This window comes from Pygocentrus nattereri, chromosome 13 (genome assembly GCF_015220715.1).
Source record: "Pygocentrus nattereri isolate fPygNat1 chromosome 13, fPygNat1.pri, whole genome shotgun sequence".
In the NCBI taxonomy this organism is placed as follows: Eukaryota; Metazoa; Chordata; class Actinopteri; order Characiformes; family Serrasalmidae; genus Pygocentrus; species Pygocentrus nattereri.
In genome coordinates this window covers 12,048,407-12,192,585 of record NC_051223.1, presented here as the reverse complement: position 1 = coordinate 12,192,585, position 144,179 = coordinate 12,048,407, and the positions used below count along the sequence as shown (strand labels likewise).

The 144,179-nt window shown below is 41.9% G+C and overlaps 1 long non-coding RNA gene across 1 annotated transcript; it reads left to right on the top strand.

Moving 5' to 3' along the window:
- Positions 1-69,402: 69,402 nt before the first annotated feature.
- LOC119264970 lies at positions 69,403-115,079 on the top strand. Its single transcript, XR_005131305.1, has 6 exons — positions 69,403-69,541; positions 84,584-84,837; positions 86,500-86,651; positions 113,217-113,291; positions 113,640-113,710; positions 114,772-115,079. It is a non-coding gene; the product is annotated as an uncharacterized LOC119264970 (long non-coding RNA).
- The last annotated feature ends 29,100 nt before the right edge of the window (positions 115,080-144,179 follow it).

Sequence of the window (144,179 nt, the reverse complement as noted above, 5' to 3'; positions counted from 1 at the left end):
CAGTTTTGCGCCACCCATTCAGCCTATAGCAGTTTAGCTCCACCCATTCAGCCTACAGCAGTTTAGCTTCACCCATTCAGCCTACATCAGTTTAGCTCCACCCATTCAGCAACAGTAGCTTAGCTCCACCCATTCAGTCTACAGCAGTTTGGTTCCACCCATTCAGCCTATAGCAGTTTAGCTCCACCCATTCAGCCTATAGCAGTTTATCTCCACACATTCAGCCTACAGCAGTTTAATTCCACCCATTCAGCCTTCAGCATTTTAGCTCCACCCATTCAGCCTACAGCAGTTTAGCTCCACCCATTCAGCAACAGTAGCTTAGCTCCACCCATTCTCATTGAAACAGTCCAGCCTGATGTTAGAATGAGGCAATTAGAGCAGTGCTCCTTTACATATCAGTCTGTGAGGCACAGTAATAGAAACGGCCTGTTTAATTCTAAGGGAAAAGCAGAGCTAGAAAGATGTGCTTTAGATTGATTTTTGGTACATTTGGTGAGCACACTTTAATATTGGACCTTAGAAGAAATAACATGAGAAATAAAAACAGATTATGGCCCTTTAAATTTCACCTGACTGTTTACCTGCATCCTCAGCACGTACAGCCATGTGATCGACGAACAAGATGTGTTTCTTTAATTTAGTTTTATTAAAGAAACACCTTGTCTGAAAAGTGGGTCTGAGGGAAAGAGAGACCGACCCCCACCCCCACCCCGAGAAAGCGACACCTCCTAATTGGGATCGATCTGCGTCATTATGTAATCCGGGACTGAAAGGGCGGTGAGGGACGGGTGGAGCTGTGAGGGCAAGAAACACAAACAATGAAAATAACCACATAGAAGTTTTCTTTCCAGTTCTGGAGCTCAGAGTTCATAAAAAACATGGCACTGCTCAGTTTAGCATTCCTCCAGGGAAAGAGACGGAGAGCTTGGCATCGTGGAGCGAGCCTGGTGTTTTCAGGGCTAATTGTCATGGTGATGGAGAGCGAGAGCAGATCGGAGAAAGAGCGCAAGAGAGACACACGAGTACCCATGGCGATTGCCCCTCCCCGGGGATCGGTGCCCCCCCTTTTCCCAAACACCCTCTTCAGCAAAACACCCGCTAATTGGAGCACTTCTAATGCTTTTCCTCCGCTTGATGCTGGAGACAGAAATATCAGCGTGATTGTTCAGTCTGCAGCACAGAGAGTAATTTATGCTAGTTTAGTTCTTCAGCTTTTCAGATTTAATTGAACAATGACTTGGGGAAAGTGAAGCATTTCGGCTTCAGTTTGAGGGAAAAACATCGAACATCGGCTGCATTTAAATTTCAAGTAGCTAATTTTTCAAAACCCCCCATAACTCAGTGTGTGAGGTGTAAACAGACAGATTTAGAGCTGTGTGGTGTGAAATGGTTCAGATGTCTTTACAGTGGTGGTGATAAGAACCAGGGTTCGCCATGACTACAACACAGATACAGACATTTTATTTATTATCCAGAACCACCAGAGAACCTACACGAGTCTTCTGAGTTTATATGGTGTATTGATTTTCGGAAAAATTAAATAATACGTTTCCATGTGGTTTAACAATATGACGAAATTTAATCATTATCACAATAATTACGCTCTACTGAGCAAATCCTGCATAAAAATCTAGGCACTAATAGTTTTTGATAGTGTTGTTTAAATGTGGTACAAATGTTTTGCTGATATATATGTGATATGTAGATATATGATACATATATATCAGCAAAACATTTGTACCAGATTTAAACATCAGTATCAAAGAAATTTATTCTTTTTTTAACATTGAATCTTTGCTTTGATTAAAATGTGCACTGATCCATGACGTGAGCTCATCATGCCTGTAAAGTCTGCTCAAAAATGACATTTTTACAAAACCAAAGCTTTAACTTTAGCTAGAATGTGGTTGCTAAGTTAGCCTAATTAGCTAAAGTAGTCTTATCCAAGGGCTTTGCAACACCTCTGGAGCTGCATGTGGCTCCACAACAGAATTAGATTAGTAGGTAACAATAACATAATCCTCCATTACAGTAAAATAAAGCTCTGCTGATCATTCAACACAGTTTAACAGTAAACAGATCGTTCAACACAGTTTAACAGTTTAACTCCAGGTCTTAAACGCTGGAGTTAATGTAGAACTGCTGATTCACCCTTTAACCCTGAAGATCTGTGCAGACTACTGGTCACCATAGCAACACAGACATCAATCTCACCCAGCTAGTAGCTACGAAATGGCAAAGAGAGATTTAAGATGAACATTGATCATTTGGAGACGAATGGACTGATTAGTGTTTATAGTCACTCCAGCTGGTTTCCTGATACGTTTAGTCTGCAACGAGAAGCTGAAACACTAAAAAGTTGTGAAGCTGAAGTCTCTTCTCAATCGCCAGCTTCTTGTTCGAATTGTCCTGTTCCACCTTAAATGATGCTTGAGGCAACAGAATGTATCTGTTTACTGCACCATTTAAGGTGGAACAGGAATTTTTTTATGAAAAGCTGGCAAATGAGCATTGAGAGAAACTTTTCTAATTTTCTGAAATGTTTCCTGCTGGAGATGCGAGAAAAGCAGTTATAGCTCACCTAAAGCTTAAAACAGAGCAAAGTATTCATTTATATTATATATTTTTAGTCTATACTAGTACATCAGCCCACACTGGGACACATTTACAGACAATGGACAGTAAATGTTGTGCCTCTCAAGCTGTTTGCTTTTTGTTAAAAGGACAAAACGGCTCTTCTTAACATTTGTGTTGTGACTCCTAATTTAGCCAAGTAATAAAAGCAGGCCACGTTGCAGAGGTTTTATCGGTAACACTTTACTGTAGGGTGCTACATAAGGCAACATGACAACTATATAAGCTTGTCATGGCAGCTGACATAACCCTACATAACTGTTTATAAATGCTTGTTCCAATAAGCGTGATTATTTTACGAAGGTTACATTTGGCAATTTTTATCCAAGTCAGCTAAAGTAGCCTTTATGGCAGATGACGCCTAAGCATTTATAAACAGTTATGTAGGGTTATGTCAGTTGTAATGACAAGCTTATGTAGGTGTCATGTAGCCTTATGAGCAGCACCCTACAGTAGTGCTACCGTTTTATCTTTAGTCTCTCAGCTGTTGGAGACGCTGTGCAGCTCCAGCTCAGTTCTCCTGGAGTGCCTGTGAGGAGTTAAATGTGCGGTTGTCTTGCTCTCTCGTGGAAAAGCACACGCTGCATGTGTATCACATGAAGAACAATACAAATTATCTGTTTGGCTTCAGCCAGTGCTTAATACCACCCCTCGACCCCCCCCCGCCCATCCTCCCCCTTTGCCCACTTTACTAGATTCTTGTCCAAGCGTGTACAAGGAATTTGGATGCTTTGCTGTGCCTGTGCTCAATATGATCCTCTATAATAAAGGTTTACAGCAGCAGCCAGGCAGTCCGAGCCATAAACACTCTGGCCTTAGTTCAGTTTACTGTCTTCCACTGTCTCTTCATATATCATCTCTGTGCAGACATCTGAGGCATCTGAGAAAATGATCTGCAAAGTCATTTATCTGGACAGTAAACATTTATTTGTACAAAAACAAATAAATCAGTAAATACAAATAAACAAAATTGCACAAAAAATGCCCCAGATTTCACCGTCTTTAATGACGTATGAACTGCTCTGCGAAAGGAGTGGAGCTACAGTGCGTGAAATCAAGCATCAGCCTTCCAGCACCTCATTTGCACATCATTTACATGGAGCACACCCTAATTCAAGTAGATGTTTGGTAGGAAATAAAAAAACAATGTTCAGTGACTCATGAGCCAATAGCTGTGCTTGTAAGGGGAGTTTGAGGTGGAGCGGTGGGTGCACTTCGCCCCCTACTGACCAAACTTTATAGTGTTAAAATTATAATCACTGGAAAGAGAAAAATATTAAATAAACAAACTATCTTAGTTTCGAAGGCAGTAGAATGATGTGATTGTGATGAAACTGCTGTATTATTGCAGTGGATGACACCAGCTGTGTTTTGTTTTGTTTATCTTGTGGGCGGAGTCAGTAGTATAAATCAAAAGCACAGTGTAATGTGTCTTTAAATGGAATAGCTGCAGTGTTTTTTGATATGTAAAATAAGTGCGTCCACCTTTGCACTGCACAAACTGTCTGTTCTTACTATTGGTATTTTAGGTTATATTAATGATAGTTTTTTGTTATCAAGTCAAACATTTTTTTCAGGTAATTATTATTATGCTCAAACTTACATGCATTTCTACCAGATGTGAGTTTGATTGTGATTTTATGGTCAGATTTAAAGGTGTAGTATGTAAGATTTCTGAGGGTCTATTAGCAGAAATGGAATATAGTAAACAAAACCATGTTCTCATTAGTGTATAATCACCTGTGACTATGAATCGTGTTTTCGTTAGCTTAGAAAGAGCCTATGTTCCTACTGTAGCCGAGAACGGACAAACCAAACTCTGGCTCTAGAGGGTGCCTTTCGCCCTTTTACGCTGAATTGGCAGCTTGAATTTGACAGCGCTGTAGCTCCGGTTGGAAGATGCAGAAAGAAGAGGAATGCATGGAGCTGCTGGTGCTGCTGAACATTTTGTGCTGGGAGAAGTTTGGGAGCCCAAATTTTGGCAAATGGAGGATCAGGCTTTATTATTCAGCATGAGAAAAAGCGAGAGAGGGTGAATCCTCACCGTCAGAGCCCCCGTAAATTCTACTACATGCTTAAGAAGGGAGGGGGATTCATCATCACTAGATGCAACTAAATCTTACAAACTGCACCTTTAACTGGTATGCAGCTTTGATGAATGAGGGACATTTGTTCATTATTAGTCTGATTAATGTTTAACCCACTAGCCTAAAATCATATAATCTAAGCTACATTTACCACTTTACCACATTGTGATTAGCACAAGTTAATCAACACATCTGTCCTGGTTTGAGCAAGTTTGAAGTTCATATGCATTGTTTTATCAACATAAAGTTGGTGTCACAGCCACCAAGTTGTGATCGATGTAGCTCCCATCACCAACATGTGATCAGTGTAGATCCCGTCACCAACATGTGATCAGTGTAGGATACACCACCAAGTTGTGATCAGTGTAGATCCCACCACCAAGTTGTGATCGATGTAGCTCCCATCACCAACATGTGATCTGTGTAGATCCCGTCACCAACATGTGATTGATGTAGATCCCGTCACCAACATGTGACCGATGTCGACGTTTGACGCCAACTAGTCATCATTCATGTTCTTGCACAAATTCATAGGTGAGATCAAAAGTGGCTGTGGAGTCGTTCCTGGGTGGACAGTATGTGCTGTTTGTCTATGAAAGAGAATTTGAGGTAACAAATGTCATGGTTCTCCCTCAAGGAGGCATCAGATAGCAGGGGTTCTGCTGCCACTGCTCAGAGAATCTTTACACCTTAAATATGCTGAAGCAGCACATTTGCTTCAGACAGCGCTCGGTCAGCCTATTGGTTAACGTCAGAGAATGCGTCATAGGAGACATCAGACTCGGCAGGAAAATACTAAAAATTCTGATGTGCTAGACCTTTTATGTTGTCAGTCTCAGGCACCACATTGGTGTTCTTTGATTATATCACGCTACGAGACCCAATCATTGTTCCTGATGCTCATATTCGGGACCAATGCTGGGAATGTGTCCGCTGTGACCAAATCATGTCAAATTGGTCTGAATTTGTGGAATCCGATGCTGGCATGACCTCATGAACATCAATAACCGTGTATGAATGATATCTCTGTCTCTGGTTTAGTTTCTGGTACCTCTGACCATAAGCTCATTGAATGTAGTTTTCATTTTTCTACTCCTCCCCCCTGTGAAAAAATCTCTGTTGTCTATCGTGATATTAGGTCTGTCAATCTCAATCTGTTTGCTTCTTCTCTTCAGTCTTCAGCCCTGTCTGACCTACATAACCTATCATCCCCTGAGAGCATGGTTTCTCTCTATAATGACACTGTCTCTGGACCGCTTAATGATTTTGCCCCTTTTAAGAATAGACTCCTCCCTGCCGTCCGCTCCTGTCCTTGGTTCACCCCTGAACTAAGGGTACTGAAGGCCATTGGTCGGCGCCTTGAGCGTCTTTATAAAAAAACCTAGCCTTACTGTCCACTCTCTACTTTACAGTCAACACACCCACAAATATAGGGATGCCCTTAATACTGCCCACTCCAACTACTACTCCTCCATCATAAATAATGCTAAGTCTGGGCCAAAAGCTCTCTTTCGAACCATTAACAAACTCCTCCATCCTCCTGTATCAGCGTGTCCCCATTCACCTGAGCAATGTCAGGCTTTTCTACATTTTTTTGACAAGAAAATTAATCAAATCTATAGCCTCTTTTCTTCTGCTTCCCAGCCATTCTCCTTTACAGATTCTCCTTCTTTGAACACAAAGCTAACTTGTTTCACACCTGTTGACTCCTTTTCTGTCTCTGAGCTCAGAGTCTAATGCTTCCTCCTGTCAGCTAGACCCTGCCCCCACCCCTCTACTCAATGCCTGTTCATCTGTAATCAACACTCCAGTTGCTACAGTGATAAATTCATGTCTTCCTTCTGGTTCTGTTCCTACTGCCCTTAAAACTGCTGCTGTTACTCCGATACTTAAGAACCCTGAATTGGACCTGACTTCTCTTTCTAATTACAGACCCATCTCACACCTTCCATTTTTAGCTAAAGTAATGGAAAGAGTGGTTGTTTCCCAACTCCAGAAATTTCTGAGTGATAATGCCCTCTATGAGCCATTCCAGTCTGGTTTCCGTACTTGCCACAGCACTGAGACAGCTCTTCTGCGAGTTGTTAATGATCTTCTCCGGTCTGCTGATAGTGGTTCTCTCAATATTCTCCTGCTCCTCGACTCGTTAATCATGATGTTCTCATTTCTCGTCTTTTTTCTATTGGCATCACGGACACAGCCCTACAGTGGTTCAGGTCACATCTTACAGACAGACACCAGTTTATTACATTAGGCCCACATAAATCCTCCTCCTCTCCTGTTAGATGTGGTGTCCTGCAAGGCTCAGTTCTTGGACCCCTATTTTTCTTAATTTACATTTCACCCCTTGGGCAGATTATTCGTAGCCATGGCCTAAACTTCCATTGTTATGCTGATGATATTCGGTTATATCTCAGTACATACACACCTTCAGATACCTCTCCAAGTACACTAATTGATTGTATTTCTGATTTAAAGCTCTGGATGCATAATAACTTTGTCATGCTAAACACTGCTAAAACTGAAGTCTTACTGGTTGGCCCTAAACTATCAAAGTCATCCAATTTTTCAGTTAGTATTGATGGCCTGCTCGTTAAGCCTGCACCTGTCGTTAGAAATCTTGGTGTCTTACTCAACTCATCACTCAATTTTGATCTGCACATCAAATTCCTCACCGAGACTGCATTCTTTCATTTACGTAACATTGCTCGTCTCTGACCGTTCCTGTCTGATAAAGATGCCAAAACTCTGGTTCATGCCTTCATTATGTCCTGCATTGACTATTGTAACTCCCTCTTTGTTGGTCTCTCTGTAAAGTCTACCCAAAAGTTACAGTACATTCAGAACTCTGCAGCTAGAGTTCTCACCCACACTAAGCGTTCAGCTCATATCACCCCCATTCTCTCCCATCTACACTGGCTACCGGTCCTGTCCCGTATAAAGTTTAAAATCTTACTTCTCACTTTCAAAGCTTTACATAACCTTGCTCCTCCCTATCTTCAGAGAACTGCTGACCTCTTACACTCCCACTCACTCTCTCAGATCTTCTAGCAATAACTTACTTGCTGTTCCACGCACCAGACTTTCCACCTTGGGAGGGAGGTCCTTTAGTGCCATGGCCCCCAAACTCTGGAATTCTCTTCCTCAATCCCTCAGGGACTGCTCTTCTCTTTCTTCTTTTAAATCGGACTTAAAGACTTCTCTGTTTAATGCACATTTTTCTTCCTACTTCTCTATATAGTGTTTTTTTTTGCTATGTGAAGCGATTTTGGGTTTGTGAAAGGCAATAATATATAATAAATGTAATTTATTATTATTATTATTATTATTATTATTATTATTATGCTGTTACAAACTGTTAAAACCCAGCGTTTACTCGTCACTCTCCTGCAGTTTGTGACTCAGGTCTGGAACATTAAAATAATTTACTTTACTAAACAGATTTTTAAAGTTCTGGTGAACCATGTTACTGCAGTGTGCCTGGTTTACGTACCTCTCTTATGTGAGACGGACCCTGCTGGACTGGATTAGGGTCAGCCAGCCTTTTGAGCATGTTAAAAAGACAAGTACAGATTAAACCAATTAGTATAGAAAATCCACAAACCCCTCGCAGCAGTGGCACTAATTCATCTGCAGGGCTGGCTGATTTGTCATGCTTTCAGTCTTAAGGATTTCATTCTACAGTCAGCGATTCGACCAGCCAAACACTTCAGCGTCGCCCAGAATGCTTCAAGGAACACCTTGCATAAGATATTACATCACACAACATATTACATATTAAGACATTTTCATTGCTTTGCGAAAACTTTGCAGGCCAAAAATTAGCAGCAACACCACATATAATGCTTAATTATTGGGACATTATCAGCCGTTCGTCCAAGCAGAGTTTATAGTGGGTGGATGTTGCTCACACTGGTGTGCCGGAATGAGGTCTGGTGGCTGTGCTGTGGTCTGGGACTGGAGTTGCTATGGCAGTGTGCTCTGGTTGGCTCCAGATCAGATGATATTAAAGAGGCGTGCTGATTGAGCTGAAATTGCTCAGCACGCCCAGCACTAATGAAGCCTCTGGAATGGCCTCTGCAGGCCAAGACCAGAGAACCTCCAAAACTCCCGACTCCAGCTCTGCATATGGGTTTGTGTACCTGTGCTATGCCACATTATAGATACCAGATTTTACACTGATATTTGGTTTAAAGCATTGCAGTTACTGAATTATGTTGATGAAGAATTTACTAATACTTACATTTTAAATTCTCCTGCTGCTGTCTTGCAGTAAAAACAGAGCCACACACATTTATATATGTTTTGACTGTAGTGTTTGCTTATTCCTAAAGAAGTCTTTCTAAAGGGAATTTTCCTCCGATTTTTCTGAACTTTATTCGTTCAGAGTGGTTGGGTTGTAGAGATGTCTTTGCAGTGGTGGTGATAGGAACCAGGCTGACTACAACACAGATATAGACATTTTATTTACCATCCAGAACCACCAGAGTACCTACACGAGTCTTCTGGATTGGTGATGATGGTAAAATAGTGGAAAATCTGAAAAATGATAATGAGACTATTTTGTAGAGCATCTATCCCTCCATGGATTTAGGCCAAAATCTTCTCAAAACTATTGAAAAAATTATAACTTTCTGTGAGGGAGCTTTTAGAGGGTGATGTCTGGTTCCTATCACCACCACTGCGTTTCACAAAAACTGCTCTGTTTACTTATTAAACAGTTAATTATACAGAAATCTTGGAAAATCAGTAGATTTCTTCTTTAATGTACAAAGGGGGGGGCGTACATTGCAGTAGAACTAACACACAAATACAAATAAACAAAAGCCAAAAAACACATTTTTCTCATGAAACCCCCCTGCTGTTCGGCTCTTTCCACACTTAAACAGACAAGCAGACGTGACGTGGATGAGAGATCTGAGAGGGTAGAAAATCTCCCACTGTTCATGTTCATGTTAACCCACTCAGTTTCATCCTCATCATGTTCTACCAGCTCGTCCTGATTGCTGTCTTTAAGTACGGTGCATTAAGTCACCTGTCCACACACATCTATCTTCTTCTCCAGCTGGAATTCCCCTCAATTCAGCACACCTTATCCTCACCCACGCTCTGACATCACCAACCTCCATCGACCTTCACCCTGTCCACTGGAAGTGCAGCAGAAACTGCCACATGATCATGATCCACATCTAGCATTATCTTTTCATGCCTCTTTTTTGGGCCTTGTCACGTGATTTGAGGGCTGTGTGTCAGGGCTGAGGGAAAGTGGGGGAATTTCGGGGATAAAGGAATGTTCTCATCCCTTCTAGTGGATGAGATAAATTGCTGTTTATGTTTCAGGTTAGTCTGACAGAAATAATGTAGCGGTGTTTATGTTTTGGATGGAGCTGCCTGGCAGCAGGAATGGGCGCATGTCAGGGCAGGGGAGGCTGCGGGTAGAGGCGCATTGATTCCTAATGTGCAGGACGTTGCCGGAGGTCACATCAGGACAGCAGATACCTCCTCAGGTTCTCTTTGGCAGGGAACAGTTCCTCTGTGAGGTTATAGAGTGTTTGATTACACAGTTACTCAGGGTTTAATGACATCATTACTTAACGATTATTTCTAATGTTAATCTGTTTATACTAATCTACTGATTTTAATATAGTAGTGCAGCTAGCCTAATGGTTTTATTCAGGTTCATTTGTCTTATAAAGTAGCATAGCAGCTCTACAGAGCTAAATGAATGAATAAACTTGGAGCGGGCGAAAAGTAGAAAAGTAGAGTGGGCAATACGGCATTAATGTAATTAGACCACAGGATAATTCACTCTTATCTCAAGATAGCTTTTTTTTTTTTACCCTGAGATCACAGGATAATTAGCTCCATATCTCAGGATAACTTTTGCTATATCGACATAACAAGATAACTTTCAATATAACGAGTTAACTATCCTGTGATCTCAAGATAATGTTATGTAACAAGAGACCTCAATATAATCTCAATATAAAACATTTGTTACTTTGAGATCACAAGATAATTATCTTCTTACTCTGCAAACTCTGCAGTGAAAGCAGCTGTATTTCGTAAAGCACAGTCTGTGAGTTCAGGCCATGGCTTCAACATGGTGGCAGTAGTATGAGGAAAGAATGAGTAAGGAGAATGGGGGGATCTATGAGAATTTGGGCTGGAGTTCTGGGCAGCCTAGCTAGAAGCCCAGGCCCCCTCATAGCTGTACTAGGACTTATGCCGGACTGAGGAGCAGGGAGGAGATGGGGTGGCGGTGGGGTTTGCGAACCCTTCTTCACAGGAATGGTAGGTGAGGATGTGAATTTATAGGGCATTAGATTGGAAGAAGGAGGGGTTTCGGGCATGTTCCTCCCCCAAACTTAAGGTATAGCATAACTAAGTAGCCAGAACTGAATGAGAAGAAACTAATCCATGAGGTGGAGGAGAGTGAGCTGCATGACCTCTCATCTAATCTCTACAATGATACTGAACACAATGAAAGTTTCAATTAGTAGTCCTATGTTTTGTCTCTAGTTGAAGTCTCTCGCTGTCGCCGATACTTCTAAAGTTCGTTTACATTTTATCTTGTTGAGAAGATCTGACGTTTCAAGCATAAACATCCTGAAGTGGCAAGTTGCAACACTTTGTTTAAGAGAGTTTATGTGTGGCAGCGCCAGATCTGAGCTGTTTTTCTGTGTGGAATGTAAAGAAAAATTTTTGTTAATCAGTTTTTGTGTCAAAATTGTCTTAAAATCGAATTAATACGAATGATGAAACTGTGGTGTCATCGCAATAATGCACTAGAAGAGATGAGATATCGGCTCTGGTGTGCTGTGGTCATAGACACGAGGGTGAAGGTCAAGTAGATTGGCACATTGATTTTAACTGAATTATTGTCTAATTATAGAACATTTTTAAACTGAAAAAGCAGATAAATTAAAAATTAAATTAAAACCACTGTCTACTGATCATTACAGCCTAGTAATCAGAGCACCTGGTAAAACTCCGGAGAAGGAGCTTTGGCCTACTGCACACAGTCGTGGCTCAGTGTTCTGCTCCTGAGTGCAGAAGTTCTCCAGCTAATTCTGCTCTTGTAGCCAAAATTTGCTAATAAATATTGAAATAGACCCAAATTGAGTATAGAGTGAATCCAGCTCCTCTGCCTGCTGTTTCTTCCTGATGGGAGCCTGGATCAATGGCTGGAAAGGAAACGATCCACAGTGGGACAGTAGCCGTGGACGCCCACTTCCCATGAAAGAGCCTTCCTCTGCCCCCACTGTCTCCCACCACGGTCGCCTCATCTTACCCCTCAAGCCCCACTCTCCTCATGCTCCACAGGAACAGCACCAGACCAAAATAAATCCGCATCCTCTCCACTATCTCCTCCGCTGTCCCGCCTTTGGCAACCTCATACGTTTCTTCAGTCCCCAAAATGCCAAAGCTCCAGCTCCAGCTCTGGCTCCCTGCTTCCAGGCGCTTCGGTGACCTCGCGGAGAGTTGGAATCCAAGGACAACGTGGTTCTCATTTGCTTTGAAGTGCGTCCTTCCTCCCTCTCCCGCTCTGTTTGTTAATTAGAACCATGGAGCACAATCAGTGCTGGTGAATGAAAAATGTGATAAACAGTTGAAGTGGGGAGGGGGTGGGGGGCAGGGGAACATCATGCACCCTCTCTGGCTGGGACCATGAGAAGTATTAGAGGTAAAGCAAGGACAGTTATGTTGTTGAAAGCTTGGGATGCATGCTGCCTCCCAGCACTGGTCAGAGTCCAAATTTAAAAGCTTATCCCTGTGGTCACTTCAGTTGCCTGAGCTGGAAAGAAGTCTAAGCCTTCTTTCTACTAGTCAGTGGGAATCCTGAGCTTGCAATTTGTTCCTTGATTGCAGAGTCAGGGGGCTTTCAAATGACCATGGTTTAAAAAGAAGCAGGACAGGCTTCTGCGGGAAGGGGTTAGTGCGATTGATTGACAAGCGAGTAAAACAGAGAATGATCTGAAATGATGTGAAAGACCAAGACTGTCACACAGAGAACTGTACAAATGTGAGAGATCATCATTTATGTATTTAATTTCTAGTCAAAACAGCCATTAAGTACAAGTTTTTCATTTTTGGTGTCTTTTATTTTCAGCTCCTCAAAGAATCTGCAGACATGCCTCCAACGCTCAGTCTTAGAAGCTGGTTGATGATTTTCTGAACTAATCAAACCCCTTCAGTGGTGTTGAGGTCTGGTCTCTGGGGTGGTCAATCCATCGTTCAGCTTCTTTGTTTGATGTGTCCATCTCCTTTTCTCACTGAGGTTCTTCTTGGTCAGCTACACATCCTTTCAGACCCACGGTGCTGAGTGGTCTTCTCACAGTGGAAGGATGGACAGAAACACCTGTGGATGTTTTCAGATCTGAAGCAGCTTGATTTTCTCCTCTCTCTCAAAGATCAAAGCTTTCAGTGCTGTTTATCTGATGGGGACAGTTTTGGGGTCAACCAGCTCTTCCAGGTGGTTGTTAGGAGACACATTTTCTCTGGAGGCTGTTTTGACTGGTAATAATAATAAAAAATATATAATGCTTAATCTCCTTCTGAATGTGGTAGAATAGAGTGCTATACAGCTCTGCGATAATGAAAATGTTCTTCCAGGTTTCTATTATCAGTCTTTATCCTTCCATAAACATGACTTAGAAGGCAAACGATGAAATCCATCATGTTTTTCACATCATTCATATTCACACAAAATAATTTAACTTGTGCAGAAAACAACCACTGCATCTCATCTAATGTTGACCTATTAGCTCTAGCTCATGGAGTGATTAACCAGCAGTAGCTAAAAGATTTAACTTCGCTTTTGAATGACTGAGTTTATTTTTGAGTAAAACAGTCATGTTTATAAATGTACACTCTTTGAAAAGATGGTTGTTCAAATGTTCTTTAGTGAAGAAATGAAGATATGAAATAGAACCAGGAAGACTCAGAGAATCCTTTGCATGATTAAAGGGACATTTGCATCATTAAAGGTATAGATGGAAAATGTGCATGAATGTGCTATAGACAATTATATATACAGTATCTCACAAAAGTGAGTACACCCCTCACATTCCTGCAAATATTTTATTCTATATTTTCATGGGATAACACTATAGAAATTAAACTCTAATCTAACTTAAAGTAGTCAGTGTGCAGCTTGTATAGCAGTACAGATTTACTGTCCTCTGAAAAGAACTCAACACATAGCCTTTAATGTCTAAATAGCTGGCAGCACAAGTGAGTCCATCTCACAGTGAGCACGTCCAAATTGTGCCCAGTTGTGTCATCGTCCCTCCCTCATCCCCATGTGACTCGTTAGAGTTAAAGGCTCCAGGTGTGAATGGGGAGCAGGGCTGTTAAATTTGGTGTTTTGGGTACAATTCACTCATACTGGTCACTGGATATTCAACATCGCTCTCCACAAAGATGGCCTAGGCTATAAGAATATTAACACCCTGAAACTGAGCTATAGCACGGTAGACAAGGTCATACAGTGGTTTTTCTAAACCTTTTTGGCTTAAAAAAATAGACGCCTGAGTGCTGCCAGCATTGCTGCAGAGGTTGAAGAAGTGGGAGGTCAGCCTGTCAGTGCTCAGACCATGCACAATGCATCAACTCGGTATGCATGGTCTTCATCCCAGAAGGAAGACTCTTCTGAAACTGTTACACAAGTCTGCTGAAGACAAGCAGTCCAAGAACATGGATTGCTGGATCCATGTCCTGTGGTCTGAGGAGACCAAGATAAACTTGTTTGGCACGGATGGTGTCCAACATGTGTGGTGGCGCCCTGGTAAGGAGTACTAAGATAACTGTCAAGCATGGTGGTGGTAGCATCATGGTCTGGAGCTGCATGAGTGCTGCCAACACTGGTGAGCTATGGTGAACACATTCAGGCTCACTTTTTTGGCCGTAGCACCTCTACGGCAAGCCTCAAGTTTTGTGTGCGAGATTAGTTGTGCAGACATGTTGATTTTTGACTTTTTTTTCGACATTGGCCAAAATTACGACAGCGTTCATTATGTTTTAATGTTCAGTTCCTTATGCAAAATTATAGTCCCTTAACGAGCAGCTTGTTGCTACGTCAGAGTAACGAGCTCCACCCACTCGCGGCTCAGCTGGCAGTCTGATTCGGTCAGACTCTGAAGGTCAGACACATATAGCGAATGGTATTGGGTTCATTTCTGGCTGATTCCAGGTTGTTTAGCTGTCCTTCTGTCACAGCTGCTGACTGAAAAGCTGCTCAGTGGTGATGACAGTTTGGGAATTTAGTGTTGTCTCATCTTCAGAGTCTGACCAAATCGGCTGTCGATCAAATGTGATCCTAAAAGTGTCCTTTTTTTTCATTTGTGGCAAAGTAAGAAGTAAAAACGTTCAAATGGCTTGAGCGTCTCCTACAGCTGTAAAAGACATTGCTTAGCAACAGAGTCTCAGCAGAGTGATACAGTGTTTGTGGAAAACCTGTGATATTATGGGGTAACAACACTGTTAGAACGCCTCTCAACCAATCAGCTCGCGTGGCCAGAACTAACTGTAGTATAAAGCCAAAGCGTGCATCATTTACTGAGTGTGTTTCTATCTGAGTCACTAATGACTGTTTCCTGCCTGTATTTTACTCTGTTGGTCTGCAGGACGCAGTATTTAGACTTCTATTTCGAGAGCTGGGAGCCGTTTGAGATTCCACCGCAGTATGAGAAGAGGGGTGCCATTAGCTTGGTGCTAAATAAGACTCATGGTGGTAATTTGGTGAGCAAAGTGAATGTTTTTGCATTAAACAGTGTTGTGTTATCAGGTGTTCATTGATAAACAACAAAAGGTTTGAAAATTCCTGAAATGACCACAGTATACGGTGATGCACAACCGAATGGTCTCCTTAGTCAGCGGGTTGCTTGGCATTAATATTGTACTCTAAAGAAACTACATTTCTTGGCAGAATGCTCGTTTATGTCAATTAGTGTTAGGATCAGCTTGAATTATTTTCAGAAATTGTGTATTTTATCATATTTTTTGTTCACAGCGTTTTATAAAAGCAATATGTCACAACAGACTGTGTGTCACTGCGATTTTTTCATGGAAGGGATTTCAAGGGAGTTTTATGAACTCTTCTCATAATAAAATCGCAGTAGCGCGCAGCCTCTCATGACTTATTGCTTTAATAGGCATCCTAAATTGGCCAGCTGATCAGTCAGCTTTGAGTCATGTGTGTCGCTCTTTCTTGGGGACATTCAGCAGAAAGGTTTATGAAATGGTCTAAAAAGTTAACTAAGCGGCCTTTCAGTCATGTTGCACATTTCTCTGTAGACAATAGTGAAGAGAACTGCTTTAGAGCAGGCGGCCTCTGAGCGCCCCCTAGAGTTTTATTTGCGGCCTTTGGCGATTCCTTCCAGGTTGCATTTGGCTTTGGGTAAGGAGGAATTATTAAAAGGGGTTGGGGGGCAGAGTAGCTTTGAGGAGCACTCAAGGGAAGTGTTAAATTTTACAAGGAGGTGACACTAGTTCAGCATTCAGCAATGGAGGGGAAGCCGGGGGTCCGCAGGGCGGACGTGCCTCCAGCGCTTCGTCCTCAGAGAAACCAGTGACCTGAACGAGAGCCATATTTACTTTGGAGCGCTCGCAAAGGACTGCTGAGAGATAACGGATCTGCCTCTATTCCTGTAAATGAAGCGATGACGGAGGAAGAGGAGACTGTCCTTTATCCCATTGCCGTCCCACAACCAGAAAAGAAACAAAGGAAAAAAAAGACTGTTTCCTCTTTTCTATTCTGTTTTCAAGTGTCTCCAAGATTACAGTACCAAAATTCCTACCTTGGCAAGTGGAAATGTCTTAAATATAGTCAATATGACTAATATTTCCCATTATGAGAAAAAAAAGTTATTCTAGATGCTTCTTACTGGTTTGAAAGGTTGTAACTTTCAAATTTCTGCATAATTTAATAGTTAAGGTGTCAACAAAGTAATTGAAAGGGGTTTGATGTGAAATGCTCCATTCTGTGGAAAGTTACCGTGGTAGTGAGATGAACCAGAGCTTTGAAGAGTTTGAGTGCCTCATATTACACATCCTTAACCTCTGCCAAATTCTGATGTGCATAATTAATGGATAAGAAAAGTCCAGCTGACTCAGCCATGGCTCTTATCATGGACTGTAATTATATTAATGACTAAATTTAGACACTGATCCACTCTAGATAAGCACTGACGGCTCTATTTTGTAATCTCTGTTTTGAGTCACTCTACTTTGTAAATAGATTTGTACGATATCCGCTTGGGTTATACAGCTCAACGTAAGAGACTTTTACATCACTTCACAGTATGAAAATGAGAATACGCCATTATGGTTCGGTGACCTCAAACTGGTCTTGGATCCAAACTGGATCAGTAGAGTAGGAGTATCCCTAAACCTCAACATTTGTTAATAATACATTGAATATTCATGATTGTGCACATTGTACATGCCCCATTTCACAGAGCAGTGCTAAGAATCATCCACCACCCAAATAGTACCTGCTCTGCGAGGGTCCATGGGGGTCCTGACCACTGAAGAACAGGGTAACAAAGTATCAGAGAAACAGATGGACTACAGTGTGTAACTGTAGAACTACAAAGTGAACCTACAGAGTAAGTGGAGCGGATAAAATGGACAATGAGCAAAGAAACGAGGTGGTCAGAATATTACGCCTGACCGGTGTATGTTTACATGCAGTCTGATAATCCATTAATAATCTAACAAACTAATAGTTCAGTTGGAATAGAATATGTCAATGTTTACACCTCAGAATAGGCTAGTCTGATTGAAGCCATTGGAAGTTTCTATCCGATTGCGCGTGGTGTGTAATCATGTAAATTATCCGTTAAATAGAAGAATAATAGCCATGTAAACACCTGCTTCTGATGACATTCAAAGAAGCAGGATAGTTAGGAACAACAAGCTGTTCAGACAAGCGTATGAGCAAATGAACAACATGAACTATAGAGCAAATTAAAAACAGACGGATGTTTCTGAAATTGTAGTATTGATGGTTTTCACAGTAATGTCTACACTAAGGCCTGAAACATACTTCATGCAAGAATGCGACCGCAGATGCTTCGACCTTTGTAGACGGGGTTTCCTGCGTAGTTATGTTCAAAAATGTGTCACAATGCCTTTCACAGCACAACACAAGCGTGAGCTGAGTGTTACAGCAGGGGGCGCTATAACGATGGCCAAGCCTGTCCAAGTGGTCTCGTACAGCCAGAATGTTTCTGCTATAATATTTATAAGTATAATAAGCAATGCAAAGGAATAAACCATTTAAACACACAATTTTTCTTGATAACACATGACAAGTAGGGCTGGGCGATTAACCGAACTTCTAACCGATATAATCTTGCTGATGTTAGTTATTTCGATTTTTTAAAAATTCTGTTAATCCTTTCTCCACTCTGTGTGTTCATGTACTGTTCCCCTTAAAAACTTTCTAACACACGTGTATCACATCCACTTTGCGGCGTGGAAGCAAAGGCTACGTTCACTCAGCAGGTAAAAGTGGCCCAAATCTGATTTTCTCACCAAATCTGATTTGTTTTGTTTGGCTGTTCAGATTATCTTTTAAATGGGATCTGTATGGGACAGTCTGAATTGATCAGCTCCTAAACCAACGCGCATGAGTGTACCGCTGCTTCACGCGGCTCATCCAGAGGTAAACAATCACGACCGCCAACGAACGCCAGTCGCTCCCAGAGGATCAGCTTCATCTTCACCAGCAAAATAATGGTTCATTAATCATTATCGAGGAATGTTCAATTAATCATGATATTGATTTGAGGCCATAATGGCCAGCACTAATATCAAGCTCAGTGTCCAAAGAACGATGCCTCTTGTGCCTCTGCAAGCCATATTTTATTAAAAATGGCTCATCATATAAATGTCTTATTTCTGTATATGTGTGCGGATCTTGTGGTCATGAGGGGTCATATGTGGTTCATGGTGCTTTGGCCCGGAACCCTCTCCCAACAGAATCCACAAGACCAGGATAATGGCACTTGCTTCTGTCCTTTGGAGGTAAGTGATGAGCTAAAAGCCAAGTTTGTACTTGTTATTTGACCACAGTGTTCTGTTCCAACACACCTGAATCAGTTCAGGTAATGACTCAGCTCTCTTTATGAGTCGAGTCAGGTGAGGCAGAGCAGGAAGAAGTGAAAACGGGAAGCCACTGGAAACGTTACAGTAGGTCTGTGATGCGAGGACTTTAACAACACCATAGAGGATGTTTTGAAGGTGTGAGTTGTATTTTTATTCCAAACAATGAGATGAATAGGTAGTAGTTATTGTCACCGACCAAAGCATTATAATATAAAACATACAGTACAATATGAGCTGAATGATATAGCCAAACACAATGAACCGTCAGAAGAGGGGTTCGGTAAAAGGAGTTGCAGCGCTGCGGAAGGTAAAGCAGCGGAGTCAGTGCTAGAAATTCACTCCCTTGTAAAAATGTTATTGTAAAAAGTTCAGGTTACAGCTTTCCAGAAGATGCTGTTTTAAAACAACAAGAAAATGCTGAACAGCAGCCGAGGATACATTGAGTTATTGGCAAACCACAACGTTTTACTGGAAATGAGTGTGTGTGAGAGAGTTTAGCCCAGATCTGTGGTGCAGCATGTCTGATGGTTGGTTGTTGCAGGTGAGGCTATGAGTAAGGAATAAACCTCATGTTAATCACACTCAGGAAAGTAACTTTCAGAGCATAACAACATAAAACTCTCAGTGCTGTTTCATTTTATAAGCCACTGCGTACAACATTGATCAGTTTCATTTATAGGTTCTGTTCATGCTGCAGGTGAACGTGGTCCAAATCTCATATTACTGTTTACTTGTACATAGGTGGAATGACAGTTAAAGTCTCTTGACCTTGATAAGCTGTGAAATGTAACATTAGGATACATAACGTTGAAGATCTTCTAAAGAGAATTTTTTTTAAAATTGCATTTAAGGACATTCTGATGAACTTATTGTTTGTCTTAAGAACCTTTGAATTTTGTTTTCCTTAAGAAAGCTTTTGATAATCTGGCCTGGATCCACCTGAGACCTGAGATCTGACTGAAAACCAGTCTGACCTTTTAGTACAAACACCTTAACCTGGTCAGTGTCACAAATTTGATAGTGACCTAGAAATGGTGCAACATCTATTCTTCTATTTATTCTGCATAACTTTTCCATGTCTTAAATTTGCTGAAATAAGTTTATTTTCAGATTTAAATGAAAAAAAAAATCCCAGATTGTCAATGTGGTCTCAGTCTTTTGGACCCTGTTGTATAAAAAGACACATTTTGAATATTTTGAGTGGTGTACTTTATGGATCTGGTATAATTATGCTCATGTTTGTGTTTTCACTGTTTATGGCTGGTGAGTTACACCAAAATCTCAAAAAGTATCTTTTTGCTAGTTGTAAAAATGGCTTGTCAGAAAATGACTTCATATAGTAACAAACAATTGATCTTGTTTTACTCAACAAAAAATGACTTTGAAAGAATCGTTCGTTATAATTCTTTATTTAGTTTGAATAAAACTAGTAAATTGACTTCTTACCACATGTCGTATTTTTCAGGTTGATCTGACAAATCCATTTTTACCGTGTATGATATAAAACAAGCAGGAATTTTGATTCAGATAAATGTGCAGGGCCTCAGTATCGGCCCATATTACCGGCTAACTGATACACGGATCAGGCCTCATAGTAACCCTACCTGCCCCCCGCCAACCCACCCCCCCCCCCTCTCCTTCCAATGCTGCCTGTAATTGTTTGCCTATGTCGGCTCGGACTCTCTCCCTGACCTTCCTTAATCACCTCTTTTGAGTTCCCAGAAAGCATCAGTAGTGCGTTCTTAAGCCTGACAGTAGGGTGCTCTTCAGTGCCATAGGAATTAATCTGGAGAGATATCTAAAAGATTTTCTTCTTTTTTTCATCCTCCCTCTCTTTTTCCCCAACACAACTGTTTGTTGTTCATCGCTAAGTTTTCGTTTGATCTCCGTGAGAGACTGCAAAGCCTATGGGCTTTTACCCAGCATTCATACAAGAGCTGAGCTTCTTTTTCATCTTTTCTCAAAGAGAAATTAGGAAGAAGAGCACGTATCGTGTTAGACCAGTACACACTGGGGGATTTCACCTCTGAAACACGATTTCTCCACCTTACTCGCCCACCTGGATGTTCCTATAGCACCAAAGCAGGACGACTGACCCAAACCTGCTCCTTCTTCTTCTTTCTGTTTCATAGCGAAGACAAATGAGCGGAGAGGGGGAGAGAAAAGAAAGAATCCCACCAGGTTGTTTATTGAAGCTCAGCGCTGTAGGTCAGGCTGCCATGTTATTGTAGATACACTGTCGCCAAATACCTCCTGTTAGAGTGGTTTTATGAAATATTTGCTAAATTTACTTAGGGATCAATAAAGTATCTATCTGTCTGTCTGCCTGTCTGTCTGTAACCGTCTATCTGTCTGCCTGTCTGTCTAACTGTCTGTCTGTCTACCCGTCTATCTGTCTGTCTAACCGTCTATCTGTCTGTCTCTCTATTTATCTGTCTGTCTAACTGTCTGTCTGTCAAACCATCTGTCTGTCTATCTGACTGTCTGTTTGTCTAACCATCTATCTGTCTGTCTGTCTATCTCTCTATCTGTCTGTCTGTCTAACTGTCTATCTGTCTGTCTAACCATCTGTCTGTCTGTTTGTCTAACCATCTATCTGTCTATCTGTCTGTCTGTCTGTCTGTCTAACCATCTATCTGCTTGTCTGTCTAACCATCTATCTTTCTATCTGTCTGTCTATCTGTCTGTCTAACCATCTATCTGTCTGTCTGTCTGTCTAACCATCTATCTGTCTATCTATCTGTCTGTCTGTGTAACCGTCTATCTACCTGTCTGTCTGTCTGTCTATCTATCTGTCTGTCTATCTATATATCTGTTTGTCTATCTATCTGTCTATCTGTCTGTCTAACCGTCTATCTCTCTATATGTCTATCTGTCTGTCTATCTATATATCTGTTTGTCTATCTATCTGTCTGTCTGTCTGTCTAACCGTCTATCTCTCTATATGTCTATCTGTCTGTCTAACCATCTATCTGCCTGCCTGTCTGTCTATCTATCTGTCTGTGTGTTTCTGTCTGTCTGTCTGTTTCGTTGTTTAAGAGTAAAACGTCAGATCTTGTGATTATAACACTTCATTTATGTACGTGGTTAAAAAAAGTTTTGTTAATAAAGAGAGTACCCCATTAGAACCTGATGACTGATGAAGAATGTGTTGTATGTGAGTCTATATTGAAAATTCTTTGAAAATAGTTCTAAATAGCACCAAAATGGGTTCTGGTATTTTTATAATTGCAGGTGTGCCCTCCCACAGACTCCCACTGGATGTGCTGGACCGGTAAGACCATATCTTGACTATCAGGACTAATTTTCAATGCTGTTTGCGGGAGTGGGTGGGTAATCAGCCCCCTGCCAGCAGAAGCGGGACAGGAAGAGATTAATGAGGAGTCTGAATGCAGTCGAAGGATCACTAAACCATGTATAAACAATATAAAATGATAACAGTAAAATAGTTAAAGCAAATAAAGTTGTTCTAAAGAGTTGATCACGAACAACTCACAAATTCTTGTAGCTCTTCGAGACAAAGCCTTCAGTCCACCGGCCGCAGCTGCCCAGCAGACCACCAAACTAACCGCTTGGTGGTTTAATTCCTATTTAAATGGTGAATAAACGGCGTTTGGTGAAGTGACTCACAGTGAGCCTAATGACCACAGCTGACCTGTGATTTCAGCAGAGAGCACTATGTTTGTGAGAGGGGGGAGCAGGATAAAGCATTTCTGATGCGGGCGGGAGCGGGACAAATTATCACGATTTTCTGTTGGAGTGGGAATGTTAAAACAGTCTGACACAGACCTCTAATTATGATATCAGTAAGATGTAATGGTTCTATATGGAACCTTTATCTTTGCTAAAATACCCTTAAAGAACCATGTATAGTAAAGCTTTACTGTAGGGCTGCATAATTCATACTGGATGCTATTAGATTGCTGTTGCAGTATATTAGAACTCCACTGGAGAACCCTTAATATGATGTGGTTAAAGATCGGTCTGCATTATTTTTCTCAAAAATGGATCATGTTAATACCTCGATAGTTGAGGATGCTCATCGCATAATAAAAACTTCAGATTTTATAGTTTGCATATTGCTGCCTTCTGCAGTGTCAGTATTGCAAAGGTCAATCTTGCCATAACAATTAACAAATGATATATATTGTGCACTCTTACTATTTTTTTACTCCCCAATTTAGTTGTGCAGTTTTCCCCATTAGTTAGTTCTCCAAAAATTCAGTCAAAGTAAATTCAGCATATTCAGATTTTGGTTCCAGAGATGTTGCCTTTTTTTGCTTCTATTTTGCCAGCCTCAGTGTATTCCTGGTTGGAATCTGCCAAGGCGGAATGTTTAGTAATTTGTCCATTACTGTAGCAGATACACTCAACCTACGTCACATGGTATCGGCTGGTATTGGATATTGGTATCGCAGTATTTTTATCAGTATGGATCAAAGATAGTGGTGTTGGGCTATATCAGTGCATCACTTCTATTAGCTCACATTTATTTAGTGTTCATAATTTAGGGAAGAAACAGTCATGAACCCACACCAGCAGGATCTAACCAACACGCCAGTTTACAGTAACTTTTAAAACCCATTTATTACCAAAATATTTTGAGTTCCTCAATGTTATTCATGTGGTTTCCATTAAAGCTTCCTTAAATTAGTTAACGTTAGAAGCATGTAAGTTAGCGTATAGAGTGCATCTGCAGGACTGCATTTGAGTTTGATTAGACCGTTTGATCGCATCACTGCTGATGTTTATCATTTTCATCACCATTAAAATCGCTTAACTGATGTGCTTTTGAATTTTTTTTTCTACACTACTTGCACTAAAGGCTCTGCACTGAAAGCTCTACAGAAGTATTCAATTTGTTGCAGATGAGCTCTTATTTGTTTCTTGATGATTAGAATGGGCTGAGCAGCGTTATGCCTGTCTTGTCTTCATGCTCTCTCTGCTTAAAACCAGCTTTGAAAAGCTAAAATAAAATACAGGCCCATTTCTGAACAAAGCCTGATCTGTTTATCGGTCAGATTTATCTTGTGTGATGAATCTGTATTATGAAGGAAAGTTGAAAGCTTGAATGGCAGCTCCTGAAAACAAACATGGTGCAGTGATATGAAGCAGTGATACGGCACATTATATGCTATACTGTGTTTATCTGAGCGTTCACAGAAGGAAGGCCTGACGTTTGTTTCATCATAATTCTGGCCAGGGCTCTGTGTTAGTGGATTCAACCTGCCAATCCTGGAAGAAGTTTGGAAGGCTAACGTGCAATTACATAGTCGTTAAGCATGAAAACGCAATGATTAATGGCAGCTTTCGCGGAAAAAGAGTTACGAGTGTTCCCGTCACTAAGAGACGGATAAACGGTCAGGGTCTCTGTGTGGTGAGGGGAGGAGATAAGGCTGAGGAGAATCCCTCAGCACCGATGTACCACACAGAATAACACCTCAGCTTTCTCACAGACCCAGCCTGCCCTGCTATGCTGTTTTTTTGTGTTGCCATGGAAGACGCCGTTAAGCGAGGGGTGAAAAACGTCTCCCTGCTCGCTGCTTTTTTGGAATAAAGTGTGTATTTGTGCAGCTCTTGAGAACACAAATGGATCTGCTGGAGGTCGTTGTGGTCAGGAATGCCTGGAATGCATTTCGGCACCCAAGAAGTGCTGTTTTCCTTAAGACCGAGAACATCTCCTACTGAGTTACTGAAACAGAGACTGCACTTATCACTCGACAAAAGTCAACAGAATTCGATTTCCAGGATTAACACGCGAGCATCGTGAGGCAAACTTGAACAATGCCACTTGGCCGGATCTTGTGTCCACATTCTGGCTTCCCAGTAAAACATACAGCTTCAGATCCCTTCAGCAACTCCGACGTGGTTAAAAAAATCCTCTGATGTGTGACCCCTAAGAATAGACACAGTCAGCCTCAACCTTTATTATTACAGATTTTCTCCTCTTCTTGTAATACACATTCGATACTGAGTAGGACTTGGACCACTTATCTAGAATGGATAATAATAGACCGAGTTCCATTTTGTATGTATGAGTGTTCTGCACTCCAATCCATGATTAGGAAACCCCAGTCCTGGTTTTACTTCATTTACCACACTGAAACTTTCACTCTGATTCACTTTTTAGTAAACAATGAAGACAAATGGACAGTCTTCTGAGTCCAGATGTGATCTGGTAATGAGCAAACACATCTGAGGACAACTTATTAAACTTTTGCTGCTGGATTGCAGCAAAATCCACCACTAAAAAGGGCTCGCCCCTCCAAAACCACTGGGGTTGACACTAACAACTGCCTAATTGCCCGGGGCAGGTTAAATGCTAACTCAGGACAGCAGGAATGAAAGCACTGGTCCAGTCAGATAAGGTGATGTTTTCTTGGTCAACAAATTTATTAAACGACATACTTGATATTATTTTCATTCACTTTCATATCCAAACACACCTTCCCAGGTGAAAGCTGTGTAATCTGGATGCATGCAGAGTTAAATTTAGCCAATCATTTTGTTTGCTGGTTATCATTTTAACCTATTTGTTTCCCAAAATGCCAATAAAGTGGGAGAGTGTGGTGAAATGATCCAGCAAGTCTGAGAAAACACGTGTTGAACCATGAACCAGCCCCTAAATTCCTCTAGACCATGTACTTTTAATGCCTGGTGAAATCAATAACACAAGCCAAACAAGCCAGCTAGAGAAACGCTGTCGTCTTCCTGTGTAGAAGTTTGTTTATTTTACTGCATGGAATCTGTTTTCCTCACAAGTGCCTCACATCCACATGCTTAACTGGAGATTTATGGGAAATTTTCAGCCATGCTAACAGCAGACCAGCCATCAATAGGCCAATGTTGACAAGTGCACCAGCACCACCTTCTGTCAGCTACGCATTTACTAGGCTTGGATCAGTTCCGAAATTTCACTATGTGTTTTCACCCAAAATTTCTCATCATTGTCCCGGACGTCCTTGTTACGAGATCACGTCAACCTTTGTGAAGAAGGCCTGATGAAAAAGAAAGAAGAAATTCTTTTAACAAGTAGTTTCTCTTTTAGCCAGTACAACTGAAAGATGCTGACATATTGGATAACAGTCCTTTCTGCTAAATGAGTTCATCACAAACTCCAGGAGCAAACATAAACTCTGATGTGAAAGATGCCATTAGTGTTAATGTGTAGTAATGCTTGTGTTTGGTTTTAAAAGGTTTTGGGCTTCGTTGGTCCCTCTTGCATCCAAGATATTGTCCCTGCCCAAAAACACAGGTGTCCTAAATTTTTTCTTACATCAATTGAACATAACAGCTATCCTTAACATTATCTGAAGATTCCATGATGAATGGAGCAATAGACATGCTCCAACATCCCTTATGTAACGCAGGTCACAAAAGCCTATAAAAAAATATCTGAATAAAACTGGTTAATTATTAAGAATTACGCTACAGAGCACTAAAACCACAAATAATTCATTCTTAATTCTAAGAGAAGAGAACTAACTAATATTTAACTGTAAAAGTTATATAAGTACTTCTGAGCCTGAACCGAGCTCAATCTATATGTAATGAGCTGAGAAAATAAAATGAAATAGACACAAATATTAGAAACAAAAATAGGCTTTATTTAGTCCGTAAATATCCATTTCACTGATTTGTGGAGGTATTTCACGTCACTGATCCAGCCAGCCAATAATGTGACCAATTACATTAACGTGAGGGTAAAATACTGCTGGACTTGGTGCCAAACTTCATTTCTTGGGTTCAGCCAGCAGCCAAAGTGGTGGGTTTCCCTGCAAGAGAGATAAGCTAAAAGTTAGATTTACTCAGTAAATAAAGCACTTGGATTGAGAGAATCTTTTGTTTATTTAAACTGCTCAGCGCTTGGAACTAAAAAAAGCACTTCACCGGCAAACAAGTTTTATTTGCTGAAATAAACGGATTTTTGCATTGGTAAGTGCATTGCCAATGCTGTAGTCGATTATACTTGAGTTTGTATTTACTTATATGCAACAAGCTAAATATCAACGGTATAAATGTGTTTGAATGTGTTCTTATAACTTAGCAGTGGAACGGTGAACCACAAGTAAACTATATTTGAGATAGCTGTCGAATTCCAGTGTTTATGTGAGTTTTTTGGCACGTGTAGTCACGGCCTGTGCTGTGCGTGGCCGAGAGAGGCGACGTTATGCCGCACGTGGCAGAAGTTAACCCTTTCCGTGCCGAGTGATGCAGTTTTCTTCATGTTTACTGTGTAGAAACAATGTGTAGACAATTTTGTATATAAATGCAGTTATTTGTGAATTACGTCGGTTAAAGTTTATGTTTGTGTTTATAAACACTTTGAAAAATGAATTTAACAGTGATTTATGACCTTATTATAGGTCAGGTTTTTTTGCTAGAGTCAAAGTTGGATCTGTTGTCATGCGATGGCAAGCCACCTTGGAATATTGACCCTAAAAAAAGTGATGGATGGATGGATGGATGGATGGCCTTTCTCCAGAGCGGTAGGAGGAATACTTAATTTTTTCTATTCCATGGACTGGAACGGTCACAGCCACATGTGCATTTGCAACCTGTGGAACACCAAGGAACATTGATTATACACACAAACACACACACACACACACACACACACACATATAGAAAAAAGGGGATACTGAAATTGTAATTGAGTCATATTATTTTAATAAATGAAACTGAATTGTATTATATTGTTGAACCGTGATTGAAGACTGCTTACTATTGTAAATTTAGAATTGTATGTTTTATTTCCTACCTGGGTAGAAGTAGTAGCTTTACTAGCTAATACAGACACAAATTTAAATGGTTTATTGTATGTTTGTTTTATTTACATACCTGTTTCTTTATTAAATGTAAGTTTCCCTAAACTTCCAATCATAGCACAGTGGTGCAGCGTCGTCTCTTGGGTAATAGTTTGCCCCAGCTCCGTAGGCGATCCTGAACGCCCACAGTATCTTGGCGTTTTCCTTTTTTGCTCATTCAATTAGACCCAAGGTTAATGATAGAAATTGCCTACTGTCTTATCGCTTTTCATTTACAATGCTCTAACCAAGCTAATGCTCGACTGTTAGCTAGAATCCGTGTTACAAGAAAAACTGCCTACCAGCCAGGAGCCTAGTATATGTCAAACGCGCACTAGAGAACTACACTGCAAAACTGTCTTAGCAAGGGTGAATCATTGCACACACTAAAATGGAGTTCATTGAGCGTAATGGTGTAAAAGTTCCTAACTCTGTGGTAGTTAGTGGATTAACTGGGTCAGACCTCAATGCAGAAATACTTATATTTTTAAAAGAACATGGTTCAATAAACAGAACACTAAAAGTAGATGATGCTAGCTCAGAGCTACATTCACAAGTAATTGTAGAATATACATCTAGTTCTGCTTTGCAGACTTTAGAACCCCTTCTACCCTACTGTTGTGCACTTGCTAATGATCCAAATACTGCCTGCTGTGTACAAGCATTAGCAGATGTTTACTGTCAGGGAGTGGGTAGTAAGATCACTCACACTTATGTAGGTGAGCTACAGAGTGTAGCTAAGCTAAGTGGGAGGGATTTAGAAGCAGTCCTGAAAGAAGCCCTGGAACAGATAGGTGAGATTACTGATACTTCTGAGGCCGCTGAACTGAACAATGACCCTCAACCTGTGTTGAGCCCCGTCCAAGTTTCAGAGCCAAAACAGTCTGAAACGGTGTCCCAGACCTTATTTGGTTCTCACCTGAAGCTTATCTCTGATAACCAGGAGAGTCATCATACTGTAGATTCCTTGCCATCTAAGCATGGAAAAATTCTGCTGCTTGAGTCTTCCACACTTAATCCACCTGAGGTGCAGAAGCTCGTAGTAGAGCACATTGTGAGAAGTGAAGATAAATCCTTATATTCTTGTTCATCTATGAGATTGAGAATCTTTTCTGGGAGAGTTCCCAAGCCATACAGCGAGGTTGATTATGACACCTGGCGTTCCCGGGTCAGGCTGATGCTCAATGATTCATCGGTTCCTGATCGTGAGAAAATGCATAGGATTCTTGAAAGTCTTCTCTCCCCTGCTTCTGATATAGTCAAGCACATCAGTCCTGAATCTACAGCCACAACATAATTGCAGCTGTTGGATTCAGCTTATGGCACTGTAGAGGATGGAGAAGAGTTGTTTACACGGTTCATGAGTACTCTACAAGATGTAGGGGAAAAACCATCAGCATATCTCCAACCTCTTCAGTCTGCATTGAGTCTTGCAGAAAGAGCAGGTGTGATTTTAGCTCGTGACATGAATCAACAGCTTCTCAGCTTCAGTTTTGCAGAGGCTGCTGGAATGATAGCCTGTTGACAGATCTGCAGTTAGAACATAAGATTCTGAATCCCCTGCCATTTACTGAACTCTTACTGTTGCTGTGTACAGCAGAAAACAAGCAAGAAGCTAAGGTTGTGTGGAAGAAACAGTACCTTAGCATGGCAAAACAGAAGGTAGCAGTGCAGTCACACAGTACATGTAATAGTACTGTAGTGCCCGTTGAGCCAGTTTCCAGTGAAATGAGCGAACTGAGAAAAGAACTAGCCCAGATAAAGAGCCAAGTGACCTCAAATCTGACACAGAGAAGTGAACGAAAAGCCTGTTCAAAGTCTCAACCTTTTGAAAAATGATTCTTTGAAGCAGTATGGACCTACAAAACCTGACCATGCACAAAAGAGAGGAATTAAACAAAAGGTAAGAAAAAATACTAGTATGAGACCAAAGCCCTGGTATTGTTTCCGTTGTGGAGAGGACGGGCACATTGTGGCTAATTGTGAGGCCGACGCCAATCCTGCTCTTGTCGCTGCATAGAGGAGAGAGTTAAGAGAGAGACAAAGGGCTTGGGAGGATGAACAGAGACCTTTAAAACTGAAGCAAGTTTCTGTCAAGGCCGGCCAGAAACTGCAGCTACTCCTCCCAGTCCCATTGCGCAGAAATCTGCGAAGACAAATGTGAAACGTACCTTGCTAAAACGTGCACGTACAAGACAATCTCATGTTATACCCAAAGGACTAATAGGAACCAAATGCACAGCTCAGGTAAAAATTGGAGAAATCAAGACAAACTGTCTTCTAGATACTGGTTCACAGGTGACTATAATTTCCCAATCTTTCTCCAGCCAACATCTGCCTTGTTGGAGTGGAGGTAGAAGTTCCTACCTTAGCTTTGGTTGTTCCAAACTTGAACACTGAAACTCTGTCACAGATCCTTGTTGGCATGAACACTTTAAATGTTTTGTACAGGACTATCAGTGAAGGAGTTGGGGAAAGGTGTGATTCCAGCTCTTACGGTTGTAAAGCCATATTGAAAATACTTAAAGCAAGATATGAACAACAAGGCCTTAAATATGGATTGGTTAAACTCCACAGCAGAACTCCTCAAGTCATCCCTGCTGGTGAAAATGTGGTCTTAGAAGGCTGTATTTTACGGACTTCAGAAACAGTTGCTGTTTTAGAGCATCACATGAGTTCCACATTGCCTGGAGGACTATTTGTGAAGCCCTGTTTGATGAGCCTCCCTACTAGGCCACCCTGCAAAGTGCCTGTGCTGCTGAAGAATGAGTCTCAGCACAATATAGTCATTCCCCAGCAATGCATTATTGCTGAACTTAACTCTATTCAGGCTGTACTACCTAAACCATCCCGTTCAGTGCCAGTCAAGCCCGAATTGAGTTTTAACTTTGAGGGTTCTCCTATTTCCACTGAATGGAAAGAACGAGTCGTAAAGAAATTGAACAGCCTGCCTGAAGTTTTTGCACAAAATGACCTAGATTATGGGAGAACCGATAGAGTTAAACATAACATTAAACTTGTTGACTACCTTCAAGCACAGAGCTCGACCCATTCACCCTCAAGACCTAGAGGCGGTATAGTAGAGGTACGGAAGTGGGAATGGGGAAATTCGGCTTTGCATTAGGAGGAACCCAGGGCCAACCGCACCAGCATATGGTCTCACAGGGGGTCTGAGGATCTCATCTCGGTACCTAATGACAGTCAGGCTACCTCTGGCGAGCACATGGAGGGCTGTGCGGCCCTCCAAAGAAATGCCACCCCACACCATTACTGACCTACTGCCAAACTGGTCGTGCTGAAGGATGTTGCAGGCAGCAGATCGCTCTCCACGGCGTCTCCAGACTCTGTCACGTCTGTCACATGTGCTCAGTGTGAACCTGCTTTCATCTGTGAAGAGCACAGGGCGCCAGTGGCGAATTTGCCAATCCTGTTGTTCTGTGGCAAGTGCCAAGCGTCCTGCACGTTGTTGGGCTGTGAGCACAACCTCCATCTGTGGACATCGGGCCCTCATACCATCCTCATGGAGTCGGTTTCTAACCGTTTGTGCAGACACATGCACATTTGTGGCCTGCTGGAGGTCATTTTGCAGGGCTCTGGCAGAGCTTCTCCTGTTCCTCCTTGCACAAAGGCGGAGGTAGCGGTCCTGCTGCTGGGTTGTTGCCCTCCTATGGCCTCCTCCACGTCTCCTGGTGTACTGGCCTGTCTCCTGGTAATGCCTCTAGCCTCTGGACACTACGCTGAGAGACAAAGCAAACCTTCTTGCCACAGCTCGCATTTATGTGCCATCCTGGATGAGCTGCACTACCTGAGCCACTTGTGTGGGTTGTAGAGTCCATCTCATGCTACCACGAGTGTGAAAGCACCACCAACACTCAAAAGTGACCAAAACGTCAGCCAGAAAGCATAAGTACTGAGAAGTGGTCTGTGGTCCCCACCTGCAGAACCACCCCTTTATTGAGTGTGTCTTGCTAATTGCCAATAATTTCCACCTGTTGTCTATTCCATTTGCACAACAGCATGTGAAATTGATTGTCAATCAGTGTTGCTTCCTAAGTGGACGGTTTGATTTCACAGAAGTTTGATTTACTTGGAGTTAAATTGTGTTGTTTAAATGTTCCCTTTATTTTTTTGAGCAGTGTACAACAATATGACTGACTGCATGATCTAAACAGGTCAAGTATTGGTGCAACTGCAGCAGCAGCAACAACTGTGGATGGATTTCAAATTAAAACTTTGAAAAAAAGAGCAAAAATAAAGGTAAATACTTTCACAGTTTAAAAGTGCTTTCAGTCAGTTAATGTCTGTAACAGGCAACAAAGAGGAAAAGCACCAGTTGTAATGTTTTCTTTCAAGTTAAATATTTAAGGTGCAAAGCTAAAATGAACATCTTTATTATCAAAAATGTTTGTAATATGTTAACCAAAAAAATTTTTTCTGCATCATCTAAACAGTTCAAGTATTAAGAAAATTGTATCAGCAGCAGCATCAACTTCAACAAGATTTCAAATAGTTGAAATAACGTGCAAAACTAAATAGAAATGAATACCTCCAGTCAGAAAAAAAAATTTATTTGGCTGCTTCCTAAATCTGAAGAAAACAAGTAGGGAAGTGCATTTGTGCAGCAGCAACTGCTGTAAAGCACCAAAATAGCATCACCACTGAGGCTCAAAAGAATTTGCTCAACTTGAATACAGGCCTGCATTTAACTGAGTAATATGGAACGTTATCACCATACTTAAAGAACCTTGGGAAAATAAGCATTTCTGCTTTCTCTGCTGTTAGTCGATTCCTCTTCTCATCCATAATGTTAGATGCTGTGTGGTTGGTCGTCGAGTATGATAAAGTTGAGCAACTTCTCTGTGATACCTTTAGCCTTTGGGCTCTTTGCTGGGAGTTTAGCACGTTTCTGAAGTGCCTCAGCTGCGTTGTGGCGTCCTTCTGTCTGCTTGCTAGCACAAACTCCTCGTATTCTGCGATGTGAAACCTCTGCAGGTGTTTGAGTAAATTTGTTGTGTTATAAGATGCTGGAGTAGTTCCACCCCTTGGGACATCCACCTTACAAATACTACATGTAGCCTTTTTGCTGTTCAGCGTTTCCAAAGAGAAAAATCTCCACACAACGAACATTTTTCAGCCAGCTGCAGACTGAAGCTGCTGGGGGTTCAAGGTAAACTGTGGAACTGGAATCCGGATCACTGGTGCATTTCGTGTTAACGTTATGGCTCGTTTATTGTCCAGCTCAAGCTGCAGACTGGAAAATGGATCGGTAAGTGGATCGGCTGCATTCGCCCAATATCCAATACGTTAAATTACGTCAATATTGGCCCCGATACCGATATTGTATCAGATCGGTCCCATCTCTAACGGGAAGTTGACCCTTCAAACTGTTAAAGATGCCTATGCTCTTCCAAACTTGGAGGAGACTTTTTCCATACTCACAGGCTCAAAATGGTTCTCAGTGCTAGACCTAAAGTCTGGTTATTACCATATCGAAGTTGAAGAAACTGACAAGCCCAAAACCTCCTTTGTGTGTCCACTGGGGTTTTGTGAATTTAAACGTATGCCACAAGGCATCACGAATGCTCCAAGCATGTTCCAATGCTTGATGGAAAAATATATGAGTGGCATGAATCTAAAGGAAGTCCTTGTATTTCTTGATGATTTGATTATTTTCTCCAAAATGCTAGAGGAGCACAAAGCGAGGCTGCTAAAGGTTCTGAATCGTCTCAAAGAGTATGGTTTGAAACTTGAAACTCCAATTAAATGCAAGTTTTTTCAAACTTCTTTCCAGTACTTGGGCCACATAGTATCCCAGAATGGTGTTGAGACTGACCCTAGCAAAGTGGAAGCCTTAAAAACATGGCCAAGACCCCAAGGATTAAAAGAACTGAGGTCTTTCCTTGGCTTTTCTGGGTACTACAGGTGGTTCATTAAAAACTATTCCAGTACTGTCAAGCCACTCACAGATCTAACTTGAAGTCTGTTAACTGTTGTGATCGATAACCGATAACCCACTAACATACATCCTCACTACTGCCAAAATGGATGCCGCAAGCTACAGGTGGCTAGCAGTACTATCAACTTTCAACTTTAAGCTCAAGTACAGGGCTGGGAAGTAAAATTCAGATGCTGATGGTGTCTCAAGAAGGCCTCATGGTGAGCTGACAAATTATGCTATTTCTAGAAAAGAACAAGAATGGATCGATCAGTTTGCTTGTACTCACCTGAACAATTAAGATGTTTGTGTGAGCCCAGATGTTGTGAAAGCTCTTAGTGAGAAACATTTCATCAGACATGTGCTGGATGAATCTGGATGAAGACAGTGACACTGTGGCACAAACACATTCTCTTGTGGTTTCCCCAGATTCCATTCCAGATAGCTTCATGGATGAGGAACAAAGTGGTTTGCCTATCATTCCACAATTGTCTGAGGATGAGATCCAGAACCAACAAAGGGCTGATCCTTGTACAAGGGAAATCATTAACCAAATGGAGACAGGGGAGACTATTTCACTGATTGTCAGGGAGGATCTACCCCAAGTCACAATTTTGTTGAGGCAATTGAGTAAGCTGAGATTTTACAACAGGATCTTATATTGTAAGCATTTAGAAGGAGACTATTCTACTTACCAACTAGTCTTACCTGAATCACTAAGAGCTGTTGTCCTGAAAAGCTTACATGATGACACAGGTCACATGGGAGTGGAGAGAACACTCAACTTAGTAAGGTCTAGATTCTATTGGCCAAAAATGGCTGATGACATAGAAAGAAAAATCAAGACTTGTGACAGGTGTTTCCGATGGAAGATGGCATTTACAAAAGTGCAGATTTTCTTTAATTCTCCAGGTGAATAAGTCAAGATCAGGTCAGGTTTAGTCTCACACAATCTGCCGTTTTCTGCTGATGCTGGGACTCATATCAGTGGCAGCTCTATCTCTGTGCATGCGTGTGTTAGAGGCAGCGTGGTTGGAACTGAATCATCTGGTAAAATCAATCAGGGGGAACATGAGGAGGAGAACACGTCTGAGTTACCACAAGAAAAGCCTGGCGCTGGCTGGGTTTGCCCATGATGGCCACAAAGCTATCAGAAAGCCATAGCAACGCACACAAACACGGTGGCCAAGCGGAGCAGACAGAAGGAAAATATACACGCATGTCAAGTTTGGCTGCTCGGCTGGCGGCGGGGGGATTATGGATGAGGAGCGTGTTTGAATAACCAGTGGTCTGACTCGGGGTGAATCGGAGTCAGATACACTGCTGTAGATATGAACACTGTCATACTATGGATTTTCCCAAATGTCTGTTGACTCCAGTGTTTCTTCTGAAATGAAGGTGTTAGTAGTGAGTCTGTGCTGCAGTAACAGCCTCTACTCTTCTGGGAAAGCTCTAGAGGTTGAACATTGATATGAGGTTCTTATTGAGCATTAGGTACTGATGTCAGATGGTCAGTTTTGGTGTTGGACAGAGCTCCATCACTCCAGAGAACACAGCTCCACAGCCCAATGCTGGGGAGCTTTATACCCCTCAGGCCCACACTGGGCACTGGACATGGAGATCTTAGATAAGGATAGAACTAATAAGTTAGGCTGTGCCCCAATTCAGGGGCTGTATCCTTTGAAGGACGTGGTCTACAAAGGTAAGTCCTTCGAAGGCTCCACGGTGGATTTCCTGTTCACGTCACAGCACCGCTGTTCCTGCCGTTACAGGACGATCCACCCGTTGGATCTTTCGTTGCCATGGAAAAGGACACATTTCTCGGCCGTACATAAAGGAGCCTTCGAAATGGGACGGCCTAGTCGCGCTGCTGTGATGCAGTTGGCCTTCAGATGCAGCATCTGAGCTTTATTGTCTGGAGAGAAATTCATGAAAATAGAGTAAGAACTTTACAGAGAGAGAGAAGAAGGTGCAGAAAGATTAAAGAGAAAGCAGAAGGGAGAAGAAGAGAGCAGAATGAAATGAGAGTGGAAGGAAGAGTTGAAAAGATTTTGGCAGCTTCTTCAGCCCCCAGTCTCTGCTCTTATAAACCACTTCTTAAGTATCTCAATATGTCCACCATGTCAGTGGCCAGCGGTATTAATGTGGTCCCTGCTGGCCTCAAATTACTCTCTCCCTCTCTCTCTCTCTCTCTGTCTCTCTCTCTCTCTCTCTCTCTCTCTCATTGGACAGAATCAGTTTCATCTGTTTGAGCTCTCTGCATGTGCTTCAGTTTATCCCACCAATCAGATAGCAGCATTCTGGTCATTACAGAGGCTCCAAACTTATTCACACAGACAGATGGATACCAGGGAGGCCGTTGAAATCAAATCTGATATATGAATTTCTAAGCTGTTATTTGGAAAATATTTTAAAGTATCTCTCCCCTCTAAACCAGACCAACATAAGGCTCTTACTGTGACTGTGCTGCATTAACTCCAAACCTCTAATACATCGTAGATCACATTTACTCTGAGAGACGAGTCAGTCTAAAGTCTTTAATATAAACAGACAAATGCTGATTGCCATAGATAATGCTGTTAGCCTAGCCACTTTGTATTTTTATCTGGGAACAGTGAGGTAATGCCATGTGTTTAGATGGCTGCAATAGTCTTTAGACAATGTGTGGTACCCTTTAGATGGCTGCAGTTGTCTTTAGATGATGTGTGGTAGCCTTTAGATGGCTGCAGTATTCTTTACACAATGTGTGGTAGCCTTTAGATGGCTGCAGTAGTTTTTAGATGTGTTTTAGTGAGGTAATGCCAAGTTGGATTTAGTTATAAATCGTAACCCTAATGTATTCAATAAATGATGTTGAAAATTTTATTCTGTTAAATGTACATGAGAGTAAAATAGTATTGTATTTGATGTTTTTCCAGTAGCCTATAGACGGCTCTGGTAGTCTTTAGATGGTGTGTGGTAGCCTTTAGATGGCTGCAGTAGTCTTTAGATGGCTGCAATAATCTTTAGACAGTGTGTGGCACTCTTTAGATGGCTGCAGTATTCTTTACACATGTGTTTTAGTGAGGTAATGCCAAGTTGGATTTAGTTATGGATCGTGTGGTAGCCTTTAGATGGCTGCAGTAGTCTTTAGACAGTGTGCGGTAGCCTTTAGATGGCTGCAGTAGTCTTTAGACGGTGTGTGGCAGCCTTTAGACAGCTGCAGTAGTGTTTAGATGGCTCCAATAGTCTTTAGACAATGTGTGGTACCCTTTAGATGGCTGCAGTATTCTTTACACATGTGTTTTAGTGAGGTAATGCCAAGTTGGATTTAGTTATAAATCGTAACCCTGATGTATTCAATAAATGATGTTGAAAATTTTATTCTGTTAAATCTACATGAGAGTAAAATAGTGCTGAATTTGATGTTTTTCCAGTAGCCTATAGATGGCTCCTGTAGTCTTTAGATGGTGTGTGGTAGCCTTTAGATGGCTGCAGTAATCTTTAGATGGTGTGTGGTAACCTTTAGACGGCTGTAGTAGCCTTTAGATGGCTGCAGTAGTCTTTAGACAATGTGTGGTAGCATTTAGGTGGCTGCAGTAGTCTTTAGACAGTGTGGTAGCCTTTAGATGGCTGCAGTAGTCTTTAGACTATGTGTGGTAGCCTTTAGACGGCTGCAGTAGTCTTTAGACGATGTGTGGTAGACTTTAGATGGCTGCAGTAGTTTTTAGACAATGTGTGGTAGCCTTTAGATGGCTGCAGTAGTCTTTAGATGGTGTGTGGTACCCTTTAGATGGCTGCAGTAGTCTTTAGATTGTGTTTGGTAACCTTTAGACGGCTGCAGTAGCGTTTAGATGGCTGCAGTAGTCTTTAAACTGTGTGGTAGCCTTTAAACGGCTGCAGGAGTCTTTAGATGATGTATGGTAGCCTTTAAACAGCTGCAATAGTCTTTAGATGATGTGTGGTAGCCTTTAGACGGCTGCAGTAGTCTTTAGATGATGTGTGGTAGCCTTTAGACAGATGCAGTAGTGTTTAGACGATGTGTTGTAGCCTTTAGATGGCTGCAGTAGTCTTTAGACGGTGTGTGGTAGCCTTTAGACGGCTGCAGTAGTCTTTAGATGATGTGTGGTAGCCTTTAGATAGCTGCAGTAGTCTTTACATGATGTGTAGTAGCCTTTAGATGGCTGCAGTAGTCTTTAGACGGTGTGTGTTAGTCTTTAGACGGCTGCAGTAGCCTTTAGATGGCTGCAGTAGTCTTTAGATGGTGTGTGGTAGCCTTTAGATGGCTACAGTAGTCTTTATACTGTGTGTGGTAGCCTTTAGATGGCTGCAGTAGTCTTTAGATGGTGTGTGGTAGCCTTTAGATGGCTACAGTAGTCTTTATACTGTGTGTGGTAGCCTTTAGATGGCTGCAGTAGTCTTTAGATGGTGTGTGGCAGCCTTTATACTCCTATTTTGTTTTTCACAGCTCATGTTTCTTAAATATAGTAATGTGCAGTATAACATTAGATCTTACATACTTCCCCTTAAGTATTTTGGAAATTTAGAAAGGCTCGTTATTGTTTAGTTAAATTTTCTACACACATTTTGTAAACCACTTATCCAGGGGAGCTGGAGCATGTCCCAGCAGAAGGCAGGATAGGTGGCCAGTCCATCGCAGATTTTGACATTTTAAGACTGATTGTTAACAGATGTTAAAATCAATACTGTATTATATAATTAACAGTGGCAGGCCTGATTATTACGTGTAACAGTGCAGAAACCCCGATGCTCAGTGTTGTGCATGTGGACAGATGGGAAGAGGACTTCATCTCCACATATGATACAGGCTCAAAGACATGTTGTTCAAGGCTTATCCATTAATTAGTGTCCACACATGGCTGGAAGGGTATTGAAGTGGGCTGTTTGGGGGGAGTGGAGGGGCTCTGCCAGGGGCATGTGGTGATATTTTCAGCTGGCCAAGCTGCACTGCCAGTCCACATCTGCAGTGCCTCATGCTTTGGTCAAAATGTGCTTTTTTTCTCCTCCAGGAAAAAGGCAGAGGGAATGTCTGTGTGGAGGAAGGCATTCCGCCGTCCAGGTGGAGCATTCCGACTGTTTAAGGGTGTTTACGACACTGAAGTCATTTTGCTGTCAGGACTCTTCACTTTCACTGAGGAAACATTTCTTTCTTGTTCTTTGGTCACGATGAAATTGGACGTTTCAGCAGGAATGTACTGGAGGGGTGAAAAAATGATGATGAAAGCCAGTCTTTCTCTGAAGGCTTTGCTCATATCATACTTTGAGCCTCCTGAAGGAGCAGCTGTAGAAAACAGATAGAGAATAGTTCAGGACAGTGACAAGTTATGATGCAGTTGATGAGCCAAGATGTGTTTGGTGTTTGGAAGTTTGTTTTCTTTATTTTTAATTTGCTTTAAACTGTTTAAAACTTTTTTAAAACTCTTTAAATTTTTTTTGCATAATTAAATGATGTAAACAGATTTGGTTTGGTGTGAAACGCTCCATTCTAGATAAACTTACCGAGTCAGAATCATTCACAGTGGTGGTGATAGGAACCAGACATTTGAAGAGTTGGTAACATGATATAATAACAGGCCCCATTTGTTACCTTTTGAATTATAAGCTGTTTACTTTAGCGACATACACATAATAAAAGTAAACATTTTTCATAAATGTGTTGTGTTGAAGTGCAGTAAGTATATATCTTTGTAAATACATTTTTGCATCTTTATAATCAGAATCAAATGAATGATTATTAATGGCTAAAAAGTTTACAGTACCCACTTATTAATGATTAACTAAGCACAAAGAAAAAGTTTCTACATCACAATGTAGCAAGACAGTAAATAACTACTGTATCATTTAAAAAAGTAGTAAATTCTGTATAGGTATGAGTATCAAACAATAGTCACTATTACCAAACTACAGAGAGATTCACTCGAAAGAGGCCCAGAATATCCTGTAATAAATCTCTCGAGGACGAATCAATCAGAACCAAACAACGTGCACTGAGCTCCTCAGTATACAGAGCTATGAACAAGCTGGGATGCCCCCCCATCAGAGTAAAGAGGCAAAAGACAGCCTCTGTGTAACATCTATTTGCAACTTACTGGTGCAGACCCCCATACCCCTTCAGTATCTGACAGAAAATGCAGATCAGTTCCAGCACCGACTGCATTGCAATCAATTACACACAAGTCAAGATATGTGGCGTTTTTTTTTTTTTTTTTTCATATAGCTTCATCATAAGGGGAGCTACAGCAGAACATTCAGGGTCTCTTTCCAGTGACTCTCCCTGTATAATTAATGATTAGCTGTATACAATTCAGAATAATTACTGATAATTCAAGTGAATTGTTAATATGATGTAATAATACATATATGACTATTAACAGTCATTAACAAACTGTTGAATAATTTGTGTTTTTTTAGTGATGTTATAGAGTTGAATGTCTCCCTCACAGAGAGATGAAATGGTTATCAGTCCTCAAAGAAAACTTATTATTCCAGATTTTCCACTATTTTCCATCATCAACATTCCATATAAACTCACAAGATGCATGTAGGTTCTCTGGTCGTTCTGGACAGTAAATAAAATGTCTGTCTGTGTTGTAGTCATGGCGACGCCTGGTTCCTATCACCACCACTGTAAAGACAGTCGAACCACTCTGAGTGATTTTGTATCTCAACCACTGAGAATTTTTGAAAAATCAGTTGAGCTTCTCCCTAATGGACAGCAGTGAGGCTTAGAGCGACCACACTCTCTTGCACATGTCCTGAAAGCTTCTGGAAGGCTGAAACGAGAGAACAGCGGCTCTTCAGTGTGTGGAATTCATTTTAGTCTTTGTGCTGGTGCTTAAAGCTTGGCACGGGCACTGGCCTCCACTTCAGTGCCCTGCAGAAGTGCTTGCTGTTGCGTAAAAGCTTCAGGGGAAGGAGAGCAAGACAGAGAGAAAGAGAACATGAGTGACCTTCTCTTGGATGGAAGTGGAGCATGCACTGTAAGGGGATGAGGCGGGGCAAGCCTGAGACTACACTCTTAGAAAAGGATGGTTCTTCAAGAGTTCTTTAGCAAAGGGAATGGTTCTGTTTAGAACCATAATTTCTCTATGGAACCATTTCATCCTTAAAGGGTTCTTCAGATTGATGTAGAGTGTGCTGTTTATGGTTCTATATGACACCAAAATGTTGTGCTTGTTACAGTATAGGAACCTTTTTTAGCACATATATAGAACCATTTTTAGATTTTCAGACATTTCCTGTACAACACATTCTCCATCAATCTGAAGAACCATTTCACCAGGCAAAGAACCATTCTGCATGAAATGGTTCTAAACAGAACTTTTTCCTTTATTAAACAACCGTTGAATAATCATTTTTAGGATTGTAGAAACTAAACGATACTGGCGAAAATGTTACCTTGCGATATTTTAGTTTTCAAAAACAAGAAAAGAAGTCAAAAATCTACCCAGATAAACAGTTTCTAAATTGATGCAAAGAGAACCACAGCAGAGCTCAGACACCTCAATGTTGCTGCTGGACTGTGAACCAAAAATATCTAGCCAACAGCGTCCTGTGGGCAGCGTCCTATGACCATTGATGAAGGACTAGAGGATGACCAACACAAACTATGCAGCAGCAGATGAGCTATCATTCTGACTGATTTGCTGCTGCAGACGTTCTCATGGCAGCTTTTTGGTTATTGATTGAGTGATGTGTCAGTCATAAATTTGGAAGCGGTCAATTATACTGTTTCATGCTGTGATTGCAGTAGAACTTTCAATGTTCTGAAAAATACGTTAGAGGACCCGGTAGTGATTTAACCACCTGTACTCTTGGGTATATTTCGGTTTGTCCATCTGAATTTACATAGCCAAATCATAAGAAGAGTTATTCAGTAACTGCATGAAATGACTGTAATTTATTTATTATAAAAGCTCCTCAAATTAGCAGAACGTGTGTTTTATGATCTACACATATCACTATATGCTTACAATTTACTGCTGAAAGCCAAAAATCTCTGACAATCCATCCAATCTCTGACAATGTTTACAGAGCAGATCACTGAAGAGACACTGTCTGTTTATAGTTTATAGCCCAGATTTGGGGAAAATGGGTCGACTTTCAGTAGAAAAACAAACTGTGTTCAGCTTCTTTTATTATAAGGGTTTAAAATGACATCACCATCTATTTGACTGGAAAGAAGGGTTACAGCCTCACATGACACCCAGCTTCTGAATGCAGCTTATAAAATATGAAAGTTATGAAGAATATGATGAAGTGCATTTTGGAACCACCAGTGGTCTCGAGGAGTTAAAGAGGATATTTGAGTTGACATTGTTTGTCCAAGATTAAGGACTCACACTGAGTATGGTTTGTACATTGAAAAAGCTGTTTTTAAAACCAGCATATTAATATTAATTTTTACCATCACATCTGAAACCAAAGGACTGCAGCACAAGGTTAAAACTGTAATTGGATCTCAGGTTGAATTTCTGTGCCAGTTAACTGTACCAATTAGAGCCTGTTGCCATGGTTGCAGTCCAATAAGATGTGAAGCATGATGGTGGCAGAACAGCATGACAAGCAACACGCTCACTAAAAAACACAGAGATTGAAGAAAATATGCAGAGGATCAGAGCCGGAGTACCTCAGTACAGCATAGTGACAGTTTATAGTCACTTATTTATTTATTTGCTCATTTATCTGGGTGTTTCTCAGCCTTTATATACCCGCAAAGAACCGCAAACTGTTAAAAAACACTTTGGACTTGATATGAAGGTTCACTAAAAATGGATTTGTGCTTAATGTATATGGGCCTTTATTCCTTTCTTGGATCAGATGAAAGCTTTTCCACACTCGTACACCAAAAGAACATCTGCAGCTGCTCATAGAATAGTCAGATTGATTGGTGGGCTCATTTGAATACTGTAATATCAGTAATAGATGACAATAACGATTAACGAGTGATACATTGTGTAGCCCTGATAGATGTTATAGTTGGAAAAACATCAAACTGTGAGATCGTTAGAGAAACTCTCTCAGCCGGAGTCCCAGCAGGCAACTGCAGATTCTTCCATGAAATGTCAGAGAATCCAGCTGAAGATGAAAACCAGACACAAAGCAGAAACACCTCGAAGACCTCATGTGTAGCATATTACCTCCCAGCAGAACAGCATTAGTAGAGATACCTCTCCATCGCAACGTGAGAAAAATAAGCTTCTGATGGACCTTCCACTGCGGAATTACTGCCGTTAGCTCAGAATCGGAGTTCAAGGACCGTAAACCTCTTGACACCCTTTGCATTACACCATGTGACAAGTCTCTGGTAGGGTGGGATTGTGTAATTGTACCTTGGATGAAGACCTTGAGAGGAGATAAGTGCAGGCCTGCCTGCTGTCCCCAAAGTTCCGGGTTAGGGGGACATGAGTTGGCCGTTCAAGCCACCTCAGCATCCCGGAGGAAATCCCAGAAGGGCCGGGCTCAGGCTGAGATCCTGACTTCAGCTCATTCTTTCATGTATGAAGGAATTTTTTCGCCCAGTAACTGGTCACTTTCTGTGACGACACCTCACCTGAACTTAAGTTGACCTTTTCCACCACTAAATTAGATTTGTTAGCGTCATTCATTGCTAATCTTTTGGCATATTTATCCTCAGCCTTCAGCTTCAGGTTCATCAGTGTCTTCCTTCCTTCATACTAATGACACTTTTCTTTTCCAATCGACTGTTAAAAGGTAAGCTAAAGATGTAAACACAGAGATTCAGAGCAGTTTGGTGTGAAATGTTTCAGACGTCTTTACAGTGGTGGTGATAGGAACAAGGCGTTGCCATGACTACAACACAAATATAGACATTTTATTTACCATCCAGAACCACCAGAGAACCTCCATGAGTCTTCTGAGTTTATGGAATGTTAATGATGGAAAATATTGGAAAATCTTTTTAAAAATAAAGAACCCATTTGGGAACCTTTATTTAGGACCAGTTTTCATTATTTCTATGTAATTCATTGGTCGAGTTGTAAATAAAACAAATCTGCACATGTCTTCTGAGGTTTTATGTGTAATACTGATGATGGTAAAATTAGTGCGTTGTCTTTGGGGACTATTTTACCTCACAACACAAAATGTAGCCCTCCATCATGAGGGAATAGATATAAAAATGATTTAAAAAAAATGTTTAAGACCAAAAATTTCAAAAACTATCATAAAACTGCATTTTAGTCATCAGGCAGTGAATTCATAACCATTTCATGTAGGAGCTTTCTGTGAGGAGCTCTTAGAGGTGGACGTCTGGTTCCTATCACCACCACTGTGAACAGTTCTGACTCAGTACTTTTATCTAGAACAGAGCGTTTCACACCAAACCGGTCTGGTTACATCTAAACCAGTTAATTATGCAGACGTTTTGGCACTCATTTGGTCTAAAGGTGGTTTTTAAATGCTGACATCGCAACGAGGAGACAAAGTGGGTGTGGCCTGTGGCTTTGGTATTTGTCATTAGGCTTTAAAACATATTGAAAAGCTACGTTTTGATGGTCAGTGAACATCTTTCCTGTTTCCTGAGCTTTGCATACATATTTAATCATCATTGTGTTACTTCACTCAGACACACCCTCCTTACTCATCCCTCAGCTCTTTCCTCACCTGCCTGCTTATCTGTTGTTAATCACAGTTTATCACAGTAGTGGAGCCGTGTCTGTGATTAAATGTCCTCCAGGCAGTTTCCTGCACTCGGTCTTTAATTCCGCCACTCTTAGTGGGTTTATTAGTGTAGAAGTGGTTTATTCAACAGCAATTATTTTCCACAACACGGCTCCACTTTACGAAAACAAGTCGTTATTCTGATTCCCGCGCACTGACATGCGCGCCTGACCAAACAAGCCATTCGTCTTGATGTAAGCGTTACTTTGACTGGAAACACTGGCGCATTAGTTAAGCTAATTCACTTTAGCCACATCAAACGTGCGTCGTCCTATCAGGCACCAGTAGATTGAAACAATATAACCAGCACTACGCGAAGTTTCCTCTGTCGCAGTTCGAGAAAAGAGAAACAGCTAAACCACATGGCAGTTCGGCTCCGTAAACGAAGAGCCATTAATCCGGTTGCTCATTGATCATGATGCTGGAAAGGGAACGGACGCTAAGTCACAGCTCGTAAAAAACGTGGTCCGAGCCATTTTGTTTTGCTCTTAATTATCAGCAGGGTGTCCCCGATGCTGGAGCACTGGCTGCAGCTGGAGCGTGAGAGGGAGGCTTTAAAAAGAAGAAAGCAGAAACTCGCTGCTTATTAGAAAATGAGATCCATAATGTTCCATTAAGATTTCAGTGGTTTTGTTCTCGTTTAAAGTGCTGAAAGTGACGCTTTACATGGTGGAAGGAAGTTGTGGATTTTCCTTCAGCTGAGACAAATGAACACACACACGAAGCTGCTGTCTGACGATAGCGTTCGCTGTGCAACGAGATTCTCAAGTGGTTAAATTCTCACATGAGAAAAGCTGGTGCTGATAAAGGACAGATGTCTCTATCCTTGTTACTATGTTTAATATCAATAACAGGTTTCTTAGCAAGTTAATTTAATGAACTCAGATTTGCTTGTTTGTCTAATTTAGGCTGATGATAAAATATTAGATTTGTAAAAGACTAAATAAAGCCTGAATTATGTTTATGGTATTTGGCTCTTACTCAGATCATCTTATAGAGAACATTAGGAGTCTTGACCAGGGACACCTGGACCATTTGTTCTGAGGCCTCCCCATGACTGTAATTGGTTGTTTGGGAACCCCCCCCTGACTGTAATTGGTTGTTTGGGACCTCCCCCTGACTGTGATTGGTTGTTTGAGACCTCCCACTGACTGTGATTGGTCCTCATCACTGCCCCGTTTATTCTGAGACCTCCCACTGACTGTGATTGGTCCAAAGTTAGGATGTGATTGGTCCTCAGCGCTGCCTTGTTTGTACTGAACCCCCCCACAACTGTGATTAATCATAATCACCACCTTGTTTGTTCTGAGACCCCACCCCGCCACCCCCTGCACTGTGATTGGTCCAGTCAAATGAGGAGGCTATTAGGACCAATCACAGTCAAGGGGAGGTCTCAGAAAAAACGCATGATTAGGACCAGTCACACTCAGAGGGAACACTATGGATCTCTCCCTGACTGTGATTGGTCCTCATAGCCCCCTCATTTGTTCTGAGACCTCTCCCTGACTGTGATTTGTCCTTATCACTGCCTAATTTCTTCTAAAAGTACATTTTCAAGACTCGTTGTACCAAAACACAATTCACATTGCGTCTTCTGACATTCAGCTTGAAAATGGGAAATGTTTGGAATTGAGAAAAATCACTTATAAAATCAGACGTCATTTGGTGTGCAACTAGCATTTTTGTCGATATGTTGGTTGAAATACGTGAAAATATCTTCTGTCTTCTGTGACCTGCTTTATAGACATTTAGATTCCTGTGCTGTCAGTAGCTGAATTGTCTCAGATTTGGGTGGAGTGTAAAGGGGGAGGTCTTATCATCACATCAATTGTGGGACCAATTTCCTGAACCCTGGCTGCTGTTCCCCTTTGCTCTGTTTTGCCTTTTATTATTTAGTTTACTCATTTATTTACTTTTAATCTTCTGTGGTCTTTTGGAGCTTGTTATTGTTTTATCTTTCCCAGATATGGGCAGCATTCTTGCACCATGTTGTAATACATCATCAGCAGTGGGGAGCGAAAGAGAGGGAGAGGGGCTCTAGAGAAAAAAAGGGATAATGGTGGGATGAGATGTTTCTGAGATGCCAGAAGTTGCCGTTAACTGACTAATGAAACATTGTTCTCAAGCAGCGCAGTGCCGCTTATAATCAGAGTTTAAATAAAGGTTCAGGAGATTCACTGGTGCCAAATATGTGGGAGAAAAAGGAGTCAGTATACAGACAGTATAAAAACCTAAATGCATGAGTTTGAGAAACATAATGACATATTGCCATGACAGGTAGTGCATGATCTTGAAACACTGAGAATGATACTGACGAGTGACACATTAATAGAACCAAGATAGTGTCTTAGTAGAATGTTGGGCCACCAGAACAGCTTCAGCATTCCAAGTCATAGATTCTACAAGTCTCTGGAACTGTTCTAGAGGGATGGACCACCATTCTTCTCTCTGTTGGTGTTGTGTTGATGGTGGTGGAGAATGCGGGCAAGCACATCACCTTTCAATGACCCCCCATGCCCTGTTGATGTGGGCACTGACTGCTCTCATCAGAATCCAACATCATAGGAACAAGGTGATGTCAGTATAATTTATTATTAATTAGCAGTGACCCTTACTTGCAAGGGACAAAGGCCAGCAAGTCCTCAGACCCTCTAACTCTATGGGTACATCATTCAGGCCTGTATCATTCTCTTGGTGTATGCTGCACATGCACTCTCCCACCTTTGGAGAACATGGTGAAGGATGATTCATCTAACTGTATCACTGTTTTTCTTATCTCTCTAGACCAGTGCTGATGGTATTTACACCACTGATGTCTAAAATGGTCATTGATCTTTGTAATGAGGGGTTTATGCATTGCATCTCAAGTATGATATTCCTCGGGGGTCCTGAGTGTTGGCCTTATCATCAAACTCTGGACAGTTGTCCATGGCCAGGAGTCCAAGAGAGCACACTTGTCTTCACCGTCCACCGTCTCTCCCCATCATTCAACATGATGCTCATCAGCACATGCATCTGTTTAAATGATGTAACAGATCTGGTGGTCAGCAATTTCCCATGACGCTGTGTCAGTGGCAGTTTGAAAAAATGTGGTGGTGCTAGCCTCTGCTTGCCTTTGCCCTCCTAGAACTGGTGGTATTGTGTGATTGGGGTGATCCTAATCAGTGGGTTGAATTGGAAATTACTAAATTGGTGGGGAAATCCAAAAAAAAGTATAATACTCTCTGTGTAGTTGTGAATGAAATGATCCTGCTGACATTCTACGTCCAGCCTTGATGTTCTCAGGCACCTGAGGAAGAGCTGCTCTTCTGTTTTATCTTTCATTGTCTGCATTTTGTAAACATTATACATTTTCCAGTCCTAGGTAGGGGTCAGTGATGGGGTAGGTTTCATTAGCCTGTATTAACATGTCAAGGTCAAGGTTATAGATCTGAAAAAAATTGAGAACTTACGTTTTTATACAACAGTTTTTAATAATATATTTTCTGTCTGTTTTTTCTTCCTTGAAAGCCTGCTCACTCTCTGTGGTGGTCAGTGTGGTATTTCTCCTCAGAGAGATGTCAGATGGGTTTCTTCTCTCCTTCCTGTGGTGGTCAGTAGTCGTGTATTAAACAGTTATATGCAGCTTATGGTAAATCTTTATTGACTTCCACATGGTAGAAAAGTGAATTAGAAACAGGTCCGTAATTTAATCTTCTATAAACGCTTTCCTATTCTTTTTTCCACTCGCTTATGAAGGACAAGGGAAAACTGCGTCCAGTCGGGCTGTGCCGCTGGCATTATGGTAGTGATTTAAACCAATCACCTTTCAGTGTAATTCTTATTGACGTCAACTACTAATGGTGTTGTTATTATGATTAACTGTTTGGCAAAAAAAAAAAAAAGAAAATGTGGTGCAAAGAAAACAGCTGGGAACTCAGCAGCCACTCGCTGAAGGGAAAAACTGGGCAGTTTTTGAAAGCCTTCCAAGAAAAGGAGCAGCGATGCCAGGCTCATGCTTCGTGCTCCTTCTTCTGGATTTTTCTACCTGCGCGCCCTTTTTCCAAGTGCTCCAGCGCACTGAGGAAAAGTGTGGAAAGCTACAGTGTCCACCAGGATCCGGCATGTGAATGATAAGTGAATTTGACAAAATGTAAGAGAACAAGCCAAAGTAGAAACTCAGGGCTGAGCCTCGGGGGGAGCAGGGTCTCTGACCGAGCACAAGTGCAATGAATTTTAATTCCTTAAATTCCCACCAGGACCTGAATATTGTTTTGGTGTGCTTATTTTTTGCTCTTTATGAAGAACGATGCTGACATTTATTTCCTCCAGCTAAAACAGTTTTGCAGTCTGCTGAGAAATGAATGACTATTTGTTTTGTATTGCAAGTCAGAAGCGCAGGGGTCAAGTATTAGTATGCAAATCCAAGTCATAGCACTCAAACTGGGGAAGGCAGGTGTACTATGGACAAACATTGCAAATCAGTCAAAAACAACCAGTAAGTACAAGTTATTCATTTTTCAGGAGACATTTCTGAGAAGATTAAATATAAGACACAGGAGTTTCCAAAAACTGATTAAAAGCTCTAGAGAAAATGTGTCACCTAACAACCACCTGGGAGAACTGGTAGATGAAGAGAGGAAAATAAGAGGAAAAAAAGGAAATGGAAGCTTCCAAAACTGGAGTTTAAACAAGAAACAAAAGCTCCAGAGGAAGTGAGACTCCTAACAACCACCTGGAAGAGCTGGTCGACCCCAAAACTGCCCCCATCAGACAAACAGCACTGAAAGCTTTGATCTCTGAGAGAGAGGAGAAAATCAAGCTGCTTCAGATCTGAAAACATCCACAGGTGATTCTATCCATCCTTCCACTGTGAGAAGACCACTCAGCGCTGTGGGTCTGAAAGGATGTGTAGCTGATCAAGAAGAACCTCACTGAGAAAAGGAGATGGACACATCAAACAAAGAAGCTGAACGATAGACTGACCACCCCAGAGCCCAGACCTCAACACCACTGAATGGGTTTGATTACTTCAGAAAATCATCAACCAGCTTCTAAGACTGAGCTTTGGAGGCGTGTCTGCAGATTCTTTGAGGAGCTGAAAGTGAGGATCCTGAGAAGAATGGAAGCTGGAATGAAGGAGAACACTGACCCACATAAGATTTAATATTAGATTTATCTGCTGAGGCTTCTGTGTAATTTTTCTGTTAAATGTGTTTTTTTTTTCCTGATACTGAGAAAAGAATAAACTGTACTTAATGGCTGTTTTGACTGGACTAAAATTGGCCTCCTGACCTCACTCACATGTTGCCCTCATTTCCCAGCCACAAAATGCTCCCAACTCTCTTTCTTCATCATTTGCTGTGTTTTTTCAGGTCACCATTTTGGCTTAGACTCCCTGTTTTAGGCCCATCGCCAGATAATCTTTATCACATAATCTAACCTTTAGCACATGTGAGCATAACTGATGTCCACAGTCTGCTACAGAATGATTTGGCCAAGAGTTCAGTTGCAGCATCTTGTGCAATGTAACATGCAATAAACGTATAAGACCACTAAACTGGGGCTGAGATGGATGTGGCAACTGGCGATGGTAATTGTAGGGTAGTGTAGAGTGGGCAAAGGGGTCTTATGTAAGAACCCAACCACTGATCTTTATCACAAGTAGACAAGAAAGATGGAAACCACTGGCATAAACACTCCCAGCAGCTCATAACCGTTCCCGTAGAACCGCAGAAATGATCTAGAACTCGATGGAAGAGCTGCTGTGCTCACACCAGACAGATTCACAAGCCACAGCCTGCTCACTGGCGGAGCCTCACTGTAAATATCAGTAAGTCAGTCACTAAGCCGCTGCTATATATGCCCAAATCTCACAATAAACAGCAATTTGGTTACGCAGCCGTGCATGATCCCGATTAAAGTGATTGATGGCGTTCCATGGAGTATTTCACTATTTTGTGTTGTGTAAGATGCACAGTCATTAAAGCAGTTAAAGTAGAAGATTTGCTGAGATTCTCCACTGAGGCGGTTCGCATTTAATGACACGACAGCACCACTGCTGTCGGAACAAAAACTTCTTCTTTTTTTTTTTTGACACGATTTAAAAATATCAGCTGTGTGATGACGGGACCAATAAAAATGAGCAGGTTAGATTACATTGAAAAATTTATAGCATTTCCCCCTTTAAGAGGACCATTTTGAAGATACAAGATTTGGGTCAGTATCGTTCTTACAGAACTCTGAAGAACCATTTTACCATGCAGAGAACCATGTAAGCATGCAAAGGCTTCTTTAAGTGTTCATGGTTCTATGTTTGTGTTAATCTCTTGTATAAGTGATTGTGTTTATGCTCATTAATTAGATGATAACATGCAGTGCTCTGTGTCAGTATATCGTTACATTATAAAGCAGATAGTTCTGGTCCTGAAATCTTATTATCTGTGTTCGAAGCTGTTGTAAAATCCACGATGGTGTCAGACCCAGGCGTCAGACCCAGTCCCAAATGCCTCTGTGCTCTCTGGCTAAAAAGTTAACTGCGTACCATTACGTTTAGAAATTCTAGCTTCTGCTGTCGAACAGTGACTGCCTGTTCAGTCTGAATGTGGGATTTTAGCTGTGTTTTTGCTCTGTTGGGCTGCAGGAGTCAGTATTTAAACTCCAACATAGTGCACTATGTAGGGAGCCGTTTGAGATGCAGCCCCAGCTACATGAGAATAGTGGCATTGTCAGACTGGCTGAGGTACTTAGCCTGAAAGGATTTGCATTAAACAGGTCTGTGTTATATGTTTGCTGTTCTACGAGAAACGTTTAATAATTATGAAACGTCTGGTTTACAGCAATGGGCGACCAAACATTTTCCTCCTCATTCAGTGGTCAGTGGTTGCTAAGCAACGATACCGTACTCTAAAGGAATTACATTTCTTGGCGAAACACTTGTTTATGTAAGTTATTATTAATAATAGCATAAATAATTGTCTAAAACATTGCGAAATTTAATAGATTTTATTTTGGCTGCTGTTGTATAAGATCAATAAGCCACCGTGCATTACAGGCCGTGCATTACAGTGACTTTTTCGCAGAGAAGGGGGTTTTATTTCACTTCACATCGTGCCAAAGAACCCCAACTGCAGTAACCCATGGCCTCACATGGCTTATTTCTTTATTGACTGACTGTAATATTGGTTTTCAGGATATTATTGTTGACATATTTAATAGATAATGAGCATTATATGATATAATGCCCTTAAAATGTTAGTTTAATTCAGCTAAAAATTTAACTTTATTAATACTAATTTACTGACTTTATTAACGATGACTTCTTCAGTATTAGTATTGATGCTGAATTGATGGAATCATTAACTGTTTCATTAACGCTGATACGGTGATACTGAAGGTTATCAAGTCTGCACTAGTTGAACTTAGTAATAGAGATTTTTAGTCTCTGTGTTCTTTGCTTTTATCCTCTGTTCTGTTCAGTTCTGCAGAGTCATGCACGCTCTGCATCTCTGCTGCTTTCTGACCGCTTCGGTTCATCTGTTTGTTTTTTTTGCCCACTGCCCACTCACTCTCTCATTCGCCCACTCACAGACTCAGTCGCTCACTCTTCTGCCCACTCACTCGCTTGCTCACCCCCTCTCACACACTAACTTGTTCATTCTCCTGCCCCCTCACTCACTTGCTCACCCACTCACACACTCACTCACTCTCCTGCCCACTCACTCGTTCGCTCGCCCATTCACACACTTGCTCGTTCGCTCACTCTCCTGCCCACTCACTCGCTCACCCACTCACACTTGCTCACTCTCCTGCCCACTCACTCGCTTGCTCGTCCTCTCACACACTCTCCGGCCCACTCACACCCTCGCTCGTCCACTCACACACTCACTCTCCTGCCCACTCCCTGGCTCGCTCTCCTGCCCACTCACTTGCTCGCCCACTCACACACTCACTCACTCTCCTGGCCACTCAATCACTTGTTTTCCCACTCACACACTCACGCATTCACTCTCCTACCCACTCACTCACTCGCTCGCCCACACACACACTCACTCTCTCATTCTTCTGCCCACTCACTCGCTCGCTCACCCACTGACACATTCACTCGCTCACTCTCCTGCCCGCTCACTCGCTCGTTCGCCCACTCACACACTCACTCTCCTGCCCACTCGCACGCTCGCTCGCCCACTCACATCCCCACTTTCCTGCCCACTCACACACTTGCTCGTCCACTCACACACTCACTCTCCTGTCCACTCACTCGCTCACCCACTCAGACACACACTTGCTCGTTCGCTCACTCTACTGCCCACTCATTCGCTCACCCACTCACACACGCACTCGCTTCCTCTCCTGCCCACTAACTCGCTCACTCTCCTGCCCACTCACTCGCTTGGTCGCACTCTCACACACTCACTCTCCTGCCCACTCGCACGCTCGCTCACCCACTCACACACGCACTTGCTCGTTCGCTCACGCTCCTTCCCACTCACTCGCTCACACACGCACTCGCTCACTCTCCTGCCCACTCACTCGCTCGCTCGCCCTCTCACACACTAACTCGCTCACTCTCCTGCCCACTCGCACGCACACTCACCCACTCACACACTCCCTCTCCTGCCCATTCACACATCACACACTCGCTTGTCCACTCACACACTCTCCTGCCCACTCACACACTCGCTCGTCCACTCACACACTCACTCTCCTGCCCACTCACTCGCTCGTTCGCTCACTCTCCTGCCCACTCACTTGCTCACCCACTCACACATGCACTCACTCACTCACACATCACACACTTGCTCGTCCACTCACACACTCTCCTGCCCACTCACTCGTTTGCTCGCCCACTGACACTCACTCGCTCAATCTCCTGGCCACTCACTCGCTTGTTTGCCCACTCACACACTCACTCACTCACTCTCCTGCCCACTCACTCGCTCGTTTGCCCACTCACAGACTCACTCGCTCACTCTTCTGCCCACTCACTCACTGGCTCATCCCCTCTCACACACAAACTCGCTCACTCTCTTGCCCACTCACTCACTCGTTTGCCCACTCACACACTCACTCTCCTGCCCATTCACTCTCTCGTTCGCCCACTCACAGACTCAGCCGCTCACTCTTCTGCCCACTCACTCGCTTGCTCACCCCCTCTCACACACTAACTTGCTCATTCTCCTGCCCACTCACTCACTTGCTCGCCCACTCACACACTCACTCACTCTACTGCCCACTCACTCGTTCGCTCGCCCACTCACTCGCTCACTCTCCTGGCCACTCATTCGCTTGTTTGCCCATTCAAACACTCACTCACTCTCCTGCCAACTCACTCGCTCGCTCGCCCACTCACACGTTCATTCACTCACTCTCTTGCCCACTCACTCGCTCGTTCGCCCATCACACATTCACTCTTCTGCCCACTCACTCACTGGCTCACCCACTCTCACACACTAACTCGCTCACTCTCCTGCCCACTCACTCGCTCGTTCGCCCACTCACACACTCACTCTCCTGCCCACTCACTCTCTCGTTTGCCCACTCACAGACTCAGCCGCTCACTCTTCTGCCCACTCACTCGCTTGCTCACCCCCTCTCACACACTAACTTGCTCATTCTCCTGCCCACTCACTCACTTGCTCGCCCACTCACACACTCACTCACTCTACTGCCCACTCACTCGTTCGCTCGCCCACTCACTCGCTCACTCTCCTGGCCACTCATTCGCTTGTTTGCCCATTCACACACTCACTCACTCTCCTGCCAACTCACTCGCTCGCTCGCCCACTCACACGTTCATTCGCTCACTCTCTTGCCCACTCACTCGCTCGTTCGCCCACTCACACATTCACTCTTCTGCCCACTCACTCACTGGCTCACCCCCTCTCACACACTAACTCGCTCACTCTCCTGCCCACTCTCTCGCTCGTTCGCCCACTCACACACTCACTCTCCTGCCCACTCACTCTCTCGTTTGCCCACTCACAGACTCAGCCGCTCACTCTTCTGCCCACTCACTCGCTCGCTCACCCACTCACACGTTCATTCGCTCACTCTCTTGCCCACTCACTCGCTCGTTCGCCCACTCACACACTCACTCTCCTGCCCACTCACATACCCACTCTCCTGCCCACTCACACACTTGCTCGTCCTCTCACACACTCACTCTCCTGCACACTCACTCGCTCACCCACTCACACACACACTCGCTCGTTCAATCACTCTACTGCCCACTCATTCGCTCACCCACTCACACACATACTCGCTCACTCTCCTGCCCACTCACTCGCTCGCTCGCCCTTTCACACACTAACTCCCTCACTCTCCTGCCCACTCACTCGCTCACTCTCCTGCCCACTCACTCGCTCGCTCGCCCTCTCACACACTAACTCGCTCTCTCTCCTGCCCACTCACTCGCTCGTTTGTCCACTCACACACTCACTCTCCTGCCCACTCACTCTCTCGTTCGCCCACTCACAGACTCAGCCGCTCACTCTTCTGCCCACTCACTCGCTTGCTGACCCCCTCTCACACACTAACTTGCTCACTCTCCTGGCCACTCATTCGCTTGTTTGCCCATTCACACACTCACTCACTCTCCTGCCAACTCACTTGCTCGCTCGCCCACTCACACGTTCATTCGCTCACTCTCTTGCCCACTCACTCGCTCGTTCGCCCACTCACACACTCACTCTCCTGCCCACTCACACACTTGCTCGTCCTCTCACACACTCACTCTCCTGCACACTCACTCGCTCACCCACTCACACACGCACTCGCTCATTCACTCAATCTACTGCCCACTCATTCGCTCACCCACTCACACACGTACTCGCTCACTCTCCTGCCCACTCACTCGCTCGCTCGCCCTTTCACACACTAACTCCCTCACTCTCCTGCCCACTCACTCGCTCACTCTCCTGCCCACTCACTCGCCCTCTCATACACTAACTCGCTCTCTCTCCTGCCCACTCACTCGCTCGTTCGTCCACTCACACACTCACTCTCCTGCCCACTCGCACGCTTGCTCGCCCACTCACACACTCACTCTCCCACTCACTCGCTCACCCACTCACACACGCACTAGCTCACTCTCTTGCCCATTCACTCGCTCGCTCGCCCTCTCACACACTCACTGTCCTGCCCAATCACACACGCCCTCGCTCATTCTCTCACTCTCCTGCCCACTCACTCGCTCACCCACTACACACTAACTCGCTCACTCTCCTGCCCATTCACTCACTCACACACTCACTTGCTCACCTACCTATTCACTCACATGCTTGCTCGCTCACTCACACACTCACTCACTCTCCTGCCCACACACTCGATCACACACTGACACACTCACTCGCTCACTCTCCTGCCCACTCACTTGCTCGTTTACCCACTCACACACTCACTCGCTCACTCTCCTGCACCACTCGCCCACCCACTCACACATTCACTCGTTCACTCTCCTGTCCACTCGCTCGTCCACTCACACACTCTCCTGCCCACTCACAGACTCGCTCTCCTGCCCACTCACTCGCTCGTTCGCTCACTCTCCTGTCCACTCACTCGCTCACCCACTCACACATGCACTTGCTCACTCCTGCCCACTCTCTCGTTCGCTCGCCCTCTCACACAGTAAGTCTCTCACTCTCCTGCACACTCACTCACCCTGGATCAGACCAAAACTCAGACAGCTTTGCCAGCAGAAAGAGGTTGCTTTCAGAGAGGGAGACAGGGTCAGCTACAGAGGTGCAAAGTATGAATTTAGCAGGGAGGTGTTAAAGGCTAAATCCAAGTACAATGCTCGTCTGAAGCAGCGGTTCTATGCTAACGACTCTGCCACTGTATGGAGGGGGCTGAAAGAGATCACCAACTATAGGCCCAGAGCATTGTTCAGAAGATTTCAAACTGGCTAACGACCTTAACGACTTCTATTCACGTTTTGAAGTCATGGACTCACACCCCCCATCCTCCACCCCTCACACCACAATACACTCAACCACTTTGGATTGCCCATCGGCCTCCTCTGCCGTCTCAGTCCAGGAGGAGGATGTGAACAGGCTGTTTAAGAGGCTAAATCCACACAAGGCTTCGGGCCCTGACTCCGTGTCCTCTGCCACCTTGAGACACTGTGCTGATGAGCTGGCCCCAGTCTTCACGGGAATCTTCAACTCTTCCCTGGAGTCATGCCATGTCCCAGCCTGTTTCAAGTCCTCCTTCATCGTCCCTGTCCCCAAGAAACCACGCGCCGCAGGACTTAATGACTACAGGCCTGTGGCCCTGACGTCCGTAGTCATGAAGACCTTTGAACGTCTGGTTTTATCCCACCTCAAGTCCATCACCAACCCCCTTCTGAACCCCCTGCAGTTTGCCTACAGAGCCAACAGGTCCGTAGATGATGCCATAAACCTGGCCCTCCACTTCATCCTGCAGCATCTGGACTCCCCAAGAACCTACGCTAGGATCCTGTTTGTGGACTTCAGCTCTGCATTCAATATTATCCTTCCCACTCTGCTCCAGGACAAGCTCTCTCTGCTCCATGTGCCCGACTCCACCTGCAGGTGGATCACAGACTTCCTCATGGACCACAGTCAGCGAGTACGGCTGGGGAAGATTGTCTCGGACACGTGGACTTTAAGCACAGGATCTCCTCAGGGCTGTGTACTTTCCCCTCTGCTCTTCTCCCTGTACACCAACTGCTGCACCTCCATCCATGACTCTGTCAAACTGATTAAGTTTGCGGACGACACCACCCTCATTGGACTCATCTCAGACGGTGATGAGTCTGCCTACAGGAAGGAGGTGGACCGGCTGGTGACCTGGTGCAGCAACAGCAACTTGGTGCTCAATGCCCAGAAGACAGTGGAGATGACTGTGGACTTCAGGAAAGCCACAAGCCCCCTGTCCTGCCTTATCCTTACCGACACCCCTATCACCACTGTGGACTGTTACCAGTTCCTTGGCACCACGATCACCCAGGACCTCAAGTGGGAGGTGAACATCAGCTCCCTCATCAAGAAGGCTCAGCAGAGGATGTACTTTCTGCGGTAGCTGAGGAAAGCCAAACTGCCGGCACAGCTGATGGCACAGTTCTACACGGCCATCATTGAGTCCATCCTCAGCTCCTCCATCATAGTGTGGTATACTGGGGCCACTGCCAGGGACAGACAAAGGCTGCAGCGCATTGTGCGCTCCGCTGAGAAGGTGATAGGCTGCAGCCTCCCATCTCTCCAAGACCTGTACATCTCCAGGACTGTGGGGAGAGTGGATCGGATTATAGCAGACCCTTCTCACCCCGCACACGGACTATTTGATCCACTCCCCTCGGGCAGGAGGCTTTGGTCCATTCGGACCAGAACCTCCCGCCACAGGAACAGTTTCTTCCCCTCTGCCATTGGACTCAAGAACAATATATAATCATGTCACTTACCTCTTTATAACCCTGCCTTGGTCACTTTACTTGAATTGCACTACTCCACCTGCACTGTTGTATATAGTACTGTTGTACATGCCTTTTGTATTTTTATTTTTATTCATTCTATCTACATATTTTCATAGAGTATTTATTTATGTGGACATAATTTTGCATGCCTATTACTACTTGTTTTTATGTTGCACCTTCATGCCGAAGCAAATTCCTAGTCTGTGAATCCTGTTCATTGACAATGGCAATAAAACTTCTTCTGATTCTTCTTCTTCTTCTGATTCTTTTACTTGTTCAATCACTCGCTCACCTATTCACCCAGTCACTCCTGCAAACCATCCCATTCCTGGCACATGGACCACAAACTGTTTGTCTTTTCAGTGGAATCTTGATCCACTGAGATTAATATTGATGTTCTTCTTTATTTATATCGTGAGGTTTTACAGCAATGCACCTGAACACTGAGCTGCCTCAGATCCAGACTTGCCTTCACATCTGACTCCTGATAGAAGAAGAAATGCGAGTGTCGACTCTGTGTTTACACGTCTTTATTTTAAGGGGTTTTTAAGGAGTTTTACTGTTAGTGTTGTGTGGTCTGTTCTGCAACACTGTGGCATTTAAATGGGCCACGTTCCAAATTATAATACAGTTTTAACATCCAGAATGAAGTTCTAACATATAATATTGAGGAATAAATTCCAATATAATAAAAAACTTGAACAAACTCGTAGTAAATTAATACAGAGAAAAGAGTTTCTAAAAGGAAGTTCCAACAAATTTTGATTAAAAATACTTAAAAAGTGCTAATAAATGAATATCTGGGATCATGCTGTAATAAAGTTTACATCTAGAATGAATTTCAGTTAATCAAAAAAGTGATGATAAAATTACTGTAAATAGATAATAACATTTTATCATCTATCATTTAATTTTTTTTGCTCCTCCCACAAAAAAACATGTTCAAATTCCTTCTGGTGTTTAATTTTTTATATAGTTGAATCTGCGCTGTTATAACAACCATTATTAATATGACAAGTGACTCCAAACCTTTGCACGGTTTATTTATGGCATATAATATTAAGAGCCAGTCAGCAGCCTGGATTTTGAAGCAGGCATGCTTGCTGCTTTGCTTATGCTGAATATTTAGGAACTGAAATTAGCTTGTGAATTTTTGAATACGAAGGCCTGTGTGCCAATGTTTGTGCACCCCTGTTCAAACTCAATGCTGCTGTTGTTTTTCTGAGGGTAAATGATTTACACGTCCTCTACAGAGACACACTACTGCACATTTTAATGCACAGCTATTGTTTATTTACTTAATTTTACATTAAGAAAGACATTAAATGCGACCTGTTTTATATTTAGTTTTATTTTTTTCCCCCAAAATGTTAAACTCAGCAAAATGTAAAAACCAGAGGTGGACGAAGTACACAAGTCATGTACTTGAGTTAAAGTAGAGATACCCAAGTAAAAGTAGAAGTCCTTACTCTAGACCTCAACTTGAGTAAATGTACAAAATGTACTTAAGTATCAAAAGTAAAAGTAATAAAAGATTAATTATGGCTCTAATGTCCTGTTATCATTTTTGTAACAAGACTTGCTTCATGAATTCATTTTAGATGAAAATACTCCAGTGTCTCTATCTTTTAATAGAATGTCATTAATTAGTGATGTTGACGTCTTTTAAAACAATCATAAGCACAAAACACTGAAGGCAAACCGTTTCCATCAGGGGGAACCGATTGGCTCTAAAATCACTTTTCACAAACAAGCAAAGTTTCACTTTAAGATTACTTTGTAAATTAGTTACAAGTTGAATAAAAACTGGCTTTAAACTCAGGTTCACAAATAAGTTTTCCTTTACTATATTGATCTGTAGGTCTCTGTTCATAAACATAAACTAACCGAAACTAATTTACTATAAAATGAAATGGTGTTTGTATAAATTCAGAAAAAGGACACGTCAGTCACGACTGCATATGTTTACATATTTCTATATTGTGGTCTATTTACACAAAGTTAGGTTAGTTCATTATTTATGTTGAATAGACTCTCCCAAATTTTTACGCTGCTGCACTGACCGTCTGCTTGAATTGGTTGGTATGACCAACAGGTCAAAACAAGCTCAGAACAAAGTGACCGCTGTGTCCTGATTGGTGTTCTCACTTTGCACTTCTTTTGTTTTGACATGTTATGTTTTTATATACACAAAAACCAAAAGGAACGACAGATTTCACAAAATGTAGTGGAGTAAAAAGTAAGATATTTGACTTTGAAATGTAGTGAAGTGAAAGTAAAAAGTCGCCCAAAATGGAAATACTTAAGTAAAGTACAGATATACGAAAAAACTACTTAAGTACAGTAACGAATTACATTTACTTAGTTACTGTCCACCACTGGTAAAAACAGTGCACATTTTTATAAAATTCCATATCAGTCTTTATTTCCCTCCAGATGATGTATCAACTTATTTAAACCTAGAAGCTCAACAAAACATAATCATTTGTAATTTGACTGCATGTGTCGCCTCCTTCTTTTCTCTGGTTCCTTTCCAGAGGAACGCCAGCTCCTCTAATGCTCCGGTGCGTCACCACTCTCCACTCGCAGCTCCGTAACGAGACACCAGAGTGCATTTAAGCCACGTTACTGCTTTATTATTTACAGGAATGATTGTAAAAGGAATTTGGGAAATGTGTATTTTCTCGCGTGTTTTATAATCGAGTCGTGAGTCATGGAATACTTGTTACTTGGGTGCAGTGAAAACCTCGATCACCTGCTACTTATTGCCCCTGCACTCTTCCAGCCCAGTGGAAAGAAATTTTCCTCTGTTTTCTTTTGCTGCCTTTCTCCTCACTGAGCAGTCGGCTGGAAAAGCCCGGAGCACCACACCCTTGCACCTCGTCGACGCTGACGTCTGTTCTGCTTCTCCGTAGGTGCAGCATTCAGAGCTTGCTTCAGCCTCACTAGTGCAGTTTTTATTGCAGGGAAAATGTCTAAAATTAGAGCTGGAACCGAGGCAGAACACATGGCTCTCCCCTCCTAGTGCCCTGAGGGTTTCAGTTATGTGACCCTTGTTTGAGAGAGCTTAATGATACAGCACCTACTTGTGGGGTCTGAGAGCGAAGGAAAGAGGGAAGTAGGGAAAGGGTGAGCAGCAGAGACGAAATAGAGTCCAAACAGGATGGAGATAACAAGAAGCCTTTATTCTAGAGAGCTGGACGGGTCATTTGTGATTACCGACCAGAAACAGTGAGATTTGGCACTACATGATGTTTAAACCCCCTGCAATGCTGTGGTCAAGACAGGATTAGTGACCGTTCAGCTGCCTGAACCAGCCAAATTCATCTTCTACTGTCGTCTTCTTCGTGTAAAGTTTCTAGAGCTTCTACTATCGTCTGCTTTTTCTTCATCATCTTTTTCTTCTTAATTTAAACTTCGACCTCAGCTTCATCTGCTTCAGCTTCTTGTTTTGAGCTTCTTCTTTAGCTTCATCTGCTTCAGCTTCTTCTTTAGCTTCATCAGCTTCAGCTTCTTGTTTTGAGCTTCTTCTTTAGCTTCATCTGCTTCAGCTTCTTCTTTTTCAGCTTCTTTTTTTAGTTTCTTCCTTTTTTTCTTCTTCTTGAGCTTCAGCTACTTCTTCAGCAATTAGGCATCTTCTTCTGTTTCTACATATTTTTATTCTTCAGAATTGCCACCATTTTAAGCTTTTTGAGGTTCTCATTTCTCCTCCTCTTTTGTTTTCTCTATCTTCTTCTTCTTGGTCTTAAGTATTTTCACCCTCTTTACTTTCAGCGTCATCTCCTTCACCCCTACCTCTCTCTGTTTCTCTGGGAGGATGAAGGAGGATTTATATACCTGGACCATTTTTCACTTCAGACATTTATCCTCTGAATCTGCACTTGTTTTCTGAGTGTGTGAAGGTAAGACAGCGTAAAGGGGGGAGCTGTAGTGAAGTGGAAAGAAGAGATGGAAATGAGCGTGAGGGAGAGCTGGTGAAAGAGTGTGACTTGGAAACGATTAGGCATGGTAAATGACGAGAGCCTCCGCTTTCAAACAGTCGTAGATGCCAACGGTAAACAAAGTGTCCTGGCAGCACGAGTTTGGTGCAATACAAAGGGGAGCAGGGCTGGAGGACCTGTCAGCTCAATAGCCGCTGTGGGGGTCTGACAGGAGTGGGCATACGGGAGATGAGATTCACTTGCGCTATAGTGGGATTTTCAGCCCCTCTTTTCCACGCCACTCCCCTCCATCTCTCCCTCTTTCGTTCTTTCTGGTTTTATAAGACAGAATGAGCTCCAGTAAAGCAGCTCCTGCCCAGACACATTCTGACCGTGAGCTCGGATGAATTTCACAGCTCCTGCCAGTGAAATTATGCAACACAGACCTGATAGAGGAGAAAGGGGGAAGGGGAGGGGGAGGATTTAGTGGTCAGACCGTGAAGTAAGCTGTAGTGGCACATCTTGGGCAGAGTGACCTTACTGCCAATCACCGCTGGTCATATCAAACCTCTGAGCAGAACATTGTGGCTAAATGAACTAGAGCAGTGTGGGTGGGTGGTGGATGCTGGCACTGTCGAAATGAAATTAGAGAGTCAAAGGTCAGTGACAAAATGCACTTTCACATGGAGAAAATCTGGATGTTTAAAGCTGCTGAAGCACCGGAATTAAAATCTTTGGCTGAAACCAAAATCATCCTGGACTAAAATTAGGCTACAGTTTGAGGCATAAAATACTCGATTACACAGAAGAGATGGCCATCCAACAGCACCTATATCACAATTTATAGTTATGCTTTTGACTTTAGCTATCGTTTTACTTATTTTGAATCATTTTCAGATAATGTGGCTGTTGTTTATTGTTTATTGTTCCTAATTTTCATTACCATCAAAATTATTGTGAAGTTTTAGATTTACACATTTTGTTATATTTAAACTTTTTATTTTACAGTCAAAGTTTTAAGTCGTTTTTCTCTCTGAGCTGAAAACCATAAATAGCACTTTTTGGCAGAAAATTTTGGCCTGGACTTTTTAACATTATCATGGATAGCGGCTGCCAGAATGGACAGTAGAACAAGCCATTGCTCTCTATAAATAAACAAAGCAGCAAAGGGAAAAATGTCCTTCCACTCTGAGAATGCGACTCAGCGCTGTGGGTATGAAAGTATGTGTAGCTGATCAAGAAGAACCTCACTCAAAAAAGGAGACAGACACATCAAACAAAGAAGCTAAACGATGGACTGACCACCCCAGAGTCTAGACCTCAATACCACTGAATGGGTTTACTTCAGAAAATCAAAGACTGAGCTTTGGAGGCATGTATTCAGATTCTTTGAGTAGCTGAAAGTGAGGCTCCTGAGAAGAACGGAAGCTGGAATGAAGGTGGAATGAAGAGCGACTCACTGACCCACACAGTGGAGAGCAGGTTTAGCTGCTGAGGAAATGTCTGGAAATCAACTAAATGAAGGATCTTGGACTTTTGAACAGTACTGAAAAAAAAAAAACAGTGGGAGCAGCTCTGCTGTGGGCGTTTGTGATATGTGGCTTTGTGTAATTTCATTTGGTCTTATTTAGTGTGATTGCTATTTGGGGCTCACTGTTGCCTGCCCCCCTCAGGGTGGTACCGTACACAAGCACGTTAACATATGCATAAACCAGAATTGCAGCCATATCTTTGGTTGTAAACTGTTCACAGACACACAGATTCATGCAGCATGTGTCCCCTTATAATACCAATAAAATCTGAACATGCACACAAACATAATGAAACAGGAATACTGCGTTGTGTACTTGCACATCTTAAACCACATTTAGAGCTCCAACATCAAAGAAACCAGCGTTGCCGTAATTCCGAGTGATCCGCTATAACAGCCTAATATCAAGATACCTCTAAATTTTCCCAGATTTATAGAGTTCGAATGGAAAAACACCAAACTATCCGACGTCGTTCTTGAATCTTGCGCTGCCAGAACTCACTGTCAAAGTCAAATTGATCACAGCGCTGGTGAGTCATGGAGCTGGCAGGATAAAGTCAACTTCAACCTGTGGAACAATGTTCATCCCCTCTTGGATGAACATTGTTCCACAGGTTGCGTTTGAAAACTGCGCTCTTGTCTGCCAAAAGTCATGATGCACATGTAACTCTGTATGTTCTCCCAGGGGCTCCTCAGGCATTAGAAGTTGCTTAGCAGTTACACCGATCAGGCATAACATTCTGACCACCTCCTTGTTTCTATGCTCATTGTCCATTTTATCAGCTCCACTTACTGTATAGTCCATCTGTTTCTCTGATACTTTTTTACCCTGTTCTTCAGTGGTCAGGACCCCCATGGACCCTCACAGAGCAGGTACTGTTTGGGTGGTGGGTCATTCTCAGCACTGCAGTAACACTGATGTGGTGGTGTTGTGTTAGTGTGTGTTGTGCTGGTCTGAGTGGATCAGACACAGCAGTGCAGCTGGAGTTTTTAAACACCTCAGTGTCACTGCTGGACTGAGAATAGTCCATCAACCAAAAATATCCAGCCAGCAGCGTCCTGTGGGCAGCGTCCTGTGACCACTGATGAAGGACTAGAGGATGACCAACACAAACTGCAGCAGCAGATAAGCTATTGTCTCTGACTTTACTTCTATAAGGTGGACCGACAAGGTAGGAGTGTCTAATAGAGTGGACAGTGAGTGGACACAGTGTTGAAAAACTTATGCCTTATCGATGTATTAGAAGTTGATTAGCTTATTGAGTAGAGCTGTTTCTCGGTATGAATTACAGTGGCAGATAATGCTGTAGTTGTCTTCTTGTCATTTTTATGGTAAACATAATAAAGCATTCTGATCTAACCGTATGCATTCTGCAGTATTTTATCCATCCATCCATCCATCCATCCATCCATCCATCCATCCATCCATTTTCTATGCTGCTTCTCCCACAGGGTCACAGTATTTTATGTTGTTAATTTTATTCATTTATTTATTTATTTATTTTATATACACAAATACATCATACAACTCCTGGGAATCCCTGTGGTGTCACCCAATCCTGACTGCTAGCCTGATCATTGAGCTATAGGCTAATAAATGCAACCAAGCTGTCATTAATGTAACTATCTTGGTTACCAGACAAAATCGCAATGGAAACGGTCTTTATTTTCAGCTGGACTACATTTTTTATCTTTCAGCCTGAGAAAAGGAGCCAAACTGAGGTATCTAGATAGCTACCTTGAAAGGTGCTAAGCTGCCATCCATGAAGAGACGTCAGACAGACATGCTGAGATGCGACTGGAAACTGCGATGTCAGAAGGTGGGAAGGAAAGCATTAATTTAGCATCATCAGCATAGCAGTGATAAGAGAAGATATGAGAGGAAGTCACATCACCAAGAGAGCTGATGTAAAGTGAAAGGAGAAGATCACCCAGCTCTGAACCTTGTGGGACACCAGTAGAGAGCCTGCATGGAGGGGATGTGGATCCTCTCCATGTTACCTGATAAGAGCGATCCTCCAGACAGGACTTGAACCACTTGCACACAGAGCCAGTGATTCCAAAGATTGTGAGAACGTCCTGAAGGACTGTGTGGTTGACCATGTCAGAAGCTGCTGAGAGGTCAAGAAGAGTCAGCACAGATGACAGTTTGGCTGATCTTGCAACTGAGGGGAGAACAGTGTTCCATCCCTCCAGAACTGTTCCAGAGACTTGACGAATCTATGCTAACATGCATTGAAGATGTTCTGGTGGTCCAGTCTCTTATGTATTATTTATTTTTATTTTTTTCTATAATTCTTCTAATTCTACAAATTTTCATTTGTAGAACAAAACTGATGAATCAATAATGTGCCATAGTTAAAAACTGGTCATCGATGTTTTGTGCAGATCCAAGTTAACACTCCAAAAAACTGAGCTGTGGCTGGTCAAGATGCGCAGAAATAAATATTGTGATTGGTGCGTTAATGGAAGATTAACCCTTGCATATTCCCGTCTTGTGACCTATCAGTATAACTGACATGCTGACGGGGATTCTTATTGAGATTGTATCACTTGTGTTTGGAATCTTTTTATATGCTCTCTTCTTGTATGATTGTATGACTGAACACTTCCATCTGTGTCTGTTTGTATGTGTTTCTAAGTGTATATCCATTTTTCCATGGGCTATGCCTGCGGCTGTCCTGGGCCGGGATGTATTGAACCAGTCGCTGGCCCGCCCTCCTCTCTCCCGCTTCCATCTGGTGTTGTATTAAATATTAAACTTTTTTTTTCTTTTCTAATTTGATTCAGTCCTGAATGACAAACACCCTCAATTGGATCCAGATGCCCAGAGTACCACTCGCCCACCTCGGGATGCTTGTTGCCACTAAGAGTTCTAATCCAGCCCTGCTCAGGGCTGCTAACTTCAGTAAAAGCATAGCTGGAACCAGAGTTTAAATCAAGCTTAAATCAGCTTGATGGGATGAATAAGGTGAAGATTTAGCTTGGGGAAACTGGTCTGAGGTCAGTGTCAGGGGGCAAATCCTGCCCAGAAAGCTGGTCCACCCACACCCCTCTGAGTCAGTTCCCACAAAGCCAGATGTGCAGAGAGGTCCGTGTGGGTCCCACAAAGGCCGAGCAGGTTTGTGTAGGATTCTTGTTCCTCTGGATAGAATCAGTATCGGGTAGGACACAAGAGGCTCCTCGCTTCTGGCTAAACATGACCTCATGCAAGTGATGGACGTTGGGGTCATGATGTCAGCATTGCTCTTGCAAGATCATTGGCTGTCATGCTGAGAGTTTCATTTCCTGGCGGAGGTTGAAGTCGGCTGTTCAGGCACGTGAAGGAGCTTGGGAGATGATGGGTTGCGCGGTTGTTTTTGTAAAAGGCGAGTGTTGGCTGACTCATGTTTGCACAGTATGCCTCATTCTCTCGGCTGATCAGGGAGGATATTGAGTGAAGAATATTATATTAATTACTGCAGCGAGGAAATAATTGTGAGAAGTGACCCCATAGCTATGTCGCGTACCTCAGCTGCGCTACACATGTGCAAGTGTGGGAGAACGAAAGCGAGAAACGCTGTGCATGTGTGCATTGATTAAAGTGTGCATTTCCTCTGCTTGTTAGTTAAAAGGGAGCGCCTCCAAAAACTTCTACATAATTCGGTGTTTGAGATGTAAACAGATTCATTCAGAGTGGGTTGATTGTAGAGAAACTCATCGACTCAGATGCCTTTACAGTGGTGGGGATAGAACAAAATGACTACAACACAGATATAGACATTTTGTTTACCATCCAGAACCACCAGAGAAGCTATACGAGTCTTCTGAGTTTATATGGAATGTTGATCTGGAATAATACGTTTTCTTTGGGGACTATTTTGCCACACAGCGCCCTGCATGTATCACTCCACCATGATTGGAGTTTAAGTTCTCTAAACTATCATAAAACATTGTCTCAGTCATCAGGCAGTGAATTCATAACCATTTCATGTAAGAACTTTCTGTGAGGGAGCTTTTAGAGAAGGCTGTCCCAGAATGTGGCCCAAAGATGAAAGTTGGCCCGTGATGATGATGTATTTGACCCTTCAGAAGGATGTCCTCACACAATGAGAGAACAAACGTTTGTACAATTTATATAATTTAAAGGCTGTAGAGTCGTATTTTACTTTGTCTATTTGTATTGCTTGAAGTTTATGTACCATAATTAATTTTTCCTTGACCATTTTCCAATCTCTTTTTATCTCTCAGACTTAAACATGCTGTGTCTTTAAGACCAAAATATGTAAATGACCTAATTTCTGATTGGCTGACCTGTGTTGTGCCTCATTCACAAGCAAGTCTGAAATGAAATACTTCTTATAACTTAAGTGTACATGGACAGAGCTATACTGTAGGTAGAGCAGACAGATAAACAAAGAATTCTAAGCTAAGCTTCAGTAACTGAACCGTATGTGCTGGTAGTGACCCGTACCTTTTAGAACTATCAATGTTTACATACTTATGTATTAGGAATGTAAACTTTTCCTTCTAAAATTGGATTTTACATTTTTTTTCTAACAAAATAAGGCGCAAAGTTACAAAATACATTTTTGAAAAAAATAATTTGAAACATTTCTAGACTTTTTATTTGTGTATTGCTTCAATTTTTTTTGGCCCACCTTCAAAACAAAAAATTTGGGCACCCCTCTTTTAGGTCCATTGCACTCTTCAGACGTCTGGTTCCTATTACCACCACTGTGAACAATTCTAACGGTTTCTCTAGAACAGAGTGTTTCACACCAAACCACTCTGAACCGCTCTGTTTACATCTTAACCAGTTAATTATGCAAGAATATTTTAAAAATCAGTGGAGTTCTCCTTTAACACAGTCTGCAGTGAGAGTACTTTCTTAAGCAGGCGGTGGGTTCGGAGATGGAAGAGAGGGTTTGTGGTCAGACTTGAATTATTGACACAGCGCTGGCCAGGCCCAGCCCTTCTCTCCAAAAAATCTCTAGGCCTGGAACTTGATCCGCTCATTTACATGCATACCGAGAATAGGATTTGTCCAGATCCAGCTACATGCGCACACACAGGGCTCCGCGGGGAGAGTTTCATTAGGCCTGGGCTTTTACTCCGCTGGCTTTTGGGGTTTGGAAAACAGAAAGAGTGAGTGGGCAGGCAAGTGTGTTGGAGATCCTTAGATTAGGTTGCATAATCATACGCAACATTCTGCCCCTCTGCTTGGGGCTCCAAACCCCGCACCGCTTGGATAAAAGTTATAGTCGTGTTGCTAGATGAAAAATCAGCTTAGAAACATTCATCACTGTAAGATTCACACTGACATTCTTTCCCCCTTCTGCCTGTCTACAGCTTGGAAGCTCATACACTCATCATATGCTAACTACAGTGAATTATTCAGTATCTACTGTGAATTATTCAGTATCCACTATGAATTATTCGGTATCCACTATGAATTATTCAGTATCTACTGTGAATTATTCAGTATCCACTATGAATTATTCCATAACTACTATGAATTATTCAGTATCTACTGTGAATTATTCTGTATCTACTGTGAATTATTCTGTAACAACTATGAATTATTCAGTGTCTACTGTGGTGGTTGGTGTAGTGTAGTGGTTAACACCTTTGCCTTTCACACTGTAGACTGGGGTTCAATCCCCCACCAGGGCAAGCACCCTACACTATACCAATAAGAGTCCTTGGGACTCCTAATACCACCTTGGCATCCCTGTGTAAAAATGATCAAATTGTAAAGTTGCTCTGGATAAGAGTGTCTGCCAAATGTCGTAAACTTACTGTGAATTATTCAGTGTCTACTATAAGTTGGTCAGTACCTACTATGAATTGTTCAGTATCCATTATGAATTTTTCAGTATCCACTATTAATTATATATATATATATATATATATATATACTGTGAATTATTCAGTATCCACTATGAATTATTCAGTATCTGCTATGAAATATACAGTAAAATGTCAATCATTAATGAAAACCTGCTTTTTATTTCAAGCAAGATGCTTTGATGACCATGAAGCTGGGAGTTGAAGGTAAAAATACACAAGTGTCAGTACAGAGCTGTTTCATCATCAGTTTTGTAGCTGCTCATGGGCTCATCCTTATTTTTTCACCTGTCTCTTTTCCTTCATTCACTTCCCTTCTTCTTTTGTGTTTCCGTATCTTTGGCCACATTTGACTCTGTGACCTTGGTGAAGTTGCTGAACATGACGCTGTTTTGTTTTGTGCTGTTTGGTTCATGATGTTGTTCCAGTTCTGCATGTGCACATTTGGAGTGAAGGAGGAAGAACATAAAACACTCAATCAACTCTTTGTTAAGGTCTTAATGAAGGAGCCGAGACTCCCCACAGCTAATATCTCCAACATGATGGCAGCACATGTTTAACGATCTGACTATCCGAAAATGAGGTTAGTGCTCTGGGAAGGGCACCGTTTTACGTAGTTCTGAAAATTGCTCATTTGTGTGCTTGCGTTTGCACGTGTACAGTCTTGTGCAAAAGTTTGTGCACCCCAGTTGATTCTCTAAGTGTAAACAAGCGAACACCTCCTCTACAGAGACAGACATCTTCACACTTTAATGCACAGCGGCTCATTATTTACTGCATTTTGCTGACTGACAGAGAGTTAAACATGAAATGCGGCCTGTGTAAAAGTTCAGCATTTCATAATAAATAAATGTTGTTGTTTTTTTTTCAGATACATTAAAATGAAAAATGTGTGTCTCTGTAGAGGATCTGTTCACTTAGTTTCACTTAGAAAATCAACAGAAACAGAACTTATACAAACTCTTGCCACACCTGTGTTGTGTATGTGTGTATGTGTGTATGCACTTCTGCATTAATGTGCTTGTGCGCATGTTTCAGTGTGTTTGTGTTCTTTGGGAAATGCATGTGCTGTTCTTGTGAGCTTCATTCCCAGAAGCAGGAGATAATCCTCCTGTGACATGTTTCCAGATGTGTGGAATTGTTACTAATTGCAAAAGACTCCCAGGGAGACGCTTGTACCCCCCCACACTCACCCCCCCCCCCCCCCCAAAGCTTCCCTCCATCTAAAGCCCCCCAACTGCCCCCGAGACCTAAACCTGAGCAGAGCCTCTTCCTCCGCAGTCCCTCTGCGTATTCACGTTCAAGGAGGACTTCTCACTTTATTTGGGAAGCCCCCAGTAGATTATCTGTAGGTGTTTAAATTATTGATAAATTAGTATAGAAACTCCAGATTTACAATAGTGTTAGGATTAGGTTGAGGTTAAAGGGAAACTCCACCATCTTTCCAAAAGTTCTTTAATGAACTTTAATGAAGTTCTTAGTGAAGATAATGGTTCCACATAGAACTATGAACACTCAAATGACCAAACGCATTCTTAAGTGGTTTCTCTGCATGGTGAAATGGTTCTTCAGATTGATGGAAAATGTGTTGCATTGGTTCTATACAGCACCAAAAAGGGTTCTGCTACAAGCTTGATATCGTTACTGTAGCATAAACCTTTTTGATGTCGTATACAACACATTTTCTATCAATCTACAAGTGGATCAGACACAACAGTGCTGTTTTTAAACACTGTGTCCACTCACTGTCCACTCTGTTAGACATTCCTACCTTGTCGGTCCACCTTGTAGATGTAAAGTCAGAGACGACAGCTCATCTGCTGCTGCACAGTTTGTGCTGGTCATCCTCTAGTCCTTCGTCAGTGGTCACCGGACACTGCCCACAGGACGCTGGTGGATGGATATTTTTGGTTGGTGGACTATTCTCAGTCCAGCAGCAACACTGAAGTGTTTAAAAACTCCAGCACCACTGCTGTGTCTGATCCACTCAGATCAGCACAACACACGCTAACACACCAAAAGGGGGCTAACAAAGTATCAGAGAAACAGATGGACTACAGTCTGTCTGTATATATATATATATATATATATATATATATATATATATATATATATACACACACACACACACATGTGTGTGTAGTTTTTCATATAGTAAGTGAATTCATGCTTTTGAAAGGTAATATACTTTGTTATTTTCTGATATTTCAGGTTAGTTTGTTAGAATCAGTTCAGATATGTTGATTTGTTTGTTCTGTGTTCGATTCTCTGCTTATACAGTGAATAAAATCGGTGCTGTGTGGATCTTTTATCCAAGTCTAGGATGAGAGGGATATTCCAGAGTGGAATTCCAGCAGATAGAGGCCAAGACAGTGCAGAGAGGTGTGGGAGATTCCCGCTGGCTGAGCCCCGAAGCTGTAAACTCTGACTATGTAGACGGTTGTGTGAATAAGTGAGTGTAAAGACGAGACAGGGTTTGGTCCGCACACGTGGACAGCTGGGTTTAGTTGAGAGAGTCTCAGATATAATAAAAATAAATAAACTAAATAAACCCACTCTCTGACACAGAACAACACAATAAACACACACACACACACACACATACACACACACACACACACACACACACACACACACACACACCTTTACCTGACAAATAACATTAACAAAACGAACAGCCCATTTTCCTGAGGATGCACACCTTCCATGATCCACCTTTCATGGCCATCATCATGGTCACCCCTCACGGGACAGTAGTGTCCATCTGCAGAAGCGCAGTAGTACAACTTTAACCCCATACACAGGCTCGCAGTTTCAGCTCTTGCTCCTCTTTTGGGAACTGCAGCCACACTTTCAGCTCTCATGAATGCAAGAGTAAATGGTGGGTTGAACATGTACTACATCACTCTTATCAGAGGAGAGAAACTATTTTTAATAGAAAAACTATTTATACTTACACAGATCAGGCATCACAGTTTGACCACCTCCTTGTTTCTATGCTTATTGTCCATTTTATCAGCTCCACTTACTGTATAGGTGCACTTTGTAGTTCTACAGATACAGACTATAGTCCATCTGTTTCTCTGCTCTTCAGTGGTCAGGACTCCCATGGACCCTCACAGAGCATGTACTATTTGGGTGGTGGGTCATTCTCAGCACTGCAGTAACACTGACGTCATGGTGGTGGTGGTGTGTTAGTGTGTGTTGCACTGGTCTGAGTGGATCAGACACAGCAGAGCTGCTGGAGTTTTTAAACACCTCAGTGTCACTGCTGGACTGAGAATAGCCCACCAACCAGCCAAAAGCGTCATGTGTGCAACATCCTGTGACCACTGATGAAGGACTAGAGAATGACCAACACAAACTGTGCAGCAGCAGATGAGCTATTGTCTCTGACTTTATATCTAGAAGGTGGACCGACAAGGTAGGAGTGTCTAATAGAGTGGACAGTGAGTGGACACAGTGTTTAAAAACTCCAGCAGCACTGCTCATTCACAGAGCCATTTATTTCACAATCACTTAGGCTGAATCCCGAACTGCTCCCTACTCCCTATATAGTGCACTAAAATAATGGATAACACTTTGTTTGAAGGCTACCTTCATAAAGAATTCACATCACATAAACAAGTATTGAATTGTGTATTTATAAAGCAATAGTTGCATATTAATGAGCAGCTTTTGTCAGTAGTCACAAGATGACAGGCTATTTTATTTATGGCATTTTGCACATGTAGGCGAAGGTAGTGTTAGGAGTTTTGCCAAAGGACTCTTATTGGTATAGTGTAGGGTGTTTACCCAGGCAGGGATTGAACCCCAGCCTATAGCATGGAAGGCAGAGATGTTACCCAATATGCTATACCAACCTATTTGATGAAGCAAATGTAGTCAACCTAGTATTGTAAGCTGTTGACATAATGGTTATACACATTTATTCCTATTGTAACACATTAAAAATGGAACTTTTCTACTTATAAATACATACAACCAATATAGTATTTTTATCTAGACCTTTGCATAGCCTTGTATAAGTGCCATAATTTGAGAAGAACGTACTTATAACAGTGTTATAAATGAAACTGTGCAGCACTTCAGTTTAAGGTCCCTCATATCAGTACAATGTTATTTATTTCATAAAACACCTTGTGTCATCTTGTGAATAATAGCATAAATTGCATTTTCTGCCTTTTGTGTTCTAATACGCAAAGTACAGTAGCTGTGTACGATCACTGTGTAACATCATATCCGGAACTGAGAAAGCAGGCCTGAAAGTGCGGTACTGCGGTTCTTCAGTTACTGACATAAAGACAAAGGGGTGTGAAATCCCCTCCGTGAGGGGAACTCTGCCAGCATCTGACTGGAGAATCGCCAGCACAGTTTCTCAGATCAGTGGAAAGAAAGCAGAGGCAGAATGCAGTGGAGGTGGAAACGGTTGAGAGGGTGTGCGTAATGTCTTTAGAGAGGAGCAAAGTGGGAAAATGAGTTTGTGCAAACAAGTTTTTATGAGGGGTCTTAGATTTTTGATCAGTTCAGGTCAAGGTCATTGTGATCACAGTTGAAATTGAACCTTTATTAATATATGTAATACAGGGTCAAAAGTCACAGGAAACCGTTTTATTTTATTTTATTTTTTATGCTGTCACAAGCCTCCACGACGCGGTGCCAAAGGTGGTGTTTGTTGCGAACTTCTCAGCATACACAATTTGCTCCGCCCCCTCCCCACCCCAGAACAACAATCAGCTGTAAATGAATGTGGCCTGTAGGTAATTATTTGACACAAACACGTTATTATGTTAAATTTTCCAACAGCAAAGAGGACAACAACAGCCTTAGCACTGCAGATGTGCTCCAACACACCTCACTCAGCTCACAACTGGTTTCATCAGGGGCTAATAGCACCGTTCAGACATGCTAGTGTGGAGAACAGCACGGTGCAGGGGACCTTCGAGGTGGGAGTCAGGAATCTCCAATGCAAAACAGCTTCTGACGTCACTGCAAATCCAATCCAGCAGATATAGTCCTCAGGAAGATGCTGTGAGTGATGCGCTTATTGCTGCAAACGAAGGGCAGCTACTCTTGTGCTGGAGCAGGTTCTGGTGATGGTATATGCCAACATCTGACGCAGTGCTATGTCTCGAATCAGCAGGTTGGAGATAACTGGCCAATTCTAATGAATCCCAGGATCAACATCACAGCTGGAGGTCGGGCTGCTCGACTACAGCAAAGATCATAATCATGATTAATTTTGTTAATATTGAAAACACAATTATTGACCTTGGTCTTTTTTCTTTAACTTTAAATATAACTCTACTGAAAGTGAAATGTAAAAAATTAAGGAAAAGAGGAGCACTGGATTTACAACGCATGACACAATGAGAACTACATTGTTAAATGGAATGCATCAAAATAAGGGTTTAATCTCGATTATCTTGTTTTCCAGAAGAAAATCTTGTCTCTCCAAAATGGTAACTTTACAGGAGAAGGACAAAACGTGCTTTACTTTTAATGCAAGTCAATGGAACCAGAATGTTTTAAAAGTCATTTCATACTATTTTCTTTAGTCCATTCTTCATGAAATTTACATGCGATGTAAAGGGTAACAGGAATTTTCTAATTATGTCAAAAACTGAAAAACGACAAAAATGGGGATACATGGAGATTTCTTCCAACAAGAGAGATATGTATGTTTCATAAGCTTATCATTCTGGAATATCCCTTCTTTTTTTAGTAAGAACCATTTTTAGCAACCAAAATAAATATAACATATTTTTTATTGAGCAACACAGTAAAAACAGAACTGAACAAATAGATAACTTTAGATAACTGATAACTAAACAAGCCCCGCAGGCCAGGCCAAACAGTGCTGGATGTTGTTTCACATCTGAACTTATACAAGCTTAAAGTTGGCAACTTGTTGTTAGAATTCTCCGTTCCACCTTAACACAGGTCCCTGAATGTAACTGCTCCAACATTTAAGGTGAAATGAGAAATCCGAATAAGAAGTCAATTTCAGCTTTGTCAAATGTCTCAGATCATACGTCTCACACATATACTTGCCCCCCAGCCATCATAGACTGCCGTCTTCCATTCTGCAGCAGCTTAGCTCCTGAGGCGGCACTCGGGAGTCCATGCTAGGCTATAATGCTATAACCAACTGCTCCTTTAAATGGCTTTAGATGAAGTGGACCAGACTGCCGGGGGTGAATCAGGGTCTGCTGTCTTTATGTTTTCATCTGAAACATGGCCGAAACATTTCTCATGCAGCTAAAGTGAAAAAGTAAATTAGATTAAGTGACCCTTATTAGTCCCACAATGAGGAAATTTCACCTCTGCAATCCAACCCATCCATGCAGTGAAACACCACATACACACTATTGAGCACAGACACTAGTGAACACACACTAAGGGGCAGTGAGCACACACACACGCACAAACTAGGGGGCAGTGAGCACACTTGCTGGAGCGGTGGGCAGCCCTATCCACAGTGCCTGGGGAGCAGTTGGGGGTTTGGTGCCTTGATCAAGGGCACTTCAGTCATGGACTGTCGGCTCAGGGGATCGAACCGGCCACCTTCCAGTCAGAGGGCCCTAACCTCCAGCCCATGACTGCCCTGATTTATTATAAATGTTTCTGCCTATAGGTGTAACCAGAGTTTAGGAAAGAGTAAAAGTAGTTTATAAAGAATAGAGGGATGGGAAATGGACAAATAAATGAAAAAGGCACAGAAAAATGTGGACGCGATGAGAAATGTGCAGTTAGTTTAGACAGTTACTTTATTAACCAAGGTCACTTTTGCGGTTTGTTTTAACGTGAGAGACTCAGCTGCTTCTGTTCTGATGTTCTCTGTGGTTCTACATCAAACTCCTGGCAGGTAGATTAGTTGTGTTTGAGCAGAAAAACCGTCAAAATGCGCTGGACGTCAGCTCGCCAGAACCGCTCCCTACCACAAGTAAATGAACACCAAGATGAGTTTGGATATCTGTACTTTCCAGTAACGATGCCCGTCCTTAAGCGCTCCAAGTGCTAACCCATCCAAGCTCTCTGTACCGTGCCTTCATCCACCTTTACCTCTTTCCACTGAAGAATTAGCACACTCCATTTGAAGGGCTGTACGTGCCTGGAGCCGAGCGAGAGGGTTAACATGCTCTCTCCTGCAGGCTGGCATGCTGGAGGTTGATGGATGCTGCCTCCTGCCAGCCCGGTCGGCAGTTTGGCTGGTGGCTGGCCACGGCTTCTACTGTAGCCGCATGCAGGGCTGGGAGCTTGAGCTCAGGCCAGCGGGTCTGCCTTTAATCAGAGAGCTGGAACCAGAAAAAGGAAGAGTAGCTGTAGAAAGTGCTGCGTCTTCTCAGACCTTACAATATCTGATTCAGGCCTTCTGATGTTCCAGGATGTACTTTTCTAGCACTGGTATGACTGTCGAAAGGCCCGTGGAACCTGATTGCTTTCTGATTAGGTTAATGTTGATCGTTTGGGCACATGGTACATATGTACAAAGGTCCTATGAATAAGCTTAAATGTCCCCACCAATCACACAAAACCACAAAACATTGCTCTCTTTTGTCAGTTAAGCTAACAAGTCAAAGCTAATCCAGCAAGTGTACTGTTAGTAATGTACTGAGGTAGTGTGAGTGATGTAGTGATGTAGTGTTAGTAATGTAGTGATGCACTGTTAGTCATGTAGAGGTAGTGTTAGTGATGTAGTATTAGGTATGTAGTGATGTAGTGTTAGTGATGTAGTGTTAGTGATGTAGTGATGAAGTGGTAGTGATGTAGTGTTAGTTATGTAGTGATGTAGTGTTACTGATGTAGCATTAGTGATGTAGTGATGTACTGTTAGTGATGTAGTGATAGTGATATAGTGATGTAGTGTTATTGATGTAGTGATGTAGTATTAGTGATGTACTGTTAGTGAAATAGTGATGTAGTGTTAGTGATGTAGTGATGAAATGTTAGTGATGTAGTGTTAGTGGTTTAGTGATGTAGTGTTATTGATGTAGTGAGGTAGTGGTAGTGATGTAGTGGTGTAGTGTTAGTGATGTACTGATGTAGTGTTTGTGATGTGATGTAGTGTTAGTTATGTAGTGGTGTAGTGTTAGTGATGTAGTGAGGTAGTGGTAGTGATGTAGTGATGTAGTGTTAGTGATGCAGTGTTAATGATATAGTGATGTAGTGTTAGTGATGTAGTGAGGTAGTGGTGTAGTGTTAATGATGTAGTGATGTAGTGTTAGTGGTGTAGTGTTAGTGATGTAGTGATGTACTGTTAGTGATGTAGTGTTAGTGATGTAGTGTTAGAGATGTGATGTAGTGTTAGTGATGTAGTGTTATTGATGTAGTGATGTTGTGTTAGTGATGTAGTGGTGTAGTGTTAGTGATGTAGTGTTAGTGATGTATTGATGTATTGTTAGTGATGTAGTGATGTAGTGTTAGTGATGTAGTGTTAGTGATGTATTGTTTGGGGGCAGTCGTGGGCTGGAGGTTAGGGAACTGGCCCTGTGACCGGAAGGTTGCCGGTTCAATCCCCAGGGCCGACAGTCCATGACTGAGGTGTCCTTGAGCAAGACACCTAACCCCCAATTGCTCCCCGGGCGCCGTGGATAGGGCTGCCAACCACTCCGGGCAAGTGTGCTCACTGCCCCCTAGTGTGTGTGTGGTGTTTCACTTGCATGGATGGGTTAAATGCGGAGATGGAATTTCCCCAGTTGTGGGATCAAAACAGTATCACTTAGTGATGTAGTGTTATTTATGTAATGTTAGTGATGTCATGATGTAGTTTTAGTGATGTAGTGTTAGTGATGTAATGTTTGTGATGTAGTGATGTAGTTTCAGTGATGTAGTCTTAGTGACGTAGTGGTAGTGATGTAGTGATGTATGTTAGTGATGTAGTGAGGTTGTGTTAGTGATGTAGTGAGGTAGTGTTAGTGAGGTAGTGATGTAGTGTTAGTGATGTAATGTTTGGGATGTAGTGATGTAGTCTTAGTGATGTAATATTTTGTGATGTAGTGATAGTGATGTAGTGATAGTGACATAGTGATGTAGTGTTATTGATGTAGTGATGTAGTCTTAGTGATGTAATGTTTGTGATATATTGATGTAGTGTTAGTGATGTAGTGTTATAGATGTTGTGATGTAGTCTTAGTGATGTAATTTTTGTGATGTATTGAAGTTTAATGATGTAGTGTTAGTGATGTAGTGAGGTAGTGGTAGTGATATAGTGATGTAGTGTTATTTATGTAATGTTAGTGATGTCATGATGTAGTTTTAGTGATGTAGTGATGTAGTGTTAGTGATGTAATGTTTGTGATGTAGTGATGTAGTTTCAGTGATGTAGTCTTAGTGACATAGTGGTAGTGATGTAGTGATGTATGTTAGTGATGTAGTGAGGTTGTGTTAGTGATGTAGTGAGGTAGTGTTAGTGAGGTAGTGATGTAGTGTTAGTGATGTAATGTTTGGGATGTAGTGATGTAGTCTTAGTGATGTAATATTTTGTGATGTAGTGATAGTGATGTAGTGATAGTGACATAGTGATGTAGTGTTATTGATGTAGTGATGTAGTCTTAGTGATGTAATGTTTGTGATATATTGATGTAGTGTTAGTGATGTAGTGTTATAGATGTTGTGATGTAGTCTTAGTGATGTAATTTTTGTGATGTATTGAAGTTTAATGATGTAGTGTTAGTGATGTAGTGAGGTAGTGGTAGTGATATAGTGATGTACTGTTAGTTATGTGATGTAGTGTTAGTGCTGTAGTGTTAGTGCTGTAGTGTTAGTGATGTAGTGTTGATGTGGTAGTGATGTAGTGTTAGTGATGTAGCGTTAGTGATGTAGTGATGTACTTTTAGTGATGTAGTGATGTACTTTTAGTGATGTAATGTTTGTGAAGTAGTGATGTACTGTTAGTGATGTAGTGTTAATGATATAGTGTCGTAGTTTTAGTGATGTAGTGCTGTAGTGTTAGTGATGTGTTAGTGATGTGAGGTAGTTTTACTGATGTAATGAGGTAGTGTTAGTGAGGTAGTGATCTAGTGTTAGTGATGTAGTGATATAATGTTAGTGATGTGATGCATTGTTAGTGAGGTATTGATGTAGTGTTCGTGATGTAGTGGTAGTGATGAGATGTAGTGTTAGTGATGTAGTGATATAGTGTTAGTGATATAGTGTTAGTGATGTAGTGTTGTATTGTTTAGTGATGTAGTGATGTAGTGTTATTGATGTAGTGATGTAGTGTTGGTGATGTAGTGTTAGCTATGTAGTGTTGTAGTGTCAGTAATGTGATGTAGTGTTAGTGATGTAGTGTTAGTGATTGGATGTAGTCTTAATGATGGTGTGTTAGTGATGTAGTGGTATAGTGTTAGTGATGTAGCGTTAGTGATTTAGTGATGTAGTGTTAGTGATGTAGTAATGTAGAGTCATTGATGTGATGATGTAGTGTTAGTTATGTAATATTTGTGATGTAATGATGTAGTGTTAGTGATGTAGTAATTTAGTGAGGTAGTGTTAGTGATGTAGTTAGGTAGTGTTAGTGATGTAGTGTTAGTGATGTAGTAATAGTGATGTAGTGTTGGTGATGTAGTGACATAGTCATATTTACATCACTGACTATGAATATGGGGTGTCTGGGGTAGAAGGTCCATCTGATTCTCTGAACCAGCATTGGTAGATTCATAGAGTTTGGGCAAGCATGAGTCTACATGGGTCATTTTGTATAGTTCTGCATTGTGTATGGTTCTGCATTCTGTGTGATTTTGTATTGTGTATAGTTCTGCATTGTGTATAGTTCTGCATTCTGTGTGGTTCTGCATTCTGTGTGATTTTGTATTGTGTATATTTCTGCATTGCATGTGTTTCTGCATTGTGTATGATTTTTTGTATTATGTATAGTTCTGCATTGTGTGTAGTTCTGCATTTTGTGTGGTTCTGGACTGTGTGTGGTTCTGCATTGTGTGTAGTTCTGCACTGTGTGTGGGTCTGCATTTTATGTGATTTTGTATTGTGTATAGTTGTGCATTGTGTGTGGTTCTGCGTTGCGTGTGGTTCTGCATTATGTATTGTTCTGCATTGTGTGTGGTTCTGCATTTTGTGTGATTCTGCATTGTGTGTGGCTCTGCATTATGTGTAGTTCTGCGTTGTGTGTGGTTCTGCATTGTGTGTGGTTCTACATTATGTGTGATTTTGTATTGTGTGTGGTTCTGCATTCTGTATGGTTCTGCATTGTGTGTGGTTCTGCATCGCGTGTGGTTCTGAATTTTGTGTGGTTCTGCATTGTGTATGGTTCTGCATTCTGTGTGATTTTGTATTGTGTGTGGTTCTGCATTCTGTATGGTTCTGCATTGTGTGTGGTTCTGCATTGCGTGTGGTTCTGCATTCTATATGATTTTGTATTTTGTGTAGTTCTGCATTGTGTGTGGTTCTGCATTCTGTGTGATTTTGTATTGTGTATAGTTGTGCATTGTGTGTGGTTGTGCATAGTGTATGATTTTGTATTGTGTGTGGTTCTTCGTTGTGTATGGTTCTGCACTGTGTATGATTTGTGTGTTTGTTTGTTGCTTTGTTTTGTGGTGTGTATGGTTGTTGCTTTGTTTTGTGGTGTGTTTGGTTGTAGCTTTGTTGTGTGTGTGATTGTTGCTTTGTTTTGTGGTGTGTTTGGTTGTTGCTTTGCTTTTTTGTGTGTTTGGATGTTGCTTTGTTTCGTGGTGTTCTGGTTCTTGTTTTGTTATGTGTGTGGTTGTTGCTGTGCTTTGTGGTGTGTTTGGTTGTTGCTTTGCTTTGTGGTGTGTTTGGTTGTTTCTTTGTTTTGTGGTGTGCTTGGTTGTTGCTTTGTTTCGTGGTGTGTTTGGTTGTTGCTTTGTTTTGTTGTGTGTTTGGTCGTTTCTTTGTTTTGTGGTGTGTTTGGTTGTTGATTTGTTTCATGTTGTGTTTGGTTGTTGCTTTCTTTTGTGGTGTGTTTGATTGTTGCTTTGTTTCATGGTGTGTTTGTCGCCTTGTGGTGTTTTTGGTTGTTTCTTTGTTTTGTTGTGTGTTTGGTTGTTGCTTTGATTTGTGGTGTGTTTGGTTGTTGCTTTGTTTTGTTGTGTGTTTGGTCGTTTCTTTGTTTTGTGGTGTGTTTGGTTCTTGATTTGTTTCATGTTGTGTTTGCTTGTTGCTTTGTTTTGTTGTGTGTTTGGTTGTTGCTTTGTTTCATGGTGTGTTTGTTGCTTTGTTTCATGGTGTGTTTGTCACTTTGTGGTGTTTTTGGTTGTTGCTTTGTTTCATGGTTTGTTTGATTGTTGCTTTGTTTCATGGTGTGTTTGTCGCTTTGTGGTGTTTTTGGTTGTTGCTTTGTTTCATGGTGTGTTTGATTGTTGCTTTGTTTCATGGTGTGTTTGTCGCTTTGTGGTGTTTTTGGTTGTTGCTTTGATTCATGGTGTGTTTCATTGTTGCTTTGTTTCATGGTGTGTTTGTCGCTTTCTGGTGTTTTTGGTTGTTGCTTTGTTTCATGGTGTGTTTGGTTGTTGCTTTGTTTTGTAGCGTGTTTGTTCGTTTCTTTGTTTTGTAGTGTGTTTGGTTGTTGATTTGTTTTGTGGTGTGTTTGGTTGTTGCTTTGTTTTGCGGTGTGTTTGGTTATTGCTTTGTTTTGAGGTGTGTTTGGTTTTTGCTTTGTTTTGTAGCGTGTTTGGTTGATGCTTTGTTTTGTCGTGTGTTTGGTCGATTCTTTGTTTTGTAGTGTGTTTGGTTGTTGCTTTGTTTTGTAGTGTGTTTGGTTGTTGCTTTGTTTTGTGGTGTGTTTGGTTGTTGCTTTGTTTCGTGGTGTGTTTGATTTTTGCTTTGTTTCATGGTGTGTTTGTCGCTTTGTGGTGTTTTTGGTTGTTGCTTTGTTTCATGGTGTGTTTGGTTGTTGCTTTGTTTTGTCGTGTGTTTGGTCGTTTCTTTGTTTTGTTATGTGTTTGGTTGTTGATTTGTTTTGTGGTGTGTTTGGTTTTTGCTTTGTTTCGTAGCGTGTTTGGTTGATGCTTTGTTTCATGGTGCGTTTGGTTGTTTGTTTCATGGTGTGTTTGTTATTTTCTTTGTTTTTGTTGTGCGTTTGGTTGTTTCTTTGTTTTGTGGTGTGTTTGGTTGTTGCTTTGTTTTGTGGTGTGTTTGTTGCTTTGTTTCGTGGTGTGTTGATTGTTGCTTTGTTTTGTTGTGTGTTTGGTTGTTGCTTTGTTTCATGGTGTTTTTGGTTGTTGCTTTGTTTCGTGTTGTGTTTGAACGATTGGTCAGTGCAGTGTAGAACAGGGCTGAGGTACAGGATTGCTGGACAGAAGCTTCTATTTTCGCCCTGCCTGAAAGTTATTTGCATGTCGGGAGTAGAAACGGACCTTCAAGTAGGAAAGGAGCCACGATTGTTCTTGCTGTCAGATTTGTGTTCAGTGCGTTGTTTATTTTTCCTGGTGCTGAAGATGGAGGATTATGCTGTCTCTGGGACGGCTGTGATGTAAGAGAGTGATGAATAAATACTCGATGTGGAGGGAGATGCATAGATTAGGTAAGAGGTGCTTGTGTAAGGACTTGTGACCTGTGTTCTAGAATGGTTGGGGGTGAGTCTGCAAGAGTTGAATAGTCTGTGAAACGAAGACTTGTTTTCTGTAACGACAGCAGCACTGTTGCAGTAGAGATTTTCCACGGAACAAGAGATTTTTGAAAAATCCAATTCCAGCAATGTTTCTGTTCATGAATATTCTGATGAGCTCTGCTCTCATTGGCTGGTTTACAGTGAGGCACCATGACGGCTCACACAGAAGCTACATGTAGAAGCAGGAAAATTAAATGAACCTCTATGTAAATCAGCTGGGCCTCACTAATGTTACCTATGCTTGCTACTCGCTTTCAATCTCGACAACAACACAGAGTAAAGCTGTTATTTCACTAAGAAGCTCTCAGTTTAAGACGATCTGCTTTGACCATCAGACAGAAATAAAATCCCTCAGCAGGGCTGCTTACAGGCTGCTGTTGGGGTTGTGATGCTAATAAAGGTGGAGCTGCTTCTCTGTCTCTTCAGGGTCAAATACTGAGCAAAGCTGCTCGACACTGTCCTAGCTTTGAGAACCTGTCCGGAGTGAAATGTGCAGAGAAACTAACAGCTCTGAGTTAAAGCTGTCGGGATCCTATTAGAAATGTGGGAGCTGAAGTCGGCTTCCTGCTCAACAGCTTGTTTTGGGAATTTTCCGATCCACCTTAAATGGTGCCTGTACAAGCTGTAGCAGTTAAGGTGGAACCAACCATTGGATTATGTAGCTGTGAACAGGAAGCCCTTCAACCTAGATTAAAGATGATTATCAGCCGCTGACAGGTCGGTTCTTGTGAAGGGAATGAAAAGTGCTGACGTTCCTTCACAGCCTGGAGCTGCATTTCTGCACACAGTCTGCCATTTTCATTGCTGCTGCTCTGTTGTTGTGTTGCTGGGCTGGAACGTGTGTGGGTGTGTGTATATTTTGGAGGTGTAAATATTAATGAGACAGGTCTGTTGCAGAACAGTTTAGGATTTTGGAATCAGTCAGTTGTACAGGATTTGTATCTGAAGGAGATGTATCTGTGTTTGAGGGTCACAGTGTGTCAGTTCCAGTTACCAAGCTCACCTTAATCAAGTACACCAATGTAAATACAGTTCTCCATTCTATGGCACCTTTAATGTAAACTGATGTAAAGAGATTTTACTGCAGGTCATTTTGGATTATCTGGATTAAACTTGGTCATGGGATTACAGCACATAAGTTGAGTCATGCTGACTCCCAGCAGCCTGTGACGTACGACAGAGGAAATCAATGAGAGATTTGTCAACTAGGTGAACCTAGGTAAAGATTAACAGCAACATCAACAGCAAATTAAGAGCATTAACAGTATTTTCAGATCAGCCTTTTCCCTCACTTCTTCCTCCTCTGTCCAAAAAAGCTATTTTTCTTGCTATCAAATTCTGAAAAATCTGACTTTTCCTTAACAGTTTAAACACACACACACACACACACACACACACACACACACACACACTTTTTCTAAGCCACTTATCCTCTTGTGTCGCAGGGGGATCTGGAGTCTAGTGTTTATTTTGCTGTGTAAGGCAGGAAACACCCTGGACAGGCTGCCAGTCCATTACAGGAGTTTAAATTGCTTATTACTATTAATACCGAACTAATACTATTAATACTGAACTATTACTCTTAATACTAAACTTTGAATAGTTTAAGTAGTTTATTACTATTACACTGACGTTTAAATAGTTTTAGATTATTACTATGAGTACTGAATTTTGAATATTTAAAATAGTTTATTATTATTATTATTATTATTATTATTAATACTGAACTATTACTGTTAATGCAGAACTTTGAATAGGTAAAATAGTTTATTATTATTATTATTATTATTAATACTGAACTATTACTGTTAATACAGAACTTTGAATAGGTAAAATAGTTTATTATTATTAATACTGAACTATTACTGTTAATACTGAACTTTGAATAGTTAAAATAGTTTATTGTTAATACTGAACTACTAGTTTTTTACTATCATACTGGACTTTGAATGCTGAACTTTATTGGCACTATAAACTGTAGTATTTTGTCTGTATCTCACTGTTTATTCTCCACTTTTATCCGCTGTGTCATTGAAGGAAAAGCTGAATCTCTGAAGCAGCAGTTCCAGTGACACGGTGCTCTGAATTAGCCCACGGGGAGCTCAGCTGGCTGCGTCAGAGCAGCACTCCTGATCTCCCTCGTAACCCCCGGCTACAACTTTTGAGGCCCATCGCTCCTGGCACTGCCTCCACCAGCCTGACAGGCCTGAGGTCTTCATCACTCCCTGCTGGAGGCCATCCAAACCCATCCCAGCCAGCCTGCTCCTCTGAGGTCCAGCGCTGGAATGCAGGTGGGCCGAATGCAGCTGAGTCACTCAGAAGGAGAGGTGGAGCACTCAGGTGGAGGGTGGAGGTTTATGCTCCAGTAGTTTGCGTCAAATGAATCGATTTTTGCCTGCTGGGTTGAAACTGTCCAGGTTGAATGGATCATGTTTTTTGAAGTGTGAGCAAATTGTCAATAGACCAGGAACATACGGTTTGTATATGATGGGACTTTAAAACGCCACTAAACATCACTTAGTGATGATGTGAATCCACCATGGTCCACCATGCCTTAAAACTTTCAATTCTTAATGGATTTGTGCATTCCTCTACAGATTTCGACATGATTTTATCCATTATTGATATGAAATCAACTTCAATACTTACATAAAGACATAATTAATAATGTCTTTAATGTCTAATAATTAATAATAAAATTAAGAGTGAGTGTTTTTTCACTGCACAAATCCTGAACTGACCCAAATGGTAACCAACAGAATGTTCATTTCAGGTTCTAGTTCATTTTCCACCTGCTTGAGACAACAGAAACCATCATAATATGCAAAATAGACAATTTAACTGTCTTTTGTATGATTTTATTTCACTCTAAAATGATGAACTTGGCAAATTGGCTGTCTTGCTTGCTTGTTATCTTAGTTTATTCACCAATGTGAGGAGATATACTGCACTGTTCTGCATTCATTCACAAAAATGTTTATATTTACACAGAATCGATTGCAGAATCAGACAATGTTTATATTTTTCTCTGTCAAGTGTGACAATATGAGCAAAAACGCTGTGTAGGTCCTGTGGAGGTTAGTAAAAGGAGAAGCTTGAAGCTTAAGTCACTTTAGGAAATTCCTTGCAGAATTTCAGCAATGTCAATCAAGTCAAAGTATTGTTTTAGTTTACACTCTGGAGCTCTTATTGATGATGTAATGGTGCCTGGTGACTTTATGCTGTACTGGGAGAGTAAAGAATTTGCTAAATTGTCGACAGCTTCAGCTAAAGTGTTACCAAACACAGAGAAGAACACCCGTGAGTGTCGTTAGGTCCTATTGGTGCCAGTCTTGAGTGGCTACCAAAAACCATAAATCTGGAACCTTCGGTACTGGAGTGATGGCCAGTGGAAAAGAATAGTTCCAGTTTTCAGAAGGTTCCAGTACTTTGTGCCTGGAAAAATAGGCTAAATGTAAATAACTGAATTGAATGAATGTCAGATAATAATAATATTGGTAGACTTCTAAGGCTTAAGTGTTTTTTTGTTATTATTCTTATAATTATTTCTTGGAACTGACAGATTCTGACCATCTCAGGGTCAAATAATTGTTGCCTTTAAAATCAGTGAGCAAGCATGTTCCTTCCCTGTAAGTTGCATATAGCCTTCCCTGAGCTCTCATTGTAGCTAATCGTGGTCCTCAGATGTATCTGGGTATTAGAGGCAGGTGTATCAGATTAAGATTGGAGCTAAACTCTGCCAGGTAGCTCTCCAGCAGTGGGTCCAAGCCCCCAGGGGGAAAGAATGCTGTCTGTAAAGGCACGTACTGATGGATGAAGTCCTATTACTGGGGCACGTTATTGTGAAGCAGTAACATCATCCTTCAGAGGGAGGATCTTGATGTTATCTTGCTGACTTAAACCAGCTTACCCAACAAGAAGACATCATTTTCATAAAGCATTTCTCTTTTCAGACTTACACACATAATCCCGGCTCAAGGACGTCCAGCTTAGCTGTGGTGACGAGTGCTACGTGAGGAAGAGACAAGTTGGATTGAGCCAGTACATTCCTTAGGGATCCTTAGCTACTGCACATCCTATCACAGTCCTTACACACCTGAGCCAGGTAACCATGGGCTAGAGTTCACCCGTTAATTGACCTCGACACAATGCAAGCTGGAACTGTGTTCATGTTACAAGATATTTTTGACTACATTTCAGTATTTCTCTGTTGTTGGAAGAAAACGTTGTACCTCTAAAATGGTAACTTTACAGGAGAAGGAAAAAACCTACTTTACTTTTAATGTAAGTCAGTGGAACCAGAATTTTATCCAAGTCATTTTGGGTCATTTCTTTTGGTCCCTTCTTCATGAAATTTACACACGATATAAAGAATAACAAGCATTTTCAAATTATGTAAAAAACTGAAAAACAAAAATGGATATATGAGGTTTTCTTCCAACAGCAGTGATATATAGTGTATATACTGTGTGTGGCCATACATTCATAATGATAACAGTCTGAGATTGCAGTTCATATGCTTTACTTTTGTTTGTTTACATCACTATTCGCCACACATGTGTACCCTCCAGTGTTGGCAGTGGCTAATTTGATGAAAAAATGTGCACATGTGTTCGTCGGTTTCCATTAATGACAAACACGGATCATTACAACAGAAACGCTGGATTTGAATTCTAATAAGGCTTATAAAGTGAAGATAGCCTTAAGGACTGGGTTGTATATGCACTTTTTGAGCAGGTAGCTTTACACCACTGCACTCCACGCTTTGCATTGCGCTTGGTGATGTAAGGCTTGGATGCAGCTGCTCGGCCATGGAAACCCATTCCATGAAGTTCTCTACGCTGTTCTTGAGCTGATCTGAAGGCCACATGAAGTTTGGAGGTCTGTAGTGATTGACTCTGCAGAAAGTTGGCGATCTCTGCGCACTATCCGCCTCTGCATCTGCTGACCCCGCTCTGTCAATTTCATGACTAGACTTGTTGTGCCGATCACGGTACCATGCTGGAATTCACTAAGCTCCTGAGAGCGACCCATTCTTTCACTAATGTTTGTAAAAGCAGTCTGCAGGCCTAGGGGCTTGGTTTTATACCCCTGTGGCCATGGATGTGATTGGAACACCTGAATTCAATGATTTGGATGGGGGTGTGAAAACCTCTGGCAATATAATGTATTACAATATCTTTATATGACACTAACACTGATATAGACAGTATAGCACTGCTCTCTACTTTCAGTCTTTCTCTTTGTAGTGGAAAACAAGCGAGTGAGAAATAGTGAAAGAAAGAGAAGCCGACGGGTTGCCGCTCTCGCCTCCTTCGTGCTAATCCATCCTTTGATCTGCACAGCCAACAGCATCTCACTGCTGATAGACGCGTCGCTTTGGCAACGATGGAAATAAGGCCGGCTAGCCATGATGTCATAGCTGGGTTAGCTCAGTCAGTTTTCTCCCACAGAGACAGCAAGAGAGAGGGGGCGGGCAGGGGGATGGGGGGGGGGGGGGGGGGGGGGCAGAGAGAGAGAGAGAGGGAGAGAGACAGCGAGGGAGAGGGGGAGAGGGGGGAGAGAGAAAGAGGAGAGGGGGAGAGAGGGGGGAGAGAGAGAAAGAGAGAGAGACAGAGAGAGAGAGGGAGGGGGAGAGAAAGAGGAGGGGGAGAGAGGGGAGGGAGAGAGACAGCGAGGGAGAAGGGGAGAGGGGGGAGAGAGAAAGAGGAGAGGGAGAGAGAGGGGAGAGAGAGAGAGAGAGAAAGAGAGAGAGACAGAGAGAGAGTGAGAGGGAGAGAGAGAGGGAGGGGGAGAGAAAGAGGAGAGGGGGAGAGAGGGGGGAGAGAGAAAGAGAATAGAGAGAAAGAGAGAGAGAGGGGGAGAGGGGGAGAGGATGGAGAGAGAAAGAGGGGAGAGAGAGAGAGAGAGAGAGAGAGAAAGAGAAGAGAGAGAGAGGAGAGAGAGGGAGAGGGGGAGAGGGGGGGGGAGTGAGAAAGAAAGAGGGAGAGGCGGAGAGGGGGGGAGAAAAAGGAGAGGGGGAGAGAGGGGGGGAGAGAGACAGAGAGAAAGAGAAGAGAGAAAGAGAAAGAGAGAAAGAGAGGGAGAGAGTGAGAAGAAGAGAGAGAGGGGGGAGAAAGAGGACAGGGAGAGAAGGGGAGAGAGAGAGGAGAGAGAGAGAGAGAGAGAGAGAGAAGATGAGAACCGTGAGATTGTGTTGCTGCAGTACTGTAATGTAAGAAGTGCTACTGTGGGTTATCTCTGGACTCAGAGTGCTCTTAAAGGTTGTGGTTTACGTGATAAAGAACGTCCAGCATAATAAGTTGATCATTTTATTAAGCTCTTCAGCTAGAACGTGATCTGAGTCTGGTTGTTCTGCGATGCGTTCTATCTAGTGTGTGTGCTGTAGATAGGATCTGGGTCAGAATCACATTGAAATGCTTGTTGCATGTTCAGTAACCGAGAGGAAATGTCCCACAATTTTTCCACCAAAATGTTCTAACAACATCCGGAATGTGTCATTTCTAATCACTGTTCTTACATTCAAGCACCACATAGAACATCACAGGGAACATACCAGGATCCGTTGCCTATTGCAGTGCAGAGCTGTGAGATTATTATGCCACACACACTGATGTTTACTGCTTTCTGTATGTAATCTTTATGTTGCTTGTTTATTATGTGTTCTTTGTAAATTATTTGTACGTTGTTTGTATGGTGCATTAAAGACACCAACAGTTGTTGGCGTCTTTTCTCCTTTTCTCTGACTCCAACCACTGTATGCCACCACTCACTCTCTCCTAAAACTCTTACCTGCTTTTCTTCTCTTTCAAATGAGGAAGTACATAAACTACTAACATCTTGTAACCCTACCACCTGTCCTCTGGATCCCATCCCATCTACACTGCTCCGGTCTATCTCTCATGAACTTCTTCCCTTCATTTCCTCCATCATCAACAGCTCCCTGTCATCTGGAATGGTTCCATCTTCTTTCAAGGCAGCTAGGGTGGTCCCCATCCTAAAGAAGCCGAGTCTCGATGGCACCGACATCAACAATTACCGAGCGGTATCTCTCCTTTCCTTCCTTTCTAAAATTCTCGAACGTGCTGTTTACAACCAACTATCTGTCTTTCTCTCTGAAAACCAGCTACAGGACCCCAACCAATCCAGGTTCAAACCAGCCCACTCTACTGAAACTGCACTCATCGCAGTTTCAGAGAAACTCCATGTAGCAAGGTCAGCTGGACTGTCATCAGTTCTGATTCTTCTCGACCTCTCTGCAGCCTTTGACACTGTCAATCACAAGATTCTTCTCTTTCACGGCTCATGTTGCTAACCTGACTCGGTCATGCAGATTTCTCCTTTACAACATCCGGAGAATTCGACCTTTTCTCTCTAGAGAGGCCACACAGGTACTCGTTCAGTCTTTAGTCATTTCTAGACTAGATTACTGTAACTCCCTTCTGGCTGGTCTTCCAATGCGTACCATCAGGCCCCTGCAACTGATCCAGAATGCTGCAGCTCGACTTGTCTTCAACCTTCCTAAATTCAGCCATGTCACTCCACTGCTGCGTTCCCTTCATTGGCTTCCTGTAGCAGCTCGCATCAGATATAAAACCCTGATGTTGGCCTACAAAGCCAAAAATGGTCCAGCTCCTTCCTACTTGAGATCAATGGTGAAAGCTAGATCCGTACCCAGAGACCTTCGTGCTTCAAGTACGGCTCGACTTGACCCACCATCTTGCAGATCACAAGGAAAACATGCCTCCAGACTGTTCTCTGTCCTGGCACCAAGGTGGTGGAATGAACTTCCCCTAAGTGTCCGAACAGCAGAATCACTTGCTGTCTTTAAACGACGTCTGAAGACCCATCTCTGTACACTACACTTATCTAATCACTAACACTGTCTATTAAAGATCTTCACCTCTTTTATTGTTCACTGTATTTTATTACAAACTTTTTTTCAGCAGGTTTAGTGTTGTGTAGACTCTGTGTTGAGTTGTAGGTATTTTTCTACTTGTTGTATTTGTTTTAGGTCTCAATGCATAGATAACGTCAGGTAGCAATTTAGAGCAAAGCTCTTTAAAATTATGTCGACCTTTATTAGCATGAGATATTCTGAAGTAATGACAAGCACTTTTGTAAGTCGCTCTGGATAAGAGCGTCTGCTAAATGCCATAAATGTAAATGTAAATGTTGTTCATGTATGTCAACATACTTGACCAATAAATCAGATTCTGATTTCTTTGTAAGGCTGGTCCTACACGACACCATTTGTTGCCCGATTTTAACCCCGATTTGCCCCACAAGACAAATGTTCACAGTCTCAAGTGATTCTTCAGGTCGGCACTCGATTGGAAGTGACTGCACAGTAACACATAAACAGCACATCTCAAACTCTTAAACATGCAAATTCATTCTTTCAAGGTAAATTGTGAAGAATGTTCTTATAAGACATTAAACAGGAATAGATCACAATTCCTGCATAATTAAGTGGTTTAAATGTAAAGAGTCATTCAGAGCGGTTTGGTGTGAAAGGCTCAGTTCTAGAGAAACTTAACAAGTCAAGTGTTCAAGGTGGTGGTGATAGGAACCAGACATCCACCTCTGAAACCTTGAGAAGATTCTGGGCCTAAAACATAATTTTAAACTCCATTCATGGTGGAGGGATACACGATATGCAGGGCGCAGTGAGGCAAAATAGTTGCCAAAGAAAACTGATTATTCCAGATTTTCCATCATCAACATTCCATATAAACTCATGTACATCTACATGACTCATGTAGATTCTCTGGTGGTTCTGCATGGTAAATAAAATGTCTATATTTGTGTTGTAGTCATTGCGACGCCTGGTTCCTATCACCACCACTGTAAAGACGTCTGAACCATTTCACACCAAAACGCTCTGAATGTTATCTCTGAGCCACTGAGTATCTCCATCATCTTGTCGTTTACAGGGTCCGGATGGAACACAGGTTCTATCTATCTTTTGGATGGTCCTGAAGAACAGGCTGCAGCAGCAGAAGTTTCTTACTGCCCATAAGCCACACTTGCCTGGACTTACGAGAAGGACAGCCACACTGCCTGCAGTGCCTGTTGGTTTGTTGGAGAGATGAGCTTGTCTGGAGATTGTATTCTTGTCCTCAGCTTTCAAGCTATTGTCAAACACACTGCGCTTGATAGCGGTGGTTTGGAATGTCTGCTGGAGCCCCTTGCTCTCCCAGCTGTTTGCAATAGTGACACTGTAGGAAGAGATACTCTCTCTATCCTCTCTATCCCTCTCTGACTCTCTCTCTCCACACCTTCCCTCCATCTGGTTTGCGTTTGTTTGCCTTCATCTGAGCAGTAACTTCTTCTCAAGCACAGGGCTGCTGGCTGCACTGCGGTCCAGATGGCTGAACAGGCACAGAAGCACTGACTACAGACTTACACAAGACACTGTGCTTGAAGCCAGAGATAGGGACTCGAGTCAGCAACTGGGGCTTGAGTTGCCTTTTACCTTTAAACTGCATTTACTACATGCAGTGCCACAGTTCTTTCATACTGAAGGTTTTTCTGTAATGAAAAATGTAAATTGAACCCTATAAACTTAAGACTTGACTCAGACTTGTACCTCAGAGACTTGAGACTCGTCTCAGACTCACATGTCAGAGACTCAAGACTCGACTCGGACTTGCACCCTAGAGCCTCAAGACTCACACATCTCAGTGACTCGATATGCAACTTGGACCCTCACCTCTGAAGAATCAGCTCAGACTCGCACATCAGAGACTCAAGACTCGACTCACACCTCAGAGACTCAACTCGCACTTTAGAGACTCAACACTCAATTCAGACTTGCACCTCAGTGACTTGACTCACTCCTCAGAGACTCAAGACTCGACTCACACCTCAGAGACTCAACTTGCACTTTAGAGACTCGACACTCAACCCAGACTTGCACCTCATTGCCTCAACTCGCTCCTCAGAGACTCAAGTCTCAAGTCACAGACTCGACTTGGAATTACCTCAGAGATTTGAGACATGACTTGGACTCGTACCTCAAAGACTCAAAACTCGACTTGGACTCACACGTCAGTGACTTAATATGTGACAAGTTGATTGTACCTCTGTCACTTGATGGAACACAAGTTTCTCTAAATTGAACTTCTTAGACCCCAACAGTTTCACTATAGAGGTGCACTCTTGAACATCTGGACATTGCTATCCAAAGTTCAGTACGTTTCTTTAGAAACGTACTGAACGTTTCACACCAAACCGCTCTGAACCACTTTGTTTACATCTTAACCACTTAATTATGCAAGAATTTAGATAAATTGATTGAGCTTCTTTGTAAGTAATGGCTTGAGATGCTCCCAACTGCATTTGAATGGGCCCATGTTATACACCTCTCTTATAATTTTATGTAAATGACCATGTGAATTCAGAACGGGCTGTTGCTAAAACATTAATAAGGAAAAAAAGAAAACTGGGTTTTCTTTGATACGCACCCTTTAAGATTATGAACATTTTTGTCCATATATGTAAATTAAGAATGAGTCATTTGCAATTTTTTCTCCAGATCGCCTGCTGTCCCTTAATCAGTTCCTAGGGATTATCTGAAGACATGGCAACCCATTGCTACTGAAAGTTCCTAGCCTACTCCTTTTGTTAGGCCTGTAGTGAAGGAGCCACGGGGAACTCTGTGGAGTTCATTAATGAATTCATCTCGATTCCCCTGGGTCTGAGTTACCTACAGCCCACCCAGAAGCTCTCAATGTTTTCCACACAATCTGGCAACCTGAGCTGGATTGCAACATCTTTTATTATGTATCCATGTGGGTTTGTCCTCTGTTGGAGCTGCTCAGTTTTGTGTTTCGCAGTTGAAAATTGAGTCTCAGCAGGGGGTGATGGGATGGGGGTGGCGGTGGGGCTGTTTGCCTGCACAGTGCTTGAGACGAGCTGCTCTCGTCTCAAGCACTGTTTGAGATTGGACTATTCCATTTTCTTGTTGTTTTTGTTCTCTCTTCTCTGGTCTCACCGCCACAGCCAAACAGCTCTCAACTTTACCAGCCCTGACTTTCCTCCTGAGCTGTGGTTCTCCACAGTGGAGGAGATCAAGGCTGAAGTGGTTTGAAGGGCCACTGGGCTGATATGTGTGGGAGAGTGTGGAGCTGAGTTTTATGACATCGTTGTAGCTGGCGTGATCATCATTACCGCATCTTCTGCTCCGGTCTGCACTTTCTCACCCTCCTCCTGTCACAGCTCTATTCAGGCTGGCTCAATAGAAGCGAATGGTGATGGGCAACAAAGGGTGACATCATTTCATGGATCTGATTGCCGAATCAGCCCCCCCCCAGTACAATGACATCATAGTCTCCCCCCTCGTTCCCCATCTTTCTGGGATGGTGGGTCATAGAGTTGGTGTGCAGGTATTTCCAGCTCTGCTGCCTCTGAATCATTGTGATGGGCACCACAAGTACTTCTAGATGTACATTCTGATTTACGGGACTTCAAGTATTCGTTGGTATTTATGACCAACTACTCGGAAAATGATATTTACATTTCATAATTAATCATAATTTTAAATAGATTAGTTTGTTATTAACGTTCAAAATATATCCACTAGATGATGCCAGTCAGGCTGAAGCCCAGCTGCAGTGTGCTGTATGTTGCTGAGTCTTGTAGATGCTCAGGGTGCAAAGAAATAGAAAACTGTGTCATTTATTTATTTTTTGGCTACTTAACTGCTTTTATAAAGGGAAGAATTTATGTTTCATAATCAACCATAACTTCAGCTGTGTTTGTTACTGCAGTTCACAATGGATCCACTAGGTAGTGACAGTCCATTAAAACCCAAGCTGAAACCCAGCTGCAATGCACATCTGTGATATTTACCTTTTTGGCATTTGGCTGACGCTTTTATCCAGAGCAACTTACAATTTGGTCATTTTACACAGGTAGGCCAAGGTGGTGTTAGGAGTCTTGCCAAAGGACTCTAATTGGTATAGTGTAGGGTGCTTGAACCCCAGTCTACAGTGTAGAAGGCAGAGATGTTAACCACTACACTATCCCAACCATATGGGGTTATGTTGCTACAGAGGCAGTGATTGGAGCCCTCTCGGCCAAGTACAGCTCTTATGAGTCACATAGACACTAAGGGTGCAAAGAAATAGGAAAACTGTTTTGTTTGATTTATTTTGGGTTTTTCAGATTTTCTCCTAGATTTAGTCATATCCAGTTCCAGCCACTTTTTCTCACTCCCCCAATTACATGATACCACTAGCACTAGGAGGATGAAGGCGAACACAGGCTGCGAAGCTCCACTGCATCTTTCAAACTGCCACTAACGCAGCATCACTGTACTCTGCAGAGATGCTGACCACTTGCAAGCATCATGCTGAGTGATGGGGGGAGACGGAGTGTGAGGACAGTTGTGCTCACGATCGGCTGTCGCATCTCTTGGACTGTGCTATTAAGAAACATCTTGTTATGCTTGGCAACCATGACCTACTGTTAATGAGATGCACTGCTCGATGGAAGATTATTAATGTGATTATTAATAATGGTGTATTTTATTGTAATGCCTATTTACAGAAGCAGTAATCTGTTAGTTGGAGATTTTGCCACAGTTTAAGGAGTTTTCATCTATTTCTACTTTATTAAGATCACCTCTTTTCATTTGCGTAAACCCCCCCGGTCTTTCTGGTTTCACTAATGCTGTCTTCACCTCCCATGGTGCATTGTGCAGCAGTGATGTCAGAGCGGGGTGGCAAGCTCTCAGAACCTCATCAAAGAGACAAGAGAAGATGATGGAATGAGCTGAGACGTGTGAAAGAGAAGAAAATAAAATAAAAGGCAGGCTGGATTTCTGTTTTCTCAGTCTAAACACTCTGCACTAAACAAATGTGTTTATTAGAGCTCTCTCTCTCTCTCATTCTATCTCTCTCTCTCTCTCTCTCTCTCTCTCTCTCTCTATCTCTCTCTCATTGTCTCTCTCTCTCTCTCTCAGTCTCTCTCATTGTCTCTCTCTCTCTCTCTCTCTCTCTCTCTCATTGTCTCTCTCTCTCTCTCTCTCTCTCATTGTCTCTCTCTCTCTCTCAGTCTCTCTCTCTCTCTCATTCTCTCTCTCTCTCTCTCTCAGTCTCTCTCACTCTCTCTCCTTTCTCTCTTTCCTTCTCTCTCTCATTGTCTCTCTCTCAGTCTCTCTCTCTCTCTCTCTCTCTCTCTCTCTCTCTCTCTCTCTCTCTCCCTTTTCATTCTCATGTGAAGAATAAGCCTTGATTGACCTTCCTTCCTCATGCTGTGTTTCGGTAAATCCGTCTGTAATTAAAGTTCAGCCAAAGTAACTGATGAAAGAGGGTGAAACCGCAAAAGAAAAAAAAGCAGAGCTCGACTTCCTTAATTAATCTATTCAATCGTAAAATAGCAGCGCAACTCGTATCTGCTTTAATCTCACCTTCATCTGAATTATACACTGGCCACTTTATTAGAAACACCCACCTTGTGCTTCCACTCACTGGCCACTTTATTAGAAACACCCACCTTGTGCTTCCATTCACTGGCCACTTTATTAGAAACACCCACTTTCTGCTTCCACTCACTGGCCACTTTATTAGAAACTTCCACCTTGTGCTTCCACTTACTGGACACTTTATTAGAAACACCCACTTTCTGCTTCCACACACTAGTCAATTTATTAGAAACACCCACCTTGTGCTTCCACTCACTGGCCACTTTTTCAGAAACACCTTTTATCAGAAACACCTTGTGCTTGCACTAACAGTCCCCTTTATTAGAAACACACACTGTGTGCTTTCACTCACTGGCCAGTTTAATAGAAACACCTTGTGCTTCCACTCACTGGCCACTTTATTAGAAACACACACCATGTGCTTCCACTCATTGGCCACTTTATTAGAAGCATACACCGTGTGCTTCCACTCATTGGCCACTTTATTAGAAACAACCCCCTTGTGCTTCCACTCACTGGCCACTTTATTAGAAACACCCACCTTGTGCTTTCACTCACTGAGCACTTTATTAGAAACACCCACCTTGTGCTTTGACTCACTGGCCACTTTATTAGAAATACCCACTTTCTGCTTCTGCTCACTGGCCGCTTTATTAGAAACACGCACCTTGTGCTTTGACTCACTGGCCACTTTATTAGAAACACCCACCTTGTGCTTCCACTCACTAGCCACTTTATTAGAAATACCCACCTTATGCTTCCACTCACTGGCCACTTTATTAGAAACACCCACCTTGTGCTTCCACTCACTGGCCATTTTGTTACAAATATCCCGCTTGTGCTTCCACTCACTGGCTCAAAGGTATTTCCGATAAAGTGGCCAGCTGGAAGTATAAGAACCTTTTTGCTGGAAGGGAAATGCTTTGGTTGTCTGAATTTTGAGCTGTTGTAGATAATTGGTTGCGTTTTGAGGGCAAGTCTGGTAGGTCTATAGGTAGGGATGGCATCCACCCCACGCGGAAGGGTGCTGCCTCACTTTCCTGCAGCATAGCTCATAGTCTTTTAGTTAGTCGGCAGAGTAGTGCTGACAGACCAGAGCCGGGACCAGGCCGCAGACAGACAGGCTAAACTGACCGTCTGCAAACCGACTTGAGGCGTCACCCAAGATCAACTTCATTGAGTCTTTGCCCCGAATTAAAACTAAATTTAATCATAGAAAAACTCAATCAGCCCGTTTAAACAACCTAATCAATATATATCCGTATTCAGATGATAGCACTAACACCCTAGATCTAAAATTTGGACTACGCCATATAAGATCACTAAACTCTAAAGCAGTTATATTAAATTATAAGCGATCATAAATTCGACATTTTCTGTCTCACTGAAACATGGGTGAGACCAGATGAATATTCAGCTTTAAATGAAGCCACCCATTTAGGCTATAATTATGCACATAGGCCAAGATTATCAGGCAAGGGAGGTGGAGTATGTGTGGTCTACCAAAATACTCTAGATATTAGTCAGAAACAATGTGACACTTTTACTTCCTTTGAGGTCCTTTCCGTTCATGTTACAAACCTGGTCACAAAAAAAAACAAAAACGCAGTTTCATTATTTAACATTTACAGATCACCAGGTCCCTACTCTGAATTTTTAAAAGAATTTAGTGATTTTGCTGCAAACCTGGCTGTGTGTAATGATAAAGTCGTAATTGTAGGAGATTTTAATATTCACTTTGAGAAGGTAGATGACCCACTAAAAAAGGCATTTACTTCAATTCTAGACTCTACACAGTACTGTCATCACACGTTAGATTCAGTTTTGACACTAGGTCTTAACATAGACAAGCTTAATATCCTACTGCAAACCTCAGCAATATCCAACCATTACCTAATTTCATATGGGCTACGACTTAGCCATAATAAATGTACGCCCCCGCGTTATTCTACAAAGCGCTCTATAAAACCGTTTACCGCCTGACAATATATCGAAAATCTGCCAGAGCTATCAATGCCACTCTTCACTCCATCAGACCCAATGGAACTATATTTACTAACCGATTATTTAGAAAATACCTTCCGATCCACTTTAGAAAATGTGGCACCACTTAAAATGAATAGAATAAGGCAGAAAAAGCTCGCCCCGTGGTACAATGATAAAACCCATACCTTAAAACAAACAGTTCAGACACTAGAGCAGAAAACATGGTTGGAATCACAGGGACAGTCCTATCATGGTTCCAGTCTTACCTAACAGAATGTTTTCAGTTCGTCAGTGTAAACAATTTATCTTCCAATTATTCAAAAGTAAGATTTGGAGTTCCGCAAGGCTCTATTTTAGGACCTTTATTATTTACTCTATACATGTTACTGTTAGGCACAGTTATAAGTAAGCATGACATTAACTTTCATTGTTATGCAGACGATACGCAACTTTACATATCAGCCAAGCCTGATGACAAATACAGATTAAAGAAAATGGAGGACTGTGTAAAAGATGTGAAACTGTCGCCCCTGGCTTGCTCACCTGGGTTTTTTTTAAACTTCTTGTTAAAACTCTGTCTTTTCTGGAATTCTGTGAAGCTGCTTTGTGACAACATCGGTTGTAAAAAGTTGATTTGATTTGATTTGTATTTGTTTAAGGGTCACTGTGTTGTTTCTCTGCATGTCAACACTGTCAGATTAAGGATACCTAAACTCATACTACAACCTAAACTTGCCCTATAATAGAGAGTCCCTGTCTGTAGCCACATTGTCACTTTTAAACACTGGAAGTGAAACAGCGCTTTTGCTTTGGTGAGATTTGAGCGGCTGCCTTGTCAGACAAATTGAATTGATTAATATTATTGGCATATCCTTCAGTTATTGTGAATTATGTCTCAAATTATAGCGGAGGGAAAAGCCAGCTCATTGCAACATTCCCGCTAACCTGACATGAGAGAATATCCAGAGAAATTTTCCAAATAAAAACAAGCCATGTGCATGTATTATAACGACAGCGTCAAACAAACAAAAGTTCATGTGGTGGAAAAAGTTATGAGCCCTCGCCACACTTTCTCACATCCATATTATGGCTGGATTTGGTGTGGTTTTTGGGGGACGAGCGTCGGCCATTTATAAATCATGTGCCACAGTGTCGTCACACACACCACAGTGAGAGAAAACACACACGCACAGAGCCACACCCGGGAGAACCCATTCACTCAGAGGCCTAGATACTTTCACGCTAATGCAGTACAGGCCATTCTACCATTTTAGTGTCCCACAGTTTTGAAGCCATGAAGCTCAGATTAAAAATAAATCGCAGAAAGTTGATGTCACTATTATTAGTTCTACAAGCAGCAGTGACTTTACAGACACTGTAGTATGTTTATGTGAAACAACATATTTGTGGCTTGTTTTTTGAGTTTAAACTGTAAAATTGCAGTAAAATTATTGCCTGTCATATATTATTATATTTATTTAATTTATATAAATTTATTATGTCCCAACATTTTTTGTCAGTTGTGTAATAGAAACATAAATTGTCATTAAAAACCATGAAGGTATTTATGAATTGAATTTTGAATTTCTATATTAATATCTCAAAGGAATAAAGACCAACTCTGAGAGGTCCCCAGCTGCCAGCTTCATGTGTTGCAAACAGATTATGTCAGTGGTGTAAACATTAAATAATTTAAAATTGAAATAAAATTACAACATGATCGTAGTGATTGTACTTTTCTGTATAAAGCGTGAGTCTGAAACTAGATTGGCAGCAGAATATAATTTAGAAAGGCTTAGATTTTATGAATGCTGTCAGTGGTGTTACAAAGAGTGGGGTCAGCAGTATTATGGTCAGTGGAATTACAGTGAGTGGTGTTACAGTCACTGGTGTAACAGCATTACTGTAGTCAGTACTGTTACTATGAATGGTGACACAGTCAGTTGTGTGATGGTCAACGGCATGACAGTGGTGTTGCCATCAGTAGTATTACGGTCAGTGGTGTAATGGATAGTGGTGTTACAGTTAGTGGTGTAACAGCCAGCAGTATTATGGTAAATGTAATTACGGTCAGTATGGTAACTGCCAGCAGTATTAATGTCAATGGAGTAACAGTTAGTGGTGTAAAAGCCAGCAGTATTACAGTCAGTGTTGTAATGGTTAGTGGTGTTACAGTAAGTGGTGTAACAGCCAGCAGTGTTATGGTCAATGGAATTATGGTCAGTAGTGTAACAGCCAGCAGTATTACAGTGAGTGGTGTTATGGACAGTGGTGTAACAGTCAACGGTATTATGGATCGTGGTTTGACAATCAGCGGTATTATGGTCAGTAGTGTTATGGGTTGTGGTGTTATGATCAGTGCTGTTATGGTTGGTGGTGTAAGGTCAGTGGTATTATACTCAGTGGTGTTACACAATGATGTTGTTGGTGATGTAAGGTAAGTGGTATTATAGTCAGTGGTGTCATGGTCAGTGGTATTACAGTTAGTGGTGTTACACTCAGTGGTGTTATGGTTAGTGGTGTTCCACTCAGTGGAGTTACGGTTAATGGTGTTACACTCAGTGGTGTTATGGTAAGTGATGTTACACTCAGTGGTGTTACGGTTAGTGGTGTTACACTCAGTGGTGTTACAGTTAGTTGTGTTACACTCAGTGGTGTCATGGCTAGTGGTGTTACACTCAGTGGAGTTATGGTTAGTGGTGTTACATTCAGTGATGTTACACTCAGTGGTGTTACATTCAGTGGAGTTACCGTTAGTGGTGTTACACTCAGTGGTTTTACACACAGTGGTGTTACAGTTCATGATTTTACACTCAGTGGTGTTATTGTTAGTGGTTTTACACTCAGTGGAGTTATGGTTAGTGGTGTTACGTTCAGTGGAGTTATGGTTAGTGGTGTTACACTCAGTGGTGTTACGGTTAGTGTTGTTACATTCGGTTGAGTTATGGTTAGTGGTGTTACATTCAATGGTGTTATGGTTAGTGTTGTTACACTCAGTGGTGTTATTGTTAGTGGTGTTACACTCAGTGGTGTTACGGTTAGTGGTGTTACACTCAGTGGTTTATGGTCATTGGTTTTACACGCAGTGGTGTTATGTTTAGTGGTGTTACATTCATTGGAGTTATGGTTAGTGTTGTTACACTCAGTGGTGTTATTGTTAGTGGTGTTACACTCAGTGGTGTTACAGTTCATGGTGTTACAGTCAGTGGTGTTATAGTTAGTGGTGTTACCCTCAGTAGTATTATTGTTAGTGGTGTTACACTCAGTGGTGTTATGGCTAGTGGTTTTTCACTCAGTGGAGTTATGGTTAGTGATGTTACACTCTGTGGTGTTACATTCAGTGCTGTTATGGTTAGTGGTGTTATGCTCAGTGGTGTTACAGTTAGCAGTGTTACATTCAGTGCAGTTATGTTTAGTGGTGTTACACTCAGTGGAGTTATGGTTAGTGGTGTTACACTTACTGATATTATGGTTGGTGTGTTGTTGCGCTCAGTATTGTTATGGTTAGTGGAGTTACAGTTAGTGATGTTACAACTGTATCAATTTTATTCAGCACAACAAGGTACTATTTACACGTACATTACATCAATTATATTGAATTATATTGCTCTTTTTCCCCCCACAGTGGTAGAATGACTCATACACTGCCCCTGCCACTTCCATTCCCCCCTACTGCATTACACAAACACACTCACACCCCATCTGTTCTGTCCAGTGGTCCACCAGACCAACACCTCTCTCAGCAAAAATGGTTCTGTGACCATTTTTGAGGTTCTTTGAACTGTGTTACGCATCTGTATATCTGTGTGTGTCTGTGTGTGTTTACATATAGCTTAAATACATTAATATATCAATGCTTTCGGAACAGAACCTTTTTTGAACCATTATGTTTTTTGACAACGCCGGCTGTCCTTTAGATGTGTGAAACTTTCTTGGTTGGTGAATAAATCAATAGAAGAGAATTCACAGTTATAATGCTTGATGTTATTTAAAAGTTATGAAAGTTTTATGTATATTTACATGAGTGGAAAACAGTACCAAGTGCAGATGCTTCCAGACGGGTGTGCTGCTTGACCCAGTTAAACAAGTAACCAATTAAAATCCAACTGTGCTCTGTGGTAGGTATAAATGCGCTAAGCAGGACCATCTGATCTTGATTTTGGATCAAGATGATGAAGAGATCTAAGTTGCTCAGTAGTCAGTTTTGCCAAAGGTGTCAGACAAAACATGAAGAAGTAGCATTTAGGTACTACGCTGCTCTTAAATCGACGCAATGGACAGAGAGTGTTAGAACAGCCCTGACACTGGACACTTTAAACCAGCCCATTAGAACAGCTTTCAGCTCAGTTTAAACACTTAAACACCTTTCAGCTCTGTAACGGCACTTTATTATCCTAATTTAATTAGATTTTTAATTATCCTAATTTCATTTGTAGTTAGATTTTTAATGTGATGATTTTCTTTTTTAAATCTACTGTTTTAATCATGTTTTATTTCTATTCTCCTACACTTTCATTTTAAATGGCTCTGTATTTTCTTGTTTGTAAAGCACTTTGAATGACAGCAGCGTATAAAAGGTGCTGTATTAATAAACTTGCTTTGCTTAAGTGGCTTTGAAAGATGGGCCATTAGAATTAGCTTCAGTCATAAAGAGTTTCAACAGGATCAGGGACTAAAGTGACCTCTGCTTTTATATCTGTGGGGAGGACACTCCAAAACAATACTGAGCTTTTCTGACTGATCACCTTTATCCTGTGATGGAACATTTCTGTCCTGATGGGAGTGGTCAGTGCCCCCACCCACAGAACCCAAGGGGGTCACTGAATGGTTTGATGAGTATGAAAATGATGTGAATCATATGTTATGGTCTTCGCAGTCACCAGATCTCAACCCAGTTCAACACTTGTGGAGATTTTGGAGAGATGCGTTGCCTGTATTCTCCACCACCATTGACATAGCACCACCTGAGGGAACATCTTTAGGAAGAATGGTGTTCCATAGCTCCAGAACAGTTGTAGAATCTATCACAGGGAGCATTTAAGTTGCTCTGGCAGGTTATGGTGGCCCAAAACTTTACAGCGCACACAATATAAGAGTATAACATCTGATCAAAGCCTCATAACTGCTGCTGCTCAGTTCTGCTCCTGACAGGGAAATTGTGACAAAAGCCTCTCTATCCTTCTCGCTCTTCTTCTGGGTCAGAAACATGGAAAATCACGTTCAGACACACGTTCCATCTCCAGCCTGGCTGTGAGCGCCCATGTTTTTTTGGTTACTCTAACCTTTAATAACTGGCAGGCAGCTGAGCTCTGAGAGTGGACAGAGAGCTCTGTGGAGTCCTGTCCTGTCCAGTGACTCATGTGATCATGCTGGGCTGTGCTTGTAGCTCAGCCTTGAGGACATTCATGCAGGCGCTACATGCTCACTCTTATAAACTAGCTACTGGTATCAGCTGTATGCTCACTGGCCACTATATTAGAAACCCCTACTGCATCTGCAGCATTTCTGTTTTTGCACAGATAAATGCTTGTTTGTATGTGTATTTAAGAATAATTATTAACACATTTACACATACGTTATAAAGTCACAACTCTATAATAAGTAATAAGTAATAATAAGTAATAATGTATGAGTATTTATAAAGAAAATGCAGATTCATTACAAAGTAGGAAGATAATAAATAACTGTATAACTACTACCGTTTTATTTAAAATAGCACACAAACAATCCATCCATAATTATTATGAAACGTTTTTATGCATCTATGGACAAGTTTTGTCATCTAACAAATTATGATTATCAAATTCATCAAACTGTTATTAACAAACTGTAATTGGTTATTAGATTTCTGTAATCTATTATTGATTATTATGGTTAATAATTGAAAAGGTGCCATACATTGATGCATATTTACCTACTGTATAATTAATAAATTTGTGCTGTTTATTAGGGCCTGATATTAAAATCATTTCTAATAAAGTGTCCAGTTAGTGTTAGTACAAGGTAGGTGTTTCTAATGTAGTGGCCTGTGAGTGGAAGCACAACGTGGGTGTTTCTCATAAAGTGGCCAGTGAGTGGTCGCCCAAGGTGGGGGTTTCTAATAAAGTGGCTAGATGATTGCAGATTATCACAGTTGGATGTTAAAACAAGAGAACTGACTTTAATGATCATGACTCCTGACTTTATCTCACTATTGTAGATCACAGCACAGTCTAATCTGTAAACTCAGGATTGAAAAGGTTACGGTATTTATTGTTAGTGTTTTTTGTTTGTAGCTAATTCAGCAAGTAGAACTTTTCTTTCTTAGGATAGGAAACTTAATTGCATTTGAAATGAAGCTTCTTGCCAAACTGTACAAGGTCTGGTGGGAAATAACAAGGCAGCTTAAAAGCCGGAGTATCTGTTGAACGGGCTGCACATGTCCGGGATTATCAGCCGGTTGTAAGTAGGGAGATAGTGTTACCCCTCCCTCATTTTCCAGCATTTAAGCAGCTATCTCTCCGCAATTTCAGCCCCGTCGCTCTGGCGCGGGCTCAGGTTACTCGGCACAGAGTGACTCCTGTCCAAATCCCAAAATCCGTCCGCTCCAGCCTGCCACACGGAGGTGTTTTTTCTCTTAGGATCTATCAAAATGCAATTCCAACAAAATGATAGGCAAACAAGTAAATAACCCTTCCATCTGTGCAATACTGAAACATGATGAAACCGTTTAAATGGCCTCTTCAAGCCTCCCAGCACTTGCCTCTCTGTCCTGATTGCAATAATGAAGTTTCAGGGTTTTTTAATCAAAGGCAGCTTTGTATGCTTCTCCGTGTAGTCATTTGGCCCGGAAAGCTTCTCAGATTGTTATCAGAGAAACCTCGGCCGAAATTGCAAGGATCATCCTGGTACTCGTTTTGTAACACAACCTCTGAGCCGCTTAATAGAAAGCGCTCTGATAGAATCACCAGCAGTTATGAAATGAAAGAAGATTCAGATTCAGCTCGATTCAGTTCAAAACAGGGGTTTGTTGTTTTTCCTGTGAAACATTGACTGCTAGTGAACTTTCCTGCAGTCAAGGAGTTAAACAGCCTTGGACAAACTGCACGTTTTGCTGATTTTCTAAGTTCAAAGTAATTGAGCACATCTGAACACGCCCTCTACAGAAAACACACTATATAGATTCGTATCTTCACTGCAAGTTTTAGTGCACAGCTGGGCCTTAACTTTTGCAACCCAGCCACCTAAAAAATCTCACTCCAGTCTCACCCCAGGCACCTGAAAATCTCACTCCAGTCTCACCATAGCCACCTGAAGATCTTACTCCAGTCTCACCACAGCCACCGGAAAATCTCACTCCAGTCTCACCACAGCCAGTTGAAAGTCTCACCAGAGCCACTTGAAAATCTCACTCCAGTCTCATCACAACCACCTGAAAATCTCACTGCAGTCCCAAGACAGCCACCTGAAAGTCTCACTCCAGCCAGTTGAAAATCTCACTCCAGTCTCACCACAGCCACCTGAAAATCTCACTCCCGTCTCTGCACAGCCACCTGAAAATCTCATTCCAGTAACACAGCCAACTGAAAGTCTCACCACATCCACCTGAAAATCTCACTCATCTCAACACAGGCACCAGAAAATCTCACTCATCTCACCACAGGCAACTGAAAATGTCAATCCAGTCTCACCACAGCCACCTGAAAATCTCATTCCAATCTCACCACAGCCACCTGAAAATCTCAATCTAGTCTCAACACAGTCACCAGAAAATGTCACTAATCTCACCACAGGCAACTGAAAATGTCACTCCATTCTCACCACAGCCACCTGAAAATCTCATTCCAGTCTCATCACAGCCACCTGAAAATCTCATTCCAGTCTCACCACAGCCAGCTGAAAGTGTCACCACAGCCACCTGAAATTCTCACTCCAGTCTCATCACAACCCCCTGAAAATCTCACTCCAGTCTCATCACAGCCACCTGAACGTTTCACCACAGGCAACTGAAAATCTCACTCATCTCACCACAGGCAACTGAAAATCTCACTCCAGTATCACCAGAGCCACCTGAAAATCTCACTCGTGTCTCACCACAGCCACCTGAAAGTCTCATCACAGCTACCTGAAAATCTGACTCCAGTCTCACCCCAGCCACTGGAAAATCTCAATCCAGTCTCATCACAGCCACCTGAAAATCTCAGTCCAGTCTCATCACATCTACCTGAAAATAACACTCATCTCAACACAGGCACCTGAAAATCTCACTCATATCACCACAGGCAACTGAAAGTCTCACTCCAGTCTCACCGCAGCCACCTGAAAATCTCAATCCAGTCTCACCACAGCCATCTGAAAATCTCATTCCAGTCTCACCACAGCCACCTGAAAATCTCACTACAGTCTCACCACAGCCACCTGAAAATCTCACTCCAGTCTCACCCCAGCCACAGGAAAATTTCACTCCAGTCTCATCACAGCCACCTGAAAGTCTCACCACATCCACCTGAAAATCTCACTCATCTCAACACAGGCACCAGAAAATCTCACTCATCTCACCACAGGCAACTGAAAATGTCACTCCAGTCTCACCACAGCCACCTGAAAGTCTCATCACAGCTACCTGAAAATCTCAATCCAGTCTCACTACAGCCACCTGAAAATGTCATTCCAGTCTCACCATAGCCAGCTGAAAGTCTCACCACAGTCACCTGAAAATCTCACTCCAGTCTCACCCCATCCACTAGAAAATCTCAGTCCAGTCTCATCACAGCTACCTGAAAGTCTCAACACATCCACCTAAAAATCTCAATCCAGTCTCACCACAGCCATCTGAAAATCTCAATCCAATCTCAGCACAGCCACCTGAAAATCCCATTCCAGTCTCACCACAGCCACTTGAAAATCTCACTCGTCTCTTCAAAGCCACCTGAAAATCTTACTCCAGTCTCACCCCAGCCACCGGAAAATCCCACACCAGTCTCATTACAGCCACCTGAAAATCTCACTCCAGTCTCATCACAGCCACCTGAAAGTCTCACCACAGCCACCTGAAAATCTCACTCCAGTCTCATCATAGCCAACTGAAAGTCTCATCACAGCCACCTGAAAATCTCAATCCATTCTCACCACAGCCACCTGAATATCTCATTCCAGTTTCACCATAGCCACCTGAAAATCTCACTCCAGTCTCACCACAGCCACCTGAAAGTCTCACTCCAGTCTCACCACAACCATCTGAAAATCTCTATCCAGTCTCACCAAAGCCACCTGAAAATCCCATTCCAGTCTCATCACAGCCACCTGAAAATCTCACTCCAGTCTCACCACAGCCACCTGAAAGTCTCACCACATCCACCTGAAAATCTCACTCATCTCAACACTAGACACCTGAAAATCTCACTCCAGTCTCACCACAGGCAACTGAAAATCTTACTCCAGCCTCACTACAGCCTCCTGAAAGTCTCACTCCAGCCAGTTGAAAATCTCACTACAGTCTCACCACAGCCATCTGAAAGTCTCACCACAGCCACCTGAAAATCTCACTCCAGTCTCACCCCAGCCATCTGAAAATCTCATTCCAGTCTCACCATAGCCACCTGAAAATCTCACTCTAGTCTCACCATAGCCAGCTGAAAGTCTCACCACATCCACCTGAAAATCTCAGTCCAGTCTCACCACAGCCATCTGAAAATCTCATTCCAGTCTCACCATAGCCACCTGAAAATCTCACTCCAGTCTCACCATACCCACCTGAAAATCTCACTCTAGTCTCACCATAGCCAGCTGAAAGTCTCACCACATCCACCTGTAAATCTCACTCATCTCACCACAGGCAACTGAAAGTCCCACTACATCCACCTGAAAATCTGACTCATCTCAACACAGGCACCTGAAAATCTCACTCATCTCACCACAGGCAACTGAAAATCTCACTCCAGTCTCACCACAGCCATCTGAAAATCTCACTCATCTCACCACAGGCACCTGAAAATCTCATTCCAGTATCACCAAAGCCACCTGAAAGTCTCACTCCAGTCTCACCACAGCCACCTGAAAATCTCATTCCAGTCTCATCACCGCCACCTGAATGTCTCACCACATCCACCTGAAAATCTCACTCATCTCACCACAGGCAACTGAAAATCTCACTCCAGTCTCACCATAGCCACCTGAAAATCTCACTCTAGTCTCACCATAGCCAGCTGAAAGTCTCACCACAGCCACCTGAAAATCTCACTCCAGTCTCACCCCAGCCACCAGAAAATCTCACTCCAGTCTCATCACAGCCACCTGAAAGTCTCACCACATCCACCTGAAAATCTCACTCGAGTCTCACCCCAGCCACCAGAAAATCTCGCTCCAGTCTCACCACAGCCACCTGAAAGTCTCACTACATCCACCTGAAAATCTGACTCATCTCAACACAGGCACCTGAAAATCTCACTCATCTCACCACAGGCAACTGAAAATCTCACTCCAGTCTCACCACAGCCATCTGAAAATCTCACTCATCTCACCACAGGCACCTGAAAATCTCATTCCAGTATCACCACAGCCACTTGAAAGTCTCACCACATCCACCTGAAAGTCTCACTCCAGTCTCATCACCGCCACCTGAACGTCTCACCACATCCACCTGAAAATCTCACTCATCTCACCACAGGCAACTGAAAATCTCACTCCAGTCTCACCACAGCCATCTGAAAATGTCACTCAAGTCTCACCACAGCCACCTGAAAATCTCATTCCACTCTCACCACAGCCACTTGAAAGTCTCACCACATCCACCTGAAAATCTTACTCATCTCAACACAGGCAACTGTAAATCTCACTCCAGTGTCACCAAAGCCACTTGAAAGTCTAACTCCAGCCAGTTCAAAATCTCATTCCAGTCTCACCACAGCCACTTGAAAGTCTCACCACAGCCACCATAAAATCTCACTCCAGTCTCACCATAGCCATCTGAAAATCTCAATCCAGTCTCACCACAGCCACCTGAAAATTTCACTCATCTCACCACAGGCACCTGAAAATCTCACTCCAGTCTCACCACAGTAAGTTGAAAGTCTCACCAGAGCCACCTGAAAATCTCACTCCAGTCTCACCACAGCCACCTGAAAGACTCACTCCAGCCATCTGAAAATCTCACTCCAGTCTCAGCACAGTCATCTGAAAATCTCATTCCAGTCTCACCACAGCCACCTGAAAATCTCACTCGAGTCTCACCACAGCCACCTGAAAGTCTCACCACATCTACCTGAAAATCTTTCACCTCAACACAGGCACCTGAAAATCTCACTCATCTCACCACAGGCAACTGAAAATCTCACTCCAGTCTCACCACAGCCATCTGAAAATCTCACTCATCTCACCACAGGCACCTGAAAATGTCATTCCAGTATCACCAAAGCCACCTGAAAGTCTCACTCCAGTCTCACCACAGCCACCTGAAAATCTCATTCCAGTCTCATCACCGCCACCTGAACGTCTCACCACAGCCATCTGAAAATCTCACTCCAGTCACACCCCAGCCACCTGAATATGCTAAGTGCAATACAGATTTCTCAATATGCTAAGTGCAATAGATTTCTATGCAACTCTTATTATATTATATTTTATTTTATTTTATTTTATTTTATTCTATTATTATCCTTATTTTGTTGTAAATAGTCTAGAGATTTAGCTTTAATTTTTATTATTTATAATGTTGATAAGGTTTATACTGTTTCCCATTTCTATTACTGAGTGCCTTACTCCTGTTACTCTGCTGCTGCTGTAATACTGTGAATTTCCCTACTGTGGGACTAATGAAGGATTTTCTTATCTTATCTTATCTTAAAATCTCACTCCAGCCATCTGACAATCTCACTCCAGTCTCACCCCACCCACCTGAAAATTGTATGTTGTTTTTTTTGCACTCTCAGTTTTCACTGTGCCGTTGAGATTGAGTGAGATCAGCTGATCACACTCATAGATTTGCGTCAAAAAGTGTCTGAAACTCGGAGGCAATAAATAAATAAATATATAAAAAACAGAATCTTCACCCTGAAACACATGTCTATTTCATCCCCTCCTGCTGACCTGAAATCTGCAGACCACAGCAAACCACCGCAGAGTCTTCCATTAATCCATTGTTTATTATTACTTTCATAGCTTTTGAAAACACTGATCTTTACAACGTGTGAACATCTCAGGATGAATTGACGAAATACACGCTGCAAAACAGGGGCAGCAACATGCAACTCTTTTACTGTCCTTTTGCCTCTGCTGATCATTCAACACAGTTTAACAGTAAATGGTCTTTAACACTGGAGTTAATGTAAAATTGCTGACTCACCCTTTAACCCTGAAGATCAGCACAGACTGCTGGTCACAACACAGCAACACAGACAACAGTCTCACCCTGCTAGTAGCTACGAAACGGCAAAGAGAGTGATTTAAGGCGAACATCGATAATCGGAAACAAATGGACTTACCAAACCGCTTGCAACACCATAGCAACCACCTGTGCTGCCTTAGCTACCAACTAGCAAAACCTAAGCAACTACCTTGAATTACATAGCAACCACCAAGCAACCTATCATGAAGTGGGAACCTTTTAAGTTGCGCAACCATTCCTTCAGGAAATGCACTTTTCCAGTTATTATTATTATTATTATTATTATTATTATTATTGAATCCAAGTAGCTGCATCATTGTTGAGTGATGAGCTGATGACCTGGTTTAGCGCCCTGAGTGATAGTCATGTAAACACAGTGAAGAGAAGAGAGGAGGACGGCTGTGAGATTATTTTGTTCTTCAGAAACATTTCAGGAAAACAGGATTTGAGGAAATGGGGAAGCAGATGATTTAAGCAGAAGTGTTTGTGTCTCTAGGTAGCTGAGCTTGGGGGTCAAGGGTTAATTTTAGGGGGTCTGCGGAATGAGGGTGTTGTCCAAATGGATGCTGATGTAACACGTGACCTCCAGAGGTGAACTTTGACCTGCTGGATGCTGCGGTTGCACAGCTGCAGTGTGCAGAAAGAGTAGCTGGGAGTAATTAGAGTCTCTGTCAGAGGAGGAGGAGAGGACACACCTCACTGCAGCTGAGAGAGGAGAGCAGTAACTGTAACTCATGATGAAGCAGAAGGTTCAGCGAGGAATCTGGGCTCTCTCTCTCTCTCTCTCTCTCTTTCTCTCTCTCTCTCTCTCTCTCTCTCTCTCCTTCCCTCTCTCTTTCTTTCTCTCTCTCTCTCTCTCTCTCTCTCTTTCTGTGTCTCTCTCTCTCTCTCTCCCTCTCTCTCTCTCTCTCTCTCTCTCTCTCTCTCTCTCTCTCACTCTCTCTCTCTCTCTTTTCTTTTCCGTTTTCCTCCACTCCTATTCTGGTTAATTAGTATACTCGGTGTCTGGACTCAGGCCCACACTCGCTGACGTAAAAAGTCTGTAAAGTTTGTCTCCTCAAACATCGTGACTCACTCAGGCTGCTGTAACCCGGCCAGCTTCAGCGCGTTTATTGGTGTCTTTTATCTTCACCGCCATATCAGTGAAATTCCTGAGTATATGGTATATTTACGTTCAACCTCACAAATCAGGTAGAGTCTTAGCGGAAGTCATCATCTTATCTTGTGTGTGTTTTCTCAGGTTGATCTGGTGCCTTCGTTTAACCCCCTGTATCTGAGGCTGTCACTGTTGGGTTTATTATCTGTGGATTATTATGTTTCAGATCTGCTTCTGCGCTGTAAACACGACTCATCACAGTGACCCAAAAATACCTTGTGTAGTAAGAAGCAGTTGAACTACACATTTAAAAAAGATTGTTCTTCAGTAAAGAAATGGTTCCATATGGAACCATGAACACTCCAGGAACCCTTGGCATGATTGATTGTTTTTTTTCATGGTGAAAGGGTTTTTAGACTGACTGTAGAAGGTTCTATATAGAACCTTTTTGAAAAGTGTCCACTATTTTTACAAGGCAAAGAGCCCCTTTTTGGTACTATAGAACCCTGTTTGCTATGAGTGTAGATCTTTCACAGCAGTTGCAAGAGTTCTTTAGTAAATAATGTGGTTCCGTTGAGAACCATGAACACTCCAAGAACCCTTTGCATGATTATAGAATTCTTTGCATCAGGAAAAGTTTCTTTAGAGTGAGGGAAATGTGCAAGAATGTGCTATAGATGGTGTAGAACCTTTTTGAAAGTGGTTCTGTATAGCACCTAAAAGGGTTCTTCTACAAGCTCTATTTAGAAACAATACATGAAACATTGTCCATCTAATATTCAGTCTAAAGAGCCATTTCACTATGCAAAGAACATGTTAATCTTGCAAAGGGTTCTTTGAGTGTTCATACTTCTATATAGAACCATTTTCTTCGCTGAAGAACCCTTGAAGAATCCCATTTTGTTAGTGTGTAGTTTTAGTGAACTCAAAAAATTATTATTCAATAATTATTCATTGAAATGATAAATGATGTATTGAGGTTGTATAAAATGAGTTTATTTATTGTTGCAGGAAGTCATTTTCATAGGTTGAACCGACAAGCTGTAAACAGTTTATTAACCTTTAGTAGCAGTTTATAAATGTCATAGCAAATAGAACCATATCAGCTATATCTTAGCTTAGAAATGAGGTACAAAACGCCTCATCATGATTTCATACAGTCAGAATAAATCAGCTGGTTTTATTTCACCTAAATGAACTTTGAATGAATGATTCATAAGTTGATTAAAACTAGCTCTTAACTACATGAAATAGTTTTTTCTACGTTAAACAGATAAACTGATATTCTTTACACTCTCAGAAATAAAGATTTCTCTGTCTCTGGGTCAGTTCCCCTCTCGTCACTGGGGTGAGACCCTCAAGGCTCCATCTCAAGGCTGTACTGACTCCACACACCCTGCCTCACCTCCAGGCTTTTATTCTACTGTTCTGTTTTAAAACATTCACTTATGAAAAGGTACAAATACCAACATTTCACCTGGAAAAGCTGAGAAAAAGCTTCACAATCAGACCTTAAAACCACTGCTGGAGCTTTGAGGGAATGTTTACACTGTTTGTACCCCGATGAAGGAAAAATGTCCCTTTATTTCTAACAGTGTAGGGAGTGTGTATGATGCGTTATTGAAAGCTTATTAATAATGTCCTGACTAGTGAGTTAAATACTAGCTAACTTAATCCTCTAGTTGTAAACTAGCTTAAAATTATGTTAAAGAGGAAGGAAGTAATGAGCTGATTTCACAGCCAAACGGTAGTAAATGACGGTGTTTTATTGTGTTGTGTTGTTCTGTGGTTTCAGGGCTGCAGGCCACGGCCCTTTCCACCGAAGGGACATTAAATGTCATCTGTCAAAGTTGTTGTACTTTGGTTTAAGGTGAGTATGTGTTTTTGCGTTGGCGTGTGTGTGTGAATGTGTGTGTGTGTCAGTGTGTGTGTCAGTGTGTTGGCGTGTGTGCCTGTGAGCGTGTGGTGCCGTGTTTAGGTGTGTTGGCGTGTGTGTGTGTGTGTTGGCGTGTGTGTGTGTGTGTATTGGCGTGCATGTGTGTGTATGTATGTGTGTGTTGCCATGGGGGTTTAGGGAGTATGCACCATAAGGCAGAACTGCATGGCTAGAAGTGAACTTTCCTGCTAGTTGGCTGGTTTTATGTGCTTTTCTGCTGGTGTTAGTAAAGATAACTCACAGCAGTAATTCTAGCCTCTCTCTTGTCTCCTTCTCCTACAGTATTCCGGCTCAGAGCTGATGTCCATCCATCACTCTTTATAGCATGGAAACATTGTTAGCACTTATTAAAGGTAAAGCAGTGCTTATATCCACTGTAGCTTTGGCCTCAAAATTCATTAATAAACATGGTCTATGTTTCTATATAGAACCATGAACACTCCAAGAAGCCTTTGCATGATTAAAGGGTTCTTTGTGTGGTGAGATGGTTTCTCAGATTGATGGGGAATGAAGCCAAATAACCCTTTTTGCTGCTGTATAGAACCCCTTTTGCTGAGAGTTCAGCTTTTTGAAAGCTATTTTTCCCACTTTTAGCTGGCTTATTTCCATATTATTTCCATATATTTCCATAAAAAGCAATGATACAATCTGGGTTTTCCTATTAATTGCAGAAAAAGGGTCTTTTACTTTGAACAGACAAAAACTTTGAGACATAGCATGACAAAGAATTCTTATTATGATGTTGTTATTACCATACATTCCAAATACCAATTATTTTGTATTAATTTCCAATATTTGTAAATATTGGGTCGTACTATTCACCAAGAATAAGTTGTACTTTTTTGGTCTTGTTTTCAATTCAATAAAATTATGTTTTTAGGGAAAATTGAGATTTTATTGTTTTTTTTTGTTGGTGATATGGTACGATTGCGCAGTGTTGCCATATGGCAACCGTTTACCCAAAACCCAACTTAATTAATATTTTCATTACTGAGGTAATTTTAAATAACAAGCTCAATTTTTAGAACTTTTTTAATTCCAAGTCATTGATATTGGCATGCTGTCAACTCCTAATGTTTCAGAATGAGTTCAGTGTTGAGATTCAGAAGATGAATGTTTGGTCATTCACTTTTACTCCACTTCCTTGTTTCTTTTTCTAATGAGGGCAGTTTGGAGTTAAATCCTGACTGACATTCCCGCCTCTTGTTAAAGAAAGAGCTGCACTGTAGATGATTTCTATGCATGCATTTGTGATGCCTGCACACCTGCAGTCGAGTTCTCTCTACGCTAAAAGATTCGGCAGTGTTTCTTATTCCAGATCTCCACAGGACAGTTTCCGGCCTTCTGGGACGCTCCTCATATTCTTCCTTCTCATTCCTTCACTAACCGCTCTCCTGCCTTCAATCTCTTCCAGAAGAAACCTCAGCAACCACCTATAAACACTTCACCGGTGAGGTCACGGACCAGGAAGCGACGAGTCCTGACTTATCACTGTGTGGGTTCCTCAGTTTGAGCATGTAAAAAAGGCTACTGGAGCAAAAATGACTATAAAAACTGCCTCCACGATCGGATGACCTCATCCCTCTCAGGCAGATAGCCATGCAGGTAGAGAGTAAACAGGATGGCAGGTCAAAAGGGCAAGACTTGAACTGTGTCTTATCAGAAGTGTTTGTGTATAAACGCCAACAATGAAGCTGCAGATTAAAAATCTATATTATTGCACTGCTCTGGTTGCCAGGCTTGTGTTATTTATTGTTATTTATTATTATTAACTGAGTCTCTGAAAGCATCTGGGGTCTAAGGTCATTCTCTTGATTTGTTCCTCTCCTCTTAAACTCTCCTCTAAAGGTCCTTCATAGAACACGATCCTCATATGTTTCATATCTAAACACTCTGTTATCTTCATCACTACTTTCCAAACCCGCTGCAGCAGCTTCAGCAGCTGTAAACTCTCTGACGCTGTTTCACACGAGTCTCCAATGAAGGAGAACTAAATGAAGGGTTTCCGGCGTGATGGTCAGTCCTTAGTGATTTCCTGAGTGTCCATTGGTCAGTTTCACACAGAATGTAGACAGACACACGAATCCAGCAGCTCCACACAGTGAGAGGCCGATGACGTGTGTCTCAGCCCTTCTTCATAGGCTCATAACTCCGGATATGAGTCTCGTATGATCTCGTGATGATATGGAATGGAAAGGGCGGCTCTATGGATTCAGGAAGTGTTTGAACTGGATTTCTGTGCTGGATCATCACAAAGATACAGAACCAGAAACAGAGGATTTGAATGCAGGCGAGTTTGTGGACCCCAAAGGAAGCCTGTTATGTTCACTACTGTAAAGTTCTGAGTCTCCTAAGAAAATTAGAATCTCTTAAATGGTTCTCTCTCTCTGGGTTGGTAGGATGAAGAGCATGTGAGTGAAGCAGAGTGGCAGACATTTCATCTCCTCAAAGTTCAGTAATCACTCTGCTCCAGCTCCGCTCCAGGTTTTCTGTTTTGCTCCCACGTCAGAGAAATCACTCTACACCCGCTCCATATGATCCATTATTATTATATTATTTATGTCTTTAACGCATGAAGATTCTACATACCTCGTCACATCAATTAGATAATTTCATTTATAAATACACTACTTTAAAAATTGGTTGTTTAGTACAGACAGTGGTTCTTTATAGAACCATGAACAGTCAAAGAACCATTTGCTTGCTTAAAAGGTTCTTCAGATTGATGGAGATATGTGTTGTATGTGGTTCTATATAGCACCAAAAATGGCAATGTCAAGCTTGTAATAATAGCAGAACCATTTTTAGTGCTATATAGAACTATAGAAATTGATAGGGCATGGGCTTAATTAGTGATGAATGAATATGTAAATGAAATTGACTGATTTAATGTGTTTGCCACCCCTGCATGTTCATATCACACACACAATGTTCAGAAAATGGTTCTATTTAGCAACAACAGAAGAAGCCATTTGGGTGCTATATAGAACCCTTTTCAAAATGGATCTATATAGAACCATCTACAGCACATTGTTGTACATTCTCCATCAATCTGAAGAACCATTTCATGATGCAAAGATCCCTTTAATCATACAGTGCTCATGAGTGTTCATTGTTCTATAAAGAACCATTTTCTTTATTAAAAAGCCTTGAAGCACCACCCTTTTTAAGAGCGTGTATAGCACCAAAGGGTTCTGCTGTTGTTGTGATGTCAAGCTTGTATACAATAGAATAAGCTGATTTCGTGCTACATAGAACATTCTTCATCAATCTGAAGAACCATTTTAGCTTGGAACGAATGCCTTAAGTATGAAAATGTTTTTTCACTGGCGTCTGTGTAGAACCATTATCTTTATGAAAGAACATTTGAAGAACCATCATTTTTAATAGTCTACTAAAAAATAAGATTAGGAATAAGAATTAGGAAATAAAAGGCTATTCATGTTGTCAATGTGTGATTGTAAAAAGAACACAGAATCAGCTCTAGAAAGTCTAAAAACAGTAGCTCTACAGTTTTGAGAAACATTAGTTCTAGACGTTCTAGAAACAGCTCTGGAAGTTCTAAAACCACTAACTCTATTAGTTATAAGTTCTAGACACATTAGCTCTAGATGGTCTATAAACAGTACCTCTTAAGGTTTTGGAAACATTAGTTCTAGAGGTTCTAGAAATATTAGCTCTTGAAGTTATAAAATCACTTACTCTGGAAGTTCTAGCAAATTTCTTTTTGAAGTTCTAGACACATTAGCTCTAGAAAAGCTAAAAACAGTAGCTCTAAAGTTTTTAGAAACATTAATTCTAGAGGTTCTAGAAACATTAGATCTGGAAGTTCTGAAACCACTAATTGTTAGTTATAATAAAATAGTTTTTGAAGTTCTAGACACATTAAATCTAGAAGGTCTAAAATCAGTAATTCTAAAGCTTTTGGAAACATCATTTCTGGATGTTCACTAACTCTGTGGAGTAAATAAAATTAAACCTTATTATTCTAACTAGTGTAGAGTAATGTACTATAGTGTAGTGTAGAGTATGAAGTCTAGAGCAGTGTGAAGGGCTCATTTAGCAACTATAACACTGGGCAAACATAAAACACAGTCTCTCCCCTGTGGTGATGTTTGGATTAATTCCAAACTGCAATTTCTGCCACAATAAATAGCTTCAAGGGGGCAAAGACTTTTGCAGAACGTGGCATCTTCCCGTCTCTCCATATCAGAACGTTCTCATCAGTGTGAATTTGGATTCAGACCCATTCCGAACAGACGCAGTACCAGACATTTTTTGGGCCGTTTGCTCTCGGCTCATTGAGGCTGTTGGTAAATATTAGCAGTGCTGGTCATTTTCAGGTGTGCTGACATGCTCTGAGAGAACTGTGTATGTAACCTTACTGTGATCGTTCTGATTGTTACCATGGGTACAGTCATTATCAGATGATCATCATGATGCAATGTCTTGGCTCTGAGCAGAGAAAGGAAAATAATCTGAATCTAAACACAGATAAGAAGGTTTATTTAAGCAGCAGCAGCAACTCTGGAGTTTGGATTAGACTGTGTCTGAAATCTGTTCTTCTGTGTTCTTTTATTCCTCTCTCGAACAGACACACTCCAATCCACCACCAATCAGCGGTTAAAACAGCACCACAACCACTCTAGAAGCTCAAATGAGACAGAGAACACTGTGCGCTCAAATTTTTACAGTTTACACACAGCAGCAAATCCCAGCTGCATTAACTGTAGAACTTTATGAAACATTAGAAACATTACCTTTAAAAGTTCTAGAAACACTAGTTCTAGTGTTCTAATTTTTAAAAAATAGCTCTAGACGTTGTAGAGAATTGTGCTCATGGTCTTGAAAGCAGCTCTAGAAGCCACAGAAACAAGAAACATGAACAACTTTAGAAGTACATGATTGTCTACAAACATTAGCCCTAGAAGTTCTAGAAACATGAGCTCTGGCAGTTCTGAAACCCCTAAATCTACTAGTGTTAGAAAAATAGGTTTTGAAGTTCTAGAGTACTGGGTCTTACATTCTGGAAGCAAGCTGTTTCGGAAATGTTAGATATAGAGATTCTAGGCAGTTTCAAGACATTCTCAAAACACTAACTTCAGAAGTTAAAGATTATTTTTGGTGCTAACATAGAGTCAAACAAAGGAGAAGCATCACAAGTAAGTGAGAAGTACAAACATTAGCTCTAGAAAGACTAAAAACAGTAGCTCTAAAGTTTTTGGAAACATTAGTTCTAGAGGTTCTCGAAACATTAGCTCCAGAAGTTCTAAAACCAACTAACTCTATTAGTTATAATAAAATAGTTTTTGAAGTTCTAGACACATTAGCTCTAGAAGGTCTAAAAACAGTACCTCTAAAGGTTTTGGAAACATTAGTTCTAGAGGTTGTAGAAACATTAGCTCTGGAAGTTGTAGAAACACAAGCTCTGGCAGTTCTAAAACCACTAACTCTATTAGTTATAAGAAAATTGGTTTTGAAGTGCTACACACATTAGCTCTAGAAGTTCTCGCAGCAGACTGTAGAGTTTTTGGGTTTTTTTAGATGTGGAAGTTCTAGAAAGTTTTGAGACATTCTAAAAACATTAACTTCAAAAGTTGAAGTTCATTTTTTGGTGCTAACATGGAGTCAAACAAAGCGGAAGTAACACAAGGAAGTGAGATATTTACAGAATGATGGTGTTTAAGAGAGGGTAAATATTTTTAACGTATGATGATAAAGTTCTGCACGTTTGCACTGAAATCTAATGTGTGACACTGTTTGAACATGAGGAAAAAAGGTGGAGATGCAGGTGAGGTTCCTCGTGTTAGAACAGACTCTGCAGGTGAATAAGGCTATGAGGTATCAGGTGCTGTCAGTGCTTTATGTTTTAAACGTTTTGTTTTATTGTTGTCTGATGACTGAAGGTGTATCAGGAACCGTGTGACCTCTCCTGACCTCAGTCCAGCCTGACTCCGACAGTGTGGACACAGTACTGAGTAATTCAGTACCAATTCTGTCCAGCAGCTGATTTTAGTTTCGCTAAGCAAAACAAAAAAGGACGACTAGTTGCAAAAACAATGCAGAGTATGCTGTGACACACTGGCATTTCTAATACTGGAAGAACAAACATGATTTCAGATGGTTTCCATTATTTTTATAGGAGGAATGTATTAATTTATTGGCTGCCTGAATATAGACTACATAACACATGCATAAGTACTGAATAGCATATTTATAAAGCAGTGTTTGGATGTTTATGACCAGCCGACGCTACGCTCATAAAAAGACAAAGGATTCTTTGGTAAGGACAGTCGTTTTAAGTTTGGTTTGATTCATAGCATTTAGAAATACTTTTCTGACCAGAATATCAGATTCAGTGTTTATTATTGTTGCCCTTTTACAATCAAAGCAGATGAATCAGGAGGAATTATAAATGACATATCCAGAAAAAGAACAAATCACTACTACAATGTTTTATACACATATTTCATTTGATGTTACAGATGTGTAAGATGTGTTACATGGAAACCAAACTCAGACCCTTATCCAGGGACCCCCAGGACCTCTACCACATTTCGAACCCTGGATGTATCTGTAGCTGGTTCCCCGCAGACTTATAACCAGCACCCCCCACCAAACAAAGTGAAATGCTACCTACTGATTCTGATGCTTTTATAGCTCATATTCCAGGTTAAATATTTACCTGTAATGTGTTTAGTAAATAAGCTGGATGGAAAGTCAGGAGGTAAAAGTAGCCGCTCAGGGCTCAGCGTTTGATCCCCCGCTACGAAACGCAGGATACGTAAACTCATAAAAAACCCAGCAGCCATAATGTGGAGGAGTCTGGCTCTCCCAGGTGTGCAGAGCTGGCAGCTCGCATAAATTTTGCAATATTGCTTTGAGTAGAGCTCGTAAAGCAGAGGGTGAAGGGTGAGGACTTCGCGCAGCACTGCAGTTCAATTACAGTGGCATACAGAGAGAGAGAGAGAGAGAGAGAGAGAGAGAACTGAAAGAAGAAAAGAGCATGCAAACTGGCTGAGGTAGGGGGGAAGGAACAAGAAGGCTGGTGGGGGAAGAAAAGAAAAACAAAGAGAATCAATTACATGATGAGTGTAGGTAGGAAGTGTGAGTATGAGTGTTTCTGATAAAGTGAGTGTTTCTAATAAAGTGGCCAATGAGTGAAAGCACAAGGTGGGTGTTTCTGATAAACTGGCCAGGGAGTGGAAGCACAAGAAGCGTGTTTCTAGTAAAGTGGCCAGTGAGTGGAAGCACAAGGTGGGGGTTTCTAATAAACTGGCCAGCTAGTGGAAGCACAAGGTGGCTGTTTCTAATAAAGTGGCCAGTGAGAGGAAGCACAAAGTGGGTGTTTCTAGTGAAGTGGCCAGTGAGTGGAAGAACAATGTGGGTGTTTATAATAAAGTGGCCAATGAGTGAAAGCACAATGTGGGTGTTTCTAATAAAGTGGCCAATGAGTGGAAGCACAAGGTAGGTGTTTCTATTAAAGTGGCCAGCGAGTGGGAGCACAAGCTGAGTGTTTCCAGTAGAGTGTTTACTGTCAGGGTCCTAATCTGTGTTTCAGCATCGTTAATTAGCCGGATGTAGATTTGATACGTGGTTACTGTAACACACATGCAGGACATCCATCATGTCAACGCTGGCGAGACAGTGTTTAGACATTGCGGTGCCAGAGGAGTGTTTCCCCGTTTCTGTGCTAGTTTGTGGCTTTTAATTCTTCATTTTGACAGCGATGTGAAGTTTCTGCCCTGGAACAAGAGAGTCACATTTCCCACAGACAAGGCTCTCCATTGTCTTGCACTGTTTTCTATGCGCTGGCTTACCTGTGCTGGCGCAAGCTGGGCCGAGTCCTGTGGTTTTCTCTTCCTTGTTTAACCTGCCTGACTGTTGCTGAAACAGCAGTAGGACTGATATCAGTGTTTTGAACGAAATTCATGGTTATTATAGGTTGTCACAGTCTAAGGAAGTGGATTTTCATGAATGAAATAAATGATTTTATACTGATTGTTTTTCTCTGTTACAGTGGACTGTAATATTTGTACACCACCGCTTGACCTTCCATTAGGAATCCGTGTCTGAAGCAATGATGTAAAATTAATTGTCTCACTCATTCAGTTTATTGTCCCTGATTTACATGCACAGTGAATCATGAACAATATGCCTGGGGCACAATGATAAAGCTGATAACATTTCCTGCAGATTTGGTGGATTTAACTGCACAATACTCATAAATCTTGCATGTTCTGTTTGCCTGTTTTCAGTTGTGCTGATGTACCTCATTAGCTGTGATTGGATTATCTAATCTGACTCAAAATTCTATCTTCAAAATAAAAACTAGGGCTCAATTCTGTCTCACCGCAGAGACTCGAGACTTGATTCAAACTCTGACAGCAGGCACCTGTTTTTTGACTTGGACTCACACCTCAGAGACTCAACACTCAACTCCAACTCACACCGCAGCGACTCGAGGCAGACTTGCACCTCAGAAACACAAGAACTGACTTAGACTCACTCCTCAGTGACTCAAGATTTGACTCTGAGTTGCAACTCAGTTTCGCATCTCAAAGACGTGTGACTCGACTTGATCTCACTTCTCAAAGACTTAAGACTCGACTTGGATTCACACCTCAGAGACTCAAGACTTACCTTGGACTTGCATCTCAGATTTGTGACTCGACTCAAACTTACACCTCAGAGATACTCAAGGCTCAACTCAGACTCACATCTCAAAGACTTGTAACTCAACTTGGTCTCACGACTCAGAGACTTAAGAGTCGACTTGTATTTCACCTCAGAGACTCAGGACTCACCTTAGACTTGCACATCAGACTTGTGACTTGTACCTCAGAGACTTGAGACTCGAGTCTGACTTGCATAAAGTCACTATTAGAGATATAAATATGCAAAAATTCTAATCTGAAACACTTGAGATTCTTGTGTTTTCTGTGATATTAAATGTTCACAGTTTTTGACCATAATCTAGTCGACACAATCAAATCAGAATTACTGGCGAATCTGAATTTCGTACACAAAGGCTGGATATTCTGAACTGCATGCCCTCTAATCGGAAGACTTGTGTCATCCATAAAGTTCAGAGAGCTGTCCACACTTTCCACTGAGCCACTATGTTTCACGTCTTTATAGCAAATTAAAAGGAGATTGAGGAATAGAAGTAGATGACAAGAGTCTGGCCAGCAGCGTTTTATTGTAATATCCTTCAGCCATGAAGCGCTTATGATTTCACTTTGGTGGAAACTTTGTGGCTAAACGAGGAGTTTTATGTGACAAACACTCTTGTGTATAGTGGTGGACCCTGGGCATCAGCTCATAATTGGCCTCATAGCGAGTGCTCAATGGTTAATGAGAATTGGCTTTTTTAGCGTCTCTGATGATGTTCCATCAGTGTGGATATGTGGAGGAAGTCTAAACCAGCGCCTTGGTGTCTGCTGAACCCTCTGAGATATCATATCAACCACATCAATCCAACCACTTGAATTTGACAGTGGGCCAACTTGTAAAGCCAAGAGGATAATTTTTATTTGAACATTCTTGTCGATTTTTAGTAATCATGAGGGTTTTTTCATTGCTCTGAAAGCTCCTTCAGAGTTCTATGGTGTGACAGAATGTCTTTATGGCTTACTAACACATCTTCCATGACAGAACACCAAGATATCTCACAAAGATCCAGAGAATATAATCACTCTACAATTAGGCCTTTGTTTTCTTGATGAGGTCAGTTGAGGAAATCATGTCATATTCAATGTACCGTCAAATTTCTGATCCCTGACTGGCCTCGAAGCAACAACTGTCGTCAGTCTCGCTGTAAAGAGCCTCAAGTGTGCTCTTTTCTCAATTGACGAGCTGCTACTGCCACTCGTCTTCACAGCCCATTGAAAAAACTGACTCCCTAACAGGGGGTGGTCTGGGGGGGGTCTATTAACTCTTACAAGTTAAAGAGTCATCATATATTTTATTGGTAAATTTTCACCTGTGTCCTGGACTCTTTAATGCTGGCTTCTTTCTCCCTAAGCTCCTTTCTTCTAAGTAGCTTTATTAATTACAGTGACACACATAATGTTTGCTTGTTCACATACTTATGCAGAAAAAATTGTGGTCTCTTGAGTGTTAATAGATGCGATCAATATTATTGTGTCAGTGTTTGTTTTAATGGAAAATTCTAAGCCAACATAAATAGTGTTAGCTTACATGATTCCCAAACCAGAAGTTTCATGAACACATAATTAGTCTGAGAAAACCAAAGTGTCTGATCTGAATAGTTCACCTGCTCAAATCGACTATTCATTATTATACAGTATTTTACATTATACATCCATTATATGACACAAATGAAGACATGAAAGAAGGCACTTAGATTCAAAATGATAGATGGCAAAAAATGATTAAGAATGTAAATAGAAGGTACAGAGGAAAATATACAGTGTAGTCCAGCTTTACAGTGCCCCAATACATCTTATACTGACATCCCTCATTGGTTCCAGGGCCAGTTACGCTAGAGGTACATAGACTAGTTCGAATATGAAGAGACCCTTATTAGTCCCACAACGGGGAAATTTCACCTCTGCATTTAACCTATCCGTGAAGTGAAACACCACATACACTCTAGTGAGCACACACACAAGGGGGCAGTGAGCAGCCCAATCCGCAGCGCCCAGAGAGCAGTTGCGGGTTAGGTGTCTTGCTCAAGGACATCTCAGTCATGTCCTATCAGCTCTGGGGATCGAACCGGCAACCTTCCGGTCACGAGAGTGGTTCCCTAACCTCCAGCCCATGACTGCTGCCAGCCCATGACTGCCCATAAATAATGACTGTCACAAGTTCAGGTTTAAACATTACTAAATCAAAATGGGTTAAACCACACTAACATTAAAACCACACTTACATGAAACTTAGTAGCTACTCAGTACACCTGAGTAGGTGGTGGTGAAAGGAAAAGGAATCACAAAGAAAGCATAAAGCCAAAAATGACCCACAAAAAAGGCTCTTTCCTTAAGATAAGCTAGTTAATAAACATCATTTGGTTGGTGTATTTCAGTGGGTAACACTGCCAATGGCAACAGACTGCCATTCAGGTCCATTCCTGTAGTAGCACACCACTCATAATGCTGATGACGAGACCAAAACAAGACTGAGTCCAAATGATGATGAGACCAAACAAGACTGAGTCCAAATGATGTTGAGACTGAGACAAGACTGAATCCAAATGATGTTGAGACTGAGACAAGACTGAGTCTAAATGATGTTGAGACAAAGACAAGACTAAGCCCGAATGATGCTGAGAGCGAGACTAGACTGATTCCAAATGATGCTGAGACCAAGACAAGACTGAGCCCAAATGATGCTGAGACCGAGACTAGACTGACTCCACATGATGCTGAGACCAAAACAAGACTGAGTCCCAGTGATGTTGAGACTGAGACCAGACTGACTCCAAATGATGTTGGGACTGAGACAAGACTGAGTCCCTATGGTGTTGAGACTGAGACAAGACTATTATATACTATATATAAATTAGTAGATGTAGCAGCTAATGCACAGTGTATGAATGAATTAGTTGCTACTAGTTAAGACATAATGTATAGATTAGTGGTTCATTTGAATGTAGTTAAAGGATAGTTTCAAACTAACGAGTATTAACCTGAGACTTATTCAAGACTAATTTAAGGCAATCCAGTCAAGGGAAACAGCTGACACTGTGCATGTTAACTTGTCTGGAAGCATAATGGTTCAGGATGGACTCTGTGAACATGAAATGAAACATGTGAGAGAGGGTTTTTTGGATAAGCTCAAGTGGGGAGGTTTTTATTATGTCCCTGTACACTGATGAGTGAGTAACATATTGCCATCTTACCTGTTTAAAGCTCCTTCAGTGCATTCTGTGGGATATGAGGAATGTGTGTAAGTTTAATCCAGAATATGACTTTATCTCACAGGCCCTGAATATCATAACCTTTCCCTCTCTGTCTTTCACTCATAAACACTTGTGCCCATTCTCCACTGCTTTCTCCACCACTGTCCAACCACCCCATCTCCCACCACTCTACTCCACACACACTTGAAAGATAAGCATCTTAAGGGCAAGGCCTGTGAGTCTGTGTGTATTGTAACAGGTATGTAGGGCGCCGCACTGGCCAAACAAACCCAATGAGGAAGTCCAGTGTGGAGTATGCAAACATGAGCCAGTACTTCAGAGAGGAATCAAAACACAGCAGAGTCGTTCTCAGATGCTATCTCCAGAAGGCTGATATTACACAGCCATGTGCTTCTATAACTGTCTGTCCTCATCAGTCCATAGTACTGTAAGTTTACAGGCCATAAATGTCTGAACTTGGCTGAAAAATAATAAAAACATCTAATGGTAACTTCTGCCCCCAAGGGATTTCTAATATGGTAGCGCTCAGTGAAGGGTTCTTCTTAGAGCTGCTGTTGCTGTTTGACATTCCTAACAAAGAACCCAAAACCTGTTTTGACCAATCACTCTTAAAAAACCATGGTTCATTCAGGGTTCTTTAATAAAGCAAAAGGCTCTATATAGAACCATGAATGCTCATGAACCACGAACCCTTTGCATGATTAAAGCAAACTTTGCATAATGAAAGGGTTCTTCAGATTGATGAAAAATAATGAATGTGCTATAGACAGATCTATAAACAAACATTTTTAAAATGGTTCTATATAACACTCCAGTGTTCTTCTATTGTTACAAGCTTGACTTCATAACCATTTTCAAAAAGGTTCTATATAGAACCCTCTACAGCATATTCTCCATCAATCTGAAGTACCATTTCACAATGCAAAGATCACTTTAATCACTTTTAAGTGTTCGTCTGTTGTTCATGGTTCTATGTAGAACCATTTTCTTTACGAAAGAACTCTTGAAGGACAATCTTTTTAAAGAGTGTAAATAGCACCAAAAAGGTTGTAACACTACAAGAACCCTTTTTGATGCTATATAGAACCATCTACAAAACGTTCTCCATTAATCTAAAGAACCTTTCATGATGCAAAGAAATATTTAAACATACAAATTTTTTTTAAGTGTTTGTGGTTGTATGTAGGATCATTTTATGCAAAAACAGCACAGACTATTATATATCGCTGCTGTTGGGACAAAATATCGTATCTCCAAAATGGTAATTTTACAGGAGAAGGAAAAAACCTACCCTGTCTTTAATGTAAGTCAAGGGAACCAGACACCAAGTAATTTTGGGTCATTTATTTTGGCCCATCCATCATGAAATTTACCGACAATGTACAACTGGTATTTTCTCATTATGTCAAAAACTGAAAAATCCTGAAGCTCCTGAAGTCCTAACCAATGGGAGACCTTGCTTTACTGTATCTACCCAGATGCCATAGAGAGAACAACCCTAACTGGTGAATTTTCTGTTGGGCATTTCAGAGATTAAATAAAAATATTGTTTACATAAAGTTTAAATACAAACAAAATATCTTAAATAAAAAATTACCAGAATTACAGACAGAAGTCGTTAGGCCTTGTCTGAAGGCTTCAGTGCTCTTATGGTTCCCCACAGGTATGAACAAGAGCGAAGGAGAGAATAAATGCATCTGCTCTGAGACTCTGAGAGTATTCATGAGAGATTGTTGGACAGAAATGATCAGATCTAGAGTACAGCAGGCAGAAGGTTGGTCTAATCCGCGAGCAGTGAGCTCGAAGGTTTGAGGTATGTGGACAGCGCTTCTGTTCTTCTGTTCCAAACCAATCTCAAGCCTCATAGCAACCGGCGGCGGTAGTTTAGATAAACGCGGGTTCGTCCATTTGTTTGATTTTTGTCCGTCTCGAAGCGTGACGAAACAGATCCCACTCGCTTTCATCCTCCTCCCAAACACGGAAATGGAGAACGACGGCAAGGGAGAGGGAGAACGAGAAGAGAAGTCATGTCCTACCACAGAGAAATAAACACCCACTGGAAGAAGGATGATAGCTCATGTAGTTCACTAATTGCTCCCTGGTTTGGAGGAAGCGAGGGTGGTCTGTCGAGCGAAATCAGAAACCGTCTTCTGCGTATCTTCTCCAGGACGAGTCCAGCGAAGCTACGACACATGTCAGTATGTGGTTGAGCATGAAGTGCCAAATCTTATTGCGAATACTGCCGATGTATATTTTCAAACCAGAGCACAAATATACGTGACATTTTTGATGGTTACTGGATCTCCGGTCTCCTGTGTTTTATTCATTGGTTTGAAGAATACCCATGGAAACAAACTCCATGAGGAAAGCTGCTTGAAGTCTCTTGGTACATAAGCCTGGCTCAGCTTCACCTCTGGAAAAAAGGATAAAGGAAATGCTCCGCAGTGTGAAAAGTTAGTATGGAAAGTGTTTGAGGCAGCCTGGAAAACAGACATGGAAAAGACCTGTTTTATTGATCCTATATCTCTGCGAGACAGGTGGTTGCACAATTCACTCCCAAACTGCTGTCGTGCTCATCCACCAAATATCTTTTTCCAATGAGAAGACAAGTATGACTTTAAGAAGGGAACACTTGAGACTTAGATGTAATACTTCCCCGAAATAATGTATTTCTCTCTCTCCTCGTTCTGGAAGCACAGATGCACGTGTGGTTTCCATCCCCTCTGCTCCTTCGCTGTGAAAAAAAGCGAGTGGTGTGGTTTTGGCCCAGCTGCACTCCGACAGATCTCCCGCATGATGACCGCTCTTCTGACAGGCTCTGTGGGACAGGCCCGGCCGCCATAACCAAAACGCCATGCAACATTGAAGCAGCACTCGCCTCGCCTGGCCTGCTTTCTGCCGCCCTGCCAAAGCTCTTCTGCAGCAGCATGCAGGTCAGAGAGTGAAGACTAGCAAAGAAGTAGAAGAGAACCTGTTAGCACTGTGCGCTTCAAGACGTGAGTCCATGTTGTCTGACTGCTAATTCACTCGTCAAAGCAGTGCTGACGCTTCAATCTCAGCAAAATGTTCAGTTTATTGGATCTTCTTCTGTAAAATCTCTGTTCTACTGTGGTTCTGCACTCTTCCTCACATTAACTGAGATCTTCCTCGTGTCCTCTTCTGTAAAGTCTCTGTTCTACTGCGGTTCTATGCTCTTCCTCACAGTAACTGAAATCTTTCTCATCTCCTCTTCTGTAAAGTCTCTGTTCAACTGCGGTTCTGTCCTCTTCCTCACAGTAACTGAGATCTACCTTGTCTCTTCTTCTGTAGAGTCTCTATTTGAGTGCGGTTCTGTGCTCTTCCTTTTCAGGTTTTCAGATCTGCTGCAGCTCATTGTAAAGTTTTTCTGAGGAATCCAGGCAGAGTTACGGTTTCTAGGCTATGAAGGACCGACTGGCTGAACCAATCTGCTACAGTGCCACCCTGAGACAGAGCAGAGCTGCAGCTCTAGTTAGTAAAGACCACCAGAGACAGAAGCTGACTGTGGGGGAAGCAGATAAACAATCAGCCTCACTGAGTCTGGATTTGAGCATCTATTTTACTCTAACTGAGAGCAGGACGTCATAATAATTTTATTTTCAGGGACCTCCCAGAAATTTTGATTTTGAGACATTTAAGAGGACCCCCAGGACACCCTGTATTTTGCACCTTGCTTAAGCCATTGGAGTGCTGTACTGACAAATGCAGAGAGAGATACTTTACTGCAAATTCCTGTATGAATCTTAACCATTTTAGCCCAACTCCCCTCACAGTGCAGGAGCAAGAAGCTAAAGGCATGACTAGAGTAGCTGTGTAACCTGACTAGGGCCTTGTCCTTACTCATCCTCCTTTGGTTCCTCTCCATTGATCTCTCTCTGTCTTTCTTTTCTCTCTCTTTCTGACTTTCCCACCAATTTCTGGGCTTGTGGTTCACCTCTATTAGGCACAGATGTCTCAATGCTTTTAACACATGCTGAAGGTTTTGCATATTCAGTTTCAGTTTCAGTGCTCAAGTACTGGGTGACTGAACCCTCTGGGATCCACAAACTCGCTCTCATGTCAGGTTCAATGTTTCTATATCTGTTTCTGCATCTTTATGATGATCTAGCTCAGAAATCCAGTTCAAACCCTTCATGAATCTGTAGAGCTGCCCTTTCCATTCCATCTAATCACGTGAACATACAAGACTCACATCCAGAGTTATGAGCCTGTGAAGAGGGGCTGAGATACATGTCATCTGCCTCTCTCTCACTTATCAAAAGCTACCTGATCTGGTTTACAAACCTTGATTTCAGTGCAGTTGTACCTGGTTTACAGTGGAACTGGTTTCATTTCATTTACACTGCGTTCCAAATTATTATGCAAATGATATTTTTCCCTGATTTTCCTAAATGGTCGATGCAAATGAGTCAGTATAATAAAATTCATCACCCGTTAGAGTATAAATTGAATTTTATTGAACAAACCTCCCAATGATAACAGTATATTCTTCAAACATAAAAAAAAACTCAAAATGCACTGTTCCAAATTATTATGCACAGCAGAGTTTCAAAACATTTTATAGGTTGTAAAGAACTGAAAATGGTCATTTGTTGAATTTGCAGCATTAGGAGGTCACATTCACTGAAATCAAAAGCTATTTCAATCAAAAACATCCTAACAGGCCAAGTTACATGTTAACATAGGAACCCTTCTTTGATATCACCTTCACAATTCTTGCATCCATTGAACTTGTGAGTTTTTGGAGAGTTTTTGCTTGAATTTCTTAGCATGATGTCAGAATAGCCTCCCAGAGCTGCTGTTTTGATGTGAACTGCTTCCCACCCTCATAGATCTTTTAATTGATGATACTCCAAAGGTTCTCTATAGGCTTGAGGTCTGTGGAAGATGGTGGCCACACCATGAGTTTCTCTCCTTTTATGCCCATAGCAGAGGTATTCTTTGCAGCATGAGATGGTGCATTGTCATGCATGAAGATGATTTTGCTCCGGAAGGCACGGTTCTTCTTTTTGTACCATGGAAGAAAGTGGTCAGTCAGAAACTATATACTTTGCGGAGGTCATTTTGACACTTTCAGGGACCCTAAAGGGGCCTACCAGCTCTCTCCCCATGATTCTGGCCCAAAACATGACTCCGCCACCTCTTTGCTGACATCGCAGCCTTGTTGGGACATGGTGGCCATCCACCAACCATACACTACTCTATCCATCTGGACCATCCAGGGTTGCACGACACTCATCAGTAAACAAGACTGTTTGGAAATTAGTCTTCATGTATGTCTGGGCCCACTGCAACAGTTTCTGCTTGTGAGCACTGGTTTATGTACCAGAGCAAGCCTTTGAAGGATCCTACACCTTGAGGTTCGCGGGACTCCAGAGGCACCAGCAGCTTCAAATACCTGTTTTCTAGTTTGCTAGCCCATGAAACCCCCAGCCTGAAACACATCACAACATCTCAGGATCTGTTGTGCTTAATTACACCCTAAACAGGTGTTATTTTCAGTGGTGGGAACACGCATCATTATCTGGTGTACGTATCAGTGCAGCAACAGGTTTGATCTTCTTCTCATATGCCTGAATAGTGCTAAATTGCATGGAATGGATTCAGACTGGGAGTCTGGGGAGAGAGTGACCGACAGTACAGGGGTGTGTCTGCATTTCGAGCTGCGTCAGTGCATTAGGAAGCTTATGCAACAACATGGGATGCTGGCAATCAGTCCCAGCATGGACTGGAGGGCTGGGGAGGGTTAGCCACACGTACAGAGACCCATCCAACAGAACTGCACCACTTTTGGGCCAGACGACCTGCCAGGGCTGTTATTCACACCCGGTGCCAGCGGATCTGAGCAGAGCTGCCATCGACGTTTAATGTCCACACATGCGCACACAGAGTTGCGTCCAAGAAAACCAATTAGAGCGCGAACAGAAAACTCCCTCTGTTTTTTCTCTCTTTCACTCAAAGGACTGAAGGAGACGAGACTCATGATCAGCCAGATTAAGTCTGTGCAAATTTGCTGTGAAGAAAGCTGCACCGCTGCTTTCAGAGCCACAATAAAAGTCACTCTGACATTTACTAGTAGTAACTGTCCAACCCCGCCTCGACTGTGCACAGCTCACAGCTGTCATGACTAACTGCGGCTTGCACAGATAATTGTTGTGCTGAAAGGTGTCTGAGTGCCACTTCATGGTTTTCTTCTCTCAGTGGCCTGAATGGAGCAATTGGGTAACACCGATCAATAGTGTGTTTCAGCAGGGCTTGGCATGGGATGGCACCACTACACCCCAGCACAGAAACTTGACTGGCTGCCATGGGTGCCCCCCACTTAAGCTCGTAGTTGATTGGTTGTTGAATAGTTGGATATCGTCCAATGCTTTTTTGGGAAACAGGATAAAACGATCGCAGCTCCTCATTTCTGTTTTTTGCACATGAACACTCAAAGAACCCTTGGCATGATAAAAGGGTTCTTTGCATCGTGAAAGCATTCTTCAGATTGATGAAGAGTTTGTTTTACATGGTTCTATGTAGAACATTTTTGAAAATGTTCTATAAAGCACTAAAAATGCTCTTGTTTTGTTATGACATCAAGCCTGTAATAATAGATCAACCCTTTTATACTATATAAAACATCCTATAATTGCCATCAGTCCCTGGAACCCTTTAATCATGCAAGGGGTTCCTTGAGTGTTCATGGTTTGATATAGAACTTTTTGAAAAAGGGTTCTACATAGCAGTCTTCTATTGTTTCAGGCTTCTTATTATTACATTTTCAAAAAGCTTCTATATAGAACCAACTAAAGTACATTCTGCATTAATCCAAAGAACGCTTTCATGATGCAAAGAACCCTTTAATCATGCAAAGGGTTCTTTGAGTGTTCATGGATCTTTATAGAACCATTTTCTTTACTAAAGATCTTTTGGAGAACCATCTTTTTGAGAGTGTATATAGCACCAAAAAGAGTTCTTCTATTGTGAAGATGTCAAGCTTGTAATACTACAAGAACCCTTTTTTGTACTATGTAGGACCCTTTTCAAAATGGTTCTTTACAGAACCATCTACAGCACATTCTCCATCAATTTGAAGAACCATCTCACAATGCATGATTAAAGGGTTCTTTGCAAGGGTTTTTTTGAGTGTTCATTGTTCTATATAGAATCTTTAAAGAACCTTTAAGGTTTAAATCTGTTCATAAAAATCTGTTCTACTGAATTAAGTCCTGTATTAAAGCTCCTCCTTTGAGCTCAGGAGAAGAGAGAGCAGTTTTAGTTTAGTTTAGTTCTCCATCACCAGCCCTCTCCTGACACCCTTTGGTTCCTTTTACTGTCAGGTCTGAAAACCAAGCATTGAGAAACTTTGAGTTTTGGAGAATTTCCCAGAAACTAGCAGCCTGGTCTTCTCTCCATACCCACCAGACTGGCAGCTCTGGAGGAAAGGACTCATATGCAATGTCTGCATCGGACACTGGATTTTCCACCAGCTTTGTGCCTATTGGTCAGTGCAGAACAGGCCCTGCTGAGATGCACGTATGTAACTTTCCATGATGCTCCTGAGAAAGTCCGTTTGTCTTGGTACATTCTGTAAAATGTCAGTAACTGCAGTCGAATGCAGAAGTGGGGGTTTGCGCAGTAGTGGTCACGCGGCGGTTGTCATTAGCAGGGAGGAGAACTGTTCCTGTCAATTAAGCTGTAAAAGAGAATAGGAAAGGCCGGAAAGTCTCTGCTGAATGATCCTATTACTGTCACAGAGTCTACCACTGACTCCTCTGGCAGTCTGCATTAAACACGTCACACTAGCTAACCACAAATGGGTGTTTGCTTATATACAGGAATATGTATGTGCAGCACTGGGCAACGTGAGATGCAGCCCTACAGTTATTCCAGTTTCCAGTCAGAACCGCCATTAAGCACAATTATTAATTTTAGTGTCAGAAAAACGCAGGAAACATGTATTTAACAGAAAATTACACAGAAGCCTCAACAACTAAATTTAATATAACATCATTCAGTATTTAATTTGTCCATACTTTGCATCTGTCCATCTTACAGACATGCTAAAAATCAATCAGGTTGCAACGTTGTCCCCCCGGCAGTGGAGCAGAGGTGGGCTGTAACTAATTACTTTTTCTCAAGTACATGTACTTAATTAAAATACCAATGGATTTGTACTGATACTGATATAGTAAATACTAAAAATACTGATGGAGCCTGCTTTGTACTTTAGATTTTAGCCATTCATGCTGTTATAAATTCATGTTTTTGTGTTTAATTCTATGCTGTTTTGTTGTTGATAATATCTAGACTCTTTCATTATTAGTCACATATCTCACTTTGAAGCATTTAAGCATTTAACATTTTATTTCAGACCAAAATAATTCAAATAATAGAACAACAGAGCCATACAAACCTCATCTCTTGTGCTTTTAAATGCTGGATTTCCACTGCAGTTCTATATGTTACTCAGCACTTCTGTACTTTTGTTGAAATTGTTTTATTGGAAGGTACTATTCCGGGGAGCAATTGGGCCTTAGGTGTCTTGCTGAAGGACATCTCAATCATGTGCTGTCAGCACTGTGGATTGAACCTGCAACCTTCCGGTCACCAGGCCAGTTCCCTAACCTCCCGCCCATGACTGCCCCCATTGAACAAGCTACCTTGAACATGAAAGGAGTATTTTGGAGGAGATTGTGTACAAGACAATCCACTTGCAAAAGGAAGGAGAAAGATCAAAGACAAAAAACTTTCCAAAGCTGCAGTTCAGACAAAAAACAGTTCCAAAGCTGATTAACAGCTACAGAGAAAATGTGTCTCCTAACAACCACCTGGAAGAGCTGGTTGACCCCAAAACTACCCCCATCAGATAAACAGTGCCTAAAGCTTTGATCTTTGAGAGAGAGGAGAAAATCAAGCTGCTTCAGGTCTGAAAACATCCACAGGTGTTTCTGTCCATCCTTCCACTGTGGAAAGACCACTCAGCGCTGTGGGTCTGAACGGATGTGTAGCTGATCAAGAAGAACCTCACTGAGAAAAGGAGATGGACACATCAAACAAAGAAGCTGAACAATGGACTGACCACCCCAGAGTGCATACCTCAACACCACTGAATGCGTTTGATTAGTTCAGAAAATCATCACCCAGCTTTTAAGACTGAGCTTTGGAGGCATGGCTGCAGATTCTTTAAAGAACTGAAAGTGAGGCTCCTGAGAAGAACAGAAGCTGGAATGAAAGTGAAGAAAGACTCACTGACCCACACAGCAGAGAGTAGATTTTGCTGTTGAGACCTTTATTGTCAAAAATATGTTTTCCAATACTAAAAAATGACAAAACTTATACTTATTGGCAATTTTGGCTGGAAATAATATGTTAAAGGTTTCTGATATTTACAATTAAAGTGATGACAGATTCTTATGGATTAAGCATGTGCAGACACTTGCTTTGCCAGGCCTCATTAATCAGCTCTTCCTAATCAACAGTCTTCTCAGTGTCTTCTCAATTTCTTGAAAAGCCAGACGTAAACTCTCCAGGCAGTTTTCTTGGCGTATGAAGCACAGATCGCTTACAAGCAGGTGTGGATCATGTGCTTCAGTCTGTTGACGACAGACAAAATGCTGTAGTTTTACACCAGTACAGTGTATTCTAATCAGTATTTGATATAAAGACATGTATAGGATGGTTACCACATGCTCATATCATGGTATTAGAGATGATACGATCAAAACAAGGATCTGGATCTTTTCCATGATACATCTGAAATGAAAAACCTCTATGGACATTGAACTTCTTTCACCCAAACCTGGCCATTATGGAGAACAATGCGCCTCTGTGCAGTCTGGTTCCTCTACTGGTTCTTCACATCCTTTCTCTTGACTTGTGGCAGTGGAAAGAGCGAGCCAGGTCCTGGCCAGACTCTGGGTTTCTGTTCTACTCCCCAGGTCCCCGGTAGACCAGCCTGCCAAGTGTGAAAGAGCTCGCCATGTCCACGAGCCCCCAGCCAAGCAGCAAGTACCGAGCTTGCTTGCTTTGACTGGACATTAGTTGGGCGTGGCAGCCTGAATTCACTCCGGCTGCATGAATGGGAAGTGGCAGAGGGTAACCAGTGGGCTGATTCATTTTGCTCTGTTCCCTTAATTCCCCAACCTAAAGGTTCTTCACTTATTGCCTGACCATAATGAGGTTTTGCCTTCAATCAGGGGCCAGTTGCATTATGTTCAAAATGGTGTGCTGGGAAAATGGGCTTGGAGTAGATATGCCAGGCAGTGATCGCGCAGAACATCATTCCAAACAGGCTCCTATTGAAAAGGTACACTCTGCTCCTGCCTCTGCCGCTCCGAGTTGTTTTCTTCAAAAGGAGGAAAGTATGACGGCTAATACAGCCTGTCCTCCCACAGAATTAGATGTTACATTGAAATATGGAATGCATTTCTGGGGTGGGACAGATACAGTCCCTAAGCTTTTGGTTCTCCAGATCCAACGGTGAGGGACACCATTAGTTTCCACCACATTTTGGTCATGTTTATGACTTTGCCTGTTTAAACAGGCACACAGTCATCTCCAAATGTACTCCACTGGGCCTGGAAAAGTGAGAGACCCTGGGGAAAAAGGATTTTTCCTGCTTGTTCATAGTAGTACATCTCTGCTGTCTGTTGCAAGGATCTAGCACCATGGTGTTTCCTTCAAATACCTTGTTAGCAGCGAAGAGGGATTTTGGAAAGTCTCATGGTGTCCCCTGGACACAAAAGCATGACATAATCAGCAAATAAAAGCAAGTTTGACAGTGGCCAAGCCATTGGAAGCTGCCAGGAACCCCTGTGTATACCTCCACACACAAGAATGGGGAAAGAACGACAAGGTAATTAGTTGCAGATACAAAATAAATGCCTCTGAGGACCAGAGCATGAACGTAGATGTAGTGGGAGAAACGGGACATAAATGACAGACAGTGGTGAGAATTTACAAGCCACTTCTTACTGTAACGGTACAGTTGTTTATGCTGTAATGTAACCTTTTTTGAGCAGCCTGTGTGAACTGTAGGAATATTTTGTCGGCAGTTTAACTGGATTTATTCAAATCAAGTAAATGCTTTAAATTAAACTAAAATTAAACTAGGCAAAGCAAAATGTGAGATTAGATTCACAAAACATCAATTTAAAAATTAAAAGTGCTTCACTTTCTGTACTGGACAGATTCTTTTTTAAGCGAACATTTCTTGTTTATCTGCTCAAAGAATTTCAAAAATATTTGGTTACTTTTTGCTATTCCAATGAATCAGTCTCAATCTAGGAATAGATAAAGTAAACTTTATTTGGTTGAAAACTATCCAGTGTTTGCAATTTAACTTACAGTTACTTTCAAATTATTTGAAACTAAAATATTGAGTTAACTGTGCATCAAATAACACTTCAGCACAGCAATAATTTGTGTATTGTAGTCTATTTTTTATCAGTCCGAGAGGAAAGTGCAATGCTTGGTAATCACCAGTAGAAAGCTGATGCCATCATATTGTAAAACAATGATCTGTAATCGGTTGTTTTAACCTCTTTCTACCACACCCCCTAGTGGCCATTCTGCAAGCAGAATGGAAATCGACTAATATTTTTTAATTGTAATAATGTAATAAAATATTTCCTTTGTTCGATTCTGCTATGAGGTGAATTAAGACTCTGTCGTCTCTCTGTGTGTGAAATGTCGTTGGGCTGCTGGCGAGCAATGAGGATGCGAGGGATGGATGGATCATATCAAACAATCCTGGACAACTGACAACAAGAAAACAGCATTTACACACAATAACAGCACTTTTATAAATATTGACTTTCTCGCTCACCTATGAAGACCAATATCTAGTTTGTGTCCGATATATATATAAAATTCATCACATCAAAGTTACTGAAGGGAAAAATGCATAATGAAACTGAAGGAGCTCCAGTATACATTCTATGGTGTAAGCGACGCTTATTATGGGCAAATCCAGGGTCATAGAGCCAACATGGATTGATTGGGGGACAGACATGACAGAAACCAGAGTCAAGCAGAACAATACAAACACAACAAAGAGTACATAGCCCAGTACAAACCAGCGACCAGACATGGGAAAACACAGGCTTTAAATACATGAGGAACAGGCGGGAGCACAGGTGGAAACAATCAGGGGTGGAGTCACGAAACGAGGGGGCTGGACTAAAAAGCCAAAACAAAGAACACGCGGGCTAAACCAAAACACAACACGAACACATGGACAGGACTGGGAGGGGCCAATCGTGACAGTACCCCCCCAAAGGTGCGCACACCAAGGCGCGCCAAACAAAACACAACAGAACAAAACCAAACAGACACAAGGGACCAAAAACAGAATCAAACTAGGCAGGGACAGTAGCCAGGACAGGACACGGGACAGGCATAGACACAGAAGCTGGAACAGGAGCAGGAGAACGCAGAACAGAAACCAAGGATGCAGGAGCAGAAACGGGCAGAGAAGCAGAAACAGGAGCAGAAGCCAAAAGCACAGAAGCCACAACACCAGACACAGAAACAGATGAAACAGGAAGAGAATGAAGACGAAACACGGAGGGAGGACGAGGATGCACACCACAAAACGACGCCAAACGAGAGACGACTGGAGGCACAACAGGACGAGGAAAACAAGAACGGACCACAAACCACGTAAAAGACAGGGGAACAGGAACCAAAAGGATTAGCTCTCACTGGCTTGGCGGCATTGGGACGCGGGTAAATCGGGCTGCGTGGAAACAGCTGGATTTTCGTCCCAACAGAACAGCCACATGCCAGTGTGTCACTTATCCGCTGCGTCTTTTGGTGGCTGGTATTTCTGTAACGCCGGGGAGGGAGCTGGCGGACGCAATTGCGGAGATAAGCAACGTTTATTATGGGCAAATCCAGGGTCATAGGCTAAATGGTCCAGGGTCATAGAGCCAACACAGATTGATCGGGGGACAGACATGACAGAAACCAGAATCAAACAGAACAAGCAGAACAATACAAACCGAACAAACAGTACGTAGACCAGTACAAAGACCAGCGACCAGACATGGGAAAACACAGGCTTTAAATACATGAGGAACAGGCGGGAACACAGGTGCAAACAATCAGGGGTGGAGTTACGAAACGAGGGGGCTGGACTAAAAAAACAAAACAAAGAACACGGGGGCTAAACCAAAACACAACACAGACAGGACTGGGAGGGGCCAATCGTTACATATGGCTCCTGTGACAAAACGTAAACCTTAAAAATCTTCATTAAATAGAAATATAATCACTTTGTGTCTCAAATGGACGACCTAGAATGCCGGTTAAGAATGCCCCCCTGCAACCTGTCTTGGGTTGCCAGATTGGGTCAGAATTTCCACTTTCTAGGACAGAATTGGTCAGCTAGGCTATTTTTCTACCCTGTGTTTTATTAAAACATAAAAAGAAAAATAGAAAGAAAATGAGTTATTAAAACTATGTACTTTATTTTTTTTTAATTCAATCATTAAAGTGAAACAATTGGAACATTATAGAGCATTTGAAAATTCAAAAACAGCCCTGCTGTAGGTTCTCTGTTTTGTGTGGGTGTTTGTAAAGGTTTTGGTGGTGAGGTGTGGGAAGAGCTGTATGAGATGTTAATCACTTTACTTCCTCTTCCAGTGATTACATGGCACACAGTCTCAGCTCACAGCCATCAGTTACATCACCCAGACTAATATGTGCCTGTACATGTCAGCGCTGTCCTCTGTACGATGATGTAAGAGACAGCGGATGAGCACTTTCCCAGGAGATGGGGGGGACGACCTCCCCTTGTTCTGTGGGTGTTGTTGTAGTGCACGCTGAGTGCCTGGCAACCGTGTGGTGGCAACCAGCAGACCATTACTGGGATTCTAACTCAGTTACTGTCTGTGACTGAGCTGGTGCTGGGTGCCCTTCTTGTGGCTCCAGTTTTGGTTAACCCCTGTTCAAAGTGGCTCCATGCGGCACTGGCCTGCAGCATCCAAATCCATTGAGGTCACGGAAGCAGTGTGACGCAGCACAGCGGTGAAGGCCAGTCAACACTGCTTCACTTATTACTCACAGACAAGTCCACAAAACAAGGGGAACCTTGGCTGCTGCTGTGTAAACGTGACAGGCGTTTATTTTTATTTTGAGCGGCATAATCTTTTTTTATGCTGCTGATTCTGCTGGTTGTATTTTGCTCTCGTAGTGACTTTATTTTGCAAATTATGCTGCCACTCTTTACTTTGCAATTACTTCGTCATAAAATAATTGGCTAAGACTTTCAGTCTGTTAAGTTCTAGATATTGATCTGGTAAATATGAGGCACAAGCTGTACAGAACTAGGTAATTATTTTGGTTAATACACTGAAATGCTCAACACGTTCTAGATCTTAACTGTGTTAAGTGCAAGTGGTGCAAACTCCACAGTGATGTGCAGTTAGTTTGCATCGAATTATTGCACATGATCACAGTGTCATATATAGTGTTAATCTGTTTATCAGCTATAAACTAAACTGAATCTGGGCTATAAAAGACAGCAGTTATTCTTACAGTGGTGTGGATCTACTGGGTTCTAGTACTGGGCAGTGTAAGCAAAACAGTATGATCAAGATTACCGACAGTGTCTGTGTGAGCTGACCCCAAGAGACTGGCTTTTCCTTTCACTCTCTTTTCCCTGTTAACTCATTACAGTCTGACATTGCTCTTTTGACTGTAAACTGGACTAACTGACCTCAGGCTGCAGCTCACCACACGAGAGGTAAGGAACTCAGTATGGTCTGCACTGTTTGTACATCGCATTATCTGCTTTGATTTGCATACTGATATAAGAGTAATGACAAAACTAATATCTTAAAAAGAAATTCAGTCACCCATTTCTGCTAGGTTGTTTTCTATCCCATATAACCTACATGGAGTTTCTAATTTACTCCACATAGTGATTTGAAATATGTTCTATCCTTTTAATAGCTAGAACCTGCAATTTAGGCTCTGCTCCCTGTTTTCACTCCCAGGTTGTTTTCTAAAGTTCTTATGACACTGGATCATTTCTGTTTGGTTCAGTTGGTTTCATATTGTATCAGATTATTTATGTGAGTGCTCTTTAGGTTCTTTGATTGATCAGAAATTTGGCAGGGGAGCAAGCACTCTGCTATCTCTACATTTGCCTTGATTATACAATCTATTTTTATTTTAATTCTCACCATCATGAAATAGTATAAAACCCAGATTTCCAGAGGGTTTGTGCCTCCCATGAGCCTCCTGGTGTGGCCATCAGCATGACCACGCCTCACGAGCATGTGAAGGCCAGCACCAGCCACTTCAGTCTGTTTTGAAGATTTATTTTATTGCAAACTGTGTTTACTTATTTATTTTTTTCTTATTAGCTTTTTCATTGCTAGTAATTATATATTTATAGTCGTTCCATAACAAAAATATTATGAATAGGTATCTAATCAGTGAGAGTTGATCAGTGCTTTATCATGTATTATGGAATCATCTACAGCTCCATTCATCATGGAAATCTTCTTTATTTTACAGCTTCCTGCCAGTTGTTTGAAAGCATTAGAATATTAGCATCATATTATAATGATTCATGTACATGCAATGAATTTAATTTGAACTTCTTAAATGACTGCAATGAATATGAAACCCTGTAAATGTCCAGTTTATTGGTCCAGCATTGTAATTGAGCTATTACAGATGAGAGTGATTTTATGTTTAACATTGTACAGTTGTAGTTTGATATCATTAGATGTAGTTAGATATCATTATATGTCATTAAAACAATAGAAATCTAACTGCACCAGTGGGCCAAACAAGCCAAAGTAAATCTAGCTTGGACCTTGTCATGGTACAAATGTACAACAGATGTACTCTCCTTTGTACAAAATGCTGTCAGATGGCTCTATCACTTCCAGCTCCAAAAGTAACTGTCATTTAACACTTTGCATACTTTATTCCTCATCTTGTTATAGTAAGGATAATACTTTTTTGCTTTGCTTTGATTGGTTCATTATGACCTTTCCTGTGTTTCAGTCCTCTGTTTGCGATTTTGCTCTGAGCAGCGTTTTTTCATCTGGAAAACATAAAGTAGCTCAGAGAAGATCAGGTGGTAAAGTATGAAGAGATCAGAGGGATCATCAGATACAGCATTATCTCCAGTATAATCACATCCAACCTCCTGGACTGGCCGAAACTTCCTTGTCTCATGGCCCTGTTCAGCAATTGAGAGCTAGCCATTAGCACGGACCCCCCACACCCTGGTCTCATTATGCTGTGGAGCTCACACTCGGTAGGGATTTGCCCCTTAAGCACATATGGCTTGTGCTCTGGAGCAGGATCAGCAGCAGATGAGAGAGTAAGTGTTAGGGCTTCGGTCCAATGCTAATGGCTAATAACAGGATAAGAACCAGATGAAGAGCAGGATTCCTCAGTTCTCCTGCCACACACCTGGGGAGAAAAAGCTTGGAGCTAAGGATCTGCAGACGTGTGGAATGGTAAGAAAAGAATTTTAGTGGCCCATGAAGTTTCATAAGGTGACAGGACACAGGAGAATGACGTCATGTGACCGGTCCTGACCCTCGGTGGTTGAGATTTAGGCTTAGCGCTAAATCTCCTAGGCCTCTTTCCTTTCCTTTCCTTTCCCATTGCCATGTCATTACAGCAGGTTAAGATTCTGAAGGAAATATATGCTCACAGCTTTGTTTGGACCCTTCTCGAGAACCTAAAGATTTTCAATTCGTAGACCTTTCAAAATGACATAAGAACAGACAAACTAATGTTTAAATTGGTTTGGTGGTACAACAGGAGTTTCCAAAACTGGAGTTCAAAAAAATCCTAAAAATACTCCTAACCACCACCTGGAAGACCTGGTAGACCATCAAATAAACAGCAAAAGCTTTCATCTTTGAGAGAGAGGAGAAGATCAAGCTGCTTCAGATCTGAAAACATCCACAGGTGTTTCTGTCCATCCTTCCACTGTGAGAAGACCACTCAGCACTATGGGTCTGAAAGAATGTGTAGCTGATCAAGAAGAACCTCACTAAGAAAAGGAGCCACACTATTGTAATACATGCAGAATGTGGTTTGATGTTGTTCTGCTGAAATAATTAAGGTCTTCCCTGAAAAAGACGTCTTGATGGCAGCATATGCTGCTTCAAAACCTGAATATATCATACAGCATTAATGACGACTTGACAACAAGCCAGACGGTCCCTGTCCGTATGTGGTGTCCATGATTTCCAAAAAGATTTTCAAGCGTTGTTTCATCAGACCTCTGGACACTTTTACACTTCACCTCAGTCCATTTGAATGAGCTCAGGCCCAGAGAAGGTAGCAGTGTTTCTGGATTCACTTTATTAATAAATTCTTCTTTCTTTGCATGGTAGAGTTTTAACTTGCATTTGTGGATGCAGTGATGAACTGTTTTCATAGACAACTTCTTTGCTCTTTTAAGCTGAAATGTTCTTCTTGAATTGTTCATCTTCACTTCTGAAAGACTCGGCATCACTAGAACACTTTTTTTAACCAGTGGTCTTACTGACCTGTTGCCCATTAACCTAATTAGTTTTGTAATATTCCACCAGTTTTTTTAGTATTACACAAATTTCACATCAGTTCTTTGTTTCAACATTTTATATGTTGTCTTTTTACTGTATTCAATTAAATATAAGGTTTAAATGATTTGCACATCATTGCATTCTGGTTTTCTTTACATTTTGCACAGTGTCCCAACTTTTTTTGGAAACAGGGTTGTGTTTACTTTTTCACAAAAAAAAGAGGAAAGAAAGAAAAACAGTAAACTATGTGTGGATATTACAGATGTAACCAATCAATATGGTGATGGATCTAAAGAGAATACTACTACAGCCTCATTTGTAGGTAGCACATATATATTGTTTCATTTCATTTTATTTTATGATGGTGTTTGTAGCCATGTTGATGTTACATTATATTCTGAACCTGGAGGACACCTTTCCAACTTTCTGAGTAGGAATTCCAAGTTCGGGGGTGTTTTCTTTGCTTTTTCATAGTCAGAAGTCAAGAATTCTGAGTAATGAGCCCTAATCATTATTGTTTAATTGCAGTTACAACATGTTGGGGTACAGAGCCAAAACAAGAGTTTTTTCTCTGTCCAGTGCAGCACTGAAATAATGTTTCCAGTTCTTCAGTAAAGGTGTACTTGAATGTAGCTCTGTTTTTCTTCATTTTCTTACTTCATAGCATTTTCCTCCTATGCTCCCTTACCCCTTCAATCACGGACTTGGTTTCATCGAGCATGTCTGAAAGACACTCAACTCTGCCAGAAAACTATGTCCATGTTTGTTTCTGTTGTGAGCACTTGTTCTCTCCCTGTACCTTCGTACTCGCAGTATTGCACAAGACAATGATTTCAAAACAGGCCAATTAGCAGTGGTGAACGTGCTGGCATATGTGGATGTTTCCTATTAAGATCCCTTCTGGCCTCGGCATCAAACTCAACTGCTTTTCTTCTTGGCAGTGGAAGGCTCCCTTGCAAATGAGTCCTGTGAAACCTAATCTACCCGCTGGATTCATGGACATTCTATCAACGTATCCAGAGTCCAGATGAGCTAGCCGCTCAATGCTGCCAGTTCACTGGATTGTGGAAGTGGGGGTCAAGGGTTAAAGACTGCCAAGTCACTTTCTCTTTGACTTTCAGCCCTTTTATTTGTGGCGAATTGGAAATGCCTTTTCAACATGAAAATGTGAAATGTGGAGAAAGTGAAAATAACTTTTTTCATTTTTAACTCTCTGGGGTCCATGAACTGGCCTGTGCCTCAAATTCTCTGTGTCTATATCTGTGTGTGTGTCTTTGTGATGTTCCAGCTCAGAAATCCAGTTCAAACACTTCCTTAATCTATAGAGCCGCCCTTTCCATTCCATCTCATCCAGAGATCATATGAGACTCATATCCGGAG